At 53.3% G+C, this 141140-nt stretch overlaps 2 protein-coding genes and 1 long non-coding RNA gene across 19 annotated transcripts in view; all 3 read right to left on the bottom strand.

Annotated features, from left to right (window-relative positions):
* Positions 1–6660: 6660 nt before the first annotated feature.
* LOC148110377 (uncharacterized) lies at positions 6661–8694 on the bottom strand. Its single transcript, XR_015723748.1, has 2 exons — positions 8391–8694; positions 6661–7552 (listed from the first exon to the last, which is right to left on the bottom strand). It is a non-coding gene; the product is annotated as an uncharacterized LOC148110377 (long non-coding RNA).
* A 60-nt stretch (positions 8695–8754) lies between these two features.
* On the bottom strand, positions 8755–92914 carry ADCYAP1R1 (ADCYAP receptor type I). 13 transcript variants are annotated; one of them, XM_087860926.1, is made up of 18 exons: positions 92837–92914; positions 83131–83251; positions 54757–54896; positions 53149–53254; positions 38920–39027; positions 37460–37480; positions 36398–36439; positions 33987–34099; positions 33276–33373; positions 32640–32772; positions 31574–31727; positions 31091–31151; positions 30525–30594; positions 26598–26689; positions 19752–19835; positions 16480–16609; positions 15108–15149; positions 8755–13537 (listed from the first exon to the last, which is right to left on the bottom strand). In XM_087860926.1, exons 3-18 carry the CDS (start codon positions 54805–54807, stop codon positions 13349–13351), a joined length of 1494 nt encoding a protein of 497 aa, XP_087717052.1. In that variant the 5' UTR covers positions 54808–54896; positions 83131–83251; positions 92837–92914; the 3' UTR covers positions 8755–13348. The 13 variants fall into 13 exon arrangements, with proteins under 13 accessions (XP_087717052.1, XP_087717058.1, XP_045648866.1 ...); XM_087860932.1 differs by lacking the exons at positions 83131–83251; positions 92837–92914 and adding exons at positions 23752–23835; positions 65755–66065; XM_045792910.2 differs by lacking the exons at positions 83131–83251; positions 92837–92914 and adding exons at positions 65265–65351; positions 65755–66065.
* A 32425-nt stretch (positions 92915–125339) lies between these two features.
* GHRHR (growth hormone releasing hormone receptor) overlaps positions 125340–141140 on the bottom strand; it is a 35925-nt gene continuing 20124 nt past the window's right edge. For 2 of the 5 annotated variants that reach the window (XM_087860935.1, XM_087860936.1), the window contains 12 exons: positions 135757–135859; positions 135528–135635; positions 134886–134983; positions 133569–133666; positions 132743–132875; positions 131248–131401; positions 130923–130983; positions 130404–130473; positions 129622–129713; positions 128998–129127; positions 128013–128054; positions 125340–126250 (listed from right to left, as the gene is read on the bottom strand). In XM_087860935.1, the coding sequence (XP_087717061.1) occupies positions 126125–126250; positions 128013–128054; positions 128998–129127; positions 129622–129713; positions 130404–130473; positions 130923–130983; positions 131248–131401; positions 132743–132875; positions 133569–133666; positions 134886–134983; positions 135528–135635; positions 135757–135775 (1131 nt within the window). In that variant the 5' untranslated portion in view covers positions 135776–135859 and the 3' untranslated portion in view covers positions 125340–126124. Of the gene's footprint in view, positions 126251–128012; positions 128055–128997; positions 129128–129621; positions 129714–130403; positions 130474–130922; positions 130984–131247; positions 131402–132742; positions 132876–133568; positions 133667–134885; positions 134984–135527; positions 135636–135756; positions 135860–137943; positions 139262–141140 lie in introns of those variants that run through there. The other 3 variants (XM_045792918.2, XM_087860938.1, XM_087860937.1) reach the window with 3 other exon arrangements.

Raw genomic sequence — 141140 nt, forward strand, 5'->3', positions numbered from 1 at the left:
ACCAACTGCTTTGTTAATCAAGGGAGGATTAAACCCTTGTTAAAAACTCTACCAAGATTGGGGCGCCTGGGTGGCTCAGTCAGTTAAGCGTCTGGCTCTTGGTTTCAGCTCAGGTCATGATCTCAGCATCCTGGGCTGGAGCCCCAAGTCAGGCTCCGTGCTCAGCTGGGACTCTGCTTGAGGATTCTTTCTCTCCCTCTCCCTCTGCCCCTCCCCCCACTTGTGCGTGTCAAGCACACAATCTCTCTCTCTAGAAACAAAACAAACCAACCAACAAACAAAACTACCAAGATGTGTTGCTAATCTTAGATAATCTTGCAACAGCTGTATTTGTGGTGATAAGATGCACGGGGACAAGGATCTACTTGTGAATGTCTGCTCGTGTTGTCGGCTGAGGGCATTTACTTATTGAATATATATCATTACACTTTAATGCCCCTTTCTTTCTCCTTTATACAGTTAGACCATTCTATTGCTTCTTAAAAATTTAAGTAAATATATATGCATATATATACACACACACATATACTATGAATTTCATTTTAGGAAAGTAAAATGAGTGCATCAATCATAATGTACTAATTACACCACAGAAATCAACAATGCTGTGTTAATCTCTGTGATTTAAAACAACCAAGGTTTGTTTCTGGCACAAATGGCATGTCTACATTGGTCTTTGCTCCCACAGAGGGAACAGGAACATGGCAAATCCCCCATGACTCTTGAATGCTTCAGTAGCAAAGTGGCCTGGCTCACTTCTGTTCATGGTTCATTGGCTAGTGCACGCCATGTGGCCATGCCTGACTTTGAGGACTGGGGGGAAAGCCATCCAATTTCTTCCCCCATAAAGAGAAGGATCAAAATCTTTAGGAAAGCCCTAATAGCCACCCAAAGTGTGATGAGAAAAGAATGCTGGATTTCATAGGATTGGTAACTGCTGCTTTAGGAAGATTGTATCCCATGCAAATTATAGAAGAAGAAAGAAATATTGTCTCTAAAGTCGGTCTGCCAACTCAGTGATCATGAGAGCCTTTGTGGAAGAAGTGAGATGTGAAAGGTGGGTTCCTTTTGGTTATTGGGAACAGAGGAGAATATTTCAAAAGCAGACTTGGTGGAAGATGGGAGCTGGAGAAAGAAATATGTTGAACATCTACTCTGTGCAGGCAAGAGGGGGAAACTAGATGTGAGATTTCTGTGTAGAAGCAACTTGCCCTAAGTCACATACTTTGGGATCAGGCCTGGCTATCTCGAAAGCCCCGGGGGGTTCTTTAAATTCCCCAGGCAGCCACTGAACAGGAAAAGAAGCTGAGCAAAGGCACCGTGCTAGAAAGGGCATGGGGCTTGTCTAATGGAGAGAGGACTGTAGCCTGGCCTTTGAGGATCATAACTAAGGCAAGCAAATAGGAATTAAAAAGGAAGTCACTATGTCCACAAATGTCACTGGTTAACTCCTGTGCAGTAAAATTTGTTTTGTGCCCATCAGGCACAGAAAGATGATTAAAACCCACCCCTGCCTGGGAGAGATTCCAGGTCAGTAGGAGATTTTAGCTCCTAAGGCTACAGGTCTTAGGAAGGCTCATTAGATCAAAGGACAGTGCAGCCCCAGGACATTGGCATGGAGAATGAACTGATAGTCATGCAGGACGAGTAAAGCCTGGGCTCCCACTTGCCTTTGCGCCATTTGTCAGGTGACCACTGGCATTCACTACCAGCGATGGCAGAGACTTGCCTCCTACTGGTTTCCCCCATCCCTGGTCCTCTAGAGGGACTCTTGGCTCTGAATCCAGAGAGTAAATGAAATACTTCAGTGCCTTAAAGAGGAAAGCCTAGAGAATGTTCCAAGATCCCAAACACAGCACTTGTCGGGAAGTCTTTGAAAAACACTTGGTGGTCAATGCCATGGTTTCAAATAACTATCCAGAGCAGGAGTTGACACTGACTGGACCTGAACCATTGGATGTAAAGAATTAGAAGGTCCAGGTTTTGGGAAAATTGTAGGAAAGAAAGTTGGTGACATTAACTAGCTGGCATGTTTTATTTTCACTACAGAACCTACCTGATTTTATCTCATCGTCCATCATCTGTTTTCTCATCTCTTTCCCTCCTGCTAGAATGCATGTGCTAGGGATCACAGACTTTGCCATATCTGCTGCTGTGTCCCCGAGGCCTGGGGGAGTGCCCAGTTCAGAGGAGGCCCTCAGTCAGTATGCACCTGTGGAATGAACAGTCATCTCTGACAGGCTCAAATCTAACAGAACTTCCAGGCACGTTTTCCTCATCCTGAGAATAGACCATTGCTTGGATTCTATAGAAGCTGAGCCTGAAATGGAGAATCTGGAGCAGGTAACTGATCGAGGGGGTGCCCTCCGGAGAACCTGTTGGGGAATGAGGACAGCAGGGAGCAGCAGAGGAAGGGGCTGGGCAGAGATGTCATCTCAGCTGAATGAGCCCCCTCCCGCCCCTGCAGGGAGCTCGGCATGTGCACTGCACCACAGAGCTTGTCCCACCCAGAAGCAAGGGGTTGGGCTCTCACACCCCTCTGTCAGTCGGTCGCTGGCCACAGGCCACGCCAAATGGAAGTGTGGAGGGAGGATGGTGTTACCCCTTGGGCGTCCTTCAGCGATCCTCTGGAGAAGGGGGCAGGTGGACACCATTAGCAGCCCACACCTGCAGCAACTGGACCTGGGTGGGCAGCAATAACATCTTCCAGGGCACATCTCCCTGTGTGCCTTCCTTCAGCCGATTTATTCACTTCCTCACAAACAGCAAGGTCCTCGGGATCAGAGTCCTTATCTCTTTCACCTTCTTGTCCTTGAGGGAGGACATAGCAAAGGTTCCTCAGTGGAAATCTGAGGAACGAATGAACGAGTAAATGAGTATATTCATGTTTACGACTGAGTGTGAAAATCCTCACGCCCATATTTTCTTCCTAAATGACACCAAACATATGTTTCTTATATTTATGTGGGCTTCAGAAATAAACTTTCTGTATGATCGGGGTGGGGGAAGTGAGCTTATGTTTCACAACCGAAAACGCAAAGGGTAAAACCCACTGCCAAATCCTCTCTGGGTCACATTCTCTTCACAGGCGATTTAAGATATAAGTTTTTCCTCCCGATGTTAATTATGGTAAATATTTTAGCTTGCTCTTGCCCCTCATTATCTCATTTATGAGTCATTGTGTGGAAACAAGCCCGGTTGGCTGAGAAATCCGCGCTGGGAAGGGCTCCTGCAATTTCCAGAAGGCAGCACTGCTCTGCCGTGTTGATAACCAAGTGACCAGCAGGGGGCAGTGCAGACCCACGCACTGATTTTCCTCCCACTGAAACCAAGATCAGGGCGCTTGCCTCTAGACATTTTGGCTGGGAGAATTGGTTCTCAGTGCCTGGGCTTTTTATATTTGCTGCTGCCTCACCTGCTCATTCGGGTTAAATGACAGGTTGAGTCATGACCTGCTGTAAGTATTTCTCGAGATGTAGAAGAATGAAGAGGCAGAGCAAACCACCAGGCCATTTGCAGAGCCCAGGACACCAATTTTCCGCACTCTCTCCGCTTCCATGTTGCCTGCTTTGTGGGCCAGTCTTGGATCCTGGTGTTGCTGGGGGACTCAGTGCAGCCTGGGTCTCACTTCTTCAGCCTTTCCAATGGTTCTGTGAGCCTCTAATGCCCCTGTTAAAACTCCTCATACTTGAAATTCCCACAGTAGCTTCTCTTTTCCTGACTCCCGACTGATAAATTCAGTGACGTCAAAAGTTGACCCTTCTGTAACAGAACTCTTTGAGTCTCCTCCCCAGTCTGCCCACCTGTCCTCCTCATCTCCATGAAAGGCACCCCCACCCCAGCCATTGCTCAAGCCAAGAACCTGATCATTGTCTTTCCCTTATCATGCCCAACCCAAGAGCAACTCCTGTTGGTTTGAGCTCCAAATGCCCCCAATCCAGTCGTTTCTCACTATGTCCACAGCTACAGCTGCACCCCAATCTAAAAATCGTCCTTCTCATCTGGACAATGGCAGCAGCCTCCAGAGCAGCCTCCAGTCCATTCTCTGTAACACAGCCAGAGTCATTTGAACATATAAACTGCACGACCTAACTCTCCAGAATAAAACTCTCCCAAGACTTCCCACTGCGCTTGAGGAATATTCCAGATTTTTTTATCATGGCCTACAAGATGATACTTGACCTGGTCACTGCCTGCTTCCCAAACCTCATGACCCTCTTCCTGACTTGTTGCACTCATTGCTCTATCTTTTAAATCTCTCCTGATTTCCATCACCTGGAGATTTCCCTTTCTTGCATTAGTTCTGCTAGATTTCTAAACATATACATATGTGTTTGAATTCATCCAGAATTTCTATGTATTTGAAATTGAAGTTTGCTTGTCAGTCTTTTTACCAGACATTCTAGCCACACTGGTCTTTTTTCTGTTTCTAGAAACACCACTAAGTCTGTGCCTACATCCTTGCTCTTTCCAGATCATTACCCTTTTGATCTTTGAATAACCATATCCTTGTCTTTTAGGTCTCAACTCAAATGTCACCTTCTTGAGAGATCTGTCTGGAGCACCCTATTAAAATCTTCTCTATCCCATTACTCTGTTTTGTTTAATATATAGCACTACCTGAAATTATCTTATTTATTTGCCCATATACTTTCTGCTTTCCTGATTAGAATGTATTCCCTACAAGAAAAGAAAAAATCTTATCCTTCACTCACGGTTTTATCCCAGGCATCTGAAGCACATAGAACTTAATAGACATGCTATTAATATTTCTTGCACGAGTGCTCAAACTCAGTGTGACTTCAGTACAAAATTCTATGAGAAAACATTAGAGAGATATTTAACCAGATTTGGGATCACAGGAAGCTTTTCAGAAGAAAGTGAAGAAGTCTTTGCTAATACTACTTTCTCTGTTTCTAATGGCATCTTTTTTCTCTCTTCAGAGCCATTTGTTCATTACTTGGGCTCAAGAGCAATTGTCTTGGAAAAGTGTGCTTACCAAACCCCTCCTCCAGCTATTATCAGGTGCCTCTAACAGTCAAAATACTATATGTTACAAAAGACTGAAAACCAGACACCATCTCACATGTTGGGTAATGTTGAACTGACCATGAGCATTTTGGGGATCTAGCTAAAGAAAAGTTAAGTTAGAGATACATTCAGTTTGGGTTACAATTAAGTAGTGTACTGTTGCTTCATTATATAGTTCGATTATTACTAAGTCATCTAGGAATGCTTTTATGTTTCATTCAACATTACATGCAAAAACAGAGGACTAGAGATCACATCATAATATGAAAGTGTCTGGCATTGTGATTAGTTGTGGAGAAATAAAGTTTGATGTATATGGAGTCAGGCACTAGTCTGTGAAAATAATCTTCCAATCATCAGATATGTAAAATTTTAAGTGGCGGATTCTGTTCTCATTGGTACTGAGTCCAAATTATCAATAATAAAACACATATTTTGATGAATCATGTGACAGAACTGTATTTCAATTATCTGTATAGAGAATGATAGAAAAATTATTATCCAATAAAGATATAATCCAAGAGTGAATAGCCCAAAAATAGACCAAAATGTCATAATACAAATATTATATATTTTTTGATTTTGAAATATTTGTTATAGTTATCAACTTTTCTCATTCTAAAAAGAAAGTCATTTTATAACTGTTTTAAGTCAAGTCTTTGGATTTTTTAATTAAAGAGGACCCCCTCCCCAAAATTATATGTGTTTGAGATCCTATAAATCCTGGATCTGCCTTTGTTCAAGTCGGATAAGTCGGCCACACAAAGATTTGACTCTCAAGTAGGTGTAGTATCTTGGAACTGTCTGTGGTGCTGGACTTGAGGGTCCCTCAGCTCTCTCCATGGTACTTATTGTACAACCCCCCCCCCACACACACACACACCTATGCCAATAGACTGTGCCTGGAGATGAAGAGTTGGGATTATCAGCTGAGGTCATGGTTAATGAATACGAATGAGTGCTTTTGCCCATGGAGAGAGTGTCTAAAAAGAAGAGGGTTGAGGAGAAAACCACAGGTGATTCTCTAGTGTCAGGGAAACCCAAAGGACCAAAGGATAGGGACACCAAAAAGGTATCAGTTCAAGGAAAACAGCACCAAGCCATGCCTGAATCTAGATTAAGGGCAGAGTTGGAGGGACCCCGGGTGGAGGAAAGCAAGTAAAGAGAATAGAATAAACTGGGGGGAGGGACTGTCTGGAAGGGGAACAAGAGAGAATGGGTGACCTGAGAGAAAGCCCGGAGGGCCAGAACAAAGACCCTTTCCATTGAGCTGGTGGGACTTCAAATCCCTATGAGTTGGAATAGATGTAAATGATGATTTTGTACCAGTCTTCTGGCATCCGTGAGTATGTGTAGTTGACTATCAGAATATTTTTTCAGTTTGCCTTTGCTTTTGCTTTGGAATGGGCACTCAGTTTCTTTGCAAGCTGGGCTTATTTGGACAATGAGAGAAAGTCAGTGTCTAGCCTTCCTGAATGGATTTCATCCAGCTTCACCTGCTGAGACTGGGCCCCCTAAGCATTTGGATGCTGCTGTGGGAGTTGTGATCTGGAAGGCAGTGGAATCTTAGAAGCCAGCCAATTTCCATGGGAAACATGAGAAATGCTCAACAAAGGACCAGACCAGGGCTGGGAGAGCCAACACTGATGCACATTTATTACAGTGGCCTGGGAAGAAAAGACAGGGACCTGGGAAGAAAAGTCTATTAAAATTATGGTGCTGATGTCTGTGCTTGTCCTCCTCCTCTTAGGAAGTTAATCATTGTCCAGGTCCAAGGTTCACAAAAAGGGACTGTGATGTCCAGCCAGTGTCCTTGGTAGAATGTCCAGAACAATGGTTCCTAAAGTATTGTCTCCAGACCAAAGCAGCCGCAGTGGCAGCACCTGGGAACTTTTTAAAAATGCACATTATCAGGCAGGCCCTACCTCAGACCTACTGGATCAGAAATTTGGGTCCAGCGATCTGTGTTTTAACAACCCCTCAGGTGATTCTGATACATGCTAATGCTTGAGAACCACTGGGTACCCAAGAGGAATTGCTCACACTACCAGTAGCAAACAGCATCATCAGGAATAACCAGGGTTGAAGACATTCTTTTAAGAGGCTTGGGAGAAACGAGGGCTGACATAGTTGACAGATGTGGTGGAAGGGATAAGACAGGGTTTAATAAGTTTGTAGACCGAGTAGTCTGATGATCTTCAGAGTTGCCAAGAAATTCAAGTCTATACAGAATTCAAGGCTTTCAGCTTACTTTTGGCTCCTTATCTTTGCTTCTTGAATGAGACCTCCCTCTAAGACTGAAACCTATGGAAGCTCAATTTATCATGGTCAAGCCAGTGAGGATGTTTTTGTAGACACTAGAGAAGTCTTCAGCCTGAGCGGTCAGCAGTCCCACACGCAAAGAGATTGATTTTCACCCACTGAGGGTGGGTTCCATTTTGGAAGCAGCTCAAGATATCTGCTAAGTGAGTCATATGATATAGCCTGGGAATATCCTTTGGGGTTCAAAGAAGAGGCAGACCTGGAGAGGAAAGAGCAGGGGCAATCTTAGGAAGCAGAAACAGCTGGGGAACAGCCCCACTAGACACCTGGTGCATTTGGCAAGTGGCCTAATTGTAGGACTTGCATGTTATCTGGTTGGGATTTCTCTTTCCATTGGCTTGACTTCTTCATCTCGGCCCACCTGATCACTGGAGGGAGCTGGCTCTGCAACAGCCATAGACCTCAGGCCTGCTGTAATGGGCATTTGTTATTTTAAGACTTTTTAATACTATTGTTAAGTTTAGAAAATTTCTGGATTTAGGAGACTGACTTCCCCAAGGTAGAATCCAGAAACATCAAATTTCCAGCCAGAACACAGCCAACCTAATGGACTCCTGTGAGGCTCTGACTCAGAGGTGAGAGACTTGAGGAAAGAGGCTGCATGTGGAGTCTGATTTGCTCGTGAGTTCGGCAGCCAAGCTATCTGCTCTCAATGCCGGTAACTGTAAGGGTGAGTCCCTGGCATGGAGGAGACCTCGCTGGGCTGGGGGCAGCAGCAAACAGCTCTGTCACCACATCTGTGGCATGTTCAGGCTTGAGACAACTTGCTGGTTTCTGCAGCCTCGAGAGAGTTCTAGGAGATGCCAAATATCTTTCCCCTAAACTCCTTTTCTGATTTGTCAGACAAAACTATCTTCCGTTGCTAGCGACTGTACATTCTGAATAATATAAAAGTGAGCCCTGGAGGTTATGACAATCAGTAGCCACTCGAGGAAATGGAGGTTCCCTGGAACTAGTTAACTGGTCTGGCACGGGCTGACGGCTCTGAATATCCAGAGGGGGTGGGACTCTGGCAGCCAATGACGCCCTGTGCTTACCTGGAATGAAGTGCTCCCTGTAGGCAAGCTTTGAGGTATCTGGTAGCCACGCTCCTAAAACAACATAAGGCTATAGGGCGTCAAAAACCGTAGGGTGAGTTACTTCCCTTTCTAGGAACTCAAAACATCCAGCAGACCTTGATCCCATTCAGTCTGCATGGTCCTTGCAGGTCCTTTTGTGGCCATGACTTGGCTCTTCCAAGCCCGTAGTTCTAAGCTCATCCATGCTTGTTCTCGCACCTCCCCTTGGAATCCAGAAGACCACAGGACTGTGTAGACTGGATTACTCTGGGTGGTCAGATTTCCTCCCCTCCCACCCCCTCTCCTCCCTGCCCGCCACTTCTGCCAAGTTACAGCCACCAGGAAAAATGATAAGACATTTATTGAGTCATCTACAGCAGGTTGACATCCTTAAAATCCCAGACAAGGTTGTGAGCACAGCATTAATGGCGGCAGCGGTAGCAGTGAGGTCCTCGGGGCTTATCTTTATTGTGGGAGATGAAACACAGGGGCGCCTGGTTCCACAAGCCAGCCTGGAGCCACGTCTGGGATGCTGGGGACTGCCCCACTTCAGCCCTCGCAAGGGCAAACCACAGAACACGGACATGAGACAAGACACAAATGGCCAAGCACAGACACATCCCAGGACCTCACATTAAGGGAAAGATGAAAGGAGTACATAGCCCACTTGAGGAACGCCCCAGATCCTTGAAGGATTCCCACGGAGGTGACAAGGAAATCACCACCCACATGAAATTCTCCCCATTCTAACCCCAAGAGCAATTGAATCAGTTGACAGAGATAACTCTGGAGTTCTGTGTCCATCACAGCCAACTGGCCTTCCCCTTGCCCCCAGTGCTGGTGGTTTTACAAATGGGGCCAAAGTTAACCCAGGATGGCTCAAAGCAGTTGACAAACAGCATGGGGTCCCTTTCAGGGATCTTCGCCCCAGTAACCAGCCCATACCTGTATAGTTTCCAAAGCCCTTTACACACAAGGATGTCTCACTTCAACCTCATCCCTGGACTGGGGAGCAGACTGCAAATCATGTCCTCTCATTTCTCGGATTAGGAAGCAGTGGCTCAGAGAGGCTGAGCCTTGGAGGACAGAGCAGGTGGAGAACCCCAGGCTAGAACACAGTTCTCCCCAAGCCACACTGACTCCATTGCTCTTCCTGCAATTTGGAGTCCTAACAACTTCTGTAGCCAGAGCCCCTTGCTTGCGCAAGACTGAATGTTTTCTGTATGGATGCTTTATTCTGGCTCACGGGCAGGGCTGGGCCCACGCTGGTGGGCCTATTGCCTCATTCAGGCTCATAAAGCGTATTAGATCCCAACACAGTACAGGCACCGTGCTAAGCCTGCCGGTAAGTGATTTCTCATCAGTCCAATGGGGACATTTGACCTGCAGATCAGTTTTTCTTCCCACCTCTAGTGCTTTGTGAGTCTCCCTAAAGATACAAGGGGAAGGGGTCAAGGCCAAACAGCAGGTCGCTGGCAAAGCTGGGAGAAGCCCAGGTTCCCCACTCCCTGCTCAGAACTCTTCTGGCAGGCTTCCATGGTCACTGGGCTCAAGGATGAATTTATGATGACAAAGCGCTCACTACTTTCACTTTGGAGTGGCCTTGAGGGGGTTGAGGGTACTCACAGAATCACAAAGAAAGCCTCTTCTAGCTTTCCTTCCAGGAAGGGAAAGGGTCAGATGGAGGAGGTGAGTCAGCACACTTGGTGGGTGATGACGTGTATTTCAAGCCTTGGGCCCAGCTCCAGCTCCCTGGCCCTGTTCTCCGAAGAAGCTGGTTTGGGGAGGGGTGAAGGTAAGAAAAGGAATCACTGCAGACCACTGGATGGGTCAAGGAGGGTCACAGAGCCACCCACTGAGAGAGAAAATGTGGCTTGGCTTCGGGTATCGTAGGGGGTTAAGAAGCCCCCAGTGCTGGGGACCACCAAGAAGCTACTGAACCCCCCCCAACCCCCGAATCACACACTCTGTCCTCTCACATGTTCCTTGACAGTCTCAGCATCCCTAACTTGGAATCCCATTTCCCCCAGGGTTGGAGACTCTCTCCAAACATGGCCTGTCCCATGGCAGAATATTCATAAAAGTTGTTGAAAAATCTCTTCATTCCAAGAAGAACTCAGCCTCCCCTGGGTGACTGTTGCCCTTTAGGATTGCATAAAACCAGAAAAAAAACCCTCCTGGTAATGACCTTCTAGAGTTATGGAGTCGGATAACTCTGCTCCTCTCCAGCCTAACCATTCCCAAAGCCCTCAAACCCCTCCCCGCTCACCGCCACTTCTTACCCTTTCCCAGGCAGGCAAATACAATCTTTGCCTGGGCCCATTCCCAGTAAGTAGATGGCTGGTATTTAGACAGAGAATTCCGGGAATGCAACGGGCTATACAAAACAGCTAGTCCTACTGCCCATTTTACAGATTTGAAAACAAAGACTCAGAGAGGGCAGGGTTTTGTCCAGACCTTATGCTATCCCCCCACTGCCTATGACCCTGCAGGCCAGCTGCCTAACCTTCTGGAACATTCAAAATACATTGGGTACATCTGTTCACAAGACGGGCAATAATTCGTTCAGACAGAAAAACAAACCAATAAACCAACAGGAACCTGGAACCTCTACAAGGATGCAACCCAGGGCTCAGGCGGCAGCACGGCACATGGGATTCAGGGCTGCTGATGGTTTTGCTGTTTTGGGATGATATATGTATAAAATCAAAGTCTCTTTTTCCACAGTGAAGCAGCGCTGCTGGTGGGGACAGGGACGAAGAAATGAGGTCCACTCAGGGCACTGCTCCTAGGATCTGGAGGTGGCTACTGTCCAAGCAGCCGTGGCAACCTGCCCGGGCAAGGGACACGGCTGGATCTGCACATCACGCCCAAGGCCCCTGTCCAATTGTCCCTGGCGTGATCCCTCCCTCCAGCCCACCAGCTTCCACTGTGGTGTCCCAATGGAAGAGACAGATGTTTCCTTTCTAAGAAAGGGAAAATGAAGGGCATTCTTCCCTCCCTCCCCGTATACACAAACACGTACACTTCAAAACCTCAGATGATATGCATAGCAATGATGCATGCCCTTTTACCTACTTAGTTTTGAACGGGAGAATTACTGAAGTGCAGAACTTGGAGAAGTTTTCGAAGTCACTGCATCTCACAAATGGAGCAACTGAGGCCCCAAACAGGGAGCCCTGCGTCCACAGTCTCAGCAGTATGAGCCCAACTGGGGCAGATTCTAGGTTTGCTAAAGACCCAGGGGTCCACAGTGCTTCACTGGCCAAAGACACAGGGCTCTTCTCTAAACCATGCCACTAAGTCCTTCTCCAGTCATCTCGAGGCTCTCTCCAAACACGGACCCCCAAATTCCCCAGGCCCTGTCCTCTTTATAAAACCAAGCTAAGCAGCATTCCCTCTCCACCCAAGTTCCCCAAGCATTCCAGAACATGATCACGAAACAAGTCAACAAACGCACTTGGACAGGAACAACACCAAAAGTTGACATGGAATGAAATGGGCCCCCCACATGGGCCACGGCACTCTAGCACTTTCTTCCACCTTCCCCCAACCTGGTTCTGCCCCATTTTGAATTTTTAGGCTGTGGCCAATCAACTTGCAACTGGAGAACCACAACGGGAGCTGGGGAGCTGCCATGCCTTCCAACTGCGGCTTCTTCTAACAGGCATGGTGGGTGTGGTTCCCCTCCCAGTGCCCTAGGCCACTCGAGCGTCTATGGCAAGTCAATGTCAAGAATACACAGAGGGAAGTCTTCGCAAAGGTCTCAGAGATAGTTCCGTAGCTGAGCCCAAGCCCAAGGAGCTGGTGGCTGGGGCTCCTCATTGTCCATGAGGGTGGGGGGAAGGGGAGTTCTGAGGGCCCTGACTCGGGCACAAGGAGGTAAGGTGCTTCGGGATTCACTGACATCACAGGAAGGCGGCTGGTTTGTCCTATTCATGGCTTTGACTTAAGAAGGAATGAGGAGGGGGAGGGCTTAGGGGTTCCTTGTGGTAGGTATGGGTGGGGAGCAGTCTCTCTGAGGCATGTGTCTCTCATCTTCCGCAGCTGATGCCTGGGGATGGGAGGGTAGAAGGGAGGCTACCAGAGAACCCCCGCCCACCTTGAGTCGGGAGTAAAATAATGGAGCCAGTGAAGGTCTTCTTCCATGGGCCCCCAAACTCTTTCCATCTCCTTTCCAATCACATCCACATTTCTGGATCTTGGCAACTTCTACCAAATGAAGAGCACCAGAACGTTCTGGGACCCTTAGCCCCACACCCAAAATGAAGTCTCTGATTGGAAGAGCCCTGCAGCTGTCCAGTGCCCTGATACCCAAGAGCTGGGCACCTGGACACCGAGATGCTGGGTGCGGAAGACGAGGGAGTCTCGGCTCAGGTCTCGCCTCCACTAAAGGATGCTCTGGGCATCTAAGCCTGACCTCTGGCAGGCCTCAGGGACGGGGCCAGGCCTGAGAAGGGCCTCAGGTGGCAAGCAGACTCAAGGAGTCCACACTGGAAGTCAGACACTGTGGGGGCTGTCGGGCAGGCCCCACCCCAACCTCCCAAAGCAAGGTCGTCAGCCTCAGCTCACAAGGCCTCATTCACAGGGTCAAGGAAATCACTAAGGCTGGTGGAAACAGGGTAGGGTGAAGCTGGGGACTTGCTTGAGGTGAGCAAGGACAGTGGGGTCAAGGGGTAGGGATGAGACAATTTTTCAAGATTAGTGGAGTATTTACAGGTCTGTGATCAGGGCCCGGGGGCCCATGGTGGGTGGGGCCAGCGCCAAACGGGGAGGGGCGATTCCCGAGTGCGCCCTGCATCCTTCTCCCACCTCGGGGAGCCCGGCCTCCAGCCCAGGGCCTGCCCGAAGTGAGAAAAGAAGCACAACATGCGTGGGCCAGCGCCTGCCTGCAGCCCCAGCCTGTGTACGGAGGAGAGGAGGAGGGGAGGGTGGGCTCAGGTGGCCAGGTTGTCAGCCGGGAGGCCGGACATGCGGATCTGGGAGCTGCTCTTGCTCAGGATGGAGAGCTGGGTGCCCCCGTTCACCCCGCTGCTGGCCAGGGACGGGTGCCGGTGCTTGAAGTCCACGGCGAAGTAGCGGTTCACCTTCCAGCTCCGCCATTTACGCTTGATCTCCGCCTGCACCTGCAGGGAGCAACTTGGACAGTCACTTCTGGACAGACAGCGGTCACTTCCGGACACACAGCATCTCCAGCCTCTTCTACCTGACTGCTCTGCCGGGGCCCCTCCCAGGTTGCCACTGCCACCTCCTGCAATACCCACCGACCCAAGTGGCAGCTCGCAGCCCTCAAGGCCACCAATGGGAAAGGAATGCCTCTGAGAAGCTGACCTCAGGCCCTTTTCCCAAGTCACTGTCTGAGCAAGGCCCTCGAATGGCTTCTTGTTCTCTGCGGGCCTCTGGTCCTAGGCCTTGGCGCTCCACAGGCAGTGACTAGCTCACAGGGCCTTTCGAGGAATCTTAAAAAGCAGGCGCTTGGGGTAGAGAGATCAGGGAAGGAGCCCCCCTCTCTCAGACCATTAACAGTGGGCTGAACATCAGAATTACCCGGAGAGCTTTGCAAATCCAGATGCCCTGACCACATCCCAGAACAATGACATCACAATCTCTGGGGTAAGGCATCCATCTGTTGTAAAGCTTCCCCGAGGATCCCAATATGCAGTCAGGCTTGAGGACCACTAACTAAGGTGCTGTCTAGGTGAACACACCCCCATGTTGTTCTTAGCATGGTATGGACAGGGCATGGCCAGCTTCCGCCTCCATACGCCCGTTCCCCCAGTCCAGCACCTCTGTGTGGAGCATGGACTGCATGACTGCAAGTGAGTGGTTCCAGCACCCGGCCCTCCAGTTCCAGCTCCCACCTCCCCCACGGGTCTCCTGGCAAGCTCCACATGCTCCCACTCCCTGCCTCCCCCAGCCACTCCCTGAGGGGCTCTGCCGCCTCTCCTTATCTGGCCTTTCTGTAGGTTGTCTTGGCCATCTCTGAACCCAATCTTCTTGTTTCTCAGATGCAAAAAGGGGAAGAGCCTGCTGAAGTCACGTAGCCATGACCCAGACACAGGTGCAATGACTCCTGGCGACTCTCCACACCCGTCCCGCCCATTCAGACCCCACTCCTGTCCTACCAACTCTGTTCTGGACTCTATTCAAAAGCATCACCGTAACAGACTGGAGCAGGAGGCCCTAAGACCATAGCTCTGGAAATGGAACCCTGCGAGAAGTTCCAGGCCTTTCCCGGGGTCTCTCCCAAGTCCCCAGAATCCCCACTCTACAGAGGATGGGTTTGGGCAGGCAGGTGGGCCTGCGGGGGGCAGTGCTGAACTTTGGGCAGCTCCCCACTTGGCACCCCTGCCCGGCACAGCCTCATGAACTACAGGTACCATTTTCTGTGCCTCGTTCTTCTCTTTCCATTTCTTTTCTCTAAGGTGTATCTTACAGTGTGAGCCCTGCCAGACAGGTAACGCCTTACAAGTCCAGCTGATGCCTTGCACAGCAGGCAAGGTGGGAGAGATTCTGGCACAGGGCGGAGGCTGCCAGGAGACCCTAGCACCGCTGCCCTCCCCACCTCCAGGTGCTGGGAGCCTGGCAGTGCCCTGGTCGGGAGAATCAGCTCTGGTGGGCAGCAGGCTATGCCCCTGTCTGCTCCCCAGCAATTCCCACCTCCACTGCTAAGGAGCCAGAGGGCCAGAATCTTACCTCCCCATTCAGAAAACAGTAGAGAACAGCCACCACAAAGCCCTAGGGAGAGACAGAAAAAATAACCTGAGAATGCTAGCAAGGGACCTTGTGCACAGGGAGCGTAGGAGGCAGTGGAAATGGGGAATGACACCAGGAAGCAGAAACATCCAATGACCTGGATGGGGGGCCCCGTGCCCAGGAATCTGGGAGATGGGAAAAGTTCTGCTGCACCAAGATGGCCACGCCCAGGAACCCAAGTGGCTACACCCCGGCTTTGGGTCCCACATTCCCTACGTCAGATCCTTCCCATCCCCAAGGCCCAGCTCTATCCCCAGGATGTTCTCTGGGCTCCCTAACCAGATTGCAGGACCCTGAGGGTGGTACTACTCCAGGACAGGACATACCTGTGAATTTATCCCCATTCCCTCCCCATCCCACTCTTTCTCGGCCAGATACTCTTAACCACAGCACACAGAGCACCATGAGTAACTGCTTGACACAGAGTAAGCAGCTAGCTGCTCTGCATGCGGTCTTTAGTCTTTGCATTTAGAATTCCTGTGCTAAGACAGGAACCCCGGGCTCTGACTCCCAGGCTGGGGCTGCGTCCACACAACTCCCAGCCACGCCAGACTAAGAAACTTAACAGGTAAAATGGCCTTGAATTAAAACTGAGGGACGGAGAGATAACGTCAGACACACAGAGTAAGCTTCTGACCGTCAAGAAGCTGGGTCAGAGAGCCGGCTTAGGGAGAGGTGCTCTACCTGGGGACACTCAGGGTTGCCGCTTCTACCTTCACTGACCCACTTGTGCGGACATCTGTTTATTTACTCACTACGCATCCTCACACCAACTCGCTCACTCCTTCATGCACACGTTGACAACCCCATCTACTTACGCTTTCAGGCATGGACTCATCGTCCCCCACTCGCTCTTCCCTGGGTCATTTATACCTCTCTTTGCTCATCCACCTGTTTGGCCCTCTGTGGCCAGGTACTGTGCTGGGGACCCCAACATGGGTAAGACAGAGCTCCAGCACTCATAAGAGGCCTGGTCTACAGGCTGGAGTCAGGATGTGGACACGGAGGTCTCAGGACAGCACCCTGCTCACACCCCAGGCTGAAGGTGAGGGGTGGGGGGCCCAAGGGAGGCCTTGCTCACAACACCCAGAAGCAACCACAGGAAGAGATCAGTGTGTGTTCTCATAGGAGCCCACAGGGTTGACAGCAGAAGGGGCTCTCCCAGCTCCCTTCTCTTCTAGGGCTCCTATTTCAGGGACAGAACACAAGGCTGAATCTAGGTGAAAGAAGTTAGAGCCACTGGCAGGTTAGGGGTCAGGGCCCTGGTTCCCCACGAGCCCCCCCTCCCACCTGCCACACCCACTACACCTACCTGGAAGGAGCCCAGCCCCAGCTCAAACACAAGTCTCTCCCTCTTGCTGACATTCTCCGGGGAGAAGGCGAAAACCGTGTAGTGGATTCCAAAAAGCGGAATGAGCAGCAGGGTGGACCGGGCTAGCCGTCTGTCAGGAGAGAGCAAGGTAACCGCTGTTGGGGCTGCCAGGTCTTGATACGGGAGCCAGGGAAGGCAGAGACACTACTCCCAGCCCCCCGTTATCCCCCAGAGCCAGGGCTCCTGTCCACAGACTGTCTCAGGATTCTCTCCCAGTGCATGGGGCCTGGGGGAGATGGTGGCCAACACAGCACGGCTTCCAGAACCCCCTCACAGGTTTTGGGCAGACATCCCATCTCTCTAGGCCATGTCAGTATCCTGTAGAACCACTAAAAATGCACATGTGAGTGTGTGGTTTACAGACACTCCTGTGGGAGGTACAAAACCCTTGGGAAAAGTGAAATCAGGACCCATAGAGGGATGGAATTGGGAAGGTTTAAGAGACATCATGGACCCTCAAACAAAGCAAACCGTCTCCTGCTCTGGATGGAAGTTCCACATGCCAAAAAGAGCAGCCCCTGGGGGGCCGCAGAGGCAGTGGGCTTTTCTGAGTCTGGGGTTGCCACACTCACGGAGAGTAATGGGGAAGTGCTGATGAGGGAGGGGGTGGGAGGCACAGGGGTTGGCTACAGAAGGAGAGGTTCTGGAGGGATCCAAGGAAGGATTTACTGACCCTGGGAATAAACAAACACCAACTAAGCCAGAGGAAACTACCGCCTGGGAAATAGTCAAGGGAGAGGAGGCCGTCTGCTTGGAGCTTGAGGAGGAAGGGAGAGATCGAGCCAAAGGGACCACCATGCATGCTGGCTGCCCTTCTGGGATTCCTCTGCTTGCCTCTGGCTACTAGGCCCAGTGAGGTGGGGCTCCACTCTGAGCGGAGGGGGCACAGAACCCGTGGTATGACGTCCAAAGGGTCCACATGGCATGGATTTGTTTCTGTCAGAAAGGGTGTTCCCAGAGGGTCTCCAAGAGTAGGACCCCATCTTTGCCCACTGCAGGGTACCAGCTCCCTCTGGATCTCCTGGAAGAGCTAGCCTGCCCCTGCAGGGGAGGTCTGCCCCCTGGGCCATCGGAGTGGGGGTGGTAAGTGGGAGGTTCCACTCCCCTCCCTCTCAGTTCTGTCCATGGGGGTGGACAGTGGGGGGTGGGGGGAATGGCCCTTTGATTTGGGGCAGTGACACATGTGCCCTGCTCTTTTCCCATCCCAGCCTTTCTAGGAGTCAATGTTCTGTTGAATGTGGGGCCTCCAGATTTCAGAGAAGGTGAATCCATGGGGTCCATGTGAGGCCCTTCACTTCCCAGTTTCGACTGAGAGGGAAGGAAGGAGAGAGGGGGAAGGGAAGTAAGAAAAGCAGAGAAGGAGACACAGAGGAAGGGGGAGGAGTAGCCTGAGAAAACCTTCAGGTGGACCAAGGCTCGGCGCTGGAAGCAAGAAGCCCCATGCGTGCCGGCGCCCACCCCTTCTGCCCCTGCCCACCGGCAGCTAGTTCTGCAGGACCCGGGTGCCCTGGACCAGAGCTGGCACCAACAGGATGGAAGTACATCCCACTCTGAGCCCAGGTGTGGTCCTCGAGTGGTCTGTCCTCTCAGACTGTGGCTCCTTGAAAGTGGGCACAGTGCTTCCCTTACCAGTTACCTTCCCCGGCCAGCTTGTGCCAGGCTGGGGGCTCACACTCAGAAGGGGCCTGCCCAGGAAGGGATAAACGAACACGCAGGCCATGGGAAAGCCTCAGGTCCTTCTCATCTCTGTGTCCCCCGTGGCCGGCACCAGAGGCAGCAGGGGGTGATGGCTGAAGAACGAAAGCCCAAAAAGAAGTGGGCCAGTGGCCTGGAAATACAGGCGCGTGGGTACCTGGGGGCCCCTCTATGACCCTGCCCAAAGCGGGGTACCTAACAAGCAAAGTTTAAGTGAAGGGGCTGGAGAGGAAAGATGACCCTGGGACACACCTGTGGTCCTTGCCCTCCTCCCTCTCTCCCTCCATGGGCCTGTTTACAGGGATTCGTCCCTGCAGTTTGAAAGTTCTTAGAAACCAAAAGGCCAAACTTCTCTAGCTTTCATGGGGCAGTGGACGGATGGGTTCAGTGTGTGAGAAGCAGGGACCTTCGAGACATGAGCTCAGGCCCTTCCCTGTCCCTGGCCAGGTGGCAAATGGAAGCAAGGGCAAAACTTTCCCTCCCTGGTGGCCCTGCAGCAGCCCTGGAATGGTTGGGGACTTGCGCCAGGGACCCAGGGCATCCCGGACACCCCTCTGGTATATAGGGCGGGGGAGGGGGGCAGACAAGGAGGCCACAGGAGCCCGAAGTTCTGGGGCCTCTATACTTCAGAGCTGACCAGAGGCCTTGGAATGGAGCCACATGGTGTGAGCCCTGGGACCCCTTTGAATACAGTCACAGAATCACCCTACGATCTGATTAAGCCACAGAGATGGTGACACGGGCATCGGCCTCTGTCCTTCCACCCCAAGGAGGCATCAATGGGCAGAAGAGCCCTAAAAAACACAAGGAAGAGCTTCCAGCGTTCAGAGCCGCCCAAATTACGGTGGGCTCCCCCACTTCAAGGGATTTCCAAACGAAGACTGGTCTTCAGTTAGAGATGCCCTGGGGCCTTAGTGCTTAGGACTCCCTGGGTTCAAATCCTCACCCTGCCAGGTGATGTGACCTTGAGCGAGTACTTGCCCTCTCTGTGTTCAGTTTTCTCATCTGTAAAATGAGGTTATTACAAGGACCCACTTCAAAGGGTCATTGTGGGGATTAAGCCACTTGGCACATGAAGTGTGAGTGAGGTTCCTTGGGGTGAGGGTCCTGTCCCACGCAGGGGAACAGTCTATAGGAACTCAAGCTCTAAGGCTCTTATTAATAATTCAGCAGTTGCAAAGACTGAAGCCCAGAGAAGTGGGGGATTCAGGGGAAACCACACATCATGGCAGCAGCAAGAAGCCTTCCACGTCTCAGCTCCAGGCAAGCCCCCGCTCTTCCCACAGGGCCCACAGCTCCATCTGCCCAACCCACGCCCCCCATCCCGCCCCGATGGCTTGAGGTTGCAGAGAACGCACAAGACACACAGACATCAACATGCAACAGCGCAGAAAGCGCTGGGCCAGAGGCACGGGCTCGCTCTCGGCCCTCATCCAGCCGGCAGGTGCAAGCTCGGGGCGGCATGCGGCCCCCTCCCCTCCAGGACTCCCGGCCACAGCCACGCCACGCACACTTACAGAGTTATGGTGGACAGTTCTGACATCTTGCAGGAGTGCTGCTGAGCCCGCTGTGGCTTGCAGTAGCATTTCTGCACGCAGCTGCTGGGTGTGACAAGATCAGCACTTCTGTCAGCTGGGGGCATCGGGCAATGGAGGAACTGAGGAGGACCTAGAGCGACGCGTGGCTCAGGGGAGGGCAGAGGAGCCCAGGTGTGGAGACAGGGCAGGGGCGGTGACACGGAAGAGAAGGAGGAAGCCAGGGGCCAAGACATGGTCAGCTCTGGACAGAGAAACGCATGCCCAGACGTGTACAGGTGTGTGCATGGATACGTACGCACACAGCGAGCACTCACACTGGGTCCACAGCAGGTAAGGGGAGCTGGAGGGCACGCGGGCTCTGAAGGTGGGAGCGGGCCTGGGTCTCAAGCAGGGGCCTGGAAGCTGTCTGCTGAGTCAGCGCCAGGCTCAGGGCGTGGCTCGCCGGAGGTCGCGCAGCAAGATGGGCAGCTGGAAACGCATGCCATGGACCTCGTGCCGCCTAGCCTGGCCGACCAGCCTGAATCAGGCCCGTCCTGGGCTTGGGGGCCCACTACACCTCTCACTCTTGTGCCTGAACCTCCTCCTCTCTGAGCTCCCAGGCAGCTCAGCGGGGGCATACAGGGGCCACAGAGGTGGGATGGGTGGAAGAGATGGCTCATTAATCTAAATCCAGTAGGACAGCCATGACCCACCTGCAGCTATGTGAGTTAAAACCAAATCAAATTAGAACTCTACTTTCCTCAGTTACCCTAGCCACATCGCAAGGGCTCAATGGCCACACGTAGCTACTGGCTCCCATATTGGACAGCACGGTCTAGAGCCTGTCCATCCCTGCCGAGAGTTCTGAGGCACAGCTCTGGGCTCGATTTCCTGGTCAAAGTTCAGCAGGCGGGGGCTGAAGGCTGAGAAGGGTACCTTTCGGGCGCTGGCCCACTGCCTGCAGAAACAAGTCATCTTAAAGGTGGCGTCCCCTCCCTATCTTAAAGAGGAGCCCCGGCTGCCAGGCTTGCTCTATGTTCCACTGGGTGAGGCACAGGGCTTCCACCTCCTCAGAGAGGTCAGGCAGCATTTCCATCTGTTCGAGCTCTTCATGGTCCTGCTTACGCTTGGGTGGGAACAAGCCACAGACACTTCTTTTCCTTCTCTGATAAACATGTAAGACCTGGATCGAGAGCTGCATCACGTTGCCAGAGGGCCAAAGAGCAGTGTCCTCCACAAACCCTCCTCAGGCACCAGGTGGCACCGAGCCCCTAGTACCTGCCGGTGACCTGAGCTGAGGGGATCTGATGCACATGAGAACAGAGACACATGAAGAGACCAGACCTTGGGCGTTCACCGATTTGTCATTTGTGATTCCAGCTCTTTGAGAGTAAGTCTGAAGGTCCTTGACATGTGGACACACGTCATTTTGCGGAGGCAAGAATCGGAGTCACACACTTCAAAGATGAGGCAAGCTGAGGTCCCTGCCCCCCACCACTAGGACCCTTGCCTCTGTCAGGTGCGTGGTTCTCATTTAATAACCAGCACCTCTCCCCTCACACTGCACGGTGGGGTGGGCACTACTGGCCCCCTGGACAGACGTGGGATGTGAGGGATGGCAGGATGCTCTGCTGCCCGGACCAGCGGCATCAGCACCGCCCGAGGGCTTCTTAGAGACGCAGAATCTTAGGTGCCACCCCAGCCCTGCTGACTCAGATCCGCCTTTTAACAAGATCCCGAGGTGATCCACAGACAGCTCAAAGCTTGAGAAGCACAGTCGAGAGGAAGTCATGTATTTGAGAAGTTTCTTCAGGTGTCCTCAGTGAATGTCAAAGGTCTGTTTCATAGACATATGAAGAGACGGATGGACACATAGAAGTATGTTTTTCTCACAACTTAAAAGAGCTTAATTGGATATTCAGGAATGGGAGCCATTCTCGTCTCCAGATTTATCTCTGCTTGGCCCAGACTGAAAGGTTGGCTACTTGCTCCTACAGCCAGTGGCCTGGTTGGCACCCAGGAGCCTGAGAGCCCAAACCTCAGATGCGGCCCCCTACGTTCCAGGTTTAGGCCCTCACCCTTAATTCTAAAGCTTCAGCTGCTCTCCTCTGGGACCGCTCCTCCTGGAGCTCCCTAAGGGTCATCCCTGCCCCTCCTGGGCCCTGCACAGAAAATACAGACTCCTCTGAGTACGCTAAAGCCATTTAGTGGCAAGTTAGCTGGGAGATCAGACCCCTGGTAAAGATGTGGGTCTCTGATGGGAGGGGCAGAACAAAGTGGTGGGCGGGGGGGGGCGTTGCCTGGGAGGGCTCTCGGGAGAAGAATCTTGGAACAAAGGTAAGTGCCCTTCTTCCTAAACCCTCCACTTCTCCCAGAACTTCAACGGCTCTGTGCAGAAGGACCCACTGAAAAGAATACAAAAGTGTGGTAGAAAAGCCAGAGACAAGCGTGAGAAAGGAAGAGATGTCGCAACCTCTAAAGTTACTACAATTAGGGAAAAGGGGGAAAGGAATTTAATCAAGAGGAAGACATAACCCCAGACTGGCTGGTGAGCTCAGTTCTGATTTGGATGAAAGGGAAGATAAGAAACGGGCAAGGGTGCTGGGTGGGAAAGGAGCAGAAGGCTGGAGATCCCACAGAAGGTTCAGGGCCCATGCCTCCATCTGGAAACCAGGGAGCCCTGGTCTGTAACCCAGGGAGGCAGCACACGGTTTCTTCGACCCCTGCTTTGGTCACAGGCTAACCTGCATGGATGCTTTGGTACCTTTCATGTGCAGAGCTGCCTGGGCTGTATGTAGCCCCAGGGAACACCAACAGAATGCTAGACAGAGACCCTCGTAGGGGAGCCCTTGGAGGGCAGCACCCGTCTGTTCCGCCCCGCTCCTAGTGATCAGTGTGTCATTGGGTCACTCGGCAGGACTGCAGAACGTCTCAGTCTGAACTGAACACTCTCCATAGGGTCCCTCATGGTGCTAAGATGCTGTATCCCAGGGATAGCACTGCACACCACACTGGAACTCCAGCCAGAAGCTCACCTCCACAGATCTTGGATCTTCCCTGCCCACTCCTACCTCCTCCCCCACCACTGAGGACAAGTTCAGGCTCTGTGCCCAATCCCCAACCTGGGAGGTGGGAGCTAGTCAAGGCTCCTGAGTTCAAGGCTTTGTCTAGACACTGACTTGCTGGGTGGTCTCAGGTGGTACCACTTTCCTTCTCTGGGCCTCAGTTTCTCCATCTGCAAAATAGGAGTAACCATTCCCTGCTGTTGACCCTTAACAGGAGTTGTGAGGATGGGGTGCTCCGAGACAGGGGAGGGGTGCTTTGGCAGTGGAAAATGGAGCCCCATGTGACCTGGAAGCCTTAAGCAGTGGGCTGAGTTCCTGGACTGACAGCTTCCTGGCTGCATTTCTGCCACAACAGAGCCTGTCTTTAGAGTCGGTGCTACCCTTCAGACACCGGGTCTGAAACAACCCTGCCAACTATCGACATCACAGTGTCTCTTCTCTTCTCCTTCCTTTACCCCAAGGGGCCAGGCAGACCTGCTCTATGAGGTCCCCAAGGGAAATACGTGTGGAGTTTCCCTCCCCCACCTCAGACCCAAGAGGCAGCTTCCAAAGCCCATCCTGCAATGGGGAGACCGCTGGGAGGAAAGCCAGAACAATCAGCGCCCACGCAGGAACTTCACCCTCCGCTTTCTGAGCCAGCTGGCTTCTCACAGAGCTAAGGGCAGGAGAGGGCAGACTAACCCTGACCCCAGCCTCAGGCTGAGCCCTAACCCCCATCCCAGACCAAAGGGAGCCAGAGCACATGCCAAGCCCTGACCCAGGCCCACACTCCACGCCTGGCCACTGCCCAAGTCCAGAGGCCAGCCCCTCATTCTGTCAGGAGCATCAGGTGAGAGTGTGGGTGGCTCAGTGCCACCACCCCCTGCAGGGGTCCAAGCCCCCAGTAGAAGCGATGTCTCAAACCCTCATCATCTGAGCAGCTGGAACCAACCTACAGGAAAGGGAGTGAATGCTGGTCTGAGGGCACAGGCAGGGGGTCCTCTCGGGCTTTCTTGGGGACTCCCAGGCTTAAATTTGTTCTGGAAACAGAGGAAAAAATCGGAAAGCTGTTGTGGGCAGATCTGAAGGGGATTCTCAGTCCCACACATACCTCTGGTGGCCCAAGGGGACTTGGGCACAGCCGTGAAATCTCTCCCACCAGGTCCTGCCCCTTCCCATTCCCCCATAGTCTCCCCTCCCCCTCAGCAGACACCTCCCGGGCCCAAAGCACTCCAGGTGGGGCAGTTGTCTATAAGGCTGGATCCCATCAGGGCCTCTTCTTCCAGGAAGCCCTGTTCGTACACTTAGTTAGCACCACCTCTTGTCTGTAACTTCCTGGAGGACAGGAAAGACGGTGCCGTGGAGCTGAGTGCCAAGCGCCCTGCTATACCAGAGCTACGGCTTCCCTCGCTCCTACTGGATTCATCTCACTTCACTGACAACTAGTTCCCTCAGCTGTAAAATGGGGATTATCCTCACCAGTCGGTGACTCGGCCCACCAGATTCACTGGGTGTTTGTGAGCCCGAAACGTGCATGGACTGAGCGGCCACTGTTGCTAGGAGCTCTGCAGTCTCCAGCGGCACCGTCACATTGATTACCCCTCACTGGGTCTCCCTGACCCTGCAAACGCTCAAATATGTGGCTAAGTTTCATAGCATCAAGTTGGTCCCTCATCCCGCGTCAGCCCTCCCCTCTGGCTTGCAGACCACAAGGGTATTTTTTTTTTATACAATGGAAGCAAACCAACTAGCTAGTTCTTTAAACATTGGCACTTCAATGTATAAACCACTTTGACAAATGGTCGTCTACGCATCAGGAAGGCCAGAAGACTCTACAGCTCCCAGCCTGTGGTAACTTGAAAGGCCCCGGCCCCGCCCTTCTCTCCACCAGAGCCTGGGCCTTCTTGCTGCCTGGGACAAGGTGTCTGAGCTGAAGTGTGTGTTGGGAGCGGTGGCGTGTCCTTATTTAGGCTGCAGCTGGGCCCCTGTGTGCGTCCCTGCACAGGCAGGGTGAGGGGAAGCGGGGAGAGCCTCCCAGAGAAGAGATCCCAGGAATTGCAGAAGAAGAAACCCTTCCTACCAGGAAGCAGAGGGTGGGGGACCCAAGGCTAGGGCTCAAAGGACAGAAGAGGTCACCTTTGCTACTGCTAGCTTCAGATGTCTGAAATAGCCATGTGGGAGCCATCGGCCCTTGAGCAGACACAAGGGCATGAGGACTGCTGCCAGATGGGGAGGTGAAGGGAGCAGGGGGGCCCTGTTTTGTGGGTCCTGGAGACTAAGGCAGGGATGATCCCTCAGGGGCAGTTAGTTGCAGGGAGCCAGCCCCATGGGCCCCCCAGTGCAAGGTCTCAGAGACTTTATGACTTATATGCATGAACAATTTTCGACGACATAACACATACATATAAGCGAGAGTTGGTAAAAAGTTGCAAACACATGAAAAAAAAAAGACAGTAAATGGATAGCAAAAAAAAGGTGGAGGCTTTTTTCCAATGTAATGTAATCACCCTAAATGCAGGGAAAACAAGGCTGACCAATCCTCCACCCCCACAGGAAGGACTCCCACAAGGGGAGATGCCCAGGTTGAACCTGCAGACCAAGGGCAAGCTCCGCCTTGCTGGGGAAGCCCCAAGGAGAAGAAGGATCTGGGACTGGTCTCTGGGTAGTTCCTGCCTCCCTTCTATCCAAGACAGCGGTCAGCTGGGGAGAACCCTCTGCTGGGGACTTTCTGCTGTTCCACTTGTCCACTGGCAGCCATCAGGGTTCTGAGCCCCAGGCTGGGGCCTCTGATGAAGGCAGGACCAGCTCCCCACCAATGCCATAAGACCTGGGCTCCTTCTAACTTGCCCTCTTCTTAAAAAACTGAGGAGGCAACACATCTGGCTTCTACCTTGCCCACGGACAGACCCCCAAACTGCCCTCCGATGTTCTGCACCCATCTGACGCTTCCAGCCAACCACAGGGGATCGATCTTCCACCCTGGCATGAGAAGTGTCCCCACTCCCCACACACCCAGCTGGTCATTCTTCTGATCATGAGGCAAGATGGGTGAAGTAGAAGGTGCTCAGTCTGATTCAGAACAAGTGGAGGGCTGACAGAGCAAATGGGACAAGCTGTTAGGGATGCGACTGCAAGAATATTTGTAGGAAACAAGCCAAATGGCCATGGAAGTGGAGACAACCCTAAGCTCAATGGTAAAGTTTGCCCGCAAACCCCATCGATCTCAAACGTATCAGCTGTCCCTCTGCTCAGGAAGGAGGGAGTTGCAGGAAGACCAGACCCAGAGATAAAGTTGAAGAAAGAAGGTGGAGAAAATGAAGGACTCCCCACTTCCAATACCCAGACCAGCAAGAATGTCCACCCGGCTCGCCAGTGGGGGCTGACCAACTTGCACACACCTGGACGGCGGTGGGGACAGCAGGCAACAGTGCATCCAGCAGCATTCATGAACTCCCCACAGAACCAAGAGCCCCAAAGGAAATCCAACTGCTAACCAACTAAGACCCTAATTACCCTCAGGAATCTGGTGTTTTCCATCTTGATTTTCCTAGTGTGACACAGGATCTGACCATTTCATCCCCTCTCTCTTTCCTTCCACGTAATCACCATGCAGATTAGCAACTGGGTTGGCTGAAGGGTAGGCAGGCAACTACATTTTAAAGGCACTTCCGTCAGAAGAAAATCTTGCAAATGCCCCTGCTAGTCTACCCTGTCAGCAAAACCTAGGCCTTCTCCTGTGACCTGAGTGCAGGGCCCACAGAGCTGTTGGAAGTGACAATGGCATTCACATAATGATACTTACAAGTAGATGCTGGACTCATTGCCTCCCATGTCTGGAGACTGAAGTTTCTGCACAAGGATAACGATGATGCCGATGAAGAGCACAAAGTTAACCTGAAGAGCAAAGACAAAGTAGATAGAGACGGTTCCGGGCAGACTTTCCACACCGCTGCCTCTGCATGGACTGTTATGTAGATAGAGACGGTTCCGGGCAAAGACTTTCCACACCGCTGCCTCTGCACGGACTGTTATTGTCCCGACAGGACCCTCCCCAATCCAGTCAAAATCCCATCTAGACTTAAAATCCAAGATGGCGGCCTGAGAACACTCATTTACCTCACCACTTAACTATTGCTAAAATGACAGAAAAGATCGAAGAGAAAGAATTTCATAGGAGTACTGAAGAATAGGAGAGATTATCATGAGTGAGCTGGAAAAGGAGGCAATTTCTGGAAGAGAAAGAGCAAACAGGATCAGGGGTGATGGAAAACAATGCCAAACAGAGAGAGAAGAGGTTCCTGCAGAGGTGGGAACTGTCCTCTGGAGAAACTCCAAGTTCAGAGTAATGGAACATGGGGAACCAGAATGGACAACCGTAAACATTATTAATTAAAGGACTGCCTGGGAATGGCGATAACAGCATTTACCTTCAGAGAAAGATCAGGGTCAAAAATCTCTCCAAACAGCGAGAAAGGGGGAAGGACGGGGGTGCAAATAAATAGAAACAAGGCACAAGGAGAGGAGCACACAGCAACAGTCTCCGAATGTAGCCAAAGCAGCTACAGCTGGAGAAAAAAAAATGTAGAGTTTGACACTAACTTATGAAAAAATAATAAATACTGAAGATACAATAATTAAGCATTCAAATCGAAAGCTAGGGGGAAAGGGCCACACATTTTACTTTCACAAGAAGGAAATTAATAAAGATAAAAATTCATTATAAAAAATAGGGGGAAAAAGTAGACTTGATCAATAAAAACTTTATTTTGGGGTCTGGCTTTGTTGGTTTGTTTCCGCAGTCTCCACAAAGGCAGTTCTCTCAGTCTTCTTTCCCACTACAAGCCCAGTGCCCGAACAGTCCCGGGAATTCCACACCATACCTGCTGTCCCCTGCGTAGGTTAGTCGATCCAAAAGGAGAAAGTAGAATTAAACAAATTTAGGGATGAGAAGGAGGACAAGACAACAGATGTAGAGAGTATTTTAAATCATAAAAAAAAAAATTAAACAAAATGGGAAGATAGAAACTAACAATCAAATCCAGAAGATGTAGGAAATCTGAGTAGAGAAATGACCTTAGGAGAAATTTAAAAAGTAATCAAAGACATGCATTAAAAGGCATCAGGCCCAGATAACTTTATAGATCAGTTTCATAACACCTTTAGGAAAGATGTCATTTACAGACTACTTCCTTGTTTGATGCAAATAAAAAAGCAAATAAAAAGACAACCTCACAAATTGCTCATTAGGCTAACAAAACTCCACTACAAATTCCAGACAACAAAGAAAGCATACAAATAGACACACACACACACACACACACACACACACACACACAAACACACACAAAACCAGAGAACTTACAAAGGGCGATGCAAAAACTATAAACAAAATATTAACAAATAGAATTTAGCAGTGCGTTAAAAGAACAAACAGATCATGTCCATAAAGGTTTTATACCAGAAATGCAAAAAAACTTGAAAAACAAAACCAAAAAACCCAAATCTACTAATATTTCTTACATGAACAGATTAAAACAATAAGCTACCCTTACCCCTGGAAATCGGTGAATAGTTCAATAACCAAAACATCAACAAAGACGTGAGAAATGAACACTCTTATATTCTGCTCATTCGATATCTATGAAAATAAATGTTCAATGTACATACCCTTTGTCCTGGAAATTCCACTCCTAGAGATTTATTCTAAAGACATGTTCACACATACTCAAAGATATGCATGGATATATCCATCGTAGCATTGTTCATAAGAAGAAAAATCAGAATATTGTCAAAGGCCATCACCAAGGGAAGGGGTAACTCCAGTAAATGTTTCCAAAACACATTTGATTTCCTGATTTTTAAAAAATATGCACTAAAAGGAGCAAGGAATAGAAACTTTCTTAATTCAATGAAGAATAACTGCTCAAAACTATATAGCAAGCACCATCCTCATCGAAACCAAGGAATAGGGACGCCTGGGTGGCTCAGTCGGTTAAGCATCTGCCTTCGGCTCAGGTCATGATCCCAGGGTCCTGGGATGGAGCCCTGCATCGGGCTCCTTGCTCAGTGGAGAGCCTGCTTCTCCCTCTGCCTGCTGCTCCCCCTTACTTGTGTGAGCTCTCTCTCTCTCTCTCTGACAAATAAATAAATAAAATCTTTATTAAAAAATAAAATAAAATAAAACAGGAATAAGTGGTTTATATAAATACTAGAAAGAGTAAAACTATTTTCATATACAGATTGTGTCATTTTCTACCTAGAAAACCCATCAGAACCAACTGAAAAGGGACAAGAATGACTAAGAGTTTAGAAAAGTAAACAAGAAAAGAAAAAATAGACAAAGATGAACAGCTTCCCTATGCACCAGCTGTAACCCACTAGAACATACGATGACAGAATGAGTCCCAGACACAATCCAAACCCAAACTGGAAAACACTTTAAAGGTAAATTGAACAAGACAACGGAAAAGCTGTACAAAATGACTCCATGGGAAAGACGGAATAAATGGAGAATCAGGACACGTCTTGGAGAGGAAGACTCCATGTTTTAAGAAAATCACTTCCCCAAATTAATTTATAAATTTAATGCAATTTCTCTTAAAATCTCAACCACACTCTTTTTTGCAAATTGACAAGGATATTTGACAGTTCACTTGAAAGAGTGAATATACAAGAAAATTTTGAAGGAAAAAAGAATAAAGAAGGGGGTATTAACATACCAGATATCAAAACCTGCTACCAGGTTATAACAACTAGCACAAGGGGGCATTCACTATTTGGGAAACAGCCAAATAGTTTAGTAACATAGCATAGGATACAGGTAGAGTATACCGAATGTTCCTGATAAAGTGACATTTTGACATAATTGAGAAACAATGGTCTATTTAATAAAAAGAATTGAGAGGGTAGAATGTCTATCCACTGGGAGAAAAAAAATACAACTAAAGGAGATTAGATATCATGTCAGATCAAAGAAATAAAAATTTAGCTAGATTCAGGACATACATACAAAAATCCAACCCATAAAAATGTTATAAAACAACTAAGAATACTTTTCTGTCTTAGGATGGGAAAAGGCTTCCATAATAAGAAATAAGTTTCAGAATTTACGAAGACAAAGCCTGACAGTTTGTATAAAATTATGCAGACTTGGAAATATACTTACAACACGCTTAACAGATAAAGCATTACTATCTTTCAAACAATTAGAAAGACAACTGAGCAAAGCAAGCAAAAGAGAAATGAGTAAGAGAAATAAACAGGTAATGACCAGAATAAAAACAAATTGTCAATAAAGGTTTGGGAAAAAGTACCTCGCTGCACCAGCAATATGGAGAAATTCACATTAAAACAATGAGCTACCATTATCCCTCAGGAGCCTGCGCAAAACTTTAAATGATTGATATTATAAACACAGACAATGATAAGAGGTACTCTTTCCGACCCAGCAATTTCATTTCTAGAGATTTAGTCTAAAGAAATACTCATGCTCAAAATGACGTACATAATTGCTCCGAGTAGCATTTTTCATTATGAGGAAAAATGAGAAAATATAAATGTCCAATACTAGTGGACTAGCTAAGTAACTCGTGCATGCATCTTGCCGAATATAATGTAGCCAGGAAAAAGGAGAAGGCTGGCTTGTGCAGTGATCTCTGTTTTTGCCCCCTTCCCCTGTTTTCTGCCCAAGCCCCTGTCTCTTCCCTGTCCTTGTCCCAAAGATACTCACCATTATGGAGCCAACCACAGGGCCTTTGATCACCCACCACAGAGCTGTGTTGTCATTCATATCCCAGCAGCTGAAAGACAGACAGACAGAAGAGAGATTAAGCTCAGGGCTGGGATGCCAGCAAGTCAATTGCCCCGGCCCCATTGTGGCGCTTTTCTGCTGCAGCTCTCTGAGGAGGAGCTGGCTGGAGAGTTTTCAGGCATGCTGCAGACCCAAGCCTCATTCTGGTTCTTCTAGTGCCTTGGTCCTTCCTTCTCTGCTCCCTGTCAATGCAGGGAGTAGAGCCCAATAGTTAGAATCACCAGTGGGCTCCTGGGCAAGGGCCATGTTGCCCCTTCAGGACTGTGAGGGTGTGACCTCACCCTCAACACCCTTCCTCTCCTCCCTAAAAGGAAAACAGACACTCAGAGCTGGGCGCAGAAGTGGAGAAGGACTCTGAAACCCTGCACATTCTCACGAGGTTCCAGCTGAGATGTGGCTGGCTGGGTGGGTCCAGCCACGGTGCGAGCAGGGTGCGGTCAGGGGCTGGGGCTGGGGGTGCAGTCTGGTCTCGAGTACGTACTCACCCTGTGTCATCGAAGTACAGCCTCAGCATAGCCCACACAGACACGCACACAGTTGGGGTCCCTGGGAGAACAAGAAAAGGAGCCTGGTGATAACAGGAAAACCAACAGGCCCTGGGGTCCCCTCAGATTTGGGGCTCCCCAGGGGCCACTGTCCCCCAATCAAACAGGGGGTTCTGACCCATGGGGCAGGTCTCCCTTTCAGACCTGGAGTCTTAGGGACCCTTCATGGCCCTCACACCCAGGCCTCCTGGGGGTCCATATATCCCCCAGACCCTTGGCTTTCTCACTTCTCAGAAGGACTCCTGAGCATATCACGTCTTCAGACAGTGGGCTTTCTATGGGCAGGAAGAGCAAGAAGGGTCCCAGGAGTGTGCCATCAGCTGCGGGACAGGACCGTGCCTCCCTCCTCTGACCTGACAGTGGGACCAAGGACATACCTGGCCGGGAGGCCTGGGCCTGTCCAGGCCACAGCCAGTGACCTACCCCAGCCTATAATGGTGTACCAGTAGAAGTATCTCCTCTCCGGAAAGAAGGTCTCCACTAACAGGGTGAAGAGGTACAGACCCTCGATGAACAGCCAGAAGTAGTTCGACACGACACAGTAGTGGAAGAAAACCATGATGGCCTTGCATTCCACCTGCAAAGAGGGCGGGGAGGGTGAGGGAGGCATGAAGCCCCCTCCACTGGCCCCCACTCAGCCCTGAAAATCCAGCCCAGCAGGAGCAGGAAGAACCCTGAGGGCCCTTCAGCTCGGCCTGCTTGGGCTCAAACACCCCAAGGATCTGTAAGACTCAACATTCCCGGATTCAAAGAGTTAAACATGGCAGCATCTTGTGATTTTGAGCCAAAGCTGCTCATGGAGTCAACTTACACATGTCAGAGAAGGATGGGGGAAGGGCGAACGGGGGCCCGCTCCCCTCCCCAGGCTCATTCTCCCCCAACTTTCCTGCTCCTTCTCCAGCCCCTCCAGATAAGGGGAGTACAGAGGATCCCGCATGAGGTTTCTCAGCCAGATGAAGGTTTTAGAAATCAAGGGGGAGAGTCCTGGTCCCCAGAAATCTCAGAGAGACCCCCCCCCGCCCCCCTGACCCAAGTGTGCCTCTTGGGTCAAGACCCTGTGCTCTGGGCTGTTCTTTCCATCTTATTCCATCAAAACCTATCCTTTCTGCTTACCTCCAAAGGTATGAGAACTGGGGAGATGGTGTGGAGAGACCCAAGCCAAGCAGCCCCTCGGCTCTGTCACTGGTTGGTTAAATGACCAGGGGCCAGACAAACCCTCTCTCTAAGCCTAGTTTCCTTCTTGGGCAAGCGACACTTGGCGTTTCCCCCCGACCCTCCACGTCTGCTCTGCCAAGTACACACACAGGCTGAGGGACAGGAAATGACATTGAGCAGGGGTCTCACTGGTTACTAGCAACTCATAGTCATTCCTGGATGTCTACGTTCCCTGGGGACAATGGCTTCACCTGCAGGAAAACACCTGGATGGCGGGGGTCACAGGGACGGGCGCCCTGGAAGGGCCTTGCTGCCAGGGTCCCAGAGCACTCACGGTGGAGACGAAGCAGTGGTTGCTGTCCTGCTCCGCGTAGAGGATCCAGTCTTTGATGAAGACGGAGACGGCCCTCAGCATGAAGGACGCAAACAGGTTCATGTGGATGAAGTTGCGGGTGCAATGTAGCTTCCTATTCAGCAGGCCGGGGGGAGAAGAGGCCTTGAAGCCAGGAACCCCACAGCATCCCCTCCTCCACTTCGAGGTCTGCTCTGGGCCAACTCCACAGCTCTGTCTCAGGGGGTCCCCACCTCCCCATCTCCTTCCCACCTCCCTAAATCTTCCTTCACTGCCAGGCCTTTGTTGCCTGGCTCCACGACTCCAAGAGAGCAGACTTTCCCCTCCTGTGACCTCTGTCCATCCAGACCAGGAAGATAAAAGTGAGGCACGGAGGTCTCCTGCCCCCAGGGTCCATCCTGCTGCATGGCCCTGGACATGGCAATTGCCCTCTCTGATCTCTCAGAAATTTCCCATCTGTTATTGTAGGGGTGGGGGAAATGCCTTTTAAGGGACCTCCAGGGCTGACATCCAGGGAAAAGGGTGGGGTGGGTGGGAAGAGCAAGGGCTCTGCGCTGGGGGGCAGAGGGGCTGCACTAGCTCAAAAGCTGCTGGTGTTAGGGGGCGGGGGGGTCTTACCGGAAACGACACAGGATGACCATGGCAGTGGTAAGGGTGACGAGGGATGTGCTGTAGCCCACTGTGTACAGGGCCTTGACTGACAGGTAGTAATAATCCTGGAGCAAAGCACAAAATGTCCAGGGCTCTGTGTGGGGCTCGCTCCAGCCCCCAACTCCCTCGGGCCAGGGCCTGCCCACCCCGGGGACCCACCACCCAGCTTCTCCTTCCTTTCTTCTCCTCTTGCTGATCTCACCGCCTCCTCTCCTGTCTCAGTGCCTCTACTACCCTCCCCCCCCACCCCATCCCCCATGAGCTTCTTACTGCCCTCCACAGTGTCTGTACTCTGCCGATGCCCAGTAAATGCTTGCTGAATGCGGGGGCACTGACCAATCAGAACAGGCATCAGCCTGAGCCCGGAGAAGTGTCCAGGAGGCCCCCTGCTGGGCCCAGCCTCAACCCTTCAGTTGCTGGGCCACAGGAAGGACCAGGAAGGTAGGGGACATGTGGTGGGGGCTAGAGGAACTCAGGAAGCAGAGCAGATGCTTCTTGGCCCAGAATGAGCAAATGAAGGCCGTGGCCTTCGTGTGTTTGGCTTGGGTACACAGCAGGGGCTCACGCGCTGCCTAGGGACCTACAGGCCCAACAGGAGCCAAGGCCTTCGGCGGGGCACTCTGTCACCAGCCTCCTCAACCCCACCCCCACCACCTGCTCATGGGGACAGCCACTCACCTGGTCCCCGGGCTCGTACTCATCATAGTCATCAAACCCACAAGCGTCTACGTAATGAGGGAACGGCTCTGACCACCCATCCTCAGTACAGTTCCGGCTCACCACCTTCATGTCTGCAATAGAACAAAAACTCAGTGAGGCACGGGAACGATTTAAGAAGACCCTGCAATTCTTACTTGAAAATTACTTCTTAAGTGGGAACTTCTAGAAACCCATATGCACATCGGGGAACCATGGTGATTGAAGGTTCGTGAAATTTTCCACTGTTGGAGGGAACACAGTGATTGCTGGTGACCTCAAGCTTAGCCTTTACACGAAGGACACTGGGGAGGACAAGGCACAGCTGATCTCTTAACAAGGGCTGAGAGGACCGAGTCTCCCTCTCTTCTGGAACTGGCAAATGCTTGCCGAGGAAAGGCCTGAGTCCCTTCCCTAGGCCCTGGGTCAGCACTTGTCAAACGTCAGTGAACGGAAAAGAATGATGTGAGATCACCATTGCAGACTCCAGCCACCAGCACTCCGATCCCCGGATTCTGGTCCAGGAATCCGCTCAGGTGACTGTGGAGCAGGAGTGCCCCTCATACATCAGGAGCTCTGCGCCTCGCAGCAGCTGCAAGAACCCGCACCAAGGGGATACATGACTGGCTTGATTAACCAGGACCAGACCTCCATTAACCTAGCGCCAGATCTTATTAAGATATGTATTTAGGTTTAAAAAAAAAAGACAAAAAAAACTTTTGTCTTCCCAGGTTTAGAGGTCTGTTTCCTGTCACTAATGTACTTTAATTTCCTTTTGATTGACTTTAAAGGCCATTTTGTAGGACACCAAAGGGGAAGGAGTCATTTACTGTCTGCAGGGTGGAATCTGGGTTGGTTTTTGCCCCGCCTGAGGCCTTTTAACCTTTCATGATTGTTCATTTCATCTTCCCCTCTCCTGATGGTCTGTAGGGGTGAACCACAGATGTCCCATGGAGGGGAGAAGGCAAGCAGCCCCCTCTGCCTCCAGCCCTGGACTGTGGCCCCAGATGGAACCCTGTTCCCAGACTGGCTTCCTGGGAGTTTACCTGGTATGTTAGGACCCATGGCAATGATTCTCTCTTTCACAGGATTCAGGGGCCAGGAACTTGTGTACAACAAGACACTTCCACAGAGAAGGGGCTCCAGCACCCATGTTGCTGGGAAGTTTCCCCTGCTGTGGCCAAGGCCACCTCTGGGGAGGTCAGGAAGGAGGCAAGGGCAGACCCAAGACAGGAAACCCCTCTACTTTTCCAATCCCACGTCCTTGCCAGTTGAGTTGGAAGAGCTGACGGTAATCCTTTTTTGCCAAGAGAGCCAGAAACATGCTTCCTGGACTCTGGGAAGAAGCAGAGGGTGGGTGACCCTGCCACAGAAGACAGCTCTGCCCAGAGTAGGGAGACTACTGGTCTCCATCGTTTCTCGAATTCAGAGTCCTGTGACGTAGGACAAGGAGGATGCCTGGCAGGCCCAGGGAGAAGAGGAATGGCTTCCACCACCCATTTTGATGCCAAATTCCTCCTTCTTCCAGCAAATCCATGTCAGGCTATTACTGGCAACCTCCTTCCAAGTCCTCTGAAGGTCTGCATGTCCCGGAGAAGTCATGGCCTTGGCCAAGTCCCTTCCCATTGCTGGGCCTCCTCTCCTCTCTGCTTTGCCCACAGCAGGGTGGTGGGAAGAGGAAAGGGAAGTAGCTTTGAAAAGCAATTATTTAAAAGTGTCCCAGAGGTAGAAGCCATTTCCTTTCTTTTATTTTCCTCATTTCTCCATTTCTTTTTATAAGACAGTGTGGGCACAGAAACGTATAAATCTTTTTGTTCAGAACTATTCCACGAATTTGCCGTTCTATTGTTCTGATGGAAATCTCCAGAAGATGGAGTACTCTCTAGATTGTCAAAACCTTGCTGTGACTGCGCCCACTTCACTAGACTATTTTGCCCCAGCAATTTCGTAGGAGCACAGGATTTTAGGGCACTGGTTCCCAAATTGGGCACCCTTCCCAGACGGGCCCATCAGCATCACTGGGAAGACTGGCTGGAAATGCACATTCTCAGGCCCCACCCCAAGCCCGCTAAAACAGAGACTCTGAGGGGCGGGGAGGAATCCGAGTCTTAAGGAGCCCCCTAGGTGACTGTGGTCACGGTGAAAGTTGGAGAACAACCGTTGCACCTGTGGGAGTTCCAAACTATCAGGGGTCATCGAATCTAGGGGATCTGTAGTTGGAGTCCACAGTATGGCTTCTAGAGATCTATGCTCCCAGAAAGATCTGTGCTCCCCACCAAAGATCACACAGCCACAGAAAGGCCCTGCCTGCCCCAGAACCGGGCCCCCAAGTTCCCGTGTCAGCACATGGCCTCCCTCCAACCAGCCCATGGTGGGCCCGTTTATCCCCTCACCTGAGAGATCCAAGGAGTTACTGTCAGGGAAATCAAACTCTCCTGCAAAGCACAGAAATGGGCATGAGTCAGCGCGCACGGCCATCAGCGTGCCAGAGCTGTGCGTGGTGAACTCTCTACCAAGGCCAAGGCTGGCCCTGGTGTGAAGGACAGGGGTGGGGTCTCAGTTAAAAGGTTGCAGCACACATGGCAGCCACACACCTTTCTGACACACACACGCCGTGCCTTCCGGCATCAATTCCATTTGCTTAGTACTTCTGTGATGCTACTGATGGCCCATGACTCAGTTCTCCCCACCGGGCCCCAGGAAGTGGAAATGGGATACTGTCAGGAAGGTGGGAGGGCCTCTGGACTGGGAGAGGAATGGAAAAGGATGACTGGGCCTTTTCCAGAAAAAGGCAGGAACAGCAACACAGGTCCTGGACTTCGGTTTTTTCTTGGGTCCACAAGCCTCCATCTCAGCCCCAAACCTGTCCCATCCAAGGGAGCCTGGGACTTCATCCATGGACATTTTTTCTCTCTCTCTCCTGACTCTTTATTCCACCTCCATCCTTTTCTTATCATGAACCCCCTGCTAGCAGTGAACCCTCATTTCCTTTCCACTTCTCAAAATCCTATTTCCAACACCCAGCTGACATGCCACCCCCTCCAGGAAGCCTTTCCTGACCTTTTCATTATCCTGCCTGCATGCCGCATAGTTAGGTCTACCCTGCTCTCAAGCTTGCCCTCCATTCCAACGTCAAGGCCACTGAGGATGTCAGTATCTACATGGGCTCACACACACGTTCAGGCTGTATAATGCCCATTTTCTATCCCTTCCATGAGTGTGTCTTATCCTCCCGAATCAGCCCATAAGCACCCCGAGGCCAAGGGCTGTGTCTTCCATCTGCCTGTGTCTCCCACCTCCCCGGATGGCTAAGGGCAGGGGGTGGAGGGAGAATCTGGTCCCTGAGGAGCCTTTCATTCCACCCCCACCCGTTCCCAGCAGTCAGAACTGGGCTCCCGCTGGATGGACAGATGGACAGATGATCAGCAGCCTGTCCTCTCCAAGGTTCCTCTTACCAATGGTTTCTAGCTTCCACACTGAAAGAAAGAAAGAGAGAGAACCCAGAGGTGAACGAGGGAGCTGAAGTTGGGTCTGCTCTCACTGGGTCCTGCTGATTTCCTCCCTCCCCCACTTCCCATGCCCAAACTCTGCTGGGGACCCAGGGGCATGAGGACTATAGGCTGGGGGTGGGCCAGACACGGGAGACTTCTACCTCTCCCTCCAGAATGGGACCCAGTGAAGGAGAGATGAGCCGAGGCATTTGAGAGGAGGAGGGAGATCAGTGCCCCCCGTATCGTCAGTAGCCTTCAAAGTAACAACTACTACAGCGAACAGATTCAGCCCCGGGCGCCATGAAATAGAATGAGAAATGCCATTCTCCACTTTCTAAGCATGTAAAGCAAGTCTCACTAATCCAGCTTTGTGAACAGAGACGCTAAAGGGCCCTGCCTTAATGAGCCATTAAGGATCACGTGTAAATAACACATTCACCGTGCAATTGCCAGAGGGAGGGACAGTGTGAAGGAGAGTTTTTCTTAAAATCTTAGTTTACTGCTGATTCATTTTGCCTTTTCTGTTGTTGAAAAGAAGCAGTCTTGCCACAGTACCTGACCCAAAGTACACGTTCAAGAAACCTCAGGTAAAGGATGAATGAGAGGAGGACATGAATAGAGGAAGCGAGGGAGGCGGGTTCCATAGGAACGCAGCAGCCCTGTGGCTGAGTCACCGGCTGCCACCGCATGGATGCCCCCCCACCTGGCCCACTGCACCCCGCACTCCAGCACTGCCTGAGTTTGTCTCTGATTCCAAATTCACTTCCTGTCTGGCTCTGGGGCACGCCCAGTCCCCCAGATGTCAGGATGAGAGAGCCTAAAGCCACCCTCCTTCTGGGCTGGCAGGTCTGGAGGTGGGAGGTGTGGCTAAACGCCCCAGAAGGGGAAGTAGGGGGAGGGGAGGGGAGGCATCATCACTAAACTCTGTCTTCCCTAGACTTCAGATGGGGTGCTGCACCCCAACATACTGCCACTATCCCCTCTGCCACCTCCCACAAGCACCTGCCCTCCAGGCAGAGTCACCGTTGCTAGAGTTCCAGAAGTAAAAGAGAATGGATTCCCCAGTCACTATGCCACATTGCCATTTGACAGACCAGGGAAAGGTGGGCGGGGGACAGAGGGGTGAATTGCCTCGCTCAAGGTCCGAAATGGGTAAGTGATGGAACCCACACCCAAGAGCAGAGCCTGGCCTCACGCACAAGAGCGCATCTCCACGTCACCCTGGGAGCCATGTCTGCGGGTGCTTCCATCTGCCTGCAGAGCAGGGTCGTAGTTTCAGGCTCCCACTAGCATGGGAGCTCTGGAACAGGGAATATTGGCCTGCAGGGGGCCCCAAGTCCCTGGTACTTAGAAGGCCTGGAGCTGAAGTGTGGGGAGCAGGCTAGACCAATCATGACCTAGGGAAGGCCCAGGGGGAAACTCACCTTGGTCCGGATTGAAGATTCGGAAGAGTTCAGGGCAGCTGACCAGGACCATCTCACCCACGCGGGCAGGCTTCCAACACGTGAGGTTGTCCCACATCCCAGGGCAGCCTGTGCAGGAGAGAACCACGGTGAGAGGGGGCCCAGACCCACACATGCACAGACACTACACACACCACCCACATGCAGGCAGGCACACACACACACCCTGGTGAGCCAGGCCCTTGCTGGGGGAGGGAACAGTTTCAGGGAGAGAAGGTGAGGCTCACAGTGGGAGGCAGGGCTCAGCCTCATCCTGGGAAGACCCCCTCAAACAGGAGCTGGGACATTTCAGGAGCTCCTGGGGTGGAGAGGGAGTGCTCACCTGATTTTATATCTCTCACAGCCCCAAGGTGTTGGGAGGACTGTGGGGAAGGGAGAAGCAGGCCCATACCAGGCCAGGGCAGGATCCCTAAGCATGAGATGCTGGGGGTCTTTGGAGCACCCCACTATCATCTCACACCGGTTCCCCCTAGTCCTCCCAGCCTCTGCCATCACTATGGGGTCCAGCTTCAGCTCGGCCTCCTCGGTGGGCCCTCCCTACCCCTAGAGGAGGGCCAGGAACTGGTGGCCTAAGGGTGCTGCCCCAGGCCCACGCCGGCCTTCCAGATGGCGAAGCTCTGAGACTTGGAGGGAAGCAGCAACCGGCCCGGGGAGGGGGGGGGGAAGAGGGGAAAGCTGTCTGGGCAGAGGCCTGTGTGGCCAAGGCTGGGGACTGTGAAGGGACGCAGAGCCCAGAGACAGAAGAGGCCAGTGCAGTGGTGGCACAGGCCCAGCTCAGGTGACGCTGAGGGCTGGAGGGGGAGCAAGGACAGACTGAGGGGTGTTTAGGAATCATCAAGACTTGGTACCTTGCTGGACATGCACTGCTGGGAGCAAGAGACAGATGACAAGCTTGATGAGCCAGTATTAATTAATTAATTAATTAACCCTTCTGCCCCTCTGCCTACCGTGCTCGTGCTCTCTCTCTCTCTCTCCTTCCAGCCCCTGCCAGCCTCTCCTGGGAGTTCTCTGCACTCCCCAGGGTCACTTCTTCACCTCCCTTCATGCTCCACCCCTTCCTCCTTCTCTATCCCTCCTCTCCGCTGAAATGTCTCTGGCCACCAGCTGCCCACATCTTCACCCTCCCTGATGGGGCCCGCCTTGCCCACCCTGACTGAAAGCAGGTACTGGTGGCTGCCCTGCCCCTGGTGCTTCACCCCTCTCACCTTGGACAAGATCATCGGCTCATGGACTTAGGGACAGAGCTACACACAGACAATCCCCGATCCTGAGACCTGCACTCCCTGAAAACAGCCTCCCGGGGCTGGAGGTAATCCAAACCCAGCCTGTCCAAGACTCAACTCAGCATCTCCCACTACAACCCCATCTCCTGTCTCAGTGCCAGCTAGACAGACTTGAAGCCACTTCGGCCCCCCGGCCAACCCAGTAGTCTTCGGGCTTTAGCAAGCACCCTTAACCCATGTGATTAACTGAGCCTTTCTTTGTATATCCATAGATGACACCTTCTTTCCTAAAAAAGAACACAGGCCTTCTGCACCAGTCACCAGACCCTCCTGTACGACCTCTGAGCGCCCCCATAACATCTGTAGCTGGCGTCTGCCGTGAGCACATAATCGAGAATGTTACAGACCACTGCACTCCCTTAACGGATCAACTGCCCTAAACCCCTTTTAAAAATCTCGGGGCCAGGCAGAAACCTCGGAGTTGGCCTTTGGACAAGCCTGCCTTCTCCCCAAGTGGCCGGTGTCCTGGATAAAGCTCATATTCCTTTCCAATCAAAACTCATCTCCTGAGTATTGGTTTTTCGAACAAAGGGCAGCCAAAGTTGGGTTTCGGTAACAGACCACCCTTGCTATGTCTCCTTCTCGTCCCATAATCACTTGGTCACCATGTTCTGGTGGTCTGACCTCCAGATGTTTGTGAGATCCATGCCCTATTCCCCATCCCCCCACGCCCCCACCAAGTTAAGGGGTAAGCTACCTTTCACTAGCACCATGGTCTCCTCGCTCAACCCCACAAGGATGTGACAGTGATCTTTTCAAAAGGAAGATCTGGTCAGGACATACAGCCCACCCCCAGCAGTGCACACCTTTCAGAGGACCTACGACCTCAAGTCCTTAACGTGGCCCCCCAAGGCCCAGCCCTGCTTCCCCCTTCAGCACATGGGGAGGGGATGAGGCCCTGGGAGAGCAATTCACCCAGGAAAAGTGCATGAAGTGAGAAGGGCATGGAGGAGGGAGCCCCAGGGAACCCCACACTTGTCAGGGTGCATGCGGTGATGTAATTCCTACGGGGAGGGCAAACGAAGAGGAGGGAGGCGGCCACATGGAGGGTTTGACAGAAGAGTAGTTTCAGGAAGGGACCCACATCCTGCTGAGGGGTCTAAAAATATGGGCTTTGGAGAGGGCTTCTTTACCAGATAAAGGACAGTCAGCAAGTGACCGAGAGTGGACGTGAAAGAGTGGACCGAGAGAGCTGTCGTGAGGATGAATGAATTCATACATGTAAAGCTCTTGGAACTCCAGGCTCACTCAATGCATGTTCACTGCTGTTACTGGCATTAATTTCATTATTTCAATTAGGTGTCCCTGAGAAGCATTCCCCTGAGAGAGGCCCAGGCAAGGAGATGAAGCAGAGCCCTGCAAGGTGAGGAGAAATTCCAGTGGAGTGCCACCAACCGCTCACAGAGGATGCCTGGACAGGCGCTAGCCAGGGCAAGGGGGCCTAGGGCAGGACTCAGGGGCTCCCAGCCTCTCTGTTGGGGTCTATGACTGACTTACGGGTAGCATTTGGACAAGAAGGCACCCAAAGCTTCCAAATGCAGAAAACCTGGTCTTTCAGAATTCAGACCTGGCTGTTTTGGAATTCACACCCAGTCACATTGGCCTATGGTCTCCTGGCTCCTGGAATGACCATGCCCTCGAAGGCCCAGCCAACAGATGTTCCCTTAATGTGGAACCTTAGGTCCTGGCACAGCCAGCTGCTACGGCCCACTGATGTTCCTGATGTCTCAGGGCACTTTAGATAGAGGGAGCATGGGCCCGAGGGCTGAGGCACAGGGAAAGAGGCAGGCCCCAGGCAGAGATGCCGTGAGGGGAGACATGGGCTCCCAGGTTGGAGGCCAGAGATGTAGAGGCATGGTGGGGAGTTGGTTCTCTCAACAACTACTTACTGGACACCTGCGCCACCTCCCACACCCCTCCGGCCCAGGGCCACAGTGCTGTAGAAAACAAAGTTGAGAAGTTTGCATGTGAGGACAGAGGAAGCAGAAAGGCCCCTGCATATCCCTTCAACACCTGCAAGGTAGCCTTAAGACTTGAATTTGGTTGCCTTCTACCAAGGGCTCACTTCGTGACTCCAGCAAGTCTCTACCCACTCCACCCTGACTCAATTTCCCTGTGTGCACTGCAAAGGTGGACTGTCTCTGAGCGTATGCCCAACTCTGGGTGGCAGAGCTCAAATTTGAAGCAGAGATTCACTCAGGACCTGCTGGTGCCCAGAAGGGCGGCTGGGGAGACTGGGGCTGCCCTTCCTGCCCTGCTGCCAGGACCAACATCTCCCAAGGGGTACCTGCGAAGGTGCCCCACCCTACCCCCTGGCCTGCCACACTATGGAAAGCTTCCTGGTGCTCTCCTTAGGTTCCCAGCCTGGTTCCCCTCCACTGACTAAGGTTCCTAGGGGCAATTCCTACAGCACCAGGGCAGGTGGAAAGACTAGAACTGAAATCTATAACTTGAGGGCCCAATCCCAGTGTCTGGGTTTAGGGGACTGCAATATCATGATATAGTAAGAATTATGTATTTGGTCTTAGTCCCAGCTTCCAGGCAAATCTCCTAAACCTGTAAAATTTCCTGATAAGGGTGAGGGGAGTGTCTTTAGTTATTCATAAGCCTCTTTCAACCACACCTGAATTTATGCTAATGAGGTGACTCTGGAGTGATGGTGGCTGGTTGCCAGGGGGAACCAACCCTGTGATTGGAGGGTGGGAGCTTTTAGCCCCACCCACCCACCTCAGGGGAGGGGGGAGGAGCTAGAAATTGGGCTAATCGCCAACTGCTAACGATTTAGTCAATCATACCTACCTAACAGAACTTCCATACACACCCTAAACAATGGGGTTCAAAGAGCTTCTGGGTTGGTGAACACATCCACATACTAGCAGTTTGGTGCACCCCAAACTGCACAGGGACAGAAGCTCCTGCACTTGGGATCCTTCTGGACCTCACTCTATGAACCCCTTCATCTGGCTGTTCTTGTATATCCTTTATAGTAAACCAGTAAATGTGTTTCCCTGAGTTCTGTGAGCCATTACTGCAAATTATTGAAACTGAGAAGGAAGTAGGTCATGGGAACCCCCAATTTGTCATCAAGTCAGACAGAAGTGTGGATAACATGGGGACCCATGATTTGCAATTGGCGTCTGAAGTCGGGAAGGGGACAGTCTTCAGACCAAGCTCTTGGCCAGTAGGGTCTCTGCTAACTCCAGGTAGTTAGCGTCCGAAGTGAATTAAATTGTAGGGACACCAGTCATTGTCCACAGAAAACTGGAGAATTTCTTGGTGTGGAAAACCCACACATTCAATGTCAGAAAGGCTGTAGGTAGAAAAGTAGTTTTCCTTTAGGGGACAGTGTCCCTTACCCCATCGGGAGCTTACAGCCCTCCACCCACCCCTCTAGCCTGCATCACTGGGGTCACAGAAGACCCAGATAGCCACCTTGGGGCTTCCCAGAATGCCCCACATACACTTCCACAGTTCTCACCTCTCAGCCCATCCCTGATGAAGGTGGTATGGGCTCTATCTCCTCGCCCCTCTCAATGGGGCCTGCTCTGAGTCCCCCTGGAAACCCCTTCTGGAGAGATGAGAAGGACAGGAAAGAGCCTTGGGTTTCTCTGACTGAAGACAGCAACTCATTTTCCTTCCACCCCCACAGAATACATCCAGCTTCCCTAACCCCATCTGTTCCAGACTCCAGTCCCAACAAAGCTTAGTTTTGTTGGGACTGAAGGATTTCAAGATGCCTTTTCTCCTTCTCCTCCCCTTCCTCCTTTTACTCTACTTTTCTTCTCACTCTCCCTTCCCCTCCCTCATATTCTGTGTCAATTCTGGGTCAGACGCTGCAGAGAAATACCGGAGTGAATAAAACAGCCCCAGTCTCTGCCTGCACAGAGCTTACAGTCTGTGGTCAAGTGAAAGGTCTTGCATTTTAGGCTAAATGCTAAGAGAAGCCTTTAGATGAGAAAATTGTTACTGAAACAAAGCCAATTCAGTGGCTTAAATGCCACAATTTCTTATCTTGCAGTTCTAGAGGTCAGAAAGTCCAAAATTGACCTCCCTGGGCTAAAATTGTTACAGGGCTGCGTTTCTTCCGGAGGCTCTAGCGCAAATCCATTTCCTTATCTCTTCCAGATTCAAGACATCCCTTGCCCAGTGGCCCCCTCCCCCATCTTCAAAGCCAACAGCATAGCATCCTCAACTCTCCTTCTCCGACCCTCCTGCCTCCTTCCCTCCCTTATAAGGACCCTTGTGGTTATATTGGGTCCACCTGAATAATCCAGGGTACTCTCCCCATCTTAAGATCCTTAACCTAATTACACCTGCCAAGTACCTTTTTGCCATGTAAGTTAACACCTTCATGGGCTTTGGGGATTTAGGATGTGAACACCACTGTTTTGCCTCCCACAGATGCGTTTTAAGACAAGGAGTCCCATGATCTGATTCAGCTGTGTGGGAAGGGAATACATTTCAAGAGCAGCAGATCAAACCTGGAGCCATATCTGTTAGGAAGGGTGGAGGGGCTTGATTTGGAGCCAGGACAGCCCAGACGGAAAGGTGTGCTGTGTAGGGGAGTCTGGAGGCAGAACTGAAGGGCCTAGTGACCGACCAGCCATAGCTGGCAAGCCTCCCAGTGACTGTTGGGGCTCCCCCGTATCACGCGACTGAGTTCGCACCAATGGTACATAAGTGGAGGTGATGGGCTGCTCTCAGAGGCGTCCCCCACAGGCTCCACGCCCTTCTGCTCCCTCTCCCCTCTCCGAAGCATCCTTGGAGGCCACAGGTTGAGGGTGGCAGTGTTCTAAGATGGAAGAGCCTGGGGCTCTGAATGATGGTGCCACGTCAAGCTCCGCCTCCCACCTCTGCCAACCACGTCGGCCTGTGACCTGTGTGTGCAAGCAATAAAGGCTGCCATGCTATGTCTCTAAAATGTCAAGGTCTTTTTTTCTGGTTACTGCAGCGAAATCTAGGCTACCCTGACTAATGCCGTGAAAGGGAGACAGGTACCAAAGACGGCACCGGGGGTGCTAGCTTGAGCGTCTCTATGGCTGGAGGGATGAGCCATTCCCCACAGTGGAGAGAAATCGGATGAGAAGCAAATGGTGGAGGGCACGAGGCAGGCTGGAGCCCAAGAGTTTCGTTTGGAGTGCGTTCAGTTGGAGATGGTGCCAAGAGCCAAGTGGAGGTGGATTTTCAACTGGCGGTTAGATAAAAGTCCAGAGTGCGGATGTGGAGTCGGGACTGGGGGAGAGAACAAGGAGTGGTCAGCACAGGGATGCTAGGTAGGGTCGCGGACCTGGACGATGAGTCTAGAGAGAGGGTGTGCACTAGAGAAGAGAAGAGGATAAGGCCTCGTCCCAGCAGAAGGAAAGCAGCATTCAGAAGAGGGACTGGCAAAGAAGACTGAGGAGTGGTGGCCAGAATCCTGGGCAAAACCAGGACAGTTTAGCAACAGAGCAGCCAGGAAAGCATGCTTCAAGGAGGACATGGTCAAGTGCATCAGTCCCTGTTCCCTTCCTCTCCTCTAACTGCAAAACAGGTTGAAAATCAGAATGGCTCCTCTCCCCTGGAGAGCTCTCTGCTTTGACACCCCCAAGTCTCCCTATTCACCTCTCCCCTGGTTCCCCAATTCTACACAAAGCCTGTCTCTGCCCTCCTGGCTCAGTCTGTTCCCCCCCCCCCCCGAAAGCCTGCAAGCCTCTATGGAACCTGGTCCGAAGAATCCAGGCGCAGAAGGGATCCAGCTCAGGGGAGAGCGTTGTGCACAATCTGGGGGGTGGAGGAGGGGCTGCTCGCACTAAGACACTAGACACAAAGCAGCCAAGGAGACGAGACGCAGTGCCTTGCGACAGCAGGAGGGGAAAAGACCACTTGGACATGCTGAACAGAGAGAACACAAGGACCATTAGCCTCGACTGGAACAAAATAAGGAGCTAATCGCAGGTTGTCATGGTGATGATTTTGTCCAGTTCCACACAGTGTTCAAAACCCATGAGACCAGGGGCACCAAAGGGACTCAGACAAAGATGCAGTCCTCCCTTTGAAGATGTGCGGGTATTGTCAGAACAAGCCCCTCATTTCAGCACCACAATTCAAGGGTAAAAAAAAAAAAAAAATGATTCCATTTACTGAAATTTACTTTCCAGCCAATATTTTTGATCCAGAAAATGGGGACCAGCTGTGAGTTCAGTGCTCGGATTGGGAGGGGGTCAGTGGGGAAGGAATAAAGATGCAGTCCTCCCCTCTGGAAGTCAGTGTTCCTCAAAATGGGGACCCTAGACCAGGAACACCACAGGGAACTTGCCAGAACTGCAGATGTTCGGGCCCCACCCAGACCCACTGAGTCAGAAACTCTGGGGCTGGGTCCAGGAATTCTGTGTTTTAACAGCCTTCCAGGAGGTTCTGATGCAGGCTTGAGTCTGAGAACTACGGGACTAAAGGAAAACCAGTTGGAACACAAATGGAACCCTTTGTCAGAAGTGAGGGTCCCTGCTGGCCCAGGCTGAGTGCCTGTTCCGTCTCAGAGTGGCTGGGAGGTGCAGTCAAGAAGCCGATCTTGCGGGGTGCCTGGGTGGCACAGCGGTTAAGCATCTGCCTTCGGCTCAGGGCGTGATCCTGGCGTTATGGGATCGAGCCCCACATCAGGCTCTTCCACTATGAGCCTGCTTCTTCCTCTCCCACTCCCCCTACTTGTGTTCCCTCTCTCGCTAGCTGTCTCTCTCTCTGTCAAATAAATAAAATATTAAAAAGGGAAGAAAAAAAAAACAGTGGCTAGCCCTAAAAAAAAAAAAAAAGAAGAAGAAGCCGATCTTGCTCCAGGGCTGGGGAGCCTGGGCCCAGCCCTGAGGTGGCCCCCTCCTCCAGGCCTCTCCTCATGTGGTGAGAGTGGAGGTGGGGGCTGGGCCGAAGCACTCTGCACCCCGGACAGGCCTCAGAGGCTGCGGCAGAATAGCAATGAGCAGGCTTCCTCATCTTCTCCCTCCTGCCCCAGCCAAAGCCGCTGCAGGCCTCTTTCATCTTCTCCAGAGTAGGGCGACCCCAAGGAGGACCACACCCAAGCAGCCCCACTTAAATGCAGGGAAGGCCTCCAGGCTGACGGAAGCCCGCAGCCGTACAAAGAGGAGGCGCTGGCCGGACCCACCCCACACAGGCAGGCCACTTGGGCTGAGCAGAGAGAACAAAGCAGGCCGTGCCTGTGACCTGTGTGGGCCTGGCAACTCTTCAGAGGGGAGACCCCATTCCCACGCACAGGACTCCTTTCTCCTTCTCTCTGGGCACAGGAGCATCGTCACACAAAGGGCACCCCGCCTCCCCCACCGCTAGTATGGAAGACCTGGGTCCTGTCCCAGAGCTGGCTCCGACCCTCTGTGTGACGGAGCCAGTGACTGCCATCTCTTGCCTCACCCTCTCTCTGGGTCACATGACAGAGCTGGACTCGGTGTTGTCTCAAGTCCCACTTAGCTTTCAGGGGTTTGGGATGAGGTACCAAACCACTAAACAGATTGCCTCCATAACGGCCCCAACAAACATCTTTAAAACACACCAAGGATGTTGTGAACAAAGCCACGCAGTCAGCAAGCTCGTTTTCACCCTGCCAGCCTCACCTGGCTTTTCCACCCTCTTCAGCTGCCTGCGAAGCTCCGGTCCCACCCTCCACCCGCACCCCCGCATCTCTCTGTCCCTTGGCTTCCACTCCGAAGGCCACTCTGAGCATCCCATGTTCTGTTTGGGGTGTCCCAGTGACAGACAAGAGTTTGAGAGGAAGCAGGTGCCTTCCTGGGAGCGTCCCCCCCACCCCACCCCCCGGCCGCACACACTGTAGCATAGATACACGCCCAGCAGATGAGTGTCCTCGTTCCAATGCACTCGCTTCCTTGGATTTAAAATATTATGGGGAAATATGCGAAATACATAGAAATACATTTTTCAAATATAGCAAAGCATGACTGTGAGTTCACAACTCACGGTTACTAGAGTAAGCGGATAGATTTTCTTTTTTCAATTTCAAGTGCATGCCCGGGGCATCAGCCAACCTCTGGCCAGAGTTCTGTGCATGGTGTATGTGCTTAGGGACAGAAGGGGCAGGGGAGGTGCAAAGACAGGGTGCAGGGGGAGGGCTGGCCTCTCAGGTCACCCCAGTACAGACTGGCAACACCACGCCACCTGCCAATTCTCCCTGTTGTTCCCATTTGATTCTTGGCTAGGAATGAGCTCCCAGCCTGGCTTACCTGGGCCCTGGGGGCTGCTCTCTGGTCCACGATGCCATAAGCAGCCAGCAGAGGCTATCCTCTGGCCACAAGAATGGCTCTCAAACTTGGATATGCTTTAGAATCATCTGAAGGCTTTTAACAGATGCCTTCAACTATTGCTCCCCCACCACCAAATGCTGATTGCGTTGGTCTGGGAAGGGCCTGGCTATCAGCATCTTTAAAAGTGCTCCTGGGGATTCTATGCACTGCACAGAGCAAGGAGATCACCTGCTGCCTGGATTTCACAAGCCGGTTTAATAAGAAGCCAAGAAGCCTGGCTCAACTGCAATGACAAGGAGCCCCCGAGGACCTGAGGCTCGTACGGAGCGCGTGGGGAAAATTAAGGCCCCAGCAAACTCTCCCCTGTTCTGCTGACCGCGAGATCAATGCTCCCCCAGAACTTCAGCACTGGAACGATGCCTAGAGGCCACCTACTCTGAAGCCCCCGAGGGGTTCTTCCAACCTTGGCTTGTACGGAAAAGCCCCTGCTGACCACAGGCCTGAAGTGAGCCAGGCTGGACACCCAGACCTCCCCCTTGCCCGGCCCCGTCTCCTTCCACAGCCCTGGAGCCGGGACCTCCTGCTCTCCTGGCCCTTAGAAACACAGATGCCCTTTAGCCTTTTCATAGCCAAGTGAAGTGCAGGCTTTGGGGGGCACATTGAAGGCCCCCCCCCATTCCAGTTCTCTCTCCAGCCTCATCACAACTTCCTCTGCCAAGTGACATTTCACTGCACAAGGGGGGAGGGTGCAGCAGGTGGGCTCTCTGTGCTCCCCCTCTGAGCTACAACGCACTGCAGTGGTCAGCAGCAAGGGCTGGGGATCCACCAAACGCACATCCTGGCTCCTCCCTCCCTGGCTGTGTGACTTACCAGGTAACAGGCTCGCAACCTAACTTCTGTAAGGCTGCGCAGCCGCAGCTGTAAAATGGGAGGGGGAACTCTGCCCAGCCCATAAGTCGGTGAGGTTACGTGAGCTACTCTGGGCAACTCTGTGTAGGGGAAGATTCAGAAGCTGTCCCAGGTGTTGAAGTGCAAGCTCTTACCGTCCCGCCCACCATACTCACCGCTCCCTTCCTCCCTCTATCAGGTCTTCTCCCACCTGGAGCTCTCTCTCCCCTTCCCATGCTTCTCCATTGGCCCTCTGCAGCCTGGATCCAGTTCCCAGCCCCTCCTCTGGTCTTCCAGAAGGTCCTTCCAGATTGTCCCAAACTGCACTGACCCGTTTCCTGCAGAGATCTCCACACTTCCCCAGAACTCCGATCTAGGAGAAGATGGAGATCCTGGAGGCACTCCACGCCCTAAGACGACAACTCTAAGTAACTATAACGTCTTTTTTGAGTACTTAGCAAATGCCACTATCACCCTTAGCATTTCCCACGATTGGCATTTAATTCAATGATCCTATGTGATAGATATTATTTTTTCCTCTATTTTGCAAACAGAAAAATGAAGGTTTTAAGTGCCCTTCGCAAGGTCACATGGCTGGTGAGGAGGGCTAGGGCCTCAGTGTATTGTATCCTTCTTCCAAGGTGGTGTATCCCAGTGGTTGAGGGCACAGAGTGCCTGAATACAAGCTTCACCTCTGCATCTTATTGAACTGTCTCTAAGCAAAGTACATAACCTCTTTGGGCCTCAATTTCCTTATCTATAAAACAGGGATGATAACAGACCCTACCCCCTAAGTTGCTGCAGTGGGAGAAAAAAAGCACTAGCACAGTGCCTGGCACATGGTAAGTCTATAAGTATTGACCATTAACATGATCCATCCCACCTGCTCATTTTAATAGAGAAGGTTCTGAGGCACAGAGAAAAAAAGGGCCATGGAGGTAGTGATCCAGCTAGGCCCTCAGTCTCCTCTTCTTTTCCACCTGATGGCTGCCTTTTGACTCTGCTTAATAACATCTCAGCATTGTCCTATAGAGCCTCACCCTGTGACTCGAAACAGGAGGATAGGGAAATGAGAGGTGGGAGAACCTCTCTTTAGGCAGACCATGGAAGGGTATAGACTCCTCTCTCCTATGGGCACTCAGAGTTAGAGGAAAACTTGCTTCCAGGAGACCTCTCCACACCCTGCCTTTTGCATGCCCAGCCTGAATGCTCCTTCCTCCTTGAAGTCCTCCCTGACCCCACTATCTCCACTCACCCTGCCCACCACAAAGTACTTCCTTCTCCCACTGAATTCCCACAGCATCAGCTCCACCTCTCCCCACTGGCATGACCTCTCTGAACTGCAGCCAGGGCTATCAGGGCGCAAACCTCTGTCTCTATAGTCCCCTACCTGTGGCCTTGCCCCATTCCACCAGGCCAGACACTAAGATTCCAACTTGTCATATGAGTGAATGAGTGAATGAAGGGTGAGAGAATGAATAAAGTGACTGAAAGTGAATGAATGGGTGAGTGAGTGAATGAGTGGGTGAGTGAGTGAAGGAGTGAGTGAGTGAATGAGTGAATGAATGAGTGAATAAGTAGATGCGTGAATGGGTGAATGAATGAATGAGTAAATGAATGAATGGGTGAGTGAATGAATGAGTGTGAATGAATGAGTGAATGAATGAATGAGTGAGTGGGTCAGTGGATGAGTGAATTTGTTCCATAGGCCTGGGGTCCCTCATCCAAGTCCAGGTTTGAGGGTGACCTGTGGTCAGCCCTGACTCACAGGGCCCCTGGGATCCTCAGCCAGACCCTCCCTATAGCCCACCTCCACCCCCCCCAATTCAGGGTTCCAGATACAGGGAGGTACCCATTCCCCTCCCCCACCTCTTACTGCTGGGGTTCCCTCTGCCTAGAATGTTCTCCCCACTCATCCATCCCTCAGCTCTCACCTGCCATCAAGTAAGTGCCTGCTTGTCCCTAAGCCTCGCTCAGGGGCTTCAGCCTAGCTTCTCGTTAGAATAGCCTGGGGAGCCTTTAAACATCCTGACTACAACGGACCGCGGTTCTGATTTAATTGGTTTGGATTGTGACTTGGGTACATTTTTCTAAAAGCTCCTGGTGATTCTGATGTGCAGCCAGGTTTGAGAACCAAGGATCTAGATTAAATACCACCTTTTCCGTGAATCCTTGCCCACTTTCCCCACAAAGAACGCCTTTCTTCCTCTCCTGAGCAGCACCCCTACCCAGCACTGGCCTGCCCCCTCCTGGGAGGGTGTCCATCCATCTCGCTCATGCTTCTGCGTGGACACCCCTGTGGCCACGCCCTCACGTCTTCTCCCAACCCAGGGCTCCCCAAATACTGTGCAATTAACCTGCACACACTCACCAGGCCTGGTCCCCACCCCACCTCTACTTTCCCTTCTGGATGTTTCTCATTGCTCAACTCCAAGTGTGTCTGAGACCTGCAGTGCAGGAGCAACGTCCCTAGGCTGGGAGGCAGGACACCTCAGCCTGCCGCCCACTCCCACCCCTGTGTGGTTTAACGAGTCACTGCCCCCCAGGCTCCCCTCTTCCCATCCCCTCGACTAGAGGCTTGGACCAGATATTCTTTTGATGTCCTGCAACTGTGTGCCTCCTGCTTTGGCTTCCCTGGGTGGTGGGGCCTAGAATCCACTTTCGGCCTCGGTTAGGGCTGAGCCAGACCTCGGCCCGGAGGGAAAGACCAGCATGGCCAGGAGCGGCTTCATTACCAGTTAATGTTCACTGACTGTACAGGGAGCTCAGCCCACAGGGACCATTACATTTAACTGGGCTGCCGATTAATCAAGTATTTAAACAGATGGTGCTCAGAAGAGCTCCTCAGAAATGGGGAGGATCCAGAGGGAAAAGTAGAGCCCTCTAGTCGGGGAAGGGAGCCCCACCCTCCAGCAACTTAGGCACAGGCGAGGTTGGCAAGGCTGCCAGGGATGACCCCAGCCCCAAAACCCCAAGCTCCCACACACACCCTCTTCTGCCCCGTGGGCCTCAGCATCCCATCTGCACAGTAAGGAGTCAGTCAGCAGGAGAGGCCCTACACAGATCTCTGGTTCTCAGCCAGGGGCCATGCCACATCTTCAGGACACTTGGAAAAGGTGCGAGGAATTTGGGGTTATCACTGGGATTGGGGGTGTTCTGGGCATCTAATGGGGAGAGCTATGATTGCTTCGTGTCCTGCAGAGCATGGCCTCATCCAGCACCAGGAAGCAGTACCCCCCACCTCGAATGCTAACCGCAGCCCCAGGAGAAGCATTGTACCCAGCAGGCTTAGGAGTGCGGTCCTGCCGCAGGCTTGTTCTCTGGCTTCTGGTGGAGTGAGCACAGAAAGAGGGAAATGACCCCGCACTGCCTACCCTGGGTTGACCAGGTGTTCTCCAGTTCGGCCGCTGGCAACAGCTGTGTCCCTGCTGCCACCAGGCCCAGTCTGCTTGCTAATAAGCTCTCTAACGGCCGCTCCCCAGCCCAGACACCAGCCCGATCCCAGCCCCCATGGGATCAGAGGCAGCTACATCCAGCCAGCCAGAACAGCCTCCTCCAGAACGGGAGGCATGTAGGGCAGGCTGTCCCCGAGGAGGGCAACCCCAGGGTCACTGCCCAGAGCAGATCCAGGACTCCATCGCCCAAGAGGGTTTTCAGAAGGAGCCAGGTACTGTATCCTCCACCACTCTCTACAAAATGGCCAAAGGCTGAGACGCCAGTTTCTAAAGGCTGGCCTGGATATGCTGGGGACGCCGTGACCTCCTCACCATCCCACTCACCTGGGGAGGAGTCGTTCAAGCCCATCAGGTCATTGGCCCTCTGGATCTTCTCCAGGCACATAGCTTGCTCCTTCTTGAAGATGCAGTCAGAGTGCATGGCGGTGGCCTGCGAGGGACACACGGGATAGATGGGGGGAACGAGCAGGAGGCTCACCTACAAGCCCTAATACCTAAGCCCCGGGGCAGTGTGTGGGGGAGACGGGGGCAGAAGCAGGGAGAGGAGAATGCCAGAGAGATTTCAGGGCCAGCAGGGGCCACAGATACCATGAGGGCTCTTCTCCCTCTCCAATTCAACATGTGGCCTTCAGTGCATTCCAGCCCTCCTTGGGGCTGAGTTTCCATGTGTTAAACAGCATTAGCAAATGCGTATACAGCACTGTACTATGTGCGTGCATTATTCCATCTTGTACACGCATCGCTCAAGAGCACTACAACGTAGGTACTATTCTCATCCTTCCCCATTCCACAGATGTGAACCTAAGCACAGAGACATTCAGTAACTTTCTCAAAGTCACATAGCTTTGAGTCACAGTGCACTGTACAGCAAGGACCCGAACCTAGGTCTCTGGCTGTAGAGACCACGAGGCTATTGCTGTACTTCAGGGGAGCAAGCAGGGGGTGGGAGAGAGAAGGGGCTAAGGGAGCGCATCCTCTCTCTCCCCTCGGGACTCAGGAGGAGGTGCTGCGGGCAAAGGAGCGCTGGTTGCATTCAGAGGGACCTACTGGCCGCTCTCATTCACTGTTGCCCCCATTTTAAGGAAGCGGATACCAAGACTCAGAAAATCGCAATGTTCCTGCCCAAGGTCACACAGCTAGTTAGTGGCAGGCACTGGATTTAAGCATAGGACCAGGTAACTTCAAAGTCCATGACAGCTGTGTCCTCATGCTGTCACTTTAATGTAAAACCCTGGGGCAGGGATGGTTTCTCAAGAGGATGTCTGCAAGCATGGAGGCAGGCTCAGGCATCTGAGATGCCAAGGTCAGTGCTGAGGGATCCCCTCTAGTTTTCACTATCCACAGCCATGCAGGCTTCCAGGGAGAGGGGCGAGCTTCTCTGTGGTCACACAGTAAGGCAGAACAGAGACAGGACTGTCACCCAGGCCTCTGAAGACAGCCGCATCGACCGCTGGTCTAAATTCCCAGGTTGAGGGACAGAGGCCAATGCGGAGGAACCCTCCTCCCCCGCCCTTCCCTTGTTAGGGAAGAGGCATAAGTAAAGAGCAGGCTTCTGAGCTCTAACCTGGCAGAGACTTATGGGCTAGGGCCTGGGATCAAAAGGCTTTCTGCAGCTGTGACTAGGGCCCCTGAATACAGTTGAACAGGTTGTACACTGCACAACTCTAAAGGTTGCCACACATGCACCATCATAATAAATTTGTAAATTGTGTCCCAATTTCTAGTCAAATCAGTACAGGATCTTGAGGAAGGGGAACCCTTTGTAATTCACCCAAAGGCACTGACTGGCCCGGTGGGGGTTCAGGCAGAAATACCAGCCAGCTGAACTGAGCTTGGCTGAGGACACACACAAGACACATGTTCTCTGGGGTGTGGGCTCTGGGGGGCCTGGGGCTCCAGCTAGTCATGGAGGGGAGGGTCCTGGGCCCTTACCATAGGCAGCAGGAGGAAAGCAGCCAGGGAGGCCTGCAAGATGCTGGCCATGACGTTTCTCAATCCCGAAGGAGACTCAGGCCAGCACGGCTCGCCTCCCACACAGAGCAGCCGCTGGTCAGCCCCACGGTGTCTATGGGCTAGAGAGAAAGGAAGGCATGAGTCCTGTGCGTCCAGTGGCAGAGGAGGGGCGGGGACAGCCCTTCCTCCTGACACCCCCTTACCTGCAGCAAGGCTCTCAGTCTACAGGGGTAAGCCCCTCCCTGACCTTGCCTATGCGTTCTTTATTCTTCTATCAAACAAACATCTGCTGAGCACCTACGCAGTGCTAGGCACTGGGGACGCAGTGCAGAACACACGGCCGCGGCCCCCATTGGGCCACCAGAAGGGTCTGCATGGCTTTCCCCTCTGTGGCAGACAACTGTCTCCCCATATCTCCCTCCGCTGCGACAGAGTTTTAGCTGGCACATGCGTGCCCACCTAGAGAGGACATTCCTTGGTCCTTCCCGATCACAGGTGTGGGCCTGTGATGAGGGTCCCACCTACGGAATATGGGTGGGAGTGACCTTTTGTCCACAACAGAGCACCTGCTCTCCACTTCTGCTCTTTAGCCCTGCCCAAACGCTGGAGCTAACCCCTGGGGCGTGGGGAGCCACAGACACGAGCACCCCACCAGCCTGGAAGGGCTCCCTAGCTCCAGACTGCTAGGTGAGAAAGAACTGCACTTCGACTCACGCACTCACCACAGAGAGTCCCTTTGTTCCAGCTGCCAAGCCGGCACGCTAATAGATGTAACCTCCTTTCACCCTGCCTCGGCCCACTCGGCCTCCAGGAGAAAGCCTTACCCCCGTGACATGCCAGACAGTGACTGCTGAAGAGCGTGCTCCGAGGGGGGAGGGTCGCTGAGGATGGGGGCTGCCGGTGGGGAACGGACAGGGCACCAGGAGTCCAGTGGGGAGGATGTGGCAGCCCTGGCACATTCCCAGAGGGGAGAGCCCCATCTGCTTCTAAAATCGATCGTTAGCACACATCCCCTTCAACCCAGCAATTTCGCATCTGGGTATTTATCGAGAAATATTTGCACTTGTCCAAATAAAAGCATGTGCAATAATAGTCACTGCAGCATCACCGAAAATAGCATCCACAGCAGAAAATGAAGCCACACAGCACCCGACAGGGTGTCAACAGGCCCCACTAGGCAGAGCTGCCATGCCCCTGGTTCTTTGGTGCCCCTGGCTCCTTCGGTCCCCCTGGCTTTCTGCCGACCCATGTGTCCTCCCCTCTCTCCAAGCTTCTCCAAGCTCCCTCTGGTGACCAGCAAGTACCCAAAAAGGAGAAAGAAAACGAGCCACAGGATAGCTCCACAGAAGAGAGCCCTGTCTTACCCACCTGTTGCTCTATGCACTCAGGGCCCACTCAGAGATGGGAGGGAGGCCTCAGGTGTCCCCAAGAAATGCTCTCAGAAGCCCAGGGGGCCCTGAGGATGCTGGTGCAGGCTGTCCCTTGTGGGTCAGGAAGGGGTGGGCAGGCTGGGGAAGCACCGGTGCCAGCATCCCTGGGCTGTGCTGGACTCTCAGGCCTGGGTTTCTGTACCCACTCCCAGGCCCTCCACACCTCTACTGGTCACAGGCTGCTTCTGGCATGACATGGCACTGCTGGTCCCCAGTGGGCTCGGTCACCTCCACTCTCCCTGGGGAGCCTAAAGCCCTGTCTGCTGAGGCAGGAGCTGACACTCTGACCTGCGTGGCTGCAGCAGAAGAATGCCTGGCCCCTGCCCCGCACCAGAAACTGCAGGCTGTCTCTCTCTCTCTCGGCCAGGCCAGCGGAGGGCTTAGAGAAGCCATCGCAAGGCAGAAAATGTCTGAGAGCCACAGCTGACTCTTCTGCACCCAGGACAATGTCAGGCCAAAGGCTGGCGAGATGTGAAGTCAGGTGGGCCCCCACCCAGGACCACGCCAGGTGGCCCTGGCACCTCCATCAGCCCCTCCAGCAGGGGTGCCAGCAGCCTCAGCCTGCAGCCTGTGCCTGGGCTCTGGCCTCCGCACCCAGCCACAATCTAGACCCTCAGCTTCTGTGGGTCTCAGCTGTCTTAGCCAGGAGGAAGGTGACTCCTCATCTCAGCTCCCCCCTGGCCAGCAGGGCCCAGACCAGAGCCAGAGAAGGGAAATGGGTGCACAGCCTGTGTCACTAAGCAGACACAGCGCTCCTTCCTCAGGGGCCACCTCCCTTGTACTCCCAGCAAGGTGCCACCAGAAACAGGGGCCAGCGGTTGTTTCTGTCCCTTGGGGGAGACCTCTGCCCTGGGGCACAGAGCAAGGTTCCTGGAAAAGGGCACTGAGTCCTTCTGAGTGAGGCAAGAGCACTCAGACATGAAATCAGGGCTCCCTTTCTCAGTGACACCCCAAGATGGCAACAGCACTTCCTGCCTCCTTCAGGACAGGGATCCCACAAAGAGAGACTTGCCACCCCCTCCCCGAGCCCCAGTCCCGGTCTGAAGATGCATTCTGACCTCTTAGTGCACATGCAGCCCAGACCACCCATCAGAACCACTGAGGAGCATTTAAAAATACCCCTGCCCCACTGAGTCAGTCTCTCGGGGGGGGGGGGGGGGGGAGGGGGGGCCAGACATCAGTGCTGGTTTCGGCTCTCCAGGTAACTCTCAGGGAGAGTAGGATTTTAAAGTCCCTGTTTTGACCTTCATGAGAACACAGAGAGCTGGCCCGGAAAAGCGAGCAATTTCCACGACTCTGGCTGCTCTCGGGGCAAGTGGGGGGCAGCAAGCAAGCGGAGAATGAATCTGTGTTTGAGAGCTGGCTGATTTCTGATTATCTCCTCCCTCTCTCTCCCTCCCCCCCCCTCTGACACACACACACACACACACAAATACACAGAAACAGGTCCACAGAGAAGAGCATAAACACATGTCAACCCCACAGAGACAAAGAGAGACGTTTATCCCCACGGCACCCACCTGAGGCATTGACATACCGCCACGCATGGAATTCGCAAAGGTGGAGATTCCTTCAGGGGCTGACAGACAACTCCACACGCACTCCCACACGCTCCCCTCCACAGAAATGCAGAAGCGCATGCAGACCACCGGAGAACGCACGCACAGAGGCCATCGGAGAGCAGCGCAGGGACTCACGTGTGTCTACCAGACTCTCGATCTAGGTGGTCCCACACACCGATTCTGCAAAGGCACTCAGACACACAGAGGCAATTAGATGTATCTGGATTCAGGCACAGGCGCGCACACAGACAGACGCACGGCCCCACGCGAGCACGCACGCGCTCACGCACTCACACGGGGACGCCAGCCTCGCGGGCTGCTCCTGCCCGCTCCCGGCAGGCCCGCTGCTCGGCCGCAGCTGCCCTGATTGAAAACAAGCTGGAGCAGGGGCCCCAGCCCAGCCGTGCCCCGGCTCTGCTTTGTCGCTAGGCTGCTGAGGCAATGATGGGAAGCAGCCCAGGGACGCAGGGTGGAGGGGCTGGGGTAAGCTGCACGCACGGCCTCGTTTGGAACTAGACCCGGGTTCCCCATTCCCACGGTTGCCCTCTTTTTTTTTTAATTGAGATGTAACTGACATATAACATTCTATTAGTTCCAGGTACACAACGTAACGATTGGATATTTGTCTATATTGGCACCACAGGAAGTCGAGTTAACATCGTCACCACAGGTTACAACATTTTTCTCCTGATGAGAACTTTTAAGATCCACTCCCTTTGCCCACGAGTGTCTCTTGTTCACTCTCCCCACCACTCCCCTGCCCACTAGACTCACCCACAAGAGAGAGTGTGGGAGCTCCCCGGCCGGATCTTCCCACGCCCCCACCCTAGCTGGGGACCTCAGGGATCACCTTCTCTAGCTTCTCCAAGATGACAGTCTCCTCAGCCCCTTCTGGCGCTTCTGCCCGCCCCGCCATCCACGCTCTGACACCTCCATGCCCCATCCTTGATGGACCGTGCTCAGAGTTTACAGCTGGAGACCACCTGCTCCAAACCTGCTCCTCTTGTGGGCCACGGGCATGGTGCCCCTGGGTGTGTCCCCTGGGCCGGCCACCTGCAGCGCCGTCAGCTGCTCCTCCTCCCCCTTGTCCTGGCTGCCTCCCTCCTCTACCCTCCCTCAGCCTGCCAGTGACCCTCACACAGGACAAGGCTAGGCCTGGCCACTGCAGTTTGGGGTTGGACTCTCCCCTCCCTGATGATGAACATGGGTTCTTTCGGCCCAGCCATGTAGCTGGCTCAGGACCACCTGGTCACCAATATTCCTAGGCTCACTCTCTTAGGTCCAGGCTCTGCTGGGGCAATTGGCGTTTGCAACTAATCTGAGAACAATTAAATCTGGCTCCCTGGCATTTATGGTGGGGGACATGGGGACCATTCTGCTAGAGTTTTAAGCCTTAGGACTTCAGGCAAGCCAGTTTTTCCTGTGCCTTAATTTGACTGTCTGTAAAATGGAAATAATAGTAATGCGTATCTCATAGATACTACTGTGAGACACCAACAAATTCATGTAAGTAAACTACAGAGTAGATAGCATAGCCTGGTTCCCAGGAGGGCATACAGGCATTAAATGTTATTAATTTCTTTCAGCTGTGTTCAGGTTTTTGCCCCTCTTGCTGTCACCTTTGTGACACCACCCCATAGCCTCGCATCACTTTCAGAACGGGAGCAGCAGGACCTCTGCACCTTTATTTGCTAATGACTAATATTTATCAAACAGTATGTGCCAAGCACTCTTCCAAGCAGTTTGCATTAACTCCTTTCACCTGCCCCCAAACTTGAAGCAGTTACTAGCATTATCCTCATTCTATAGCTAAGGTGACTAAGGCACAGAGAGACTAAGTAACTTCTCCAAGGTCACACAGCAAATACGTGGTAGAGCTGGGAAGGGAACCCAAGCAGCCTGGCTCCAAAACTTGTACACTCTATCCTTACACTCCTGCCATTCTCTGTCTCCAGCACAAGGAAGATCAGCTCAGAACTCACTGTATGTTATTAGTGATCCTTCTTACACCTTTGGGGATTGGTCAGACCTTCTGCTACCCCCTGCCCATATTTCTACAGCTGAAATAACTTCCTTTGGAAGAGTTCATTATAGACACACCATTTCACACCTGAGATGGACACCTTCCGTCTTAAAGACCACCTTCCATTATTACTACTGAGTTCCCTGTGGGGAAACTGAGCCCAGAGAAGGGGAGATACTTTTCAAGGTCACACAGCAGAGAGTACTGGAGCCCTGCCTGGCAGGAATGGATGTGTGACAGATACGTGGTCTAGAGGGGAGTCGGCTCCCCCGTCCACACTCCGGAGGCCCTCTTCAGGCCCCACCAGCCCGGTGACTGATGGCAGCGGGAACAGACAAGAGCAGCCGTGTCCTCCGATGAGCCACTGCGCCAAGCACACAGGAAGACAGCATCATCAGTCAGCACACCGGAGCCAGCTGTGACTCACTGGGCTCCCAACTTTCCCCATGGAGTGGGAGGGGACTCTGAGACCCTCCAGCCACTCCCCTCTGCCCCACAACCTGCAGGACCCTTTCTGCTGTACCCCAGCTAAGGATGGCTCAGCTCCTGGGATGGGGTGCTCACCCCCCTCCAGCGGCTGCTCCAGGGTCCTCAGGGGAAAGCTCTGATATCTTTCCACCATGTCCTTCCAGGCCAGCCTTTGTCTTCTGGACACCCCCACAGTGGGAGGGCAGCACCTCCCCCTCCCCCTCCATTGGGCCACATAGATCTAGGTGCTTCTTCTGTCCTCATGGGGCTGGGGCCATCCAGGCTACCCCCTTTGAACTCCTCTGGCTGCTCAGCATCCCTCCCTGTCACTGGGCAGTGCCAAGCCTGACATGCCACACATGACCCAAGAGAAGTGGATCACTGGCCTCCCTTGCTCACCACATACTCTTTTTTAATGCACCGGAGCAGGGCCTGCCCCCCACTTCCTCCACTCCCTCCCAGGGCAGGAAACCAGGGAGGGAAGACTGAAAGATAAAACGTTACCTCCCCCCAAGTTCACCCCTCAAAGGGATGGAACCACACTTGCTTCTGGGAAGGAACAGGGAACCTCTAGAACCCCTTTCCTCCTCGGTAGGGTCAGAGCTGATGAAGGACAGAGCCCAAAGCCGGGTAAAGGGCCTCCGGTCAATCGCAGGATTAATCATTCATGCTGATGCTCCTGTGGGTGTTCAAACCTTCCCCTTTCAGAGCCTGGCCACTGGCATCCTTTGAAGGATCCCTTACGATTCCACCCACACCCTCCACTGGGACATGTGGGAAACCAGGGCTCAGGGTAGGGAAGGGCTGGGCTGGAACGCACATGTGAACGTTAGCACTGTTACCCCATCTCACTTTTGAGGGTCTGAGGCCCCGAGAAACCAGGATAATTTCCCAAGGTCATGCTGCAAAGCCCTTCCACACTGACTAGTCCAGGCACCTCTGCTGTCCTGGAAGGGGTGCTGGGAGTTCTCTGCCAGGGAGAGACCCGCCACCCCCCACGGAGCAAGGGCAAGAGGGGGAGAAGGTGGGGAGGAGGAAGCAGAAGATAACAGAAGCGGGGATTCTGTATAGCAGGGAGGGACCTGGTGGAAGGCAGTGGGAGGCGTGGAGTGAGAGGGTGGGAGGAAGGGGACGGGAAGTCAGGAGCAGACCCTTGTCTGTCGACAGTCTAGTGAGCACCTCAAAGGCAGCCTCTCTATCTGCTGACGCTTGTTAACCAGTGGGTATGAGCCCCTGGAAGGGAGGGCTAGCTCGGATTCGCATGGGCCCCCAGCATCCAGTGGGGGCCCAGAGATCTCTGCCGAGTGCCTGGTGGATAGGCTTGGGAAGGTGACTTGGGGGTGCTGAGGGGGCTCAGCAAAATGTCAGGAGGTGGGGGTGGACGAGAGGGTGGGAGGTAGCTGCCAGTCTGTGGGTGCCAGGGACACTGCAGCCTTGGTCCCTGGAGTAGGACGGGAGCACTGAAGAGCCCTAAGCTGGGGAGTGAAGTGATAAGCTTCCCACTGAAGCAATACTCCTCAAAATGCTGGCAAGCTAGCAGAAGGGGAAAATCCCACACTGAGGCCATTTTCTGGATTCAGGATAGAGGTGATTGTGGCTTGGGCAGGGAAGGGCAGCTGGAATGGAAAGAAGGGAACAGAATCTAGAGACACAGGGAAAATGAGAAAGGAAAGTCTCCCTGGCCCACTTCAGGGAAGATGGCAGGAAGGAAATGTCAAAAGGGAACAGGAAAGGGGAAGAAACCGAAGGCAAGACCTGGTTCAACACGCAGCCTTAAATCAGAACCTGGGAAATGTGGAGGGGCCTACAAGGGAGCTATGAATTTTTTTTTTTCTCGGCCAAGCCTCTGCGGTGCCCATTTGTCAGGGGGTAAGTTTGAGGACAGTGAAGGCAATGCATGGGCATGACACTGGGAGGAGAGCATCCAGGTAGTCCTCAAGGTCAAAGCCACCTCCCACCACATCTCTAGGAAGCCCACCCTGGCTGCACCTGCCTCCACTGATCTCACCCTTGTCTGAACCACCAGCCCTAGATAAGAAGATCCTCTCTCCTGCCTGGGCCGTTTCGGGTCCTACCCTGCTCACTGTGAGTTTCAAATCTTTCTGGAAACATGGGGCATGTCCAGGTGTCTCTGCATCTCCCTCCTGGTGGAGGTGGGCATGGACCTGGACACCAGAGGCTGAATGGGAAAGGGGACTCCGGACCTATTTGGTGAGTTGAAGTGACACGATGTCATTTCACGTTCATGAATGCTGTCTCAGGGTGTCCTTAGAGTAGATTTATCACACAGACACAGCGAAGGCCTGTCTGGGCTGGAATGCTGAGGCCAGGCAGGGAGCCTCTCCCGGCACTGACCCATTAAGCAGATGGGCACTCTGAGCTCCAGGCAGAGTGAAAGGAAGCATCCAAGGCCCCCTAGGGCAGCTCAGGCTCCCAAGACCAAGCCCTCCCTCCTTTAATCTTTTAAACCACTTTTCTTCTCTAACCTTCCGGCCCAGAGGTTGGCAAACACTTCTAGCAGGTCAGACCCAGCCAGTCAGCTAAGAATGGTTTTTTACATTTTTTAAATGGTCAGAAAAAAATTAAAAGACTCATATTTCATGACACATAAAAATTGTATGAAATTCAAACGTCAGCATCCCTAAGCAGAGTTTATCAGACCCCATCCAGGCTCATTTGTTTACGTATCATCTATGGTGGCTTTCCCGCTACAACCGCAGAACAGAGTGGCTGCCACAGGGTGCACGGCCAGCAGAGCCAAAGTATTTACTATCTAGCCCTTTACAGGAAAAGTGTGTCAACCCTCCGTCGAATCTCATGCCACATATGCACTTTCTCTATTCAATTCTGCATGCATCTGGACTTTCATTGCGGAAGACTTTAGTGATCTTCCTCGGGCAAGTGTCTGAGTGCCCAGGTGTGCCCAGATCTGGGTGAAACAGTGTGTCCCAACGTCCGTATGTCTTTCTGCTGGTGTGTCTCCTGCCCCAGCTCTCTGGCAGGTGTCATTGGAAACCTACATGTCTTCTTGGCGGTGTGTCACTCCCTCTTTGTGTGTCACCGTGGGGGTGGCTGTCACCATGTGCCTCTGACGGCATCCAGGGCTCAGTACAAATGTCGCCGCTGAGGAGTTTCCAAGCCTGTATGTTGCCAGGCAGCTGGACCACTAGGCCCAGCACGTTCAGTCTCTGGACTCAGATTCCTCTGTTCAGGGGCAGCCAAGGTTTCCAGGGCCTTTGGCCCTACCAGTGTAGAAAGCCCCCGGGCAACCCTGTCTGGGGTATCAGACTTCTGCTCGCATACCTCCCGAGACAGGAAACCCACTGTCACCCCCGGTGTGGGCTCCACGCTGGGTGGCTCTCAGGGAAGGAGGCCTTCCTGGCACTGAGCAAAGCCCCGGCTCTGTGCTTGGCACACCTTGGTTCTGCCCTCTGGCAGACAGCACAAAGTGTCCTCCACTTACTCCGTGCCAGCCCTCGGTCAGTGAAGACTTCGTCGCTGGGAGGCCAGAGACCTGGGACACTCAATCTAAGGCCACATCCCCAGGAAGAAAGCCACCTTGTGGCCTGAGCTCTTGTTCTTCCTAGCCTCTTAGTTGCACATACTGATCTGTAAACACCCACTTTATGTGTTTGCTTATTCAACACAAATTGAGGGAGTGTCCCCAGGTAGGAGCATGGCAGGGAGGGGTGGCCACATGAAAAAAAAAGGGGGGGTCCCAAAGTGTTTCTCCAATCAACTCCCTGTCAGCCTGAACTTTACACAAAAAGGGACTTTAATGGACGCTCTAGCCTGATTAGTCCTCAGAATGCAGAGAAGGGTCCCTCCAGAGACTCCCCACAGACACCTGTCCTCATTGCACACAGGGGCAAACAGACCAGAGGGAGCCTGGCCCAGATACAGACCCACCAATGAATCATCCATAGAGGAAGGAACCGGGTCCACATCCCTGGTCACCCCACACACCTGTTGATGGATTGGTTGGAAGATTTGGCCACGGGCCTACCTCAATGTGTTCTGCCTCTAATCCATGTGTTCCAATTTTGGTTTGTATCCAGTCTGGCACCTCTGCTTGCCCTCCCCAAGGTCAGTGGGGAGCAGGAGCCCCAGATTCAGCTGGGCACTGGGGGATCTGCCAACCCCACCTGCAGCCAGCACCAGAATGAGATTGGAGCCTCCTGAGAAAATCTGGGTACTGCTGCTGCCCACCCCCTTCCCAAGCTCATAGTTTTTCATCCCCTTCATTAGTTCACATCCACTCAAAAGCCCGGACCTAGCCTGACCTGATGCTTGTCTCTCTCTGCCCAACAGCAGTCCCAAGGCAAATGGCCCTCAGAGACCTTGTGTAGCCCCATCCCATCCCCCAACCACCCCCTACACAGGGCTGTTCACCAGAAAAGCTGAATGCTGTGTCTATTCTTTTTTTAAGGGGGAGAGGGAATGCTTTGTGGGGCACTGTAAGGCCGGGGTAAAGTCGGGGAAACCGGACTGCACTAAAAGCAAATTAATGGTCTGGAGAAGTCGCAGGGGTCCACCACCCCTCCCCCAGCAGCTTCCTAAGGGGGCCTGAACTCCTTCCAGTGGTGAGGTTCCATTCCCCAGCTCTGGGTAAAATGCAATCAGCTTCTGGCCGGGCTCCCTCCAGAGCAGCTAGCTTCATCCACTGGAGCCCTGGCCCCTTCTGACCCGCTCAAAGCTCCAAAGTCCCGCCCAGGATGTGGCCCCCGCCTCCCGCAGCTGCAGCAGGAGCCTGTGCCTTTAAGGCGGCCGGCAGGGGTCTCGGGCTGGCCCACTTCGGCCTCCCTGGGCCGGAGCTTTTCTCCCACAGGCCCCCTTAGGGCGTTTTCTGCGAGACCACCTAAGCCCAGGCATCAAGACCCCATCCCCTCTGCGCCGCGGGAAACCGAGAGACGACGCTCTTTTGAACAATCCCGAATGTGTCGCTATAGGCGGACATTCTAGGCTGGCCCCTACCCCCACCCACTCAGGACATCGCTTGCCCACCTCTCAGACCCCGTGAGGACCGCGGTAGCCAGCACCCAGAGACCCTCCAGCGTCGCCTTCCCGATCCGCGTAGGCGCGTCCGTCTGCCTTGGGAGTAGGGAGACAGGTCCCTCTGGGTCCCTCTGGCCGCAGTGCCTTTCCTGCCCCCTGGTCCTCCCTCTGGCACACGGAGGGGCGAGAGGTAGCCCCCCGGGGGCTGCAAGGATCGGCTGCCCCAAGTACTATGCCAGATATTGAGGGGTGGGGGAAGGGGGGGGGGGCGTTGTCAGATGTCGCGCAGGAAGGGAGCAGCAGCGGGAGGGGGCTTCATTTCGATCTCCGCAGGTTGGCCCGCGCTGGTCCCGGTGGAGGACGCGGCTCGCCGGGATCACCGAGCTGGAGGAAGAGGTCCGCGGTCCCCCGGGGAGGGGGGCGGGGGGCGAGGGTTCTGGATCGGGAGGGGGTGTGCGGGTTGGCCGTGGAGGGTCAGGGGCGGCTGGGCGGCCCTTACCTGCTCACAGCCGGGCCTCGCCGCGGGGCTGCGGGCTGCGGGTCGGCCCGGGGCAGACTCCGTGGGGAGGGCGCACAGCGGGAGTCCGCGCCCCGAGCCGCCCGGGGATGGGGAGCGTGTGCGCCGAGGAGCGCGCGCCAAGCCCCGGTCTCCGCGTCCGTGTGTCCGCCGGCGGCCGGTGTCCGCGGTCTCTGTGCGGCGGCGTGTGCGTGTGCGCACGCGGGGACCGCGCTCGTCTAGAGCCGCCACCGCCGCCGCCGCCGCCGCCAGTCACCGCCTGGGGCCCGAGTGTGGCGCCCCCCGCCTGCCCTCGCCCGCCCCGCGCCGCGCACCGCCCAGCCGGCTCTGCCCTGCGGGAGAGGCGCCGCCTCCGCCGCGAAGCCAGGCCGGGGGACGGAGGGAGGCGACCGACCACCGCCTCCGCCGCGCACTTCGCAGGGTTGGGGGCGGGTGTAGACCAATGGGCGCCCGGGGGAGGGGTTAGGCCGGGGTTGTGCGGGGGAGCGGGACCCCGCCCGCCGCGTTCGCCAGGCCTCTCGGCTGACACCAGCAAAAAGCTGCGGTGGAGACCCCTGGGCGGACGGTGCGGAGGCGACGACCCCCTCTGTGGCTGGGCTTCCGCAGCTCAGAGTCCGGTCTTCGCTGGGGCTCACTGCCCTCCTTTCCACCCGCCCCAAGGTACACAGAGCGAGAAAGCCCTCTTCCTTCTCCCTTCTGCGTCCTCTGAGCCCCTGTCTGTCCATCTGTCTGCTCCTCTGCTTCCTCCTCCGGGAAGCCTTCCTTGAGCGGCAAGTCCCAGACTCTGCTTGAGTTACTCTTTCCCCCACAGCCCGGGCCTGGGAAGGTCAGCTAGCTTTGGCCTGCCTGGGTGAACTCATGTGTGACCCCCTGGAGAACATCTCTATGGATAGGAAGGGGCAGGGGGCTTACAACAACTTAAAAATGATACTGCTCTGGAGTCAGAGTGCCTGTGCTCTGTGAGCTTGGGCTGGTGACCTGACCTCTCTGAGCCTCAGCTTCTTCACCTGTACAGGGGAATACCTACCCCCACAACTTGACAGCAGCATTAAACAAGAATGGTACGTGTACCCCATAATAGGTTTTCAGATTACTATTGCTACTGTTATTGTAGTCCTACTCAGCCTCTTCCTAGTACAGGTGGATAAATGAGGCTTAATGAGGGGAACTGAACTGGCCAAGGTCATGCAGCCAGTCAGTAGTGGAGCCAAAGCCTAACTGAAAACAGTTACCCACTCCCAGGCAAAGTACTTAACCCTTGCCCACCCACACCCACACCCCCTGTTCCTGCCTGCCCCAGCTCTGGGTTTCTGGTCACCCCCCAGGCCTGAGCATCCCAAGAGCTCCCTCCATACCCCCATCCACAGTTCTGCAACCAGACTGTCCTTCCCCATCCCAGTAAGTTATTGTCCAGCCTCCCGTGGGCCAAGCCTTGGGTGTGGCTGCCTTATTAAGGAAGCCTCAGGAAGGAGGGGGGAGGGGGGAGAGATGAGTTTTTCCTTGGGGGATTCCAGTCCAACTGAGGAGAAGAGGAATCCATATAGAGACTTATAGGTTGTATCTGAGGCCCCAGAAAGAGGCAAGGAGTTCCTAGGTCCACACAGTGACTTGGTGGTGTCTCTTCGCTGCACAGAGAACGCTAGCCCCTGCTGGTACTTCACACTGTTGGTTCTGCATGAACCTCATTCTGTTCAGTCCAGGAAAACTTCCTGGGGGAAGAGAATGCCAGTCCTCCTCTGTATCAATAAAGAGTGAGATCTTTGGAGAGAAGAGGGCCAGGTGCTGTACTGAAGTCAGAGAGACAGACAGACAGGACCTCCCTCTGGACCTGGCTACTCCCCTGCCTAGCTCGTTGCCCTAACCCCTGGGAGCCTGCTTCCTTCCTCTGCTGTGAAGATCAAATGAGATACTGTGCATGAAGGTGCTCTGTAGACTGTGAAATGTCGGGAGAGGGAAGGAAAGGCTGCCGGGAGTCTCAGAGTCAGGAGGGAAGCAGGAAGTTCAAGACGCCGGGGGCCTGGGAGTGTGGGGAAGGGTGGAAATCGAGAGTCACCTAGGTCAGGCCAGCTCAACCTGGAAATGTCAATGGCCAGGGCCCGGGAAGAGGTCCCCTTGGCTCTGAGCTTCTTCATTCTGTCCCAGGTTTAGTCCCTTTTTTATACCTAGTCCTCTAGGTCCCACACAGGGCTCTGTATCTCCTGCTGTCTGTTCTGTGTCCCCACATGTTTGTCTTGGTGTGGGCAGTGAGAACTTTTGTACATTGGTCCTGGAGGGGGCACCTCTCCAATTCTCTCCAAAGTGCTGTATGGGCCGGCCAGCCTTGTAGACAGACTCTAATCCCAGCCCTACCTAGGAGCATCAGCCTGGGAGAGGCACAGAGGTGACCATCAGAGCTCGAATCCAAGAGGGTTGTCCAGTCCCCTCCCCCGTGAATGAAGTGCCTGAGCCCAGAGGGATGAGAGGGCTAGGCTGAGGACACACAGGCTGATTTCTCATCAAGTTGGGGACCAAAGCCTGGGTCCCGGTGTTCAACTTAGTGGTGTTCAACCTGGTGGGCTGTTTCCATCATGCGGGAGGCCTAGGCTGGGCTCTCACATCCTGGACTCTTCTCTGCTCATCGGGACAGAGGCTCTGGTCTCTCCCAACAAACGTGGTTCTCCTTGAGCTGCTCTTCAAGGTTCCCGAGATGGCGCCTCCCCAAAGACCCGAGCCAGAGTCTCCCCCTTCTTCTGAGCCAGCCAGCCCATTCTCACCCTACCTGCCTGGCTTGGGGAAGATTGGAGGCTGAGGGCCCACCCTTGGGAGTGGTCTCCTCCCAAAGGACCCCTTGAGTTGCCTTCTCTCTCCTAGGGAGAGAGGTTGGGGGTCTTCTCAACAGCCTTTTCCCTACCCTGAGGTGCTCACCGCCTCAGCTCCCTTCCACATGCCAGCCAGCCAGGCGGGCAGCGGCTGAAAAATACAGCTTTTAATTCAATTTTCTGAGACATGGCTGAGGGAGATGAATGCCAGGCTGCCCTACCCAGCATTCATCTCTCCTAGCAGCAGTGCCCTCCATGACTCCTGGCCCCCCAGCCCAGCCCAGCCCTTCTGCTGCTCAGTGAAGGAGAACAGCCCATTGGAGGACACGGAGGCATTTTTGTTATAGATAGCTGACATGTGCTGAATGCTCTCCCTGCCTTGGGCCAGTGTTTCTCAACTCTCCTGGCTCCGGAGTCCCTGGGGAGCTTTAAAAATATACCCATGCCCCAGACTGAGCATGTGAAATCACTAGACGGTCGGTCTGTGGTAAGGCCCAGGCAAAAGTATTTTCTTTAAAGCTCATTCTAACGTGCAGCTAAGGTTCAGAACCACTGTCACACGCCCTCTGCTAAAGGCTTTACGTGCCAGCATCCCAAGGTGGCGTGCTCGAATGTCCAGCACTGGTCATGTGTGTACCGCGATAATGTCCCTCAGCCTGCTAGGTAGCCAGGAACTATGTGAATATTTTTGTTTCCTACGTGCTCCAAGACATGAAAAGCATGGGAAGTAACTGCCTTACGTGCATTAACCTATTTAACTCATGTTTGGGGAATGGGCCTTGAATGCCAGGCTCTAGAGTATGTGTTTCTTTCTGTGGAGTAGAAAATACTGATTCTGGGTCAGTCCTCCCTCAGGCCAGTGGGAGCCAGAGGCCTAGATTATAAATCTTGGGGGACATTTGATTCCAAAGGCCCTCTGATCGCCTCCTCCATCTGTGGGGGACCCAGACAGCCCCAGGGGCATCAGGGAATGCCCACTGGAAGGCCAGGAAGCACAGTAGAGCAAAGCAGCAGGGAAGCTTTGGAATGTTCAGCCCCATGCAGGTGTATAAGCCACGCCCGTTGCCCCATAAAGGTCCCCTCTCCCACAGATACACAGGCTCCGGGACACCGCAGGCATCAGGGCCTGGGCTCCCCTGAGGTGGCAGCCTTTCCACAAGCAGACCCCACAGGTCGGGTACACTCTGATCCCCTGCCCTCCCATCTGAGGTCAGCATCCTCATCTGATGAACCAATGCCATCAAGCACTGTTTCAGTGACCCCGTGGACACTGGTCCTCAGGGCCTTAGGATTCTCTGAGAAACCAAGGCAATGAACATAAGGCTACTTAGAGCCATGGTTTTCCAAGTGTGCTCCAGGAGCTGTGGAAGTCCTGCCTCATCACAGGCCCGGGGTGCAGGAGGAAAGGAGACTCATCCTTAGAGCTGAGGAGTCTGAGTCCCTCTGTCCTGCGCCCCCCCCCCACACACACACAGGGCACGGCAGTGGATAAGGATGAGCAAGGGGAGGACTGTCTGGAGTAGGGGGAGGTGGGACCAGGGAACCAGGAATGTGGGGCCCTGAATTCTAAGTGCAAATGTGACTGGGTAGCACCCCATTTCACAGACAGAACAAATGAGGTTCTGGGAACAGAAACGACTGGCTCAAAGTGACAAGGTTAACTAGTGACAGAGCTGGGCCACATACCGGGTCTCTGAACTTTCAGTTCTGGGCTCTCTCCCCTGAAGCACGATAACTCTCAGAAAGGAAGTTAGAAAAAGGTCTTTAATCCCTTAAAGTTCAGAGTAAAAGTGAGAGATTGAGTCTCCTTCCTCCATGTTCACAAATACTCAAGTGCAGCCTCATGCTCAGATAAGCAGCCTCCTGAATACACATACTTGTGACATGTGAGTGTAATTTGCACACGTACACATGTGCGTTTCTCTGCCCAGAGGGGCATTCACGTGGGGTCTGAGCATGCGCACACAGCCACCCAAGGCCCCCTCCACAGATAAGTGGTAATAAAGTACATCTTCTCTACCAAGATAGAGAGACGTGTTTTCTCTCCTGCAGAATTGCACGGGCAGTGGGCCTCTCGGTGAGGCCTAGCTTCTTCGCTGTCAGACAGGGACGTTTCTCACTCACCTTCTGAAGCCACCCCCCCCCCCGCCCCGCCGCCCCCGGAACTTCGCTGTTTAGCCATGATACCCTGCGGGGGACAGGATTGAAGGAGAATGCACTATTCTCACCTCCAACTTCTCTCTATCCACAGGGCTTTTCCTTTCTTACCCCTACCCCCATCCCCTCCTCCCTCTCTGGCACGTTCTGGAGTTGGTGTGTTGTACTCTCCTGCTGCAGAAAGGACTCCTCCTGGGAATCCTACAAATGGGCCATATTGTGCGTGTTCAAGAGCCCTACCGTGCATGCCCTGCCCTCTGATTGCTAGGGGCTCCGTCACTGACCACAGTCTGGTTCTGGCTCCTACTGGGCTGGACACCCGCTCCCCTCTGCCTGCTCTCCCTGCCCCCATAGATCCCACAGTCAAAGCCAGGTCTCACTTGCTCTTGCTCCAGTTTCCTCGGAGCCGGACTTGGCTGCCTTGAAAATAACAGTGCACCCAGCCCGCCACAAGTCCTGGCTTTAATGCGGGGCCTCGGCAAGCACGGAGGTGTGGAAATTACAGATAATTCGTGTGGGAGGCAGCAGCACGCATGAGGCTTGGATACAGCCGTTCCCAGAAAAGCAGCTCGGGATAATAGGGGCTTGTGGCAGGCTGAGCCTTGACTCAGTGTCGTGCGAACGATGCTGATAATTATATTAAAAGTAGGGCAAATAGAACGTTCTTTGCCGACCAACTTTGGGAGCAGGTTGGCAGCTGATGAAACAACTCTGCCATGGCAGAGGGGAGCATTGTCTGCAAGGAATTCGCTGGGGCACTGGGGGCCCTAGGCCCTGAGCAGGGGCAGGGAAGCTGGCTGCAGCCAGGAGGATGGGGTGGACCCCAGGCTTTGCATCCATTCAAGGGCAGGGTGTTATATCAGGCTTCTACTGCTGCGTAACAAGTTACCACAAACTTAGGGGCTTCGAACAAATCACATTCATGATCTCAGTTTCCTTGGGGGGCAGGAGTACAGGTAGGATCCCCTGCTTAGGGTACCACAAGACTGCAGTCAAAGTATCAGCCAGGCCTGGGTCTTGTCGGAAGCTGGGGGTCTTCTCCCAAGGTTGTAGGCAGTCTGTTCCTCATGGATGTGGGGCTAGGGCCCTCAGCTTCTAGAAGGTTCCCAACATCCCTGTTATGTGGCCCTCTCTACAACATGGCAGTTTGCTTCTTCAAGGCCAACAGGAGAGAGACTCTGCCTCTCTGTCTTTGACTTCTAGACCCCCTTGGAAAGGGCTCACATGATTAGCTCAGGCCCTTTCACGGTAATTTCACTTTTGGCAAATTTAAAGTCAACTTATTAAGAACTTTAACAACACCGGCAAAATCTCTTCCCCTTTGCCCCATAACTAGCCTACCAGAAAAGTAACATTCCATTACATCTGCAGGTTCTGCTCACATTCAAGAGAAGGGGCTTGTATGGGCTTGTACACTGGGAGCAGTGATCTTGGGGACCTTACAACTCTGTCTACCACAGTCCCCATCCCCTAGAGCCTGGAGTGTGAGGAATGGGGTTGGGACAAGCCATTGACCAAAGCTCCCTAGGCTTGGAGACTGTGTTGGTCCTGGTCCAGCTCCAGTGCTTGGTATGAAGTCAGAGCTCAGGAAATATTATTTTAGTTCGATAAGCAAGTCACCAGCTCCTAACTCCATTGCACAGGTGTGGAAACCAAGGCCCAGAGAAAATAAAGAACTGTTCCGAGTCATCCAGGGCAACAGATGACAAAGGTGAGCCAATGAGGAGCGCTACCGCTGCTGAGCCTCTCCTATATGCCAGGCTCTGTGTCACTTAATTCATTAGCTCCTTGAATCATCCTAAAGCTGTATGATTAGGGATTATGATTACCCCAGGATTACAAAGAGAACAAGCCTCAGGGAGGCAACGTAACTTGTCCAAAAACGTTATTAACACGATCATAAAGCCAGAACTCAAGCTCACTTGGCTCGATCCCACTGTCTCTGATGCCCCCCCTTTCTATGCTGCCCGGCCTGTGTGTGCAGGCAGGATAGACTGAGAACAGCATCAGGAGGCCAGGTGTGCGGGAACGGTCAAGGGTGCTTGGCCCCCTTGCCCCAGTCCTTGCTTCTCACCACCACTCCTCCTTCCCCCCTTCCTTCTCAGGGGGATTTAGTCCTCATGGTGTCACTTGGTTTCACTCTGGGCCACCCAGGGTCTGACAAGGTGGTGGGGAAGGGTTTCTAATTACTCATAATTAGCCAGGCCAATGAGTCCTGTCATGAGGGGATTGTCTCTTTTAGTTCTTTCTTTTGTGTTCTGAGGACACTTCTCTGGAAAGGAAGAGCCTCATCTGCATGACAGGGAAGAAAGGACACAAGGGAATCTGACCAGGGTGAGCAAAGGGGCCTTTTCTGGCCGCAGAGACAAGCACCCCTCTGAGCCTGCCCCCTCCCACCAGATCCCCACAAGAAATCTTTTTCCAGTCCCAGAGCAGAGAGAACACAGGTCCTCCATATTGCAGAAGAGACCTGGCTTACTCCCCAGACAGGCAGCTGCATCGCCCCCTTGCCTTCTGGTAAGTTTCTGGTCAAATGTCCCCCCCGCCCCCGCCCGCCGCCTTGTGACAGCACCCTCTCTCCATCACCCTCCACCCTCTTACCCTGCATTACAACACAGTGGATAAGCATAGAATTTGGAGCCAGACTGCCGGGTTCAAAACCCAGCTCTGCCACTTGGACAAATTATGTAACCTTCTGTGTCTCGATTCTCTCATCTCTAAAGTGGGACTAACAATAACATCTCTTTTCACAGTATTATAAAATTTAAGTAAGATATGTAAAGCATTAGAACAATGTCTAGCACAGGGTAGGTACAATAAAGTATTAATATTCCCTTGTTTGCTTTATTCCTTATAGCACTTAGTGCTAACTGACATGTTGCATATTATTTATCTATTTGTTCAATATTTGTCTCCCCGAAGAGAGTGAAAGCTGCTCGAGGGTAGGGTCTTCCTTTGCTCCTTGCTCTGTTTCAGCACCTAGAGGGCTTGGACAGTGTCAAATCCAGGAGTGAGTCCCACCCCCCCTCTTCCCAGGCAGCAGTTTCTTTGTTCTCTGTGTTGTTGGAAGTTCCTACTTAAAGAGAATAAAAATGTGGCTCCTGGGCTCTCATCATCTTCTAACCTCTGTCACCCTGGCTCATGAGTCCAGCCTGGAACCGCAGACCCCTCTGTAATACACAAGCCAAGTTCTAGAATATAACTGAATGGTCTGAGACTCATGTCATAAGATTTTGGAATTCTAGAATTCATGGATTCCTAGAATGGACTCCAGGATTTGGAGAATTCCAAAATGGAGCTCTGGAATCTCAGAATATCATCTGAGAATTGCTGATAGGACCTAGGAATCTTGGAAAGGAGGCCCAGAATTTCAGAAGAGACTCGTGGAATCGGGTCATTGGGAGAATCTGGTGAGACCAGCTGGCTCTGCTTCTCTGGCTTCTTCACAGCAATGAAAACACAAGTGGTGCCGGTGCTCAGAGCGGAGGGGCAGGGCCGGGGGCCAGGACGGTGGTGGGAAAGGGCTCCCCTGTGAGGGTTGCTAGGCACTGGCACTAGCTGAGACAATGAGCCTGGCGGGGTAGGTAGAGCAGAGGGCTGCATCCTAATCAGGGTGCAAGGGGAGGATGGGAGGGAGAGGTTTGGGGCGGAGTGCAGGGGGGCGGGCACGGCCAGCCCTAATCCCATTACAACTGGCCATCCAGCTGCCAGGGCTGGCTAGGCACCAGGCCTGGCTGGGCCCTCTCCTCCAATTACAGGCTCAGGCTGCAGAGGGCTTTGGACTCAGAATGTCTCCATCTTATTCTGAAGTCCGTACCCCAGAGCCAGAGTGTGGCTGCATCTTGAGCCCCAGGAGACTGAGAGCTAAAAGGGAGATGGTGGCAAGGGGCCCAGAGGGTGGAGGAATCCCTCAAGGAAACAGATTGACCCAGAATAAAATGGTGGTACTTTGTAAGAAATTTGGGATATAAGACAGAGGTTCAATTAATGGACACCTAATACGACTTCTACCCTGAGAACTGGTTCAGCCCCAGCCAGCACTTTGACCCATCTGGACACTGAACCCTGACCTTGTCTCAAATTAGCCTCTAATCCCAGTCTCAGAGGAAGCCCCTGCCCTGGCCACAGCCTGACTTGTAACCCGTTGCCCTAATCCAAGACCGATCCCTAATCCCAGCTATGGATTCCTCCTTCCTGAGCACACAGATCTCTGAAAATAGGCTTCACCTCAAAGAACCCAGAAGACCAGTAGGATTCTTTAAAACAGTAAAATCGAGCCCCCTGAGATACATTGGCTTTTGGAAACACAACTCCAAAGACCTGAGCTGAACTCCCGCTCGAAGTCCAGAGCAAGCTGACTCACCCTCGCTGTGTGCAAGGGTCTTCCGTCAGGAGGCAGCTCTGCTCCACCCTAGGTTCTCGAGAAAGAGAATCTGGAAGGAGGTCGACGGACCGGGGGTTTAACCTGACCCAGAGGGTGGAGGAGGAGACATGGACCATGGCCAGAGGGTTGGGTGGAGTGACCGAGGAGGTGGTCCTGCTGGTGGTGGAGGTGGAGTGGCTGAGGGGATGCTGACCTTGACGATGGCAATCCAGGCGAATGTCTGTAAGCCCGGCAGTGGCCACCTACCCCTATGGGTCCCCCAGGTTCCCTTCCTTAACTACACTCCCCTACTTTCTGCCATCCCCTGTCTTGGCCTCAGCGTGGCTGGTTTTAGCGTCTTACAAGAGGTCATTGTTTTTTCTTAAAAAGCCTGGCGCTTTCAAGGAAGAACTCTATACCAATTCAAGTAAGGAATACATCTGAGTCTTTGTGTGCTCCTGGCTCTTCTTTCAGCATCTCCAAGGTGGGGGGACAACTGTCTTCTTCCATCCGCTGCACAGAGGAACTGGAGGCTTCCCACTTAAACACTGAACACGTCTGACACACGTACACACCGCTCACTCCCAGGAAAGTCAAGGGAGGCCTGCCTAGAAGAGATGGATGGACCCCCCAACCCCTCAGCTGCAATCATGTGGACAGAGGAAGGAGAGACCGTAGGCCCCATCCGTGAGGCCAGGATGTGAGGGCCTCAGGGAAAGATCCACTCGCCCCTTGACGGCTTTCCTTGTTGGGTGCCTTGCCCAGATCTCCCCACTGGGACTCATTCTGTTTGGGTGATAAGTGGGCATGTGCAGGCAGAGCACTCCTGTCTGCTGGGGAGAGGCCTGCCTGCTGATCTGGGTCCCAGTGCTGCTTCTCACCGACACTTCTGCCACCTACCCCCGCATTCACCTCTCAAGGAGGGCAGTGCTGAGACGTTTTGGTTAGGACACTTCTTCATTGCCACGCTGATCCTTTGCAATGCAAACCCTTTGGCATCCCGAGTCCACTTCTAAATGCTAGTGGCGTTGCCCAGTCATTGTGACATTAGAAACATTCCTATGCAGGGGACGCCTAGGCAGCTCAGTCAGTTAAGCGCCTGCTTTTGGCTCAGGTCTTGATCCTGGGGGCCTGGGATCGAGCCCCACATTGGGCTCCCTGCCCAGTGGGGAGCCTGCTTCTCCCTCTCCCTCTGCCCTCCCTTCCCGCTTGTGCTCTCTCTCTCTCTCAAATAAATAAAATCTTAAAAAAAAAAATTCCTATGCATTTCCAGCTGCCCACTCTCTACCCCTTGAGAACCATTTGGGGAGATTGTCTATGCAGGGCTTGCAAGGGGAACGGCCTCGAAGCTGTCTTGCCGACATCAGCCCACCACCCACCTCCAGGCTTTATGAGAGAAGGCAAGAAGTTTAAATGGAAACCACTGAGGATATATGTGGGGGGTGAACGCATGCTGATAAGAAGCATTATAGTCACCAGAAACCCCTTTGTGGACCTAGCCATCCAACGGAAGGGACAATAGCTATCACCACTATGACAAGGAGATAGTCCCACACCTCTGAGCTTCCTCAAGCAAAAGGGTCTTTCTTCTTTCTGCCACTCAGTCACTGTGGTCTTATTTCTAATCTTTGGTTGCCTCTAATTTTTGGTCTTATTTCTAAAATTTGGTTCCCCGATGTAAAATGTGAAGAATAACGAACGGCACGTTATCATGCCGTTAGGTTGTCACGAAGATTGAGCGTGTTTGAAGAGCTAGTGCCTAGGATGGTGTCTGGTGTGAGTGGGCCCTCTGCAAGCAGTAGTGAGTACTACTTCGACTTCCCTGCCCCTCCCACTGCTGTCATGACTGATCCCCACGGGGCCTGGCATTCCGTAGACGCTCCATCTGTGTTTGCTGAGCTAGACTGCTTGTGGGTGTAGAGGGGTGCGCTGCTGCCAGGCGGGTGGGTGCACATTCCAGCCTTCCCGGGCTCATGGTGCGTGCTACTCAGAAGCTCAGCCTCCCTGCCAGGCTAGAGGGCTCTGAGCAAGCCGTTCCGACAAGGGAACTCGGTAGGGAGTTCTTCTGGTACTTCCCTCCCATTTCTCCCCCTCTAATGTAGAACACATTGCCAGGATGCCCTCCCACCCCTCGCCCCAAACGGCTGCCTTTCTGGTGGGCTTGACTTATGATAACCTTGGGTCAGGTGGAGAATCCCATGTCAACTGACCCAAATAGGACATCTGCCCAGAGTCCGTACTCATATGTCCAACAGCCTACTTGACATCCCAGCCCAGCATTTCCAACACTGAATGCAAGATCCTGCCCCAGTCTGCACCTGCTCCTGGGGCCCTATTTCCACAGAGGGCACCATATCCATCTCCTTGGTGAGCCAAAAACCTGGGAATCACTCTTCATACTTCTACAATCCTCAAGGTCCACCGGGGCAACCACCAGTTAGTAAGGGATGTCCTGTGGGCCGCCTGGCCCCAGGGGTGCAATGGTCCTGCCGTCCTGGAGCCTACAGTCAGATGGGTACACATGACCTAAGCAACGATCACACAAATAGCATAATACAACGTGTGATGCTGAACTGAAAGAATAGGGGGCCAGAAGCCTGGGACCAGGTGGCCTGATCTCATTCAAGGACTCAGGGGAGTTTCCAAGGCAAGTGTCAGTTTATCTTAGGTCTGAGTACAGGGGGGCAGGAGGGGTCAGACGGGGTGCAAAGGGGAGAATACTGCAGCAGCGAAAGCAGTAAGAGCAAAGGCCGTGAATAGAGCTGGAGCTGCCTGAGCTCAACCCACGGGCCTCAGGCCAGTGTGGCTGATGATGGACAGCAAGGGATAGAGGTTTGATGCGAGGCCAGAGGGCAGATCAGATCATGAGGGTCTTGGGGGCTGATCAAGGGCCCATAAAGGCTGTGGGGCTTTATCCTAAGAGCAGTGGGAGGCTGCTGCACCGAAGACCAGGTCTCCTTTGCATTGAAATGAAATCACCCTGGATGCAAAGGAAAGACCAGGCTGGAGGGTGTGGGGAGACCAATGAGGAGGCTGTGGCAGTAGAGGAGGAAGGAGATTATGGTTTGGACTAAGGGAATGGTGGGAGAGGTCGAGAGAAGTGGGGGGACTGGAGACCATCTGAGGAGACGAACTCAGTAGGATGATGTTTCCCCGCTTCTCTTGCAGCTGAGTATGAGCCTGTGAGTAAATTCTGCTCAACGGGACGTGAGCAGAAGGGATGTGAACAACGTCCAGTTTGTGCCCCCATGGGAGAGGCACGACCTCCCCTTCCCCTTTGCCCTTTCCCACTGGCTGGAGCGGGGACACGATGGTCAGAGCGAGAGCACCATGTTGGATGAGAAGAAGGCTGCTTATGAAGGAGAGCACCTGATCGAGGAGGAGCCCAGGCCCCCCGTGGTTATGAAGCTGCCATGCCAGCCCGAGCTGCACACCCAAGCTTTTTTGTGAGAAAGAGCGAAACTTCTATTCTGTCTGGACACCGCTATTTTGGGTCTCTCTGTGGTAGGTACTGAATCAGGAGCGGCAATTAAACACTAAGCACATGGACAAAAGAGGCAGAGCTGTCCTCAAGTCTCCAACTTAGGCTACCAGATGGAGCTGGTCAAGCTCCCCAAGACAGGGAGCCCCGAGGGAAAAGCAGGCTTCACGGTGGAGTGAGATGGGGTGTACAGATGATGAATTCGACTCAGGCAAGCCGAGTGGGAGGCATCCTAAGAGGAGACAAGAAGAGGCAGGTGGGGAGCTTGGAGGACAGGTGGCAGCTGGAAGAACGTGTGACCAGAGGGGGACTTGGTGGTTCCCAACCCTGACTGCACAAGAGGGGGCAACCAATTCTGAGAGCCTGGCCCATCCTCGACATTCTGATTTAGTAGGTCTGGGACAGGGCCGCCATCAGCTTTGGTTAAAAGCTCCCCAAGTGATCCTCGGGTGCAGGGTGGGGTGGAGGAAGCGCTGGCGTGGCCGTAACTGAAACCGCAGGAACGGATGAGATGCCTCAGGAAGAAGAGAATCAACCTGCAGTCCCTTCCCTGCAGTCCCTCCCCTGCAGTCCCTCCCGTGCCTCCTGGGCCAGAGAGGAGAGAGCAAATGACCCAGAGCACCCGCCCAGCTACCCCCATCACAGTCCTTATGTGGAGCATGGAGCGCAGTAAGGAGAGTCACTCAGGAGTGACAGGACTTCAGAGCAAAAAAACTGATTATTTTCCCTCCTTCTCTCCCTCCCCCCTCCCTCCTTCCAGGGTCTCCCTGCCTGTCACTCCTTAGTCACTTAGGAAGCTGTGCTGGCCAGAGCCTGCTCCCAAGGGGCTCCCCCTTCCCTCCTGGGAGGGAGCCCCCTTGCCCAGGACAACTCCAGCCGCTGTCACTGCAGCCAGGTGTCCTCTCTGCAAGTGCTAGGCCAGCCTGCACTGGGAGCGCATGCGCACACACAAGTGAACCCTCGGGACATCAGCCACTTCTTCTCTTTCTAGCCATTTTGTTTCTCTAGGCCTCAAATTGCTCATCTGTAAAACAGGATAGCTATCCTGTACTCAACCCTACCAACGCGCCATGTTTTTTGGTGAGTACCTAAGTGGTCATTAATGAACCTGTAAGAATTTACGAAGTGACTTTTATCTGCCCAATATCTCTTGTTCAGGTCAGGTGCAAGGAAGAGCCAGGAAGGGAGGCAGAGAGAGAAGAGGCCCATAAATCCCTTACAGAAGAACATGCCTGACATAAGTGAAAGCCTAGGAGGAAAAAAGCCCGTAGCATTTGGGTCAGGAGGAGCCCACGGTTTATGAGGGCAGAGGTCAGTGGGAATGGGAGAGTACAGGAAGGCTCTCCAGAGGAGGGCCCGAGACCCAGCATTTCCTCAAGAACAATCATTTTCATCCCTCCACTGCATCTGCACAGCACAGGACCAATGTCTGTTCGGGAAGGTCAAAGTGGAAGGTGGCCGGGGTCAGCCAGATCCGGCCTGAATGTCCACACTGCCACACTCTGATTATGGGACCCTGGGGGAGTTGTGAAGCACTTATCCTTTCTGAGGCTGCGTCTTCATGACTTAGCATAAAACCTAGAACATAGCAGTGGGTAACAGTAAATAATAGCTACATTTGCTGTCAACAGGATTTTACCAAATTCTGTTGAAATACTATGAAAAGTGCCTGACCTGGAGGATGTATTCAGTGCATACTGCTTCCCTTTCTTCCTTCAAGTTTAACCCAGTAAAGCTTCAGTGTGTTGCAAGTGTAGAGGGTGAGAACCGCCAATGCTTGGTAAGGGTGAGGTCTCTGCCCGTGTTATGGGCCGGCGGGGGAAAGGGTTTCGAGAACCAGTACCCATCGTGACCATCTACGAAGTGGGAAGTCAGTTACTCTGCCCGGGGTTACTCGGGCCAGGAGCAGATGCGAAAGGTCGGACACAGGGCCAGGGACTAATATCCACAGCCTGCGGGTAGGGGAGGACCCCAGGGGCAAGAGGTCAGTGGCAGTGGGATGGGGTGGGGTAGGGGGGCAAAGGAAGGCCTACCAGACAATGTTTCTTGGATGGGTGGATAGATAAATGGATGGAATCCCAGAGCACCTGGCTGGGACTAGAAGATATGACAGACTTGGATAATCTGATGCTGAGCCCCTACCCTGAGGCTAATAGATCCTCCCACCCCTATCTGGGGCTCCTGTTGCTGCCCGGGGCCAGGATGGCCCAGTCTGCTGTGTGGAGTTGCTCTTCCAATGCCAGCTATGGGGCCACCACCCAGAGCCCTGAGTTGGAGGGTTTTCCCAGGGCTGGCTGCAACCTCAGCCCACAGTCGCCCACTGGGACATGTTGGCAGGGCCTGAGTACTTGAAGGAGTTCTCCACGTACCCTACCCCAAAGCCCTGCTCTTCCCACTTTCTCCTTGCGTTTCTTCTCTTTCTGATCCATCAAATGATAAAGTAAGGCCCCAAACTGCAGCCATGTCTTCTTGCAGCCTGCCACCTCCCTCCAGGGCACGCCCTGCCTTTCTTCCCCCAGCACCTATAACCTGCCTTCTCAGTGTCCCAGTGGTGCGGAGCCCAGTCACGGTGGTGAAGTGCCCTTGGTGGAATCCTGGGGTTCTCAGAGGAGAAGAAGTCCGCCAGAGTGCAGTATCCCTGAGGCCCTCTCTGGCAAGATGGCTTCCAAAGATCCCGGCCAGTGAGCTTGCTCACGGGGCTGCAGGCTGAGCCTTGTCTCAGTGGTGGCCGAGGGAGGTAAGGGGGCATAGCTGCTCCTTGGTGGATCTGGGGCTCTGGGCACTAGTAGTTGAGGCTTCAGAAAGTTCTGGCACACAGATAGAGCTCTACTAACATTTGTGGTATAAATTATACCCAGAAGGGAGTTTAAACACCATCAATCCAACCCCCCTCATTTTGAGACTGAGCCAGGCAGTCATGGGGAGTAGACCATGGATCCCCCCTGTCCCTGCATTAGTCAGTTCTCTTCCCACATTATGCTCAGGGTCACAAAGCTCAGCTGGTCTTGCCAGCTTCTCCTCTGGCAGGACACGAGCTTCTCAGCTGGCCATCAACGAATCCACTCTAGGTGTTAGCTTCTGACTGTGCCCTGAAGGCTCCCTCCTGCCGAGGACTCCCCAGTGACTGAGTGGCCAGCCTCACAGCCCCGAAGGTATGAACTGTGGTTGGCGGAATCTCAGACAGAGGCCCTCCTTGTTAACATTAGCCCCCTCCGCCGCTGCCCGGCCGGCCCCTGTGAGCGTGAGCAACGCCGCAATATCCCGGCCACTCAGGAGAAGCTAACACAATCGGATTGCAGAAATCCATGAAAAAGAATGGATTTTCTTACTGCGCTCTGAGGCTTTAATTTCCTGTGTTTGCCCCCAAAGGGCTTTTTCATCGACAAAGCACTTGGTTCTGTGGGCAGTGCGGTTGAAGAGAAGCTGCTGATGGAGAAATTAGCGATGGGGGACGTGCCAGGGCTGGTGCGCGGGGACGACAGCTCTGAGGAAGTGGTAGGAGAGCCAAGACCAGGCCTGGGCGAGGGGCAGGAGTACCCCAAATGGCCAAGGGTGAACAGACTGAGAACAGAAGCCAGGTTGAGCTGCAGTCAGGAGCCAGGTGGCAGAGAGCAAGTTGCCAAGCCAGAAACAAGTGCTCTTGAGAACAGATTCCTGGAGACAGAGAGCTTTCTAATCAGCTGAGAGAAACAGTGGGAGTTAGGGAGGGGGGCCAGCTGGAAGCTGCTAGAGCAAGGCAAGACGCAAGAGGCTCAGATCGGAGTTTCTACCTAAAGCTCCCCCTGTGTCCTGAACCCCAAACTGCCCAAGCCCTGAGCTGAATCTGTGGGGTGTTGCAGGGAGGAGAAACTTCTCCTCTAGGCAAAGGAAGAAGGAATAGGCTGGGGAAGATGGGGCTGATGGGTTAGGGGGGAAGGGTGGGAAGCGAGAAGCATTTTTCTATCTTCAGCCATAAGAAGGATGTGTATGAGGGGGTCTGCTCCACTCAGCTACAAAGAACTGTAGGCTCACTTTGAGGCAGTTAGGATTGCAGTCAGACATAGGGAAGAACTTCCTGACTATCAAATGAAATAAGCCACCCACATCCCTGGGCCTTCCTCTCACCTTAGCTGGGGCCTCTGGACACGGTCCTTCCCCCACTTTTTGGAACCAGGGATGCCTAGTTCCAGGGACTCGGCATGAACCTGGGCAGCCTGGAAGGCTCCAGCCCAGACGTCCTTCCTTGGGCCAGTGAGTTCTCCTGGTATCTTGTTCCAACCAGCTGTCTAAAGAGTCTGAAAACTGACCCCACCCTCCTTCCTAAGACATCTTCTCCTGCCTCGTTTTCCTTTTGCACCATTGCACCACCGGCTTCTCTCTCAGCCTCCCATTCAGCTTCCTTCTCCGTGGCTCACCCTCTAAATGTTGGTGTGTTCCAGGGCTCCATCCCGAGCAACCTTCTCTTCAACATCTCTATTATCTCTGGGTGATAAAATCATCCCCATGTCCTTAAATTCGACCTGCTACTAACCCCCAAGTGTCTATCTCCACCCCAAAGGCCCCCCTGCAAACCCTACTACCTTCTTGACGTCTCTAGTTGGATGTCTACAGTCATCTCGAACTTGGCAGGACCAGCACAGGGAACACTTGGCCTTCCTCCTCCGGCTTCCTCATCTCCATAAATGGCATCACCCCCACCTGCTGTTCAAAGCAAAGCCTAGTGAGCATTCTTGATTCCTTCCCTTCCCACTTCCCCGTGCCCACCCACCAGTGAGTCCTGTGGAGCCCATGGGGGTCCTGAATCATCCCACTTCTGTCCAACTCTATCCTTTCCACCACAACGCAACTGTCATCTTCATGGGGCCTGGTTAAGCACCCAGATTCTGGAGCCGGCTCTACCCTTACTCCTTGTGTGGCCTTGGGCAACCTAGTTAACGTCTCTGGGCCACAGCTTCCTCACATTAAAGGGGAGATAACAATATCTCCCTCATGAAGTTGTTGTGGAAATTAAGTCAAGTGACGTGTATAGAAAAAGAGTACTCGGCACCTAGGAAGCATGTGACCAACATTATCACTGAGCCCCGTCCAACAGAAACAAACGTGAGCTACAAATGAAAGCCGTCTGTGTGACTTTAACTTTCCTAGGTTTTAAATTTAATTTTAAAAAAATGAAAAGAAGCAAGTGGAGTTCATTTTAATGGAACATTTTATCTCACCCAACCTATCACAACTTTTAACAATTCTAACACGCAGTCAATATAAAATATGAATGTTTTACATCATTTGTATTATCCCGAGTCTGGAATGCGGTGTGGGGTTTACATTCACAGCGCATCCCGATGGGGACCAGTCACATCTGAATGTTCAGAAACCCCCTGAGGCCAGTGGCCACCGCATTGGCCAGCGCAGGTCCATTCATCCTCTACAGTGGAGTTTCTTAACCTCTGCACCACTGACATTCTGGGCAAGTGCTGGAAACAGAATTTGAACCCAGAGTATATATAGAAAGAGCTAGATGTGAGTACAGTGTGACCCTGGGTTATTCAAAAAGAACAGCAGCCCTGGGGAACACCAACATTTAGACCAGGGTTTCACAACCCCACCCACAACGAACATTTCGGATGCGATAATTCTTCTTTGTGGGGCTGTCCTGTGGACGGTAAGATGTTTAGCCGTGTCCCTGGCCTCACCTCACTGGGTTCCGGTAGCACCCACTTCTACCCCTAGTCAGAATTGTCAAATACGCTGGGATGGGGGGGTCACTCCTGTTGAGATGCACTGTTCTTGAGTGTTCTCTGTTTAGACTCCTCTCCTGGCTTCTCACTGCACTAAGAACAAAGTCCAAACTCCTCACTGTGGTTGGCAGGGTCCGCAGATCTGGCCTCTGTCCGCTAAGTGCTTCTCCTCCTCTCTCCTTGGCGCCCACCACACTCCCGTCTTCCCAGCCTCCTTGCACTTTCTGAACAGGCCAAATTCTGTCTCTCTGTGGGGGCTTGGCCCAGCTGTTCCCTCTACTTGCCATGCTTTTCCCCTTGACCTTCGCTCTGCTGATTCCTTCTCACTCAGGCCTCAGCTTAAGGCTCAGTGGGGCCTTCAGCCTTATCCACCCATCCCCGATCTATTACGGCCCTTCACTCACTATCCCTCTGCAGGATGCAAGCCTCTGCATGCCCCGATTGTTTTTAGGTTACTCATGACTGTCTCTGCCCTGCAAAACATAAGCTCCAGGACCACAGAGACCTTGTCTCTCTTGAGGATCACTGTGCTCCCAACGTCCAGAACAGCACCAGGCAACGAGTAGGTGTTCTCAATTAGTGCTTGTGGAAGGAATCCATCCCCTTTCTGCCCTGGCATCTGGCCCCAGCTCAGAGGCACCAAAGCCTCCCCCACCCTCTGTGCCAGCAATCTCCCTTGATTCCCCGGTGCACTGGTCAGAGTTGCTGCCTCTCTGATTTCTGCCTGGCAGGCCTTGATGGACAGCAAGTCAGGTCAGCCCCGTGCAACGGCCATCTGCGGAGGTGATGAGGGACTGAAATCCACGCGCTGTGGGGCCATGTCTGCCCAGAGAGGGTGTCTTTTTCCAGTTCACACAGAAGGGTCATGGGGGCTGACAGCATCCTTGTCTATGTGGCCACCTGATGCGGCCAGTAGCCCAGTCTCAGCGGAACTCCCCACCATAGCAATGGTCCCTTCTGGTGCCCTAGGCCTGGTGGGCTTCTGGGGGCCCAGCCTGAATGGGGAATGCCTGGATCTTTCCTCCAGACCTGGGAATACCCTGGAGGCGGGACAGCACCCGTTTCTCCAGCACCTCTGAGAGCTCTCCCTGGATCTCAGCTCTTTACATAGAGAAGAAGAAATGCCCAGAATCTATCCTCCCTGCACACGCCGTGGGCCCCCCTCCCAGGGCCAGCTCCAGCTTCCACATCTCTCAGGACAGGGGCGGAATGCACTAAGGGCCTTAGTGCAAGAATGACTACAACTTAAGAAAGAACTGCCCAGCCATCAGAGCCTGCAAATCCTGGGAGCAGCGGAGGGAAAGGCTAACGGAGCCTCAGCTGGGGCATGGAGTGAAGAGGAGAGGGTGGCTTTAGGATCTTGGAGCAAATGATCCTGGAGACTTTGCCTAATAAATGCCCTTGAGAGAAGCACCCTCCCAAAGACTGTTCAGAGCCCGTTCCACAGGCCTCTGACCCTCTGACGTCTTGGCTGGGCCTCTGTCTCAGGCCATTAGAGTTTGGAGGGCTAGAGATCACCTCCCATTCCTTTGATATCTGGAGAAACTGAGGTCTAGAGCAGTGAGATTCCATATGGAGTGTTCTGAAAGCAGGGGTCACTGAGAGGGCAGGACTAAGAGGGTGAGGTGGGGTGGGGGGGAAGCACGGCCAGGGCCTCTGAGCTTCTTTCCCAGGACCCCTGGCTCCCGCGCTCCCTCCTCCCGACCCTACTCAGCTCTTATCTGATTTGCTCCCTGTGACAGCTGGGGAGGCTGGGCCTTGCCCCCGCTCCTGCCATCAGCCATCTCCCTGTGGCACTAAAGATATGCGCAGGAGCCAGGCCTCGGCGGGCGAGCTTGGCAGGCACTCGGCGTTGCCTGGGAGACCACGAAGGAGGAAAGCTGCTCCACATGGCTACCGAGGGCCAGATGGCTAGTGGTCTCAGAGGTGCCTCTCGTGGGGGCCACCGCCTTGTATGCATCTTGCTGGGGTCTTCTAGACACCCACAAGGCAGATTGGGAAAACTGAGGCGCCGAGCGGGGGAGGGCCTGACACACTGAGGGTCAGTGGCAAGGAACAAAGGACGGAGCCGGGGCGCGGGAACTGGAACACACAGCCAGGGGGCATATTGTCTCCATGGCCAGGTCTCCCCCAGGCCCCTCTGGAAAGACCTCAGGTGCTGCAAAGGCCAGTACTACCCCTTGCTCTCTGGAGGAGCTGGAACGTGCAGCCACAGAGTCAGAGGAAAGCTCCCGGCCCTGTTGCCCTGGAAGTGGATAAGCAAACCCTGGGACCAGAGCTGGGCTCCGTGCTGGGCTCTGGCTGGGGAGCCAGAGGAGGGGTGCAGGGGGCAGGGGGTAGTGAAGCCTTGGAGCTGGGGCAGTCCACCCCCTTCCCTCCACACAGGAGGAAATCAAAGTGTGTGCTGGGTGGTGAAAGAGTGCGAGTCATCCAGAAAGGCTTTCCAGGAGGGGAAGGAGAACCTGGAAGGGGGGGGACCTTGAAGCTGGGTGAAACAGGTCTGGGGCCTTCCTCAGACCTCCAGAGACCCATGGGGTGGGGGACCCACCATCCTCAAGGTGGATGTGGCTGTTTTACCCATTCCTCAACCCTGCTGTGTCCTGCTCCCAAGCCTTCTAGCCAAGTGCTTAGAGATGCTGAGCTGGACAAGGCCCTGGGTGCTGACCCAAGGCCTGCCCACAGAGACCCCAAGGTGGGTGGGTACCCCCCCAGCCCCCAGTTCATGAGTGGGTGAAGCGCGCATGCCTGGCTCCGAGTCTGAGGCTGGGCCTGTCAAGGCTGTGGGATGGGGAAGCCATGGCCGCCTTCCCAGGGAAGGGGAGGGAGCTCTCAGCACAGATCCTGACTGGTCTCCTCTTCTGGAGCAAGGGGATGACTGGATGCTTTTCAGCACTGACATCAGGCATGAATGAAGTGGGGAGACAGCCAGGTGGGCTCTTGGGGTTCCCATAACTGAGCTCCATTGCCCCACAGCCCTCTCCTCCATGGCACAAATGGAAATCCCCACTTGCTCGGGGTTGTCGCCCAGGCAGCCAGGCAACCAGGCAGCGTCTGCTCCCCGAGAGCTGCCTGCAGCCCCAGGCCTCCCACCCCCAGCCCCCCTCCTGCTGCCTGAGCTGTCAGCCTGACTACCAAACAGGCTGATTATCCCCATCTGGGGAAAACAAAACATGTCAGCAGTCGTGCCTGAGAAGAGGCCTGTCTTATTAGTGAGAAGTAATCTGAGGAAAACTCCCCGCTCAGATCTGCAGTAGAAAGTGAGTGCACGTAGCTTCCTTCCCCTGCCTTTCTCCTGACACCGCAGCAGCCTTCCGCCAACATCACCTCCTCAGAGAGGCCTTCCAGGCCCAGGCTGACCCTGCCCAGGCTCCCTTCAGGCTTCACTGGACCCTCCCTGGGCCAGCAGTGATTTTTCAGTCAATATTCTCCTATATAGTCCTCGAGCTTTGGTCAATATTGCAAAAGTGGGCCATTGGTTGTACTGTTTTTTGTTATGTAGGAATTTTGGAAATAGTTCTGGGTGTAGGACTTGCTGACATCTCCAGGGCGGATTCTGCTCCCACCCGAATGGGGTGACCTGGGTGGGAGGTAGGGATGAGCTGGGGTTTCAGATCAGCTTGCCTGTGATTTCCTGCCGCGGCACTCGCCTAGGCGCCTACGCGTGCCCTCCACCTGGGACACTCTCCAACCTCACTGGCAAACCTGAATTTCTTCAACGTAGCTGTCCTTCAAGCCCCAGCCAAAGAAAACCAGAGCCAACCCTACCCCTCCCTCGCTTAAAAGGCCCTCAGCCCGCAGGCCAGCCTTTGTACTTCTGCCTGGCGTAGACTGAAGGCACATCTTCACCCCACTCCCTGCACACAGGGAGCTCCTGTGAGCAGGGCTTATGTCAGCCGCGTCTGTCTGCCCAGGACCCAGCCCAGGGGCCAGACACAGTGAACATCTGGGAAATATGCTAAGTGAATGAAAACGCACATTTCCTCTGTCCCAACCTGGCCTCTCTGCCCGCTTCTACCTATGTTAGCGGCCGGCTGCTGCTCCCACCTTCTTCCCAAATTCAAGGAGGATCCTCATGTGATGCGTTACCCAGGGTCCTCCTGCTATCCTCTTGTTGGCGGGGGTGGGGGCGGGGGCAGGGAACTGACCTTACTGAATGCCTCCAACAAGCCAGGTCACGTGATAGCAATTGCACACTTCCATCTGATCTAACTCTCAGCACCATGGCGTGTTCGGTGTAATGTTCCTCACTTTACAGATGCAAAAACAGAGGCTCAGAGAAGACACAGACCTGCCCTTGTCCTTGGCAGCAGAGCAAGGATCTGAGTTCCAAGCCTCGTGCTCCAGGGCCAGGGGCTGTGTCCTCTGCAACCGTCTGCTCCATTCAAGCAGGGTTCCAACAACCAAGACTCAGGCAAGAGGCACTGGCCCGTGGGAGAGCTCCTATCCCAGCTCCCCCCACCCCCAGGGTAGAAGCACCCCTGGAGCCCATTTCAACCCAGTCATGTATCATCATTATCACTGGCTAACTGCTCCGGGGCGTTTACCCTGTGCCAGGGGCAGCGCTAAGTGTTTCACAAATGGATACATGTCGAATTTCACAATGACTCTTTGAGGTTTGTAATTTATAATCTCTACATTGCAGATGAGGAAACTGAGGCACAGACAGGTCAGCAAAGTTGCCTATGGTCACAGCTACTAAGTGATAGAGTGCATGTTCTTAACTGCCTTCAGGCCGGAGCCATAGGAAATACGGACCACGTGCCTCTGCCCCGCAGCTAGCCAGGAAGATGCCCTGGGGGAATGTACCAGGCTGCGTACCCCCCCTCCACCATGTGGCACACGACGGGGTGCCAGCTCTCATCCCCAGCCTGCCTGCAGCTCCTGACAATGGGCCAGAGTCCTCTCTCCCCCTTCCCCACCCTGACCGTGAGCTCCTCAAGGGCAGGGGCCAGACTGACCCTTTTTCTTTTCTTTCTTCTTTTTCTTTCTTCCCATGGGAAAGCAGAGAGCAGAGTTGAACAAAAGGAAGCATAATGATTTTACATATGCATTTACGACTCTTACTCTGCCCACTTCCAAAACAGATGTAAGGTGACTTTGAGTATTGAGATGCACAATTATTCTTTAAAACAGAGCTGTTGGAATCCAATCAGTCTGAGAAGATGGAGTTCTATCAGGCAGCTGGGAGACCCCAGGCTGAGATGCAGGAATCTGGATTCCTGTCCCTCCCCCCAGCTCTGCCACAAACCACCTTATATAAGTCGCTCCTCCTTCTGAAGCCTCAGTGTACCCATCTGTAAAACAGGTAGGCCGAGTAAATCATACAGAGAGTGAAGTTGGTCGGCAGTTTCTCAAATTGTGCTACCCGGAGCGACTAGGGGTTAATCAAGGACACTCCAGTGGCTGCTGGGGGTGGGCTTCAAGGATAGGAGTCAATAGGTGGGCCCCAGCCCACCACCCCCACTGCAATCAGAGGGACTACCATCATGTATTTTAGTCGTTGAGCTTCTGCTAAAAATGTTTGAAACCCCACGCCAGACGAGACATTCTCTGAAAGTCCTTCCACATTTAAAGTCCTCTCCCTCCCCCCATGTTGCGGGTGCACCCACCCAAACCAAGCTTCTGTTCTGGGCCTAGCTGGGCATTCCTGATCTCAAGGGACATTGGAGAGCAGGGGGTGAGAGACAGGTGCCCGTCGTCAGGGGGCTACAGTGTAGGGGCTCACACCTGGCAGGGGTTGTTTAAAAACAGAAGCTAGGGTTCCTTATCTCTCTAGACAGGAGCTTATCTGGTGCCTCTAAGACCGAAGACACGTGTGTTGGTGCAGGGGCCATGGACTTCAGGACCCTTCTTGACCCGTCTTCAGCCCAGCTCTGCAGGACCTCCACGCTGCAGGCAAGTGCCGAGGACACTGTCTCCTCACAGAGATCACATCAGACGGGCAGGCGGGTGGCCCAGATAAGCTCCTGTCCACCAGCAGGGACTGGATGTTCTAGCCACAGCAGCTTCGGGAATGACTCAGCCACCGCTAGACCGGCCGGTGCCCCCTGTGTGGACCTCAGAGCCCTCACTATCAGCTCCCCGACATCCAGGCGCTGACGGCCTCCCTCTGTCATGGGCATGGCCGTGGGCGCTGATCTTTGATCACTGCAGCAGGGGTGGGTGGCAGACAGCCATTCACACTCCCTGCAGTGTCCCGATGGCCAACTTACTGGTATACTTTTTCACCTCAAAGTCTGGTCCTAGCCTGAGCCTCCCCCAGCGTCTAACCCCCAAGCCCCGCCGTGGGTTATTCATATAATAGGTCTGAACAACAACATATAATTCAGGTTCCACCCGCATGCACTCCTGCACCCCTGGAAAGGGAGTCCTGGGCCCTGGGAGCAGGGTGCAGGAATTGGTAACACCCTCAGGCCTGTAATGGTCTAGGCCTCTGGCTCCAATGTGGGAGGAAGACAGGAAAGAGGGTAGGAAGGCCAAGAAGACAGATGGTCAAGACATAGGACAAATGGGCTGGGAAAGGGTAGAGATGCCAGATGGTCAGCTCCTCCACCCCATAAGCACAAGATGGGGGGCCTCCCTGGGGTGTTGGAGGCCCAGAGTAGTACACCCCCACATTGCTTCCAAGACAACTTGCAGACCCCAGCCTACCCAATGGGTACCAGCAACAGCAGACCTGACTTGACTTCTGGGCTCTCAGCTCTTCCATCAGTTGACCCCATGAGGGGTCTCCATAAGCTGTGACTCCAGAGGCCCCATGACCTCCTGCTAGCCTCTTGCCTTGCCACATTCCCTTCTGTGACTCCAGACTCCTGTGGCCATGCCCCTCGGCTTCCTTGACTCCACCCATTGCCATTCCTCCTCTGCCTCCCCTTAAGTAATGGTGGTCCCCAGGCTTGGGTTCTGACCCTCTTCTCACTCTTAGTAGAAACTCTCAGGCAACACTTAGAATGGGGTCATAGCACAGTGTCTGTGGGAAGGGGTCGAGATGTTCCCCACGGGCTCTGCTATTCATAGCCACCCAATTGAGCACCCCCTATCTATCTGCCATCCCCCATTTGGGCCCCCATTCCTCATTTGTGCTCTGCCCCTATCTATCCAGCCATCCACAGTGTGGACTGTGTCCACACTGATGCCTCACAGAGGCTTGGTAGTCAGACAGTCCAAAGTCAAGCTCATCATTGTGTTCCCAGTCTTTGCAAATGGCCCCCCATCCCTCTAACTGCCCAAACCAGAAACCTAGGTAGAAATTAGCCTTTTCTGCATAGATGAATCCCATCCCCATCTAATCCACCCCAGTCTATCTCACATCTATATCACAACGGTATTAGTCCCTCCTTTCTAACGACAAGGAATTTCCCAAACCAGGGCACCACTGCCTTTTACCAGTTACAACATTCTCCCAACTGGTCACCAAGCTTCTACTCTCACCCACTCTCCAGCCCCAGGAAGAGTGAGTTTTGCCACCTACTAATCTGACCAAGCCATTCCCTTGCTCTAGAATCCTCAATGGCTCCCTATTTCCCACTGCACCGTGTCTAATAACCCCAGTCCAACTCTCTCCACAACTGGCTTCCAAATCTGTATTTTCTCTTTCCTGACTTACTGGCCACTTCACCCTTCCCTGATCCAACTAGGTGGAGTTTTCCTTCACCTCCCCCATCTTGTCATCTTTCATTGCTAACTCTGTCCCAGCTAGGGCAAAACAATACCGCCACCTGAGGGCTCTTCTTCCTTAATCCCCATGTACAAATCCGGAAGAACCAGCTCTATCCACCCTGTTATAGGAACCTCCCCAACCTCCTCGACCCCCTTTTCTGAACTTCCCTGCCCCAGTCGGCTGAGCCCTACCCTCTAGCCAGGGCTCTCACCTCAACCTGGGCTCTTCTCTGGCTGACCTGGACTGAGTTTGGTCCCCCCACCAGCCAGGGGCTTCCTGAGGGCAGGAGCCAGGTCTTCTATCCCAGTCTTTCCCGTAGGCCAAGCAAATGAAGACCCAGATGCAGGGGAGGGAGTGCAAAGCAGGGCCTCCTTCAGTATCTGGAGGGACCACTCATGCCGTCCACTCTTAACTCTCGGAGAAAAACCTTGGGGCCCAGTGGTCCTGGGTGAGTTTTGTACCCTGTCTTTTTGTGGCGGAGGGGTTTAGGAGTCTCCATCTTGCAGCAGGGAGGCCAGGGTCTAAGGACCCTGACGCCTGACATTTACCCCTGCCCAGGCCTCCACCGGGCCTGGGGTGGCTGCTTCCTCAGGTCCTGACAGTGAGAACACCCTCAGATGCAGAAGCCGCCCTCTTCCTCCCTGCCCATTGTGCACCTCACTGCCCTCCCTTCTCCTGAACTGTAGGCTGAAAGCTCGAGGCCATTTTAGTCCAATTTTCTCCTCAAATAGACAGGTGATTGAAGCGTTAAGATTTGGTGTCTGCTGTTCAGAATCCGCAGTACGTAGGACAAATAATGACAGGGATGAAGCAGGAGAACTTCCTCCTCTTGTCCCCACCCCTCAACACCCCTAACCCCATCCCCAGAGCCCAAATCAGGAGAAGCCCTACCTGGCACAGGGGCTCCCAGCTTCCCCAGCTGGCCATGGGACCCTGGGCAAAACACTGATCCTCCTCCCGCTTCCGTCCCTTCACAATGGGGATTAACATCTTCTTCCAAGGATTAGACAGAAATTAGAAATGTTGTTTAAAGCCAAGGCAGAGGCCAGTCATTGTAAACTGTTGCTGTTCTTGTCTAATATCTGCTTGGATTCTCTCTCCATCCTTGGCAGGTTGTCCGAGCCAGGATCACTCTCCCCCTCTCAGTGGGAAAAAACACAGGTTTGCAGAAGTTCAATGTTGGCCCATTGCCGCATCCATTCACAGAACCCCAAGTGATAATAACCACATGTTTCTGGAGACCGTGTAATGTCCCAGGCTCAGGCCTCTACTTGGATTATCTCATTCAAAGCTCATAACGCCTCCATGAAATGGTCTGATTATTATCCCTGGTTTATAGATGGGCAAACTGAGGCAGCCAGCATTTAAGCAACTGGCCCACAGAGACATGCAGTGAGCAGAGGGCACAGTGGCATTCTCCTTCACTACCAAGTCCCCTGACTCTAACGACTGATGGAGAGAGCCTGGTGGCTTCTGGTCAGCCATGCCCTGAGTGTTGGATGGTAACCCCCTGGGAGCTCCACCCATTTTCAGGGGAGATGGACCAGAGTCAGGAACCAGGACACAAACAGGTGGATTCTCCTTTGTCAGGCCAAGAACTCTCTCAGATTCTCCATCCCTGATGGTGTCCTTTGGTCTCTTTCCTTCTGCATGTCTCCACCCCCACCTTTTCCCCTCTTGTCCTCTTCCATCGGCTTCTGCCTCTGGCTCTCTCCAAATCTCTGTGCCTACCCGCCCCTGCCATCCCCAAAGCAGCTCCGGGGCCCAGACAAGAGCAGGATGGGAGGAGTGTGGGGCTAAGCTGCTCCCTGACTGCCCTGGCTGCAGTGGCACGCCACCTCCCACCCCACGAGAAAGCGGGAGGAAGGTCATTATCTTAAGTCCCCTCCACAGCGCCCCCACATTTCCTGCTAAGAGGCAAAAATGAACCCAACAGGCCAGAACGAGCATCCACACCCAGACTTTCCTCCGATACTCCCACACCTTCTCTCTCTCCTCCCCTCTTCCCATCCCCCCTTCTTCCTGGATGCATTCAGTCATTCACTCAGCAAACACTGGTCAGATGCCTCCTCTGTGCCAGGTATGAGGTGCAGGGCAAAGGTCCAGAGGTGAACAGGATACACAGCCCAAGCCCTGGGCCTCAAAGAAGGGGTGGGCATGGTGACCATTTCCCCACAGTATGTGAAGGATGTAGCAGGAGGATTAGCAGGGAGGTCTGTGCGAGCCTAGGCAATGGGGCTCTTTTCTGGGAGTTTGGACAAAGATGTTAGGGGCCAATTCCTAGACATTTCTTGGTTAACCTGATCTGCCCCATCTCATCTGAAAATCAGAGTGACTTCCCAACAGGAAAGACGTAGGTGCCAAGGCCTGAAGGAGGGGCAGGGAGTCCTGGTAATGAGCCTATCCCCTTAAACAGTCTCAGCCCTCCCCCACAGCCCTCTCCCCCGGCCAGCCAGAGGTCAGGGGTCTGCCTCCCCAGAGCTTTGATTAGGGAGGAAAGGAAACACAGGGTCCCCAGAACTTGAGCTCCTTCCCAGGTGGGAGGTCTGCACCCACTCCCCTTCTCTTATAACAAATTCTCCCTCTACCCAAGACCAGCAGCACGCTCGAGCTGGGCTCCCACCCCCTCCCCTGCACCCCATAGCCAAGCACTGACTTGGCCCTCTGGGGTCCTCACCTTCCTCCATGGCCAGCTCCCCATCAGCAGGGCCTGTGCCGGGTGAGAGTGGGGTCAGGAGATGGAGGACAAGTAGGATGAGAAAGTCCGGGGACCCACCAGGTATCAAATCCTCCCTGTTCGTCATATCCCCCAGTCTGTCCCCACCCTCACATAGTGCTGGGGAAGAAGGAGGATTGTAAGGGCAGGAGGGGGATATTCTGACCTCTCTTCCAGGACACAGAGGGGCAGGGCACACTTCAGAGACTGGAGGGCATCCCTGGCAGGCGGCAGCAGCCCTAAAGTCTCTGGTGGGGTCATGAACTCAGACTCCTCGAGCAGCTGGGGAGTGGCTTTGCTCTTCTTCTTGGGGCCCAGATAGGAGCCAGGCAAAAAGACGGCCCGCCTGCTTTGGCAGGAAGATGGCTTTATGCAAAAGTATGTAACCTCTTTAATCTACAGAGGAGGACAACTAAGACCAGGACAGTCTTGAACAAAGTCTTTAACAAGGTCACACAGCAGGCAAGTGACCAGGGTAAGACATCTGACACAGACCCAGCTCCTTGGGATGGTCCAGCTGATGAGAGGCCCCTGTGGCTAGGCGGTGGGCTGTGGGGTGGGCATCGCTACCCAGGATGAGTGCCAGTTCCTTCCCTGATTACCAGAATAAAGATTGCCCCCCCCCCCAGGTATTGCAGAGGAAGAACCAGCTTTACACCTGTCAGGCTCAGAAGCCAGCTCATGATGGTGTCAGCTCTCCCTTCCGACCTCCCTCCTTCTGCCCCTCCCACACCCAGGAGGGGTCAGAAACTGGCTAGCAAGCTGGACACGGACTAGAGGAAGGAAGAAGCACAAGGAAGCCCTCCATGTGCCCCCTTCCCCACAGCAGACCCAAGCCAGGAGAGGGGGAAAGGGCCGTTAAGTCAATCACAGTTATAATTAACATCTTCTCTGTAGCCTAAGAGTGAGCAGAAAAGACAAGTTCTCATCTCATAAAGCAGGAGACAAGTTCCCCAATAATGCATTCTTCAAGGGGCTCTGGGATACAAAAATTAAATTGTGTTTTCAACAGACCCAAGCTCTGCCTGTTGAACACATCGTATAAAGCACCAAGTCTGGTGCCTGTCCCGATAAACCTTAGCTAAGATGATCACCCTTCCCAGGTCCTCTCAGTCCCATCTGCCCTGGCTGGGGCAAGGTGCTCACCATGGGGCTTGGCAGCACACGCAGTCTTGGGTTGTCCTTCTGTTTATCCGCCCTGGGTACCTCCAGCTGCAGCCCTGCCACAGACCCATGCACATACGTGCTTACCACCTCCATCTGTCCCTCCATCTGTCCCTGCAGCCCTGCCACAGACCCTCCAGCTGCAGCCCTGCCACAGACCCATGCAGTGCCCTTGGCCAGACAGGTGCCAGCCTTCTCTGGGTCCCATGGTCCCTAACTGGCCCAGGATGAGGCACATGAGATCATTTCTAAAGGCTTGGTCTATTTTAACTGTTTAGGTGATTGTAGGGGTCCCCGCTTGATCTTGAGAAGTCCTGCATCTAGGTGGGCACAGGACTGCAGTGAGGAGAAAGGTAAAATTCAGGACATTTCCCAGAATCAGGTGTCCTGGCTTCCCCTGAGCAACTGAGCCAGCGTGTCCACATGGCGACAGTCAACTGGAGTGAGTAGGCACAGTGCCCGTCATGCAGGAAAAAAGCTCTCCATTTGGCCCCAGTCCCTACCACTCCCCATCGCCCCCATGCCTAATGCCAGCTGCCGTTTAGCACCGGCCATGTGCTGTTGTTTTAGTAGAAAACTATTTCTCTGTCACTGTCAAAGTGGAAAATGGAACTGGAGGGATGTGTGTTGTAAGAAACGAGTAGCAAAGGGAGACCGTTGCCTTGGAAAAGTGTTCAACCATCAGAGGCCTGTCCCTGTCCCGAGGCTTAGAGCGGTTGCATTTGTGTCTCAGGCCACCCAAAGGACTCCCTGGCCCTGCGTCACCCCCTGCCCGCTGCCCCGATAGGACCAAGGATCAACACAAGTGCCCCCAGCCACCGGACGTTTCTCTGGGGGGCTCTGCCTCACGTTTCTTCACCCACGCTAAGACATCGTGTTCTAGACCCAGAACTTCACATGGCAGCAGGGGGAGGCCCATGTCTCCCTCCGTAGGAAAAAGGCTTGCATGGTGCCGAATCCAGCTTGGAGCCGGGTCAGACAGGGAGATGGGGAGGTGGGGGGAGGGGCTCACAGGGCCTTCTTGGGCCAGGGCCTCTCTCTGGACCCTCAGTCTTTGTCCTCTGCACATCCCTACAGAACCCGCTGACAGTGGGATAAATTCACCCCACTCAAACCCTCTCCCTGCTTCCCTCTGCTGGAGTTGCCATGACAACCAGAGTTCACCCTTTATGCCAAAAACACCACAAAAACAACAACAAAAGCTCCACCCTCTTCTAGAAGGAAAGGAGGTAATGGCCAGGCATCAGCGAAATGGGAAAGAAGGCGCGTGGTTCAATGCCCCACTCTACTCCCGCAGCCCCCCCGAAACAAGTGCATAGGTGGGAATTGGGGAACCTATAGTGGCCAGAGGCAGAGTTGGGGGGGCGGTTAATGGTCTGAAGGGATGTTTCACCTTCCTTCATCTTGCACATACGCGCTTACCACCTCCATCTGTCCCTGCAGCTTCTCCACAGTACCCATGTGGTCTGCCTCCATTCTGGGGCAGAGGGGGCAGTGAGGGTGTCCAAAGGACCAGCTGTAGCTCTAGGATGTACATTCCGAATGAGGTCGGGCTCCCTATCTCTGCCTGGCCCACGCTGTGTGACTTCAGACAAAGGCATTTTCCTCTCTGGTGCCCTGAATCCGTCCTTAACTCCCATTATTAAAAGCCAACTTAGGAAGGAGTCAGGATCTCATTCATCCTGAGGTATACACGACCGATATGGCTGTAAGCCCAGGCTGGGCAGCATCTTCTAGCAGCCACGTTAACCCAGCAGCATTCTCCCACAGCACATGGGGCCATGGGAATAGTCACCACTGGAGCTTAAGGACATCTTGCCCTAGGGGCCATCCCTTTAAGAGGGACCAGGCTAGGAAGCAGTGGTTGGCCACAGAAGGGGCCCTGAAGATCTGCGGAGGGAGGAAGGGCAGGGAACGACGGGGAATGGGAGGGCAGAGGCCAGCCTACAGACTTGGTATTTGTACATATGAGCACAAGAGACGCACAGTCTGGAAGGGGCCCTACTCCCAGCTCACAGCGTGCCCTTTAGCAAACTCTTCCCCTCCCTGGGCCTTGGCATCCAGGTTCCGAAGGGCTTGGAGGGGAATGCCGTGGGGGCACAGTAACGTTCTACAAGCTTGGGAGCTTGACAGGGCAGGACGCTTCCCTTCACTTCTGACCTCCAGGTGCTCAATATTGGGGTGTGGAAGGAAGAAAGGGCTAGAAGGATGGTGGGTGTGGAGGTGGTGAGCAGACGCAGGCATGGTCCTGACCTCTACCCCCCTGGAGATAGCCAACACCCCCCCCCCCCCAGCCGGGACAGGCAAAAGAGCTGCTTCTGCCCGTGGGATCCCGCAGCCCCTGCTGCCTGTGCTGGCACACGGAGGAGTCCCTGTACCCGGGGGGTTTACGCCCATCCCTGATGCCAGAGTGGAGGAGGCTCGCAGGCAAGCAATTACAATTTCACGCAGCATCTGCGAGGATGGAGGGCTCCTTAGGAAGCTGCCAGTGGGAGGAGCATAGTAGGGAAGTGTGAGGTGGGCCCACTTATACCCAAGTCTGAGGTCGCTGAGCAGAAAAGGTTTCCCAGAGAAGGTGATAACAGCCCAAGGCCACGTGAGGACTTCCTGGGTCAGCAGGAGCAGCAGCTTGGAGGCAGAGAGAGCCCTGTGAGCGAAAGCCTGGAGGTGCATAGGGAACCCAAAGGAAGGGGGTGTGCGTGCACATGCGCGCGTGTGGTTGGCAGAGGGAGGGAAGTAGGCAGAGCCCAGCCCTGGCCATCCCACAGTGCGAGGACGGAGGGGACGGGGTCAGCCGGGAAGCAGGGAGATCAGCAAGGAGGGGGCGGTTGTCCAGAGAGCAGAGGACAGCCCACTCCCCAGCATCCCTGACACCGTACTACACAGCACACTTCCCCGAGCTCCTACTTAGTGATAACGAGCACCACTTTTGTAAGGCTTATGCACGCCAGGCACCGTTCCAAGCACTTGACACATGTCTCCTGCTTTCATCTTACAACAGTCCGATGAGCTGGTGTTGTTTTCACACACAATCCATAGATGCGAGAAGTGAGACCCGGAGCCATGAAGGTCTCTGAAGGTTTCCCTCCCCAGGCAGCCCAGCCTCAGAATCTCTGCCCTTGACCTTCCCAGGCTCCCGCGTCATGCCCACCAGAACAGGCAGTGTGCCAGGTGTCGGGGACAAATAAAATCTGGTCCCCACAAGACACTGGACCAGAGGAGGTGAAGCCTGATGTAGGGCAGGCAGGGTGGTGGGGGTAGAGAGAGAGAGGAGGGTGGGCTGGGAGACACTGGGGGCTGATGCTTAGTTTAAAGGCAGCAAGAGGGAGGAGGAAGGAGGCAGGAAGCGGTGACTGGGGTGGGATGGGGAAGGGCCTGGGACACTGGCCAGGGACTCTGATTCCCCTGAAGTGGCCCCGCCTCTCCACAGCAGTCATCCTGGCTATGGAGCTGCTCCCCGAGGAGGAGCTGGCACGCAGTGACTCAGCCCCCCGATCACCCAGGCTTGGATCTGCTTCCAGCCCCCAGGTCTCTAGCCCAGCTGCAGTGAAGGCAGCGCTGTGGTCCAGGGAAAGTGCAGAGGCGAGAAAGCCCCCACTCACTGGGGAGGAGTGAGGGCTTCGTGACCCACCTTCTCTCAGGCAAACCACCCCAGACCTGAGTGCCACTGAGGAAAGCACAGCATGATTTACACGCACCCCTCCAGGGGTGTCTCACTAAGCTTCTGAAAGTACCTGACACAGGTCTCCTCCTTACACCAAAGACGGTACCCAGCTCCAACCATGGCAGACTTCACTGGTTCATGGATTGACTCATTAATAATGTAACAAGTACAAGAGTAGAGGGCGCCTCATCAATCTTGGTGAGGTGGGGTGGGGTGTAGAGTCATGGAAGGCTTCCTGGAGGCAGTAACATTTAAGCTGACGCTTGATAAATAAGAGATCAGAGAAAGGGGAAGAGGCAGGGAGAAGACAGAAGAGACAGGGGAAGGAGCAAGGGGAACAGATAGGCCAAACTCCAAGACCCAGCAGGGAGAAATCACGTCACTCCATATGTGGAGTATAGAGTCCTCGGGGTTAGAAGCAGGGGATGGGGTTGCAGAACTTGGCTGGGGACAGACAGCAAAACTCACAGGCCAAGTGACAGGGCTAGGTTATCAGAAGGGGATTGAGAAGCCCCTGGGTGTGATCAGATTGAGAGAGGTGTCTCTGAGCCCCAGCAGTGAAAAGGAAAGCAGCCAGGAGCTGTTGCCGTCCAGGTGAGAAATGACGCATGGCCTAGACTGGTCACGGTGGAGACGGAGAGATGCGGATGGGCTCACGAGGTGATCAGGAAGTGAAACTGACAGAGCGTGATGGCTGACTTTCTCTGTGGCAAGCAGAAGGACCCGGTCCCTGGAGCACTTGTGAACGGTGGGGGCATTCACTCCTGCAGGACACAGGAGAAGAGCAGTTGTGGAGGCGCGATGATGAGTTCAGCTGGAGGTATGCTGCATTTAAGGGGCCTGCAGACCCCCGGGGGACAGTGCCAGGACACAGCTGAATGCAGGGGTCTAGGCTCCAGGGAGAGAGCTGGGCTGGAGAGCAGAAGCAGGGACCGCCAGCACGCAGATGTGCCAGGAGGTCATGGAGCCTGCATGAGTAAGCCCTGTGGGTTGTCCCCGCTCCCGCAAAGCCCGAGTGAAATGACAGAAAAAGAGACAAGCAGAGACAAGATGATAGGACACAATGAAATTCTGCAAAAGGGAAAGTGAACAGAGGAGCGGTAACTGCTTTGGCAGAGTAGAGAAAGCAGAAACCTAAATGCCCATGGATAGGGAGGCAGCAAGGAGCAAGCCGGATCTGCCTCAATCCCTGGAGAGACTCTGGAAGGAGAGCTTCCAGATCCCTCTGAGAGCAGGAGTGCGGCTGGAAACGGAAGGAGCAGCGTGAAGGCGTGAAGGTGGTTACAGCCACCCTCCCCGTGCCCCTGCAAGTTCCTTCCCACCCAGCTGAGAAGGGAAAGCTTCCTCTCCAGAGAAACTACACTTTGTGACACTGGGACTGTGCAGTGGAAGGCAGGGACAAGGCACCATAAGTAAGTGGATTCTGAACACAGAATCGTGGACCTCCACCTGCTGTTCCACCTGCAGAACGCTGAAGACCAGTAGAAATTAAAGATTTCCTCTCAGGGCTGGGGTGGGGGGTGGGAAGGACTACCCAGCTCAAGAGGAGAGACCTAGAGATGGTGGCATTTGGGCTCGCCACCCGGTCACCTCCAGGGAAGCCTCTCCAAGGACAAGCCGTGTCTATGCACACAGAGCTTGCTGTCAGACTGTTGGTGCTTCTGTCTTAAATAAGAACTCCTGCAAGGGTCCCTGGACATTTTAGAAAGGCCTCCGACATGAAAGCCATGAGACAGGGAGGGGGAAGCAAGAGAGGGGTTTGGCAAAGAAAGACACTTAGATAGAACAGAGACAAGTAAGGAGGGAAAAACTAAAAATATAGCTAAAAAATATCCTTAGAAATTAATAAAATGTATTGCATACCCAGGGAAGGGGAAAATGAACAGAATGCTACTTTTTAAAGAAATAGTCAAAGAATATCATGAATGGATGTTGTACTTTGTACTTTGTCAAATGCTTTTTCTGCATCTATTGAGAAGATCATATGGTTCTTGTCCTCTCTTCTTTTAATGTGGTGTATCACGGTGATTGATTTGTGAATATTGAACTACCCTTGCAGCCCAGGAATAAATCCCACTGGATCATGGTGAATGATTCTCTCAATGTACTGCTGCATTCGATTAGCTAGGATTTTGTTGAGAATGTTTGCATCCGTGTTCATCAGGGATACTGACCTGTAGTTCTCTTTTGTAGTGGTGTCTTTGTCTGGTTTTGGTATCAGGGTCATGCTGGCCTCATAGAATGAATTTGGAAGTTTTCCTTCCATTTATATTTTTTGGAATAGTTTGAGAAGAATAGGTATTAACCCTTCTTTAAATATTTGGTAGAGGGGTATATGGGTGGCTCAGTTATATTACAAAGCTGTAGTAATCAAAACAGTATGATACTGGCACAAAAACAGACACATAGATCAACGGAACAGAATAGAAAACCCAGAAATAGACCCACACTACATGGTCAACTAATCTTCAACAAAGCAGGAAATAATATCCAATGGAAAAAAAGACAGTCTTTTCAACAAGTGGTGTTGGAAAAACTGGACAGCAACATGCAAAAGAATGAAACTGGACCACTTTCTTTCACCATACACAAAAATAAATTCAAAATGGATGAAAAACCTAAATGTGAGACAGAAAATCCTAGAAAAGGGCACAAGCAGAAACCTCTTTGACCTCGGCCACAGCAACTTCTTACTAGACACATCTCCAGAGGCAAAATGAACTATTGGGACTTCATCAAGATAAAAAGCTTCTGCACAGAAGGAAACAGTCAGCAAAATGAAAAGACAATCTTCAGAATGGGAGAGGATACTATGACACATCTGATCAAGCATTAGTATCCAAAACCTATAAAGAACTTATCAAACTCAACACCCAAAAACCAAATAATCCAGTTAAGAAATGGACAGAAGACATGAATAGGCATTTTTCCAAAGAAGACATCCTGATGGCCAAAAGACACATGCAAAGGTGTTCAATGTCACGCATCATCAGAGAAATACAAATCAAAACCATGACGAGATACCACTTTACACCTGTCAGGATGGCTAAAATTAACAACGCAGGAAACAACAGGTGGTGGTGAGAATATGGAGAAAGGGGAAATCTCTTGCCCTGTTGGTGGGAATGCAAACTGGTGCAGCTGCTCTGGAAAACAGTATGGAGGCTCCACAAAAAGTTAAAAATAGAGCTACCCTACAATCCGGCAATTACACTAGTAGGTGCTTACCCGAAGAATGCAAAAGTACCGATGCAAAGGGGGTATATTTGATATCGACTGCAGCATTATCAACAATAGCAAAATTATGGAAAGAGCCCAAATGTTCATCAGCTAATGAACGGATAAAGAAGATGTGGTGTGTATATACAATGGAATATTACTCAGCCCTAAAAATGAATGCAATCTTGGATTTGCAACATGGACGGAGCTACAGAGTATTACGCTAAGTGAAATAAGTCAGAAAAAGACAAATACCATGTGATTACACTCACATGTAGAATTTAAGAAACAGAACAAATGAACATGGAGGGGAAGAGAGAGGCAAACAAGAAAACAGACTCTTAACTATAGAGAACAAGCTGAGGATTACCAGAGGGGAGGTGGCAGGGGGGTGGGGATGGGTTAAATAGGTGATGGGTATTGAGGGCACTTGTTATGATGAGCACTGGGTATTGTATGTAAGTGAAACAAATATTCGAAGGATAAGCAAAAGAACTCGGAAAGTAAAAAGAAAAATATTATAGCTGAAATTTAAAAATCAGTTGAAGAGCTGAAAGATTAAGTTGAAAATCTCTTTCAGAAAATAGAAATGGTAAGTCAGAAAATAGGAGAGAAAAAAATAAGAAATTGGAGGTTCAAATCATTAGGTCTAATGTTCTGCTAGTAGGAGTTCTGGAAAGTACAAACAGAGAGAATAGAAGGGAGACATTTTTCAAAGAGATGAAGCAAGAATATTTTCTAGGACTGAAGGATGTGAGTCTCTACTTGGGAAGTACTCATAAGCACCCAGAAGCAATGAATCACAGACGATCCCTACCAACGCATATTTTCATGAAACCCAGAGCATCAGACACAAAGAATATTGGGAGGATAGGTCATATTTAATGGATAAAAATTAGAATGGCTTCAGACTTCTCAACAACAAAACTGGAAAATAGAAAACAATTGAGCAATCAAAAATCTTTTGAGATTTCAAAATCTTTGAGAGAGATTATTTCCAAGCTAGAATTCCATACCTTGCCAAACTATCCATCATGGAAGTAAAACGTAAGTTCTTTTTAAAAAATACATATTCCGAACATGTAAAATAAATACACATTCAGACATGCAAGGATTCACAAAATTTACCTCCCTTGTACAATTCTTAGGAGATTCATGGAGAATGTGCTACAGCAAGACAAGGAAGTTAGCTGAGAAATAGAAAGGCTCAGGGTCCAGGACACAGTGGGGTCAACTAATGAGAAAGAGAGGGAACTCCTCAGGCAGTCGGGGAAGGACAGTTCTAGAATGACATCTGGGGAAGAGACGTGATTTGTATGTACCGGTTATCGGAGGAGATTGGTCGAGTTGAGAGCCATTTTAGGTTTTCTTGGAGAGTTTGGGAAGAATCGTGGCAGGTACACGAAAACTCAGTAAGCAACAAACAACAAAAAAAAACACAATAACTTCAGGAAAAATATTCCTCCTATGGATTCCACTTCTGAAACATCTCTCAGCTGTTTCCCCTCCACTCCGCCTAGATTCCAGAATATTTGAAAGTATTAAAATTAATTGGAGCTAAGCGAGTTATAACCATTTCACAATGTCTACTTATATCAAATCATTATGTGGTACACCTGAAACTACTACAATGTTATATGTCAGTTACACCTCAATTTTTTTTAATTTTTAAAAAACCCATGATAAACAAAGTATCACCCTTTTAAATCTTGCAGGATCTACCCCTGGCCCTGCAGGACCCCAACGGTGAGTGCCTCACTGACCTTCCCCTAGTCCTGGTGCAGAAGCGGGGCTCCCGGGGCGCCTGGGTAGCACAGTTGTTAAGCGTCTGCCTTCGGCTCAGGGCGTGATCCCGGCGTTTCGGGATCGAGTCCCACATCGGGCTCCTCCGCTATGAGCCTGCTTCTTCCTCTCCCACTCCCCCTGCTTGTGTTCCCTCCCTGCTGGCTGTCCCTGTCAAATAAATAAATAAAATCTTAAAAAAAAAAAAAAAAAAAAGAAGAAGCGGGGCTCCCTTCCTAGCGCAGCAGGGTCAGACTCTCCAGGAAGTGGGTCCAGACGGAGGTGCTCTTCGGGGACAGCTCCGCGGGCCATTCCGCTGTGCAAAGGTGGAGCACTCCTGCTCTGAAGGAAGTAATGAGGGTAGGTCTGAGGGTTGCAGCGGGGAAGGGATGCCTGACGCTGTGGAAGAGTTAGGTGCGCACGGACAGACGGTGCCCCCATCTGCCAGGAGACATGGTGAAATGGTTACAACTAGCTCAGTTAAAACTAATTTTAATATTTTCAAATATTCTGGAATCTAGGAGGAGTGGAGGGGAAACAGCTGAGATGTTTCAGAAGTGGAATCCGTAGGAGAAATACTGGATTGTAGAGATACAGGACTGATTTTTTTTTAATGATGCTTGGGGAACTCAAAAATTATACTGCATAATTAAAGTGAAATTGTGCTTGAGGTTTAGAAGGAAAGGAACAATCTCTGCTCTGCCTTCTCCAAGTTCAGCATCACCTCTAGGTTCTAATCACCTTTAATCCTTTTGGGTGTGTCGGCCAGTATTTAGCTCCATTTTTAAAAAATATACGCGTACACAGTATTTCTTGATATTTCAATTTGGAGCATGAGTTCCTGACTTCCTGCCATGGTAAATAAGGACTTAAATCTCCCATCGATCCCCTGCTTCCTTTCCTTCCCTCCTCCCAATAGGGTTGTTTCCAATTTTTCATTGAACAAGAGCACCACTGAGCCCAGTTGTACATTATAACGGCATTCTTTTTGTACAACCCTTCTGTTCCTGGAGTTAACAACCCCCTTTTTTATTGGCCTGATGTCTAGTATCTATCATTAATTTGTGCCAAGCGTTCAACATCTCCAGCACTCACCCATCGATAGTAGTTTCCATTCTTCAATCAACCACTCAGGTTCATTTTCCCTCCATCCTCTTGTTTGAATCTGAGCATGTCGCTTGCTGGGCCTGAGAGTCGACTGTCCTCCTAGGGCACTCCTCGACTTCACGCTGAGACATGCCTTCACTGTACTTCCTATGTTCAAGTCCTCCTTTCTGGAATCTTCTCTCTTTCTCTTCCTGGGCTTCTTCCCCTGTTTTGGTGGTATGCATCCTCCAATAGCTTCCTAAGAGTGGGAGCATAGGAGGTAAGAAATTAAAACACGATTGATCTCGATTACTGAGTTTGGGGTGCCTCTTAAATTGTGCACCCCAGGTGAGTGCCTCATTCTCCTAGCCCTAGTTCTGGCCCTGGTGAGTGTCAGCATTGCTCCTTCTGCCCTGTCAAGGCCTGAACTGGGGGGCATCATCACTGCACAGGCACAGCACGAGATGTACTACTCAGGGGTGGGTGGGCTGTAGCCCAGGACGGTCCTGGGTGTCCAAAGACCTTCCAGAAAAGACCTGGAAGCATCCCGACTTTGCTGGCTCCCTCTGCTTCCTGGGGGCAGCCTCAGGATGAGTGGAATGGCTCTGGTACCCCTGGTGTGTGCTGGGAAACTTCTGTGAAGGGAAGAATGACACCCGTGAAACCTTCACTTTCTGGAAAAGCCATGCAAACAGTCCCCTGACACAGAACCCTTCAATTTTCTGAGGGAGTAAATCGAATGGCTGTTCATTGCTCGAATAGCTAATGTTCATTACGGTTCACTCTGGTTTTAGGGACATTTGCGGTGCAGTGGAGCTGAATATTGCGTGAGAGCTAATTATCACTCACAACGTGCCAGCTGCCACGCTGGAGCTTTGGGCAGCTTATCTCAGTGCACACTTCTGCCACCTCATGAGCTAGATACCCTTGTCATCCCCGTTTTACAGAGAAGGAAACTGATGCCCAGAGAGGTCGGGTGACTACCTGGAGGTCACACAGCGGGAAGAGGGTGGAGCTGGAATTGACACCCTGTCATCCTGACGCCCATGCTTGGAAGCACAGTGTCACTCGGACTCTATTAGCAGAAACGTCTAGAGCCCCATCTGGAGACAGGAAGCCAGGGTCTCAGGATAGAGTCACTGCATGAGCCTAGGTACACACACCTTCCCACCTGCTGTCTCTGGGCCTCGATCTCCTCCTCTGAGCAGAGGAGTCGGGCAGCTGCACTGGCTGTTCCTGCCCTGATATGCAGCGATCCTATGACTGGACCATCTGAGCCCATGTTCCCAGCAGTCACATGTCCTTTGGGTGTCTGCTCTGACAATGCCATGGGGGAGAGTGACCTGCAGGTCAGCAGGTTTGGCTCCAAATTCTGAAGGAAAAGATAGTGATGGGGTTCTGGGCTGGGGTCTCAGAAACTACCCTATCACCTTTCGCAGGACCTCCTTTTCAGGGGATTCAGCAGCTATCCCAAGCACCAAGATTGCCCTCCCCTTGCCCAAGGATGTCCTGGCTCAGCTGGGGTAGACGCTGGAGGGAAGAGGAGGAGCAGGTCTTGGGTAGCGGCTGGGGTGGACCCAGAGAGAGCAGGCTCAACCAGAGGTGTCTGGGGTGACTGGGCCAGGAAGGGATGGTGCTCCAAGCATCTCCCATGAGTTCAGGAGAGAGGAGCCCTGGGAAAATGCTGGAGGTGTGCCTTGCTCTAAGGCAGGAAGGAAAAGAGAGGAGAGAAATCCCCTCTGAGGTCCTCACCAGCCAGTGGTAAGAGGAGTGGTTCAGGGAGCTAAGACAAAGCATAGCCTCTTAAAGGGAAGCAGGGTCAGTCTACAGAGCTCAGACCCACCAGGAGTTGGGCACAGGAGCTCTGAGGTGCCAAGCAGGTGGCCAAGAGGAAGAAGTAGCCCTCCCCCTGGGAAATGGACTGAATACCATGTCCTCCACAGCCCAAGGGAACCTCAGAAGCTGTGGGAAACCACAGTTAGGCCTGGGTTGCAAGAAATCAGTGTCTAGTGACTAGTGGTTCTTCCTAGAATGCTTCCTGCCTCCTTGTGGCCAAGTGCAAGGTCAGTAACAGGCAGGGGTTCTGCCCTTGACCCACTATCTGGGCCATGTGCTCTCTACATCTATCCTGCTTTTCCCTGTGTGTGTTGAGGATGGGGGCGTGGCACGGATGGGCAGGACTGACTGCATGTGGCCTCTCTGGTGGGTGAAAGAGGACCTTGAGCCTAAGTGACTCTAATGGCTCCTGGGGTCTCACTGGGAGGCCACCACCCTTCCCCACCATGGCACACAACTTGGCCACCGTGTTCCACGCAAGACTGGAAATCAAGAGGCCTGCACTCTGTCACCAACCCTTCATGGCCTTCCTGAGAGACCAGGTAAGGTCAGCAAACCAGGGGGCTACAGACAGTCATCTCAAAACGGTGCATCAAAAGCCATGACTCTGTGGGGCTTGTTGGTGACTCTAGAGACTAAAGCAGCCCTCTGTCATGAGCAAGGTCAAGGGGGCTTATTGGGATCACTCCTCCACGCTCCCAACTCTGGGGCATCCCATGATCTCCCTTACTTTTTACAATGGAACAGCACCCTTCCCCCTCGGTTGCCCTTGGTTTAGAAACACTAGCTCCTCACACAGCATCTCAGAACGCCAGTCACTAGGCAACATGAGAGATTCAGAGAAGGGACTGGCCCTGTAGAAACAGACCAGGTCAGGAGCACGGACCCAGCTAACTTGGATCGGTAACCTCCCGAGCATGGCAAAGTCCCAGCCCCTCGGCCTGCCTCCCCTTTCCCTCCTTCCTGGCCCCCTCCTTCCAGAACATCTTGGTCCCCAATTACTCAGAGCTGCGGGAGGCCTGCCAGAGAAGAAATGAGAGCTACACATCAGCTGTTCTATATTTACCACCTGACGGCTGAGGAGGATCTATCTTCTGCACAATTAAATGAAAAGAGTTTTAATATCGGCAGGCAAAGGACTCAAGCATCAATGGAGAATTAGGTTAGAGCCAGCAATTGGATTAGTGCCCAGCTGCAAGTGAAATGAGGACTCGGACACGGGAGGGTCATCCCTCTCTTGGTGACAGGGCCTTCCTTGGTGGGGGGGCAGGAAGCCTGGGTTCCTGAGACCCGCCTGACCCCTCCCCAACCCACAGGACCAAAGACCAGGAGGGACAGCCTTTCCCAGAATGCTCCATGAAGACGAAGCCCTTGGCCAGCTGTGGTAGAGGAGGGGAAACAAGGGTCCCCGCAGCCAGCCAGCCACCACACCCCCTCCTGAGAATCAACCTCACCCGTGTCCCCTACTCACCCCCTCCCTTTCCTGCCCTCACCCGTTCCTTGCCTAGTTCAAGCCCACACCTCCCTTCCCTGGAGCTGCTGCAGCCGCCCCACAGCCTCCTCCCTCCCTTCCAGTCCAACCTGTCCACACACACAAATCAGTCTGCCCTGAGCCAGCTTCCTTCCCTGAAGCGCAGCCAAGGGAGGCAGGGGCACACACGTCCCCAGGTGAAGGCTGTGGAGGGCACAGCAAAGATGCTAGTCAAATCATTGTCCCTTTCCCTTTTCCCTTTTCCGATTTCACACTGAGTTGCTTTCTTTATATTTACTAAATGTGAAATGCATGAATGCACCTTCGTTTTGCCAGGTGTTGATTTGGTGGCAAATTCCAGCACAGCCTAGGGATATCACGTTTCTGGCCCCCGTCCTACGTCTGTGGGGCCCCCGCTGCCACCCTGACAGAGCCAGCCCAAATCCTTGGCTGGGAATTAGGGCAAGCCCTTCCCATCAGTTTCCTGGAAGTGGGCGTCGCGTCTCCCGTCCTGAACGGGACCCCAGAGACACGCCGCCCAGCCTGTCCTGTTTGTGCCGGCCTCTGGAAAGAAAGACTCCGCAGCCAGCTGGGTCTCTTCCGGCCGCCTTGCTCCTTTCTAGCTAACAGCAAGTTCTTTCTTCCTCTTTCCTCAAGTCTCTCTGGGAAGAATCCAAGTGTGCTGGCATTATTTCAAGGGAAGACAGAAATCAGCTGGTGAGTACTAGAGAACGCCCGTCCTCCTCCCCCAGACTCCTCAATCTAACAGCCCTGAGCGTGAACTGGGGGGTCTCAGCCTGTTCTCCCCAATCGCAGGGGGTAAAACTGAGGCCTCGGGAAGGAAAACGGTCACCAGAGAATGAGATATGGAATAAGGCTATCCCAGGAGTCCCTGACCCCAAGAGCAGTGAGTGAAAAGTCTGCATGCTCGCGGCCTGTAGGCACACTACAGGGCCAGCCCAGTGCTGACCTGGGGCTGGGGGAGTCAAGAACAGTGCCTGGTCTTCTCCTACATTCTTAAAGGCAACCACAACTCACCACTAGTCTCTATGTCTATTCTCTACGAAGAACACCAGCTTCTCCCGCTGCCCAGCTGTGACCCTCATCCACAGGAAACAAACCAAAAGTACGACCCAAACGTGTACGTGCCTTTTCCCTGGCAGAGCGTCGGGACACGGGGCCTCCGTGGGAACTGAAAGTGCCCTTGCTTAAGACAAAGGCAGGGCCCTGTTCTCGTAGCTTCCCGCCTGCATTAGGTTGCTGGGGCTGCCGTAACTAATACCACAGACCCAGGGGGGCTTAAACAGCAGAAGTCATTTCCTCACAGGCCTGGCGGCTGGAAGTCCAAGATCAAGGTGTGGGCAGGACTGGTTTCTCCCAAGGCCTCTCTCCTTGGCTTGCTCATGGCCGTCTCCTCCCTGTGTCTCCACCTGGTCTTCCCTCTGAACCCATCTGCATCCTAAGTCCCTCTTCTTACAAGGACATTAGTCGATTGGATTAAGGGCCTCCCTAAGAATCTCATTTTGATGTAACACCACTTTAGAGGCCCTGTCTCCAAATACAGTTACGTTCTGAGGTACTGGGTGTTAGGATTTCAATGTGCGAATTTTGGGGGGACTCAATTCCCTAATTCCCATAACACCTCCTCCAGTTTCAACCCCCATCGCAGGAGTGGGGGCATTCGGATCCAGCTCAGGTCGGTTACTCATTCTGTCATCAGCACCTCAACCACCCCGACTCCCCAACCGCTCTTGTCGGGGGCCCCCTCCCCACTGCAGCCTCTAATCTCCCACAGCCCTGCTCCCCGACTGAGCCGAGAGACTGAGCTCCCACGGGCCCAGCCCGCAGCCCTGCCCCTGCCCCGTGGCCTGGGGCTCCCGCAGGAGAGCAGACATCGCCCTGGGGCCCTGCGCAGGCATGAGAGGACTTGGCCCACTCCGAGAGGCCAGAGGTGGTGGGCAGGATGAGAAGGGTCTTGTGATGAGGCTGGGGAAGCGCCAGGCCGCCCCGGCTCTGGAAGAGCTGTTTGGGATTTGGACACAGAAGGAGGCCTGCGAGGCCTCTCGCTGGACCTACTTGTCCTTCCCCGCCCCCCAACCCTGGCCCAGGCTCCCTCAGTGGGAGAGGACAGCTAGCAGATGCTCCAGATGTTCCAGATGTTCCCAAGGGATCTTCAGCCTCCAAGTCCAGAAGAGGGTCAAAAGGCAGCCTTGCGATTTCCTGACAGAGGAACCACAGCTCTCCACAGGGGCCGGTGGTTCGGTCCAGTTTCCATGTGCCTCGTTGCACTTTCGTGTGGAGCACTTTTTCTGTACGTCTGTCTCTTTATTGCCCTAATAGTCTGCCCCTCTGTCCATCGGTCTCACAGCTGCATGAGGCTCTGTAGTGGGGAGGAAGGGTCTAAGGCAAGGACTGTTTAGTTCTCTTTTTGGTTGTTTTTTTTTTTTTTTTGGACTGATATTTTTGCTTATTTTCATTCGTGTATCCTCAGTGCCTGGATCAGCACCTGGTACGTATTAGGACATTTGTTCAAGGAAGATTTTTCAACAAAGGAGTGACAAGGATGAGCAAACCTTGTCTCAGGCGGCTGGTATGTGATGTAGAGTAGACGCACAGCAGGAGGAAGTCCCCTCTGTAAACATGGTTAGACAAGAAGCATGTGAAGGTCCTCAGGAGCACCCGCTGGGAAGACAGGGAGGGTCAGAAGCAGGAAACTTGACCTCTAAAGCCTGGGTCCAGAGGTCAGAAGAATAAAAATGGAGAAAGACCAAGAGAAAACACACAGTAGTAGTGAGTCCCCTGTCGTTCGAGGCATGCAAGTTTAGCTAGACACCAGAAGTGCAGGATGCTGCCCAGAGGTAACACATCTGAGCCCCTGAGAGAGCAGATATCCTCAGACTGGGACCTGGGCAGTCCTCTCGTCTTCCCTGGGCCTCAGTTTCCCTCTCTGTAGTGTGGCAGGAAGAGGTGCGATCTTGAATTTCATGACAGCTTCTCTAGTCTTGAAGATCAGTGTTCTTGAACCTCCAGAGAGTCTGCCCCAAAAGAGTGCTCTCCAGAGAGAGGAAGGGGGAAAGAGGGCAGCAGGGAGCCCTGGAGGAGGCACGCAAAGGCCTCAGTGAGAACAGGCTTTGCCCTGACTCCCACGCCTCCAGCCAGCCCTGACAGGCCCTCAGCCCCAAGTTTGGTGGCCCCAGGGGTGCTGGAGAAATCAGTGAAGGCCCAGCAGGGTCAGGGGCCATGGCATCCTCCAGGGAAACCCAGACCAGAGGCGGGGGATCCCAAGAACACAGGTCTGGCGGTGGGAAGGCCTCGGGCTGGATCCCAATTCCTGCCCAAACTCCGATTTGCTGTGTGACCATGGGCAAGTCACTCCCCCTCTCTGAGTCCCAATGTCCTAATAGGCCAAGGAGAGGTCTGGGCTTTGCCGAGATGGGGGCAAGAGGGAGGCGAGAGAAGCAGACAGGGTCCCAGGCTGCAGGAGCCCTCAAGGTGACTGAAATGTAGGGAAGAAGGAGGAAGCGACACACGGGAAAAGATCAACAGTGCAAAATCTGTAAAATGGGTTTACTAATCTCTGCCCTGCCTTTCTGCCTCTATGTGAAGAGGCATGTCCCTTTTCAGTGCTGGAGTGCCTCCCCCAGTCCACCTTGCTATTTGATCTGCAAGTTGACCCCCCATGAGAAAACAGGCTCGAAGGAGTTAAGTGACCCCCCCCCCACACACACACACACAAAACTCTCTGACACCCAGGCAGTTCTCTGCAGGCTGTCCTCTCTGTCTGCACCACTCTCCCTTCCTGTGGGTGCCTGCAGCCTCCCCGTCTCGCTGCTGTCCCTGTTGCCTGTTCCCCTGTAGCCTGTGCGCTGCAGGAGGGCATGTGTATTTATAGTGCCTAGCACAGGGCCTGGCACCCAGGACCACCGTGGTAGAGCCAGGCCCCAAATCAGAGCTGGATCCTGCCCAAGAAAAGGTCTAGAGCAAAGCAGGGACATCAAAGAAAGAGTTCTTTAATGACTTTGGTTTCAAAGAATTTGACATGGAAGCTTGAGGGAAGTCGTGGGAGAAATCAGAATTCTGGACCTCTTGACACATATGTTAATTCTATCTCAATTCATTTCTACAAGCATCTTTCTAATGCCTGCTCTGTGTTAGGCACTGTTGAAAAAACAAAACAAAACAAAAAAGAAAACCCACCCTCAAGGAGCTTACATTCTAATGGAGAGAGAGAGATGATAAACTGGGTAAGTCATATCGTATTTTAGTCCTAGGCGCCATAGAGAAGACTGTAAAGCAAGAAGTGGCAGAAGGCACGCCGTGGCGGCCATTGGGGTTGCAGACTGCTATTTGGCCTGAGGTAAAGGAGAAGCCTTGTGGGTATCTGAAGGGAAACTGTTCCTTGCAGAAGGAATAACAAGAGCAAAGGCCCTGGGGCAGGAGTAGCAAGGAGGCCAGCACAGCCGGAGCCAGGTGAAGAAAGGAAAGAAAAAAGGAGATGAGTCCGAAGAGGAAGACTTTGGTAGCCCTGTGTGGGCCACCTGAAGGCTTTTGGCATTGGACTTTGAGGACACAGGAGAGCTACTGGAGGGGAAGGCAGCTAATAGGGTTTCTGTTGAATCACAGTGTTTTGGAGTGGCAATAGCCACCCTATTCTTCTCTGAATCCAGCCCTGGCATGAACCCGAGTCCCACTAACTCCAGAGTCATGCTCACTCTGGTACCCCAGCAGGACCTGTTAGCTTTGAGGACGGAGGCCTGCGAGGGGGGCCTGGGCCGGGGCAGAGGGAGGGAAGCCAGAGGCCCCAGGGGCAGCCTTGTGGGACTCCAGGCAGGTCTGTGAAGGTGTGCGGAGGGGGGGGGGGGGCCTCTGGCAGAATTCGCCCTCCGGGGCATGTGGCCCTTCCCCTCGGCCGCCTGCTGTGAATTGCCTGGGGAAAGGAGAAGGGACCAATGATCTCGAGGCTGGGCTGGGCTGCCCAACCGGCTCCGCAGGAGTCTGGACCCTCCCCAGGCCCGCCCCCCCCCCCATGCCTCCCAGGAGCCGCCCTGCCTCGGGGTCACAGGATGAATAAGCTGCTTCTCCTTAGCCCCAAGAATCCCTCAGGCCCTCAGGGGAGACAGCCTCAGAGGAACCTGGCTGGAGCCACCACTTGGGGTACAGGAGGGAGGAGGAGGTGACCACCACGGAGGTGGGGCGCGGGGCTTAGGGTACATTCTGGTCGTGGCCTACCTGAGTCCCAGAGGAGCCCAGAGGCAGTGCTGCAGTCACGCATGGAGAGGGTCAGACCTGGATTTGAACCCACTTAGGATGTGCACGGGCGGCCTGACTCCAAACAGCGGATGAAGCCGTCTGAGCCTCAGTTTCCTTACCTGTGGAATGGAGAGGATACGCTGCTTACTTCACAAGGCTTGCGAGACGTTACCCATAACGCGCTTTGCAGAGAGGCGGGCCGGGAGAGAGCGTGACTACACAGTGGTCCCTTTTAGCCCCGACGCCTCAGTAAATCAGGTGGCTTCTCTCCCTGCACGCCCCTACCCCCAGCCGGGCTGGGCTCAGCAGTCGGGGGAGCAGGGGGCCTCCGGGCTCAGCCTGGTAGGAGATCCGGGGCTGCTGCAGCCGCTGCGGGAAACTAAATAGGACACGAAACCCAGACGACTGTTTCCCAGACTCGTTTTTACCTCACCCTCAGTGAGAAATACGTTTTACGTTGCGATTCAGCGTAAACATGCGTATATACGTAAAATACGTTGCATGACGTGGCCCTTACCCGCACTAGCTGCGCTGGACTCAGTTTTCCACTCTCTTCCATGTCATTAAGAACGTGAAATGCGGCTCGCAACCCAAACACGGGAAGGATTGAGGGGCTGGTGTGAAGCAGTTGGGCTCGCCGCCAGCCTGGCCCGGGGTTGTGTGGGCTGGTGGTGCACGTGTCCAGGGCCACGTGACTATCCTCACTAGGTCCCCGCGGGGCCACAGAGGCCAAGGAAACACCCAAGAGCCAGAGGCTCGCGAGAGGCTGCTCCAGACCCTGTCGAGGAGGGCCCTTCGCCCCAGCAGAGCCGCCTGCAGGGGACCGTGGGGCGTGCAAGGGCCTCTTTTGGGCTTTCCTCAGGCCAAATACCAAATGCTAAAAACCGGAGAAACAAACCTCCCAGGCGACCCATTCCTACTTGGCCCACGGGGCACCCCTTGCCCGGCCCAGCTCTGGGTTCAACCCCCAGTTCTGCTAGTTAGGAGCGCCTGACCCGAGCCACCTCTGGGAGGCCCGGTCTGGCATCAGTACGACTGGGACTGTCCCTACGTCGCAGGGCTGCTGTGAGGTTGAAGTCAGCCCAGTTACAGGACTCACTGGCCCAGTGCTTGACACTTCGTAGGCGCAGGGCAAATGCAAGGGGCTGCCCTCCGGCTTTCCTCTCTGCCGGGTCCTCAGCCCTCCTCCCCAAAAGCCCCAGCTCCTAGCAGAGCCTCCTCCCGAGGCGTTTCCGGGGGCTTGCCTTTGTAAACAGGGCTTGTGGCAGCAGCAACAGCCTTAATTTTAGTTCTGGGCTGGGTAATTTCCCGTGATTACAGGCCCCGTCAGTGCGGCGAGCTGTGCAGCTGCTGGGAAGCCAGCAGGCCTCGTCAGGGCAGGGCTGGAGCACATGCCCGCACACACGCCTCCACACGAGAGGGCACGCTGCTCACGTGGCCATGCACACACGCACACATGCTCTGCTCTTCCACGACCGGGATCCAGAGGACCTCAGCCAGGCTGCATACACGCCGTGTGCGCCCACACGGATTCCCACGGGAGGGACTTTAAACAGCACACGTGCACACACACCACTTCTCCGACGGTGGATGACAAGCATGGCAGTCAGGACAGGAAGACAGCGATAGGGAAAGTTTTAGGGCAAGGACTCTCACCTACTGCCCTTTTCCAGAATCTTCCTTCTCTCCCTTCCCTGGGGTGGCCAAGGGAGGAGCAGCAGGAAAAGAGATATCCCATCTTTTCTACTTTGAGAACTCCTAAGGACTCTGTGCATGTGTGTGTGTGAGTGAATGTGTGAGTGTGTCGGTGTGAGTGTGTGAGGCAGGTCAGTCATCTTTATCAGAGGTCTACTCTGAATCTTGACCTTGATTCGGGTGCTGGGGATGCAGGAATGAGGACGACATAGGGAAGCCTGACCCTAAACATGACAACATAAATAACATACAGTGGACCCCTGTTATCTGCGGATTTCATGTGTGTGTGCGTTTGCCCGCCAGCTAATGTTGTTTGTAGCTCAAATCAACACTCGCCTGCTGTCAGTCATCTCCGACGCGCACAGAGCAGCGGAGAACTCGAGGGGCCCGAAGCACCCGCTCCCGGGGGAGGTCCAGCAAGGAGACGCCCTGCCTTCTTTTCTCAGCTCACACACTGTAAACGAGCATCTTTTTCGTGGTCTGTTTAGTGGCACGTTTTTCACATTTTTGTGCTTTTTGTGGGTGGTCCTGCTATTTAAAATGGCCCTGAAGCAGAGTGCCGATGTGCTGGTCAGGGTTCCTCGGTGCCAGAGGACGGTGATGTGCCTTACGGAGAAAACACGTGTGCCAGGCAAGAGTCTTTCACTCGTGAGTTACAACGTCGTTGGCCTCGAGTTCAACGTTAATGAGTCAATAATGCATATTAAATAAGGTGTCTGCAAACAGAAACACACAGAAAACAAGGTTGCATGTAGATGTGTGGACGAAAACGTTGTGAACAGGGGCTTGCCCTGCCCTGCATCTCTCCTGGGAGCGATGGTTCTGTATCTGCTAATTCAGTGCTTCCGGTGACTTTATGGAACACAACTACCGCGAATACGGAGAATCGACTGCAATTAGTACTGAGTGCCATGAAGAAAATAAAACAAGGACATGCAATATGACGGTCAGCGATGTCACCATGTGGTCAGGACAGGCCTCTCTGAGGAGGTGACACTGGCGCTGAATAGAGATTAAGTGGAAGGCAGAAGCCGTGGGCGGTGCCGGGGAACGTGGCAGTTGTGCCGATACGAACATAGTCCAGGGCTTCTAGGGACTGAGAGAAGGTGGGCATGGCCAGGCCAGAGCAGCAGAGGGGGGGTGAAAGAGGGTGAGGCTGGGGAGCTGCGCTGGTCCAGGCTATGCTGTGCAAAGCAACTTCCTTGTCATGTTGGGAAGAAGCTTCAGAACCTCCCAGTGGAGAGTCAGGAATTACTTCTGGGATCTAGGGGGGAACGCCAGGCACGGGAGGTTGACGCTTCCAGAACTGGGAGACCAGCAGGAGGAGCTGTCCTGCCACCTGCCAAGTGGGAGATGCCCCAGACACCCACACAGGGCTGTGGAGGAGGCAGCCGGGCCAGGGCTCTGGGGGTGGGTGGGGGCACAGGCACCCTGCATGAAGATCTCCCCACCGAGGCTGTGCCGGGGCCTCAGCAAGCCTCCCTTTAAAGAGATTTCACTGCACCCTCTGCTAACCATCCCTCACCCTATCCTCCAGGACACTTCCCGTGCTCCAGCCATGCAGAACTAAACCCAGAGAAACCTCTACACACGCAGGGCTGTCCTCTTTCTGAAAGATCTAACTTGATCAAACGGGTCATGTGTTCTGGGTCTCCCCACCTTCCCGTCAGCTGCTCCTTCTCCCAGAACCTTTCCCCTCTTCTAGTCCTACTCATCCTTTTGGCCCAACATACGACTGCCTCTCCCAGGAGGACTCCTCTGATTGCTCTGACCCCCAACCAACCTTTGACCTTTGAACCTCCCCAGTGTAGTCCTTCCCTCTATTCTCAGCATGCAAACCTGCCCCCAGAAGCAGGGCTTAGGTCTCCAGATCCTTCCCTCCTTTCTGTTTGATCCCCAGGGCACAGCCCTAGAGGGAGTGTGAAGATCAGAAGACTAAAGCTGGGGTCAGGCTCAAGATCAAGATCTCGGCAGGGCCCAGGTGGAGGCTGAGGCTGTGTTTGGTGAGGGCTCCAGGTCGGCCCGGTGGAGACTGAGGAAGGGGCTGCAGACAGTCAAGGCTTGGCCTGGGAGCAAGGCCAGGACTCAGTGGCAGGTCTGTGCTGAGCCAGCTGGTGTGCAAGGCTTTCTTTCCCATGGCCGTCCACCCCCCACAGAGCCTGGGCCACTAGGTTGAGAGGCTGAGCAGGACTTCGGCCTTCCCAGAGGCTGCCAGGGACTGTTTGCCTTCTACCTGACTCCGCAGGCCACAGGCTGCCCCGGGGTGGGGGGGTGGGGAAGGCGTATCTGCCCGGTGGGAGCCCAGAGCTGCTCCGTGCCGGCACCACACCCAGCAGAGCTGTGGGCCACACCCGTGCCATGGCGATGCCACCACTGCCAGCCTTTCCCAGCCCCGTAACCATGGGAATGTGCACCGGGCTACGCCACTTACGCGGTGCTGCTGAGGCCGGGGAACAGCTGCCCCTCAGCCCCAGCAGCCTGACCTGCTCCCAGGGATGCCCGCAGGGAGGGTCTGTGCACTTGGCCTGTGTCATCCCGCTTGTCATCCCCCAGAACCCCATACACACACACACACACACACACACACACACACACACACACACACACACACACGGCACTCCAGCTCTGGAAGGCAGGCAGGGCTTAGAATGGTCTGGAGGGAAGACAGGGAGGAAAGAGGAAAGCAGTGTGGGGGCTGGGCAGAAGGGAGCAGAGAAATCTGACAGATGCAGGCAGCTGGCCATCTGGATGCAAGCCAAAACTCTAGCCACCTCCGGCCAGCCCCCGGGGCCCAGATAGCCAGATCCTAGAGATAGGCCAGCCGCCCCGCCCCATGCGCTGTTCCACCGCTTCCCACCGCTGGAAGCCGGGGTCCCCTAAAGAGAAAGAAAGACACAGAGAGAAACAGACCAACAGGGACCGAGAGCAGAGCCAGAGAGATAGAAACAGAGAGAAAGGAAGTGGGGGAGGGGGAGGAGGCAGAGACCCAGAGGGGGAGCGCTCTGGAAGAGAAGTGGCTACACTGGAAATTCATTTAGAGCACAGAGACAGAGTCCCAAATGTCACCTGCGATTTGTGATTTCTTGGTTTCCAAAGTCTGGCTCTGCCTCTGCAGGCAGCCTTGTTCCTAAGGGTTCCAGGGCCTGAGCACCTGACAGTCCCCAAGCTGGGAAGGTGAGGCCATCGTGGGACTGCCAGGCAGAACACATCAGGCTTCCAGAGGGTGCAGCAAGTGTCTGGGTCTTCCGTGACCCCTGCCACCTCCCTGGGGGCCTCTGCACCTGCGGCCTTATCTTGGATGTTTATCCAGCTTGGCCTGTGCTCCCCGCTCCGCGTCACCCCACCCCTGCCTGGGTCCCCTCTGTAATCACCAGCCTTCATGCTGGGGGACCCCATGCCCAGGGGATGTAGCCCCTCCTGGCGTTCCCTCCAGGGCCTTTCTCCCCGACTCCCAGCAGCGTTGCCTTCCACTCCAGTGGGGGCCCGTCCATGGCTAGAAACCGCACCAGCCGCCCCACGCACCCCCTCCGACGCACCTGTCCATCCTGCTGGATCTCTCCGTCAACACCTCACCCAAACTGCTGCCGCTTCCACACCCCGACCCACCAGTCCCCCACACAGGCCCTTGTTTGCGAATATGGTGAAGTCTTCTGGGAAAAATCCCAGAAGACTCTCTGTTAGATAGTGCCCCCCAGGGATAGTGGGTCGCCCCAAGTTCTCACTCTCAGCGGGAGCTGGGCCATCAACACCGCCTGACAATTTCGTGTATTCCTCACCAACAGGTTCTGCCCCCTCCTGCCACTGCTATTTCCAACCTTCGCCATTCTCCTCAAGACCCCCCTTTCCTCTAACCCCCACCCCCCCCCCCCCGGCAGACAGCCTCGCCTTCATGGTGAATGCCGCCACCAGCGACACCCCTTTCCCTGGCCAAGCTGCCCCCACCTGGGTTCTGGGCCCACCTTCTCATTCCTTCTCAGGGACTTTGTTCCATGATTTGCCATCCCCCCCACCTCCTTCCTGACTCCCCAGCTATCCAGGTCCTCCTCTCAATAAAACCAAACATGCAATTCCCCCTTGAGCCCCACACTCCTCTCCCACTCCCACACCAGCCTCAGGAAAGGGTGTGTCTACACGTCGTGCCTCTACTTTCTCAGGCTCACTCACTTTCCAGGACTCTCTAGCCTGGCTTCCGAGTGAGTCCCTCTTCTGCCACACCCACTCTGTGATCTGTGCTGTGAGCCAGGGGCCAGGTTACAGCTCTCACACCGTCTGCCACCCTATTTCCCTTGTGCCCCTTTCTGTTTGGCCCCCATGATCCCACCTTTGTTCATCTTGATTTCCTCCCACCCCTCAGGCCGCTCCTCCACCCCCACCCCCACCCCCAGGCTCCATCGGTTCAGGGGGGCTCCTGCCTGGCCCATCCCAGGACCGCACCCCTCCATGATGGAGCATGACGGCTACTCCCACAGCTCTAGCACCCCACTTCCAATCCAGCTCCCTTCTTGGCCCCAGCCTGCTCCTTGGCACCCAACTACATGTCTCACGTGAACCCTAAACCTCGCATGCCCGTACTGAGCTCCAACTCTCCCCCGTGAAACGTGCTCCCCTCCACCGTTGCCCATTCCAGAACCTTCCTAGAAACCTCCCTTCTCTACATTGCACACACTCATTCATCACTCAGTTAAACAGCTTTTGAAGCTGCCCTAGTCTTTTCCACCCCCCCGACCCAGGCTCCATTTTCGCTCTCCCTGCTTTCAACTGAAGTATCTGCCTGCAATTCAGTCCTCACATGCAAGTCAGAGGAATCATTTTAAAAACATAAGGCTTGCTCTATATCACATGCTTCCAACAGCTCTTGGGATAGAGCCTCCTTAACATGGCTTTCCTGACCCTACGTGAGCTGGGTGCTGCCCACCCACCCCATCTCAGGTAATTTTCTCACTATATTCCTGCCACAGTAGCTAACTTTAAGCTCCCCCTAAACACCACACTCCTTCCTACCCCAGGGCCTTTGCACATTCTGTTTCCTCTACCTAGAAAGTGGATTTTTATCCATTTCTTCATCTGGCCAACTCATACTCATGGTTTCGATCTCAGCTTAGATGTCACTTCCCCAGAAAGCATTTTTTTAAAAAATATTTCCAGACTAGATTTGGTCCTTCAGATATTTGTTCTTATGGTCCTCTATTTCTCCTGGCATACCTGCCGCCATTATTATGCAATTGTTTGAGTGGCACTTTCACCTCCCAGCACTGGACATCTGTCATGTTCATGGCCAGCCAGCATATTCTGAATGCCCTTCCTATGTCTGAGGAGCTTGCCACGGTCTGCAGGCCCTCTCCAAAGGCAGAAGTCAGAACTGGCTGTCCCAGCCTCCCCACCGTGTAGCTGGTGGGCAGGGTCAGGACCTAGTCTGTAGACTTAGGTTTGGAAGAGAAAAACAAGAGGAAGCCAGTGCCAAGTGGAATCAAGTTTTTAGCAAGCATGGCAGTGGAGGAGTTTGGCTTTTCAGGACAGCCATGAGTGTGTCTGGCATTCTGTCCACAGTATTACTAGTGTAAGCAGCTGCATCTGCTGGCAAAAGGGTACAGTGGGGAATTCGTCCCAGTGACCCCCTGGTGTGGGCTGGGCGCTGCTATTGGCTGCCCTCCTAGAGACAGGTGATCTCCCTCATGGCCCCGAATACACCATGTTTCTGTTTAACCCAGCCTGAGAGGTTCTGTTGTTTGCAATAGAGTCCTCGGTCATATCTGCTCTAACCAGACCTGAAGCCTCCTGAGTAGGAACATTCTAGAGTTGTTTGCCTGTATTTCTAAGCTCTGGCAAAGTGCCTGCTGCCTAAGCAAGTACTTTGGAAATCCTTGCCAAGTGAATGAACGGGCAGCCCACCAGGGCCCACAGCCCTAACAGGAATGCCCACAAACATCCTGGGGAAAGCCAAGCCGGGGTCTGATGCCCACACTCCTGTCTTGCCAGACCCTTCCTCCAAGCATTGCTCCCTGAGCTGAAATCAGCCACATTCTTGCTTCCTGCCCAGCAGATGGTGGCACTTGGCCTGGTGAGGTTCTAAGGTCTATACAACTGACCCAATCTCCTCCCCCAGGGGGCCTCTCCTGACCGCTCCTGGCCTCATCCACACTCTGTCCTCTGAACTCCCACAGCCCAGAGAGTCTGAGTTTTACATGCCTGTTCTTACTCACATCCAGGTTAGGGGTCACCCCCGGAGATAACCCCAACATTCCTGGGGGCTCCCTACTGACAAGGAACGGGCCCCTCATTTTTATCCCTGCCTCTGCCCCACACTGCAAAGGAGCACGGGCTGACCACAACAGGAGAGAAGTCAAATTTCTTCCTTCCCTTTCAGAAACTCCTTTCACCGCCTGAGGAGCAGCTTGCTGGAAGGAAGATCAGTGTGGGTGATGGTAAATCCTGCCCTCCCACCCGCACAAAACCAAGAGCGCAGGGCAACCCCCTTCTGGTCTGAACTCTGCACAGACTCCAATGAACACCAGTCCTCCTGTCTCTCCAGCACTCCCTCTTCTTCCCAGTTTCGTCCACCTCAAAACTGGAGCCGTCCTATTCCGACCAGCCCAGAAGCACCTTCCTCCAGCAGCCCCATAGGCTCACCGTACCCCAGGCCAGGCCCTGGGAGTCCTCCGTCCTGTTCCAGCAGTCGGTCCTCCAACCTCATACAGGCACAGCATCAGCACAACCAGCGTTCTTGGGCCGCAGTTATTCCGCCACCTGGTGGCCAAGTTGAGCATTGTTCTTCTCAACTCCCTTATTCAGTGTCCCTTCTGAGCCCTCAAAAGTCGCCTGATAACCCCCTCCTTCCGTCTGCAGATGTGCATGCTGAGTGAGCCCTGAGAAGGGAAGGGTTGGCCAGTCAAGGAACGGGCCCAGCAACCATCACCGTAGCCCCAGTCCAGGTCCCATGGTGGAAGAGACTAGAAAGGTGGCAGGAATTTGAGGTTCCAGTTGAAACCAGAAGGGAGCAAGGCGTAAACTTCCAGCCATGAATGAAGCTTCTAGCAAAGGGATGGACAATCCAGGGAACAAGTTTCTGCTTCCACTACTGCTACGTCCACAAAGTAACTGCTGAGGCTGACTGCTAACTAACCGCTCACGCCAACCCTGAGCCAACCGTTAGCACTAACTGCTAACACCAGTGAAGCTCCAAGGGCCCACCCTTTGACTCTCAGGCTGACAAAGGTGTTGATGATAAGATGAGGTAGAGAAACCATCCCACTCGCCCCGCTTGTGCCAGAATGCACGGGGCCAGCTGTTCTGGCAGACAGCTTGCCAGGAAGAGTTCAAAGATTTCTCACACGCATTGCCTTGGGTCAAACATTCTAGATCTAGGAGCGTGTTCTGAAGCGTTTCTCTTTTTGAGATGAGCATGAAGAATTGTCTGCGAGGGAGTTTGCCATCCCAACTATTGACTTTTCAAAATTGCGAGCAACTTGCGCCCATAGAAGATTTGTCAAGTCATTATTGGCTAAACAAAGACTATTAGGCCTCCCAAATTGTGCAGCAGAAAAAGTCTTACAGGTGTTCCGTAGCAACCATCCATTGACTCTTTCCAAATAACTTTATCGAGAGATAATAATTCACATGTCATAAACGTCACCCTTTTCAACTGTACAATTCAATGGTTTCAGTCACAGAGGGTGAAACTGTCACCACTAGCAAATTCTAGAACATTTTGTCACCCTGAAAGAAACCCCGTAGCCACCACCCGTCGGTCCCCATTTGCCCCTCCCCCAGCCCCTGAAAGCCTCAAACCTACTTTCCGTCTCTACAGATTTGTCTATTCTGGACATTTCCTGTCAATGGAAACCTACAATATGTGGCCTTCCGTGGCTGGCTTCCTTCATTGAGCTTCGCGTTCCAGGGTTCACCCACGCAGCACGCGTCAGTACTTCCTTCCCTTTGACTGCAGAACAATATTCCATTGTATGGACCTATGTCATTCTGTTTACCCATTCGCCGACTGATGGACCCAGATGGGGTTCCATCTTTCAGCAATGTACTGCCGCTGGGAGAACTCGTCTACCACGTTTTGTACAGACAGACGTTTTCCGCGTTCTTGCCCACGTGCCTTGGAGTGGATTTGCTGGGTCGTCTGTCAACCTAACGTGGGACTTTCGGAGGGACCATCAGACTTTCTGCCAAACCAAGTGCACCACTTGACGTTCCCACCAGCAGTGTAGAAGAATTCCAATTTCTCCACAACCTGGCCCAGGCTTCTTGCTGTCTATTTGCTCATTTCAGCCACCCTAGTGGGCTGAATCAATATCTCATTGTGGTTTTGATTCGCAGTTTCCCAAAGACTAATGACAGTCAGCATTTTTTATGTGCTTATTGGCCATTTTTATGCAGTGTATGTTCGTTTTAAGTATAAAAAATACAAATTTATAAATATAGTATGATCTCAAGATGGTTCAGAAATGCAGAGGGGAAAAAAAAATCTTTCAGGAAGCATACCAAAATATCAACAGTGACTATCTTTGGGTAATGAGATTACAGATGATTTTTATTTTCTTTTTTAACCCTGTCTACATCTCTCAATGCCCTGCAATAAATATGAGTTACTTTTATGATCTGAGGCTAAAGAAAGGTTCTTAGACTGGAGTTAACACTTTGACATGCGTCTGACCAAGAAGGTGCTGGGTAATTGGGCATCATGGCCACCAACGTGACCTTGGATTTCATCTCTCTGAGTCTCCTTTCACTGGAACCCTCATGACTGTGAGGGAGGAGGGAAAATCAGAGTAAGAATGGCAGGGAAGACTGGAATGCTTCCTGGAGGCCAGGGAAAGGAGCTGAATTTCACACCACAGATCTGCTGTGGGCTGACAAGAACGGAGTGACTTCATGCTGACCTGCAGGGTCCGTTTCTGCCTGTTCTCTGCACTCAAATCTCCCCTCAGTCTACAAAGACTCCCAGGGACAGCACCCAGTTCTCACTCTCCTCCCTGCCACCAAGGAATAGGGTGGGGGAAGGACTGACCGTGATGACGCATTACATCGGGGGCCCTCACCTGAGTGGGGGGCAGCAGGCAGCAGGCTATGGACACAGGAAGGCACACAACGGAGAGAACATGAGGGAAAGACCTGGAATTGGGAAATCTCCATGCCAAAGAAAAATTGGGAAAGGGACCCAAGAGATTTCCAGAAGCCCAAACCCAAAAGGCTAACAGGCCCTGGAAGAGATGCTGACACTCATTAGTTATCAGAGAAATGCAAATTGAAACAACAATGAGATGTCGCTTTACACCCATTTGACTTGCAAACATTAAAAAGCTGGGTAATGCCAAGTGTTGGTGGAGCTGCTGGTGGGAGTGCAGATTTTGCAAGCATTCTGGAACGCAATCTGGCAGTACCTCATCGCAGAAGAAAAGGCATACGTGATGACCTGGCACTTTTGCTCCCGGGTCCGTGTCCCGGAGAAAGGCTCACTTGCACAGGTGCACGAGGGGACAAGCGTGTGATTATTCACCTGAGGCGGCGAAGGGGAGACAGGGCGAGTCAGACGTGGGCGATGACACCAGGTGACACCATATGGCAGTCAAAACAAGAGACCAGATGAGCGCACGGCAACCCGGGCGCGTGTCTTCAAAGCAGAGCGCTGAGGGGAAAATGCTAGAAGCCGGATGAAGCATCTAAGCGACAAAATTTATGTAAATCGTAAGTACAGACACACATAAAATACTACATATTTTGCAAGAACGCACAGAAACACAAATAGTCACGTTAAACACATTGGACTGTTTGCCTGTGGGAGGAGAGGGATGAGGAGATAAAGACAAGAGAGAATACGTTTGAAGAATAAATTACACAAGAGGATTCTCGCGCAGACTAATAACGGGGACGGAACACGACAGAGGAATGATAAAGGCACTTCTGCACCGGAGATCCAAGTCAAGGCTGTAGGATATCCTCCCCTCCCCCCCAGTGCCAGCGCAGGTATTCGCTCAAACTCTATTCATTTACAAGTTTATTGGCTCCTCTGGCCTTGGGCTATGGCCCAGACTCCAGGAGAAGCAACAGGAGAATAGAGACAGAGCAACCCAGGCGGTCAGAGGTAGACACCAGGGACCTAGGGTCAGGTGCAGGTCAGGTGCAGGACAGGGTGAAAGGGTTGTCCCTGGCCAGGGCAGGGCAGGAGCTGGGGCGGAGGCGTGGCCTGAGGGCTCTCTGGGGCGTGGGTCCCTCTTGCTCCTGCAGAGGGTCCTGGGCGCACCGTGGCTGCCCAAGTTCAGGTGTGGGCTCCAGTTGTGTGATGCGGCCAGCCTAGCATACAGACGTCAACACCTTCACCCCGGAGCGGGAAGGCATCGTCCACTTGGTGAGGGCCCTCCGGGCTGGCAGCAGCTCAGGGTCATGGCCATGCCACCGCCGCAAGATCTCGGTCCTCACCTCCGGGGACAAGGGAGAGGATGTTAGGAAGGTCGCACTGCTGCTTCTGTACTCCACCCCGGTGGGACTGAGGGTACAGGGAGAGACCATGCAGGAGAAACAGAGACATGGACTCCTGGGAGAGGAGAAGCCAAGATTGGCCGTAGCCACCGCTAAGTATTACCTCTGGAAGATACTACTTCCTCCTTCCTGTGAGTATTCCTGGCCATTCCCTTTAGCTCTTTTCTCTTTTAGCACTGCCTTTGTGTGAGTCCAGTTAAAGACATTTTCTATGGGTGCTTTCTTCAGTTTCTGACCAACTAACCACACTGCCCTCCCTGAGTGGCTTAGACCGTGTGCTGCTCTGGGATTCAGTCCTGCCCTGCCCACCGAACTGAACTATGGCCACTGGGAACCTGTCCAGAGGATATGACCTAAAGGGAGTAAAGACAGATGTCTAAGGAGCTGTAGATGAGGGGACTGGGATTCCTGTAAGCAGCTGGGTGGGGGAGGGAGAGGGCAGGGGAATCTGAGCTGTCACACCTCCAAGGGGCTGTTGGGGTCAGAGGGAGCTGAGAGGCTGTGACCCACCTGACAGAGCTGAACTTCAGCTGTAGTGAAAGACAAAAGGGAGACAGATTTCTGTTCAACATAAAGGTGAGCTTTCCCACAGGTGCTTAACAACAGAAGAGCTATTTTGAGTAGTAAGCTCCCCGTCACCAGAGGTATGTAACTATCCAGTCTCCAACATGATTTCCCAGGACGGATCCCTTCACAGCTCTCCATGGAAGCCTCTTTCCCAGGTCCCCCCAGCCACAGCCAAGGCTGTTCCTCACCCATGTCAATGTCCACAGGACCCAAGGGCCACTACAAACAGATACTGCAGTCCTGTATTTGCACCCAGACCCCCGATAAGGCTGTGTGAGACTCAGGGTGGCTGGGGTGGGAGTAGTCAGCGGGGTGGGAGCCAGTTAGGGACAGAGGCGGCGGGAGAGGGAGAGCACCATTCCACAGCTGGCAGAGGGCATGTGCACCCAGGACTCTGGCAGATCCGAGCCCACGGCAAATCCATGCCGCCAGAAGGAGCCCGTCACTCTGCCGTGCACACAGCAGCAGGGCCTGGGGGCTAGGACGCTGAGCTAAATTCTCTTCTCTCTCCCACAAAGCAAGTCTGTCCTAAGGGACAGATGCAAGGTGCTTCCTGGGTGGGATGTTTTCATTTTCCTCTCTCTGCCATCTTTCCATACTTCTGCAAGCGTATCGGCACTCTCTAGTCATGGGTGGGTCCTCCTCCGTTTGGTCTGTTCTCTTCATCAGTCCCTCTCTTCCAGGTGTTTTCTCCCAGGATCCCTGGCTCTGTTCTCCATCTTCCCCCCTGTTGCTCCTGACTCTATTTTCCTAGTTCCCTTTATGCTTTCCTGGCTTTTTCTGTTCCTGTCTCTGTTTTCTATCTCTCCCAGAGCTTGTTTATTCCCTCCTCCACTCTCCCTTTTGTTCAGTTTTAGGAGCACAGAGTTGGAGGATCCTTTAAGACCATTCCTGGTCCCAAATGGGTAGTATATATAGTCCAGCCCAGAGGAGGGATGGATAAAGGACATTGACAGGAAGCAATCAGGTTCAGCTTGATCTAGAAGCTCAGGATAGACTAAGCTTCCCAAAGGACCACAGGAGTCAAGGTTTGGCTTGAGTCGGGATTTACAGGGCCTGGGAAGAAGAGAGATGTGACCTTGGTCTGGTGGAAAGGAAGGCTTAATGACTAAGGATAGCCTGGAAAGTGATATACCTCTTGGTTGAGGAAACAGTACAGGATGGCAACGATGAAGCCCTGTGGGGCCAAAGAGAAAGGACCACATCAGAATACTGTGGCCTGGCCATAAGATGTCCACAGTCTTTCTACTATCTTTTCCTCTACCCACCTCGAGGCTGTGGCCTGGGCCAGGTCTTTGGGGAAAGGGAAGGAGGTGCATTCATCTCTTACTATGTGCCAGGCACATTGTCTCGTGGAATCATCATAGCAAGCCTGTTAAGGCTGTACTGTTGATCCTGCTTCTCTGATTTTCTTTATTTCTGCATCCCCCAGTACTGAGCACAGATCCTGGCACATAATAGGCACTCAGTAAATGTTGGATGGACAGGTAAGTAGATGATAGGTGTGTGGGTGGATGACGAATGGATGGATGAATGGATAAGTGGATGCTGGACACATGGGTAGATAGGTGGGTGGATGGATGGTTGGATGGATGGATGGATGGATGGATGGATGGATGGATAGATAGTTGGATAAATGGATGGATGGATGGATGGATGGATGGATAGTTGGATAAATGGATGGATGGATGGATGGATGGATGGATGGATGGATGGATGGATGGATGGATAGTTGGATAAATGGATGGATGGATGGATGGATGGATGGATGGATGGATGGATGGATGGATAGTTGGATAAATGGATGGATGGATGGATGGATGGATGGATGGATGGATGGATGGATGGATAAATGGATGGATGGATGGATGGATGGATGGATGGATGGATGGATGGATAGTTGGATAAATGGATGGATGGATGATGGGTAGATGGATGGGTAAATGGTTGAGTAGATGGGTTCAGGGGAAGTGAACGAATAGAGAGAGAGAGATGGATGAAAGAAAGAATAACCAGCCTAGTAACCCTCAACCTACCATGAACTCTACCAGACCCGTGGGCAGCACCACCTCCCTCCTGCCCAAGGACTCAGTGGGAAGAGTCCCTGTGGGGGCCCTCACCTGGAAGGAGCCCAGTCCCAGCTCCAGGGGGAGGCGGATGCCCAGGCCAGCACTGTCAGGCAGAAAGTTGAAGATGACATAGTGAATTCCAAACAGCGGGATGAGGAGCAGTGTTGATTTAGAGAGACGCCTGCAGGAGAAGACAAGCCCTAGGCACCCGAGACTGGAATCAGAAACTCCCACATGCCCGCTGCTCACTCCCACTTCCCATCAGCTCCCCATACAGATGCTATGCACCAGGTACCCTGGAAAACACCATGCTCCCCAAACACAGTGCGGTACAAGGCAGGGTTTCCTGACTTCGGGACATGGATCTTGCTGTTCTCGCTGCCAAATGCTCAATTTATTCCAGTCAACATCTATACATCAAAGTCTAGTTCAAAGACCACCTCCTCCAGGAAGTCTTCCCTAACCATACCTCACTCCCATCCCCCCACTGGATATTTGGAGCCTGTATCCTCCCCACGTTGTGATCTCCTAGAGCGCAGGGACCAGATCTATTCTCTCTCTGGAAGCTTAGGGAGGAGCACAGTCCAGGGTAGTGAATAAAACAGAACCACACCGACTCCCACTCCAGTTGTGTCCCCAGTGTCCCGAATGCACACGCGTGTGCACACACATTACCAGTACTGAGACTCGGGGTGGAGGCTGCCCTGAGCCGGCTCCAGTTTCCTCAGCAGGATGCGGATAATATTGAGAAAAAGCCCAAAGTTTACCTGGAAATAGAGTGTGGGAAGGTAAAAGGTAAGAGTCAGGAATGGACTGGTGGCCTGGGACGGGGCCTCTGGGGAATTAGGAACCCCAAATCCTTCCAACACAGGGATGTGCAGGAGGAGGGGTGTGTACAGATCATCGCTCTAGAACTTGTATGCTGGAGACTGGGGGCCCCACATGGAGCTCAGGGGCTCACGGTCCCTCTCCTTCTCCAGCCCTGGAATAAAGTGGGAGTCAGGCCTTGTCATCCTGCCTCCAGCACCTCCCAGGGTCTACTCTGACACAAAGTCGGTGTCCCCCGCTTTTGATAAAGTTGGGGGACATGTGCAAATTCCCTGAGGCCACGCACACCAGCCCCCGCTGCCCTGTTTGCAGCATGGGGGGGGGGGGTTCCGCCAGAGCCCTCCTTCCGCTCCCGCACGCCAGCCTCGCTGCAGGGCTATGTGATCTACAGTCAGGCACCGGATTCCTCACAACTCTGAGCTAGAAGCCTGAGTGCTGGTGGAGACTACCCTCCTAGTTTCACCAGTGCGACACTGAGGTCCAGAGAGGGCCTCATGGAGAGGCTGGCAGAGCCGGGCTGAAGAAGCCAGGTGTCCTGACTCCCAGGCTGGAGTCATGTTTCCTGCAGTACAGCCCCCTCGGCCAACCCAGGGAGAATAAAGCAGCCGGCGCTGGCCCCAGGGACTGACCCCCACAGAGAGGACGATGGGCCCTTTGATGATCCACCAGTAAGGGGAGCTGTCATCCAGGTCCCAGCACCTAGGGAGAGGACAGGCCGGGACTGATGGGGGCCACCAAAAATGGCCACCCTCCCTTATTTCCTCTCTCAGCCAATTGGGCCCCCTTCCAAAGGAGCGCATCAATCCATGCTGGGCTTACCCCCATTCTCTCTCTACCCACCTGCTTCTTGCTGGCCCCAAAACCTCCCCTGTTCCAAGTGACCCCTATTTACTGTGTTTCCAACCCCCCACCTCTCCCTGAGCCCAGCACCCCGAGAATCTGAGGCCCCCTCCCACCCCAGGTCCTGCCCCTTCCACGCTGTCCACGATGGACTTCCCATCTTGCGCCCAAGCTGCGAATTCCCTGAAGGCAGGACTGGGGTCTCCTCTGCCTCTCCCCAGCTTGGAGGATCGCCCCACTGCCTGACTGTCCAGCCCACACTCCAGGGGGACCTGGCACCATGGGATGAGGTAGCCACCCAGACTCACGCCACATCCTCGAAGGCCACCTTACAACACACCCACATGCCAGCGAAGAGCAGGGGAAGCCCTGTGGGGGGACAGAGGAGACACAAGTTAGGGGTCTGCATCCTCGGCTCAGAGACCTGCCCCTACCTGCCACCACCACTGCCGGCCACATGGGGCACCAGGAAGGTAGGACCAGGAAGCTGTAGGACTACCAGCTGCTCTCCCTTCCCCCCACCCCCGGGCCTGGGGTCATCATCAGTGAGCTGAAGGGACCTTTGGGTGAGCTCCCTGTGCATTCCCAGCCTTCCCCTAGCCCCATGGTGCCCTCCCCAGCCTTAGTGCTCACCCCAGCCGGCGAGAACCAGCCACCAGAAGGCTCTCCTGGTGCTGGGCGACTTGGAGGCCAAGAGGCAGGTCAGGTACACGGCTTCCACCAACAGCCAGCTGAAGTTGGTCATGGTGGCGAAATGGGAGGTGGCCACAGAGACCTTGCACAGAACCTGTGGGCCGGGGCCTGGCTTCTTCAGAGCTGGACACCCACGGGAGCCCCCACCCCACTCAGGAACCTTCGCCTTGGGCTGCGTGGTAGTACAATGTGGTGGTTAAGAGAGCAGATTTGGGGTCCGGGTTCACATTTAGCATGTGTTAGCTGGGTAACCTCCGAGACCTCGCCTTTTCATCTGTAAAAGGAAACACTTCCAATACCTATCGCATGGCCTCATCATGAGGATTAGATGGAAACGCTGCGTATGAATTTTTACTTTTGGTCAGCCCTTCCTGACCCACGTCCATCCCCAGAACTGTGCATATGGACCCCCCATTCCTTCCTGCAAACATACAGCCCCCTCACCCCGCATTTGCTCATTCACTGCAGCACTCGCTCCTCTGTCGGAGGGAAGAGCACTGCCTCTGAGCTCAGGGAGCCTGAGCTTGGCCCCAGGCCCACTCATGTACAAATGGGACTAAAATGAAAATACACATAGGAAATAAAAGTGGTAATATTTGCAAAGCATTTAGGCCAATGCCGCCACATAAGTGCTCAATACATATCGTTATTACTATTTCTTTCATTTGTTCAAGGTCATTGTTGCCTTGCCCGTCTGTGTATCTGTCCATTTCCAGCACAATTTTAGTGTGCCTGGGGAGTGCGGGGCCTCCACGCTGCCCCCAACCGTCTTTTATTTTCATTCTCCTCTGCTTCTCCCACCTCCCTGGCCCCGTATGACTTCTCTGGTTCTTGGACAGGCTTCATGTTTTCCTGTCTGTGAGAGTCTGTTCACCCTGGTCTCTCCAGTTAACGTGTCCTCCCTCCCGGCCCCCCCTCCCAGCTCCAAAGCTGCCTTCTCCCTGAAGTCCAGCCCTCAACACCCCCTCCCCCACTCTGTGGTCCCATAATCTGGTGCATTCTGTCCCCAGGGCCCCATGGGTGCTTCTTGAGGGAGGGACCCGGCTCTGCCTGGCCGCACACATCCCCACAGGCAGCCACAGACAGGCTGGCGTGTTCGGGGAGGTAGGAAATGCAAAGACTGCAGGGGTGAAGTGTGGGCTAGGTTGGAGTACGGATAAGAACAGAAAGGGGAACGTGGAATACGGGAGATGACATGGATTGGCCCCGCCGTCCGAGAAATGGCACGGGGATTTAGGACCAGACTCCGGAGAGGGGCAGGAAGGGAGAGTGTGTAAGGTGTTAGGGTGTTTCCTGTTCTGTAATTGGCAATTGCATAGCCCCAGGGTCAGCCCACAGGACTGGGCAGGCTGGTGGGGGGTGGGGGCCCTTCTACATCTCTAATGCAGCCTTCCCTCCCCCACCCACCCTGGGGCCCTCCAGCCCCAGCGGTTACAGTGGAGAAGCTGCAGTGGTCTGTGTTCTCCCCGTGGAAGAGGGTGGCGTCCTTCAGGAACACAGCGCCCGCCTTGAGGATAAAGGTGATGAACAGCTGGGTGTGGATGTAGTTCCGGGGACAGTGGAGCCTCCTGGAGGAGCGGGGCGGGAGGAGGGTGAGCATGGTGGGAGGCGAGCTGGACTGACTGGAGTCAGACCGGGCTGCCCTTGGAGCTTCAGGTGTCTGTGCAGGACAGCTGAGCAACCCCTACCCCGGGCTCAGCAGAGGTGAGAGGACAGAGAGGACCAGTCCCTGCCTTTGGGGAGCTCAGAGTCTGGGGACAGAGGCAGAAATGGCAGGGTACCACCCAGGGGAGCCCCCTAGGTGCACAGAGAGATGAGGCACGGCCGCATGAGACAGACAACAGCACAAGCCGTGTGGTGGGGCTCAGACTCTGAAGTTGGGGGGTGCTCAAGAGGGGCAACGGTCAAAGGGTTGGAATAGTCAAGAAGGGTTTCACAGGGGGGAGGCAAAGAGGATTCTTAAAGCAGATGGGAGCTGGGCTTCAACTTCTGACAGATATAAATATATCAAGGACAAAGTAACTGGGCATTCCAAGCAAATAGAGTAAGTTCCATGTGAGCAAAGGTGTAGAGATGGCACTGAGTCCTGGAGTACGAGGGGTGGGAAGGGAACATGCCATGGAAAGGAAAGGAAAAGCCAGGAATGGCTACGGTGCCTAGACCTGGGAACCTCCCAAAGGTCCAAGGAAGGAATCTGGCTTAGTGCTATGGACAATAGGGAGGCAGCGAAGGTTCTCGAGCAGGTGAAGAGGACAGCAAACCTGAGAGCAACCAGGATGGCAATGGCCACAAAGAGGGCCACGACGGAGATGCTATGGCCCAGCGTGTAGATAATCTTCACCGTGGAGAAGTAGGATTTCTGGAAGGGTAGAGACGGAGAAAGCCTCAGCGGCTGCACTTTTAGAAAAGGGGAAGCTTGATGACCGAGCAGGTGAAGGCTCTCAGTTCTACCCCAGAACGCCCCATCTGGGGGCAGGGGCGCCCGTGGGAACCATGGCAAGCTCCCTCATGAACAGAAGTGTTTGCTTACAGCCTGTTTTGCACCTGACCTGTTGGTGGGCGGTGGCGGGGGGTTGGGGGAGAAGGGGAGGGTAGAGGGAGACGATTGACTCTTACTGTTCCTGGGGCGCAACAGGCAGCAGAGAAACCACAGCTTCCTTCATTCATTGGCCTATTTTGTCATTCATTGAGGAATGACAAAAGCTCATGGGTATTAAGGAGGGCACGTATTGCAATGAGCACCCGGTGTTATAGGCAAATAATGAATCATGGAACACTACATTGAAAACTAATGAAATACTGTATGGTGACTAATATAACATTAAAAACAAAAAAGCTCACAAGGAAATGGGGCTTGTTTATTGACAACCTACTTCCTCACCATCTTGGGCACCCAACATCCCCCAAAGAAAGGGGGCAGCCAATGACAGCCACAGGGAAAAGTTCTTTCTATGACCAAGTATTTGTATCCATCAAAGTCCAGCCTGGACACCCCACCCCCACCCCCAAGATGGAGATGGAGGATGTAGCCCGAGGGAGGGGATTGAGGACCCCTGATGCAGGCAATCACCACCTGTGTCTGTCTTTTCATCTGAAAAATGGTCAGACTCATGCCTTCCCTTGCAGGGCTGTGGGGAAAGAGATATGGGACCGGGGGTATGGAAGCACCTTGCAAAGGCCCTGCTCAATTCAGAAGTGTGGGGTATGCACACCACTCCACAGACTGAGGACCAGAGAAGGGAAGGAGCTTGCCCAGGACCACTAGGAGCCTCTGTTTCCCTGGAACCACTCAAAGCTCCTGTCCTGGAGGCCTGGGCACAGAGAGGGCAGCCGGCACATCTCCCACCCTGCCTCTGCCTCCCCTCTTTCCCTCACCATGGCTCATGCATCACCCTTGAGCAATTAGCAAAAGAATGGGGCCCTCTCTCTTCCAGACACTGCCATCTTCTGGAAACTTCTGCAATTAATATTCCAACCTGCTAGCTACAATGGAAATAGTAGCCCCTCCAGTTGTGCAGTCTACCATCCCTACAAACATCCATGGTGACCCTTCCTCCAAGATACCAGGAGCCTCTTACCTCCTCCGTCAGCAGCTCTAGGGGCACAGGGCAGGCCACAGGGTAAGGTGGGAAGGGCTCAGACCAGCCTGTGATAGTGCAATCCCGCTTCACGGCCCCTGGGAGGAATGCAGAGATGGGGACAGAGAATGGGTGATAGCTCCTTCTCTCTTTCCAGGATGGGTGGGGGAGCTGTTGACCATCCCGTGGTCCTGGCAGGGTCTGTAGACAGCTCCTCTCAATGACAGAGAGGGGTGTTCCTCCCTCCAGAGGCCTGGGTTCCAGGTCCAGCCCTTCCTCACTGCCCCCACGAGGGGGCTGGTAGCGTGTGAACCGTCAGATGGGCTCTGCTCCCCTCCACTCCATAGGCAGCCCTCCTGCTGACACCCACAGAACATTCACTTGGGGTCAGGCCCTGGGTCCGGCACGTCCATGCTCTGCTCACCAATCCTCACCCCCTATGAGGTTAAAGTTCTTGTTTTCCCCAGGTCACAAGCCAGGAAGCTGAGGGTCGGGAGGTTGAGTGACTTGCCCAAGGGCACACGGGAAGATGGGAAGTTGGTGTTCAAATCCAGATCTACTGCCCCCAAAGCCAGGGTGCGCCTGCGGTATTCTAGCCTCACCAGATGAAACCACATCCTCTCCCCACTTACCACCACTTACCTGGCTCTGAGCTGAAGTGAGAGAAGAAATCGGGGCAAGAGAGAGTCACCCACTCGCCAGAGCCTGCCATCGGCCAGCACAGCAGCCCATCCCATGTCATCGGGCAGCCTGCATAGAGAGACGGGAGCAGAGCAGACACAGGGGGACAGGCTCCTCCGCGTTCGGAGTGATGAGGCTAGAGGAGGTAGATGAATCGAGAAGCCACCCCTTCCCTCCCAAGCAGCCGTACCCAGGGTGGTGTTGGACATCCCTTCTGCTGCTTGCAGACACGACCTCTCATCCTCTCTCAGTTGGGCGATGAAGTCACATTCCGGGTGCACGTGGCCAGATACCTGCGGGAAGGAGGTAAGTGGATAGGCCAAGCCGATCGGCTGCTCCTTCTGGGTTCTCTGGTCCCAGAGACCTTAGGACAGAGACAAAGCCTGAAGCATTTCTGTGCCCCTGCTCCTAAGCACAGGGCCTGGCTCACGGCACTGACAAGGGCACTTGGTGGAGGAGGGAAAGGAAGAAGGGAGGAAGGAAGTGGAGAGGGAGGAAGGGGGGAGGGAGGAAGGAAAGAAAGGTGGACACTTGGACAGATGCTTTCCAATTTCATCTCATGGGAGTAAGTTCTGAAACACATTGAACACAAGTCTTTGGAAGATCTGGAGCTGGCTGAGCCCAGGACTCATCTGTGTGGGGCTCTTCCTCCATCCCTGCTCTCCTCCCCCCATTCTGCACTCCTGCTCCCTGGATGCAATTCTACACAAAGTACCTTGGTAGGTGGAACAATGCCCCCTGTATACACAACATCTACATCCTAATCCCTGAAAACTGAATAGCCACCCAGCAGAGCCAAAGGAATTTTGCAGCTGGGATTAAGTTAATGATCTTTTGATGGGGAGATTATCCTGGATTATCTGGGTGGACAGGAGGTCCTTATAAGAGGGTGGCAAGAATGTCAGAGCCAGATAAGGAGATGTGAAGGAGGCAGAGGGGAGGGGGCGGGGGGGGGAATGGTGAGGGGGAGCTGAGAGAGCATGCATGGATACGGTGGGGTGCACACAGAAGAGAGGAAGAAGACTCCCTCACTGCAGAAGGGAAAGCAGTAGAAGTTCTTGTATGGCAAAAAAAAAAGGGGGGGGGCAGGGGAGGGACAAGACAGGTGAAGAAGAGTGGGAGACACAGGCTTCCAGGTATGGAATGAATAAGGTGCAGGGAGGAAAAGTGCAGCGCAAGGAATAAAGTCGGTAGTACTGTAATAGCGCTGTATGGGGACAGGTGGGAGCTACACTTGCGGAGAGCACAGCATGACATATAGTCAAATCACTACGCGGTATCCCTGAAACTAATGTAACAAGGTGTGTCAACTGTACTGAAATTACAAAAAAAAAAAAAAAAGAAGTTACCTACGCCCAGCCTTTGACAAATCAGATCCCACTCAATGCACAGCAGCCCCGGAGAGAAGATATGATCTCCTTCTTCACAAAAGAGTCAAGTGAGGCTCAGGAAGGGTGGGGGACTTGCCCAGGCCACATAACCAGCTCCCGGTGCTGGGGTTCCAGCCCAGGGCTCTGCCCCCGGGGGCAGGTGCGGCACGGTGCTTGGGAGGCATGGCGGCCCCTGCACACAGATGTGCACACACGCACCGCAGAGCGAGAAGGGGACCTCAGTCCACATGCACCGAGCTTCCCACCCAGTACCTTGTTGTCCTGGCCTGGTCCCTGTGTCCCTTGAGCTAACTCCTGGAAAACATGCTGGGAAATCGCAGCTCATTCAGGGTGGGCCCCTGACCCCTGACCGGCACCTCACTCTCCAGCACGTCAGTTTGCCAAAAGCTCCTCCAGCCCCCCCCCCCCAGCACATCAAGAGAGAAACAGTCCCCCCAGTGCGGGAGGGGAGTGGCTGTCCTCCACTTCCTGCGCAGGCCCACCTGGCCCCTGGAAACACCCTCTTAAAAGGCAGCAACCTAAGGAGGGTGTGGCTCCTGGTGTGCTGGGGATTAGGGAGGGGTCTGGAGATTCTGTGGAAGAATTAGAGACCTGTAGCTCAGAGAGGACTTGGGAGACAGGAGCCGAGCCGGAGAGGCCCTAACTGCCTCCCCCGGAGGGTCCTGACAGGGCCTGGAAGGCAGCAACAGGGAGGCTAACTCAGCTTAGCCGGGTTTTCCTAGTCAGAGCTACCCAGAGCCAAGCAGCTGCAAGGGGAAGGGGAGGGGAGGGAGGGAAGAAGGGGGGAAGAGGAAAGGGGAAGCGGAGGGGAGGGGGCAGGGGTTCTCTGAGCCATGGCCAGTAACCTGCTTAGTAGGAAGAAACTCCTGGGCTGGGGAAGAGCAGCGGGGACCCCACCAGGCTCCAGCTGGACCCCCATATAGCTCCGCGGCTCCCGGCTCCGGAGCCCAGCAGGCGAGGCGGGAGGGTCTGTGTGGGCTACTCACAACTGGCAATGGGCTCAGCAAGCAGAGAATGCAGGCACCCCACGCCCTGCTGTCCATGGTGGGGCTCAGAGGTGGCTCCCTCAGTCAGCGACCTAGTCTGTCCTCCTTGTGAGCCTGGACCCTCTTCCCTCCCCACGGCCCCCTGCTGCTGCGGCTTCCACCTGCTTCTGCCTCCCCTACTCTGGCGGCTGTTTACATAGGCAGGAGCCAGCAAAGGGGATAGAACCAGCTAAATATTCACAGGCTTGCAGGACACCGTGCCCAGCTCAGCCCCGGTCCTGAAGTGGGCCTCCGTGTCCCCAACAGGGAGGGGCTGAGCACCCCTCCCCCTTCCACTGTGTCTGTAAGTCTGCCTGTGTGCCTGTCCTGACAGCAAGGGCCCAGAGAGGTGATAGCCACAGGACACTTCTTGCCCTACCAGGTCATTATTCTTTATCGTTTCCTTCTCTGAGCTCCGCCTTCTGCTGGCCCACAGTGGAGAGAGGCCCCCCAGATGAAGGAGACTCAGAGAAGAAGACCTGGATCCGCCATCACGGAGCCCCCAGTTTGATTGGTGACCCGAGCTTCCTCCACAGGGCTGCAGGGTGAGCCCAGGGCTGTGGGGACACAGCGGGGATGGGGGTAGGCTGTCAGTGGGGGTTGCAGAGTAGGGATGACCTCAGAAAAAGAAGCGAGATCACAAAGCTCCCACGTGGGCTGGCCCAAAGGAGTCCTATCAGCAGGACCCCGCTACTTTTCCTGCAAGGACGCCAGCCTGTAAGGCAAGGTGGGGTCTGCAGGCATCAGGTTCTGGACTTCACACGGGGGCTTGTCAGAGTCCCTAGAAATCTTCATGGCAGCAGAGGGAAATGAGCCTGACTGGGAGGTTTGCAAGGGGACTCACAGAGCTAGACCACCCTGAACACAGCAAGACGACTGTTACCAATAGCGACAACTAGAGGACTTACCATAGCTGCTCAAATGATTTTGAACATCTGTTACCTGGTCATTTTTCTTATGGCTTTAGACTTTAAAATATGGAACCCCAATTGGCCAAGCTAAAGACAGTGTTCTAAGTCCCACTGGCTCTCGCACAGCCTTTGGGGATTTGGAAGCACACGGTATCTTCCGGGGCCCTGGATGCCGCTGTCCCTGGTCGGTCCTGACGTGTGTGTGTGCAGGTCTGCATCCCCAGAGCTTGCCGGGCAGGATGCTGGTGACAACAGGCATGTTTACAGCCTGAGATGAATCATGAATGATGAAGGCTCCTCACCCCCGCCTCGTGGAGAGTGAGGAATCATTTTACATCCACAGGGCTTTATTTTTCCATTTGTATTCATCACCGACAGCGTTGAAGAAAAATATTTTGAAAAGAAAACAGGAACCACCCCAAGCCCCAGACCCCCTTCCCTTGCCCAAATGTTTTCCTACGCTTTGCCCGTAAAAACAGTGCAGACAGGCGGCACTCACAAGTGGGAGAGAAGAGCACAGAGAAGGTGTAATTTAAAGGGAAAGCTAGAACCTTCCACCCATCAGCTACAAATAAGCAACAGCCCAAGGATACATACTACAGTGAATCACTGTTGGTAATTAGTGCCAATGTCATTAGCATGGATGATGGTTAATAATTGATATTGACACTTAATAATAATTATTATCTAAATGAGTACCTCTTCACAGGGAGCGATTTCATCCCCCAGGGAATATTTGGTGATGCCTAGAGACAGTTGTCAGTATTGCAGCCAGGGGTCAAGGGTGGCAAGGCGCTACTGGCGTATAACGGATTGAAACCAGAGTTGTTATTGAACACCCTCGGGGCACGGGACGGCCCCCCGCAACCCCAGAAAGAACTGTCCGGTTTAAAAGGTCAATGGAACTAAAGTTGAGAAACCCTGATCCAAGGAGTCTCCAGGCCCATGGTCTTTCCAAATAGACCAAGGTCACTGAACACTCCTCTCTAACTTCCTCTGTATCTACTCAAGTTCACCTTCTGCCTCTGGCCAGCCGTGTGACCTTGGACATTACGGAACTTTTTTGAGCCCCAGTTTTCTGGCTTGCCAGGATAAGTAGACAAGAACAGGCGTATAAATTACCTTACAGAGGGCCTAGCTCACAGTGGACAGTCACGAATGGCAGCGTGTAATAAGGACGGACTGTCAGCGAGTAAGGTTAGAACAATCAGTTCTTTGTATGGTAAGAATAAGCTTAGCTCTCTAGCTCACGTTTACGAAATATAGCTTCTACCAGGTTTAAAGACGTTACGTTAAAAAAAAAAAAAAGGTGTTTTTTTTTCCAGAAGGGAAATTATTTTTTGACACCTCAGAAGAATGGAGACTTCCTTATAGAAAAAAATAAAAGCCATGAAGAAAAGATTAATAAGTTTGACCACATCTACATTAAAAAAAAAAAAGTATGTTCAAGAAAGGACACCACAGATAAAACGACAAGCAAGCTACACACCTAAAGAAATGTTTGTGACCAATAATGACAAATAAAGAGATAATATCAAAAACATTTTTTTAAAAAATACCTACAAAACCAACCATAAAGAGAAAAACCACCCAAAAGAAAAGTGAGCAAAGATACAAGCAGGCAAGTCAGAAAATAAGCAAGATGTAGGGCCAATAAACAGATGAGGGGGTGCTCAACATGACTCACGCTCAAGAAAATGAAAATGAAACTAATCATGAGCTACCCTTTTCCACCTATCACATCGCCTAAAATGTTAACATCTAAAAATATGAGACATGGAAAATAACGTGAGGAAATGATACTTTTCGACTTTGCAGATGATACTTTCCGACTTTGAAAAGCAACTTGATATGATCTTTGCAATGTATATACATGAACATACTCAAAAGCCAGAAGCTCCATTTCTGAGTATTTGCCCCAGAGAAAAGTATTATGTAGTAAAAACCAGAGAACAACCCAAAAGTCCAAGGATCACAAAATAGCTAAATAAAATGTGATATGTTCATACAGTGGAATACTACGGAGCATACCATTAAATACTATTAAAATACTATTATAAAGGGTGAACTAAATCTATTTGTATTAACATGGAGAGTTTTTTTTTTTAAATATATTTGAGGAACTTCTGCTTCCAGCCAAGACAAAGTAGTAGGACTGATGTACCCTCTTCCTGCCTTAATGACAGGAAATCCAAACGAAATATACAAAATTGTGGGTTTTAACAGGTGAAGAAAAAAAGCACCCAG

Source organism: Ursus americanus, chromosome 3, assembly GCF_024610735.1.
Source record: "Ursus americanus isolate L20-20 chromosome 3, mUrsAme1.1.p, whole genome shotgun sequence".
NCBI lineage: Eukaryota > Metazoa > Chordata > Mammalia > Carnivora > Ursidae > Ursus > Ursus americanus.

Coding starts and splice junctions, on each gene's coding strand:
- ADCYAP1R1 (XM_087860932.1), bottom strand. CDS start 54,807: ATGGCCAGCATCTTGCAGGCCTCCCTGGCTGCTTTCCTCCTGCTGCCT. Junction 36,440..37,459: donor GTGGAAGCTAGAAACCATTG/GTAAGAGGAACC, acceptor TGTGCTTTGCAG/GAGAGTTTGATTTCCCTGAC. Junction 31,728..32,639: donor ACCACTGCTTCGTCTCCACC/GTGAGTGCTCTG, acceptor CCCTCTTTGCAG/GTGGAATGCAAGGCCATCAT.